At 41.5% G+C, this 121896-nt stretch overlaps 1 protein-coding gene across 1 annotated transcript; it reads right to left on the bottom strand.

Moving 5' to 3' along the window:
* Positions 1-1519: 1519 nt before the first annotated feature.
* LOC117806424 (glutamate receptor ionotropic, NMDA 3B-like) lies at positions 1520-118191 on the bottom strand. Its single transcript, XM_034675365.1, has 12 exons — positions 117583-118191; positions 62856-63556; positions 53363-53859; positions 48929-49200; positions 47963-48199; positions 40676-40822; positions 40216-40361; positions 32400-32515; positions 11735-11886; positions 10378-10542; positions 6934-7001; positions 1520-5951 (listed from the first exon to the last, which is right to left on the bottom strand). The coding sequence occupies exons 1-12, from the start codon at positions 118120-118122 to the stop codon at positions 4979-4981; spliced, it is 4014 nt and encodes a 1337-aa protein (XP_034531256.1). The 5' UTR covers positions 118123-118191; the 3' UTR covers positions 1520-4978.
* Positions 118192-121896: the final 3705 nt, after the last annotated feature.

Genomic DNA, 121896 nt, shown 5'->3' with positions numbered 1-121896 from the left:
AAAATCTTAAGATCCAAGCTTGAAAATCAGTGTTTAGTATCTGTCAAATTTCAAAATTTGTGTAGACATTTAGATGAATTTTAAATTCTAACCCACCAACTAGTCTACAGGTAAGACAACACCCAGAAAACACTCAAAATTCAGCACAAATTATTTACGGCTAAACACAGGATTAAAGAGTCTGCAGGGTCAACCATGTCAATTTGGTTTGCTAGGTGTGGCTAACTTTAGCAGAGCTAGCATCACCAGCCTTTATTCCTCCATGCAGGTTAACGTCCACATGCCTGTGCTGGTTGCACATTATTTTGGTTGAGTGGTTATATGCCAGTTTAACCAGACAAAGCTTACATACAACTTTATGTCCATGTTCAAGATAGAAATAATGCCACACCGTGCTGTGCTAAGCTTGTTTACATCCAGGTAATAGAGCATTGTAGCATTATGGCAGTGGACATTAGCTGGACTTACAGCCTAGGCTAGTGGCAAGTGGCTGTGCTACAGCTTAGGCAGAACATGACCGGCATTTCAGTCTACAACAATATAAAGATATTGCTAATTTGTTTACTGACTAGCAACTTAAATGCTGACAAACAAATGGTGATGACAATTATCCATTTAGTCAACTAAGCAGACATCCTGACTTTAAGCTTCAAACTTCTCCATTAGTCTAAATTAAATTGATGTTCAACAGCGCAATGTGTCTCTAAACCGTTCTATAAGTTGTTAAATAATCGTAGTGTGCAATTGTGATACTAAACCTCATAATATTATATTTCTTTGAGTATTTAGTGCAATACTCAGCAATATTTTAACTGTTCAATGCCACGCTTTTTGCACATATTCTGTCTTAAATTTGCTGTGCTTTAAGAACAAATTGCTATATTTCTATTTTCACATTTATTTCTCACTGCCATACTGTGTATAAGAACAACCTAAACAATAACACGATATAAAACGAAAATTGTAATGACTATGCCACAAAGGATATTATACCTTACCAAATTCCCCAGAGGATGTGTTTGTAAAGTAAACAAATATATACATTTGAAAACTGCGTATGAATTTTCTAGCTGCAAGTCAGGGCTAGCAAGTAAACTGGGGTTTATTACCGCGTGGTTTACACATACAAGGAATATGTCATTATTTAACTCTATTGTTTTCTATTCATCCTATACACCATTTTTGTTCAACTATTTAAGTATTTTATTAATTCTATCATGCACTATCATGTTTCTTTAAGACTCAGTTCACACTTCATGGGACTTGGTCCTCTTACGACTTTAAACCAACATGGGTTCATCCAGTGTAAAAACTAGAAATGATATAGATACTTATTTTTTAGCACATTGTTACCCTTAAATGATCTCAGAAGTTTAAGCGATGGACAGTGTTGTCATTGCTTTCCTTATAAACAGTTACTTCACACTCAAAACATGAGATAATGCAGGTAGATAAGTATATAAATGTTTATTTCAAAACATGAGAATGGTCATTATGATAAAATTCAATAATATGCTGATACAATTTTTTATAAGGGATAGATTTAAAAGTATTTGTTTATATATTCAGTACCACAAGCTCTTTCTCTTAAGAATAAAATAAAATATATTTTTTTTCCTTAGACACCATGGCATGTGAACACGACCACTCCACACCACAGCGACGTTTGAAACGTTTAAATGTACACCAGTACCACCATTAAAGTTCTGTTTCTGTGATAGCAGTGACAGTGTCTTTTTCAGTGTTTGTTTGAATAAAATCTCAATCCAGAAACTTTCCTCCATCCATAGCCGTGGGAAGTGGGGCTGCAGCGCCCTCTGCTGGATCACTGGATTACTGACGGTAAGTCCAACACAGTCAGCCTCTGCACACACTCTTTTCTTCTTATTAATCAAGGTTATTGACATCAGTTATCAAACCAACTTCACCTTGATGGAAGAGAAAGCAAATATATAGTATGCTTTTTGTGAGGAAACAGTGGAAAAGTCTGTTTCAATAATTAATAATGATAAAAATATGAACCACACGAGGTCTTGCTCACTCAAGCTCCCTCAGGTCTGCAGAGAGCTAGTGAATTGTAAACATCCTTACACTGTGAATCCATGCAAAAACTAACAGAGCGCGATATTTGCAAATCATGTTAAGCTCCCTCAGTGGTGACTATTGTGAACAATTTCATTTTACTTTATGACAAAACTCCAAGCAGACTCGTAACTTGTTTGGGTATTTGAGACTTTTAGATTGCAACTTTGCTCAGTAGTTGTTCATATCTCCTTACAAACATGATGCCAAGACTGATTAAGACTGATTAACTACTACTAACAGCCTCAGGAAGATTAAAAACAACATCTTCTTTGAAAGTCAACATTGACAGTAATGCAGTTCAGATCGATGTTGCAGCAAATTAAGCACACATAAAAAGTCAATACTGAAAAAAACAGGATAGATCTGCAACAAAAAAACACCCCACCAAAGAAAGTGCTAGAATTTGACTTAAAGGGGTACTGCTCTGATTCAGTATTGCATAAAATTGTCGGACATACAGACACAAATGAAGGCAGATAAAGGAGGTTGAAACTAAAGAGCAAGTATAACCAGGGTTCAGACTTGAAAATCCTGCATCCCAAATTTCAAAATCTTTCCCAATTTTTCCCCAATCCTCTTTTTATATTGAAGCTTTTCACCTGAATGTTGGGGAAAAGATGCCCAACCACCGCTGGACTGCACTGATTATGTTCTTAGAAAGTTTTCTCCTCCCAAGAAACGTACATAGAGAGATTTTTTTAGAGCCACTAATGACATCATCAACATTAACAGCACGCGTGATACTTCCTATGACTAGCTTACTTCTAGAGTAACTCTAGAGTCACACACAAACAATGACTACCATCAGATCACAGTGAAAAATGGCCAACTCAAAGCTACTGTCTGGGAATGGCTCAGTTTGCAAGACATCATTATTAAGTTTGTATGTTTCAAGGCTGTGTTTTCAAAATAAAAGACCCATAAAGGTGTGGTTGACATAGCCATATTACCTGTACTTCCCACAGGTAGCGTGTGAGCTGTGTGATGGCTGGGAAGCGGCTTGATTTTAATTTCTAGCATGCATGATAACAGATTAGAGCATTCAGACTGCTGACATGAGCGTGTCATGTCTGCTGAAAATCTAGAGAATAGAAGCCACGCCTATTTTTTCAGCGAGCTTAGCGTGAATCTTGGCCTCAATTGAAAAGTAATAAGTTGAGGGCTGTTTATAAAATACATGATAACACATCTGGAATGCTTTTCAAACTAAAAGCCAGATTTGTTTTTGTTCTTGTTTAAGCTTTATCCCGGTTAGCCATAATAAAAGTTGAAACTCCGTGCACGAACAGCCTACCTACGTTTAAACTATTTCACCGGGACTTACAAAAACTTAAATAATAAGTATGTGAATAATTTTGGGTACATCACATGCTAAAATAACTGCAAATATGAAAATAGTCTGTGGAGCACTGGACCTCACACTAGACCGGAAGTTGTGACCTGCCCTTGTTTTCACGCAATGCTGTCCAGGACAGGTTTTCTGTGTACGAAATCGCTTGCTTTGCTCTGTGTTCGAGTCTTTGATGGAATTTCTTTGCAAAAAAGTTGCCATTAATCACACTGCAATAGTTAAGCTATGTTAATAATTAAGTCACATCAGGTTATTGGAAAAATTTATTATTGTGTGATCTCCCTCTTCTTCTTGCACCTCTCTATCTCTCTGCCCCTCTCTCCACTCACACAGCTGTTTTGGCATCTGTGTCTAAATGAAGCGCCCCCCGGTTTCAAACTAAACTAAATGATAGTTTACTGATAAGAACAACCCTCCAAACATGTTTAACAACTGAAAGCTTCCCCAATATGAAAACAAGAAACATTATAATTCATTTAGGCTTTAACTAATTTTACTACAAAAAAAATCTTTCAGTTTAATCTCTCTTTCCCCGTGTCTCCCTCTTTTTTAAGTTACAGACCTCTTTTAATGTCAATAAGCCTGGTCTGAGAGCTTAACCTCTAAAACCACTCATGTATACGTGTGGTGAACCGCATGTTAAGTGGAAGGTGAGCAGCAACCGCAGGAGTGAGCAGTGATAGCAGCAACCCACACAGCCAACATGCAGTCTGTGTGAATACATGACAGCACGAGTCGGAGCCGTCACACAGCCAATACGCTTGTTGTGTGAAGCGGACGTTAGCGTTGTTGTAACAGCAGGGAGGATAAAAAAAAAGACATAATGTATGGATGCAAAAAGGCTTAAAAACATCTGTGGGGTCTTTAGGTACATTACTTTTGGGCTCTACCACTTTAAATCTAGACTTCTTTCATCATCATTCACATTTTTGGGGAATTATTACTTATAATACTTTAAAAAATAACCTTTTTTGCATCTTCATCTCCTTCTACTTGCAATCTGTTTCCACAAATGCGGCGTATGCATACTCAGACTCTTTGTTCTCTTTTTTTTTTGGCTAACTTCGACTTTTCTGTGCTCTTTGTGCTTGCAGGCTTCTTCAGAACATCTATGGAGCCGCACTTTGAATCAGCTTTTGTTTATCGAACAGTTGTGGTTGAGGGTTTGTCTTAGGCACCAGTTGTCTCCACAGTGAGCACTGAGATTTGAGCTTTGTTTGCCTCGTTATTGGACACTTCACCAAGATTTTACTGAAACTGTGTTAGCTTTTATTCCAAAGATTAGATTGCTTTTTCATGATTTCATGGATGGTAGACTTTCTACTTGTTCTTAGATTGCAGTTTAAGGTTTTTAATTGTATTACTGAGCGAGTGTGGAAGGTGAAATTATTAGGTTGCAGTAAGTCATGGTGTGAGTTAACATATACTGTGATTTTTCAGCAAGCTGCGCGTTAGACACGACCCGTTCCGACAAAGCCATCTTCCCACGGCTATGCAAGCACCTTCTATAAATCCAGCACATCAAGGTCCTCTTAAAGACATTCAAGTCCCGCTGCTTACACCTGATTGGTTGGCTTTTGTCCTCTCCAAAGTGTCCAGCGTGCTCGACAAGTTAACCTTCTGTCTGTCAAGGCTAGAAGTGTTCCGTGATGGGACGGCTACGATTCCAGCTCCACCTGGTTGGTTGACTCGACTTCGCTCCAAACTGGTGGACGTGCGTGAATGGACAGTCCTTTCTCCTGTCAGAGTGTTAACAGAGCGTAATTGGTTAGCTCTGCCTCTGTCCAAACTGTTGACTGTGTTTAGTTGGCTGCTCCTGCCTTGCTCCAGAGTCCCTGGACCGCCTGATTGGTTCACCCTGCCTGTCTGTTGATTGTTCAGGGTTTGCAGTTGGCTGGTCCGGTCTCTCTCAGGGAGTTTGGACTGAGCTGAGCTGCTTCTGTCCGTGTTTATAGTTTGTATCCTCTGTGTGTCCCTCTCCCTCTCCAGACTGGTGTCCCTGCGTACGAGTCCTCTCCTCTCCCTCTCCAGGCTGCTTTGGATCTCAGCTCTCCTAGCCAGAGCCTCCCTAAGCTGGGTCCGGTAAATCTCAATCTTCCCCTGGAGGTCCTGGAGCTCTCCCTCCCACATGCTGGTCTGAGCTGCCCTGCCGAGCGGAGAGAGCACCAACCCTGTGGAAGCCAGTGTAGAAACAGGTCCCCCGTTAACATGGAGGCTAATCTGCGGAGGGGAAGTGAAACTCCCCAGGCCCCCAAGCCCCAAACCTCCAAGGCCGAGCCCAGGTCGGCCCACCATGCCGGGCCTGCCGCGCACCGAGGCAGTGTGTGTGCGCAGGCGGTAGCTGTGCAGGGTCTCCAGGTCAAAGTGCACACGTTTCTCCTTGGGCTCATGCGATGGGGAGGAGTTGTTGGTGTCTCCAGCTGTGGTGGAAGCATTGGGAGAGTTGGGAGGAGACGGGGGCGGGTGGTGCTGTTTCCTGTGTAGGGTGCAGTTCTCTGAGATACAAGAGGAGGGGCTGGTGAAAGAGAGAAGATCACAGAAAAAAGGTTTAGATCCAGTGAGAAAAACTGAACAACAAGATACATGAATATAATTTATCATGAGCAAACAACAAACACAAAGTAGAAACTGTACAAGAAGTGTCACTTGCTTTCTCTCTCCACAGTCTAAACTGTAAATATGAAGCAGTCTGCAGCTGCTGGGAACAAATTAAACAAATTAGATTTAAGATAAATGAGTACGCTGCTAGTTTCAATTGCAAGTGGAAACAACATGCACACTATATTTCATTGCTTAGAACTAAACTAGGTCACTCTATAATGATATATGGTAACAACTTTGAAACATTTTATACACCAGAAATGGGGAAAAAAATGACAGTCAGATTTCTGTGATGTTAGAGTGAGATGATGTGAGATTGCAGCAGAATATATGCAGGAAAAATTCACCATGAGTGAACGAAGGAGAGAGCGAAGATGTTTAAATCATGTGAACGGTGCAAAGTGGGGAGAGTGTCACAGGATGAATAAAAACATCCAAGGTTGAAGTAGAAGAAGGCGAGACAAGGATGTCTGCACATTTGCCCAAACGCACCTCGCACTGAATTAAATGCAAAATCTCTCATCATAAGTTACTTCACTGTTGTTTCATCCGCCATCATTTTCTAAACATCAAACTGAGACTTCTACGACATGCTTACGATGTCATGTCCTTCCTTATGTGACTATCTCTCCTCCGCCACCACCTCCCTCATCCGACATGGAAAACGCTCATGTGTGGGACATGTGTGATCATGCAACATGGAAAATTCGGGGAACAGAACAAGAAGGTGATGTATGATTCTATAATAAAACCCTTCCAACAACTTCTTCCTTAACATAAATAATGTAACAGATATAAAGTGAACATTTCTAACAAAGGATTTATACAATCAAAGCGGATTGAGGGCGGCAATTGGGAGTGCAGACGCAGTAGTAGTAAGTTTGTGGGTTCATTACTTTTCATCAAGGCCGCTCAGCTCCTTCCCCACGTCCTCATATGTGGTGTGAAGGGCTCGGTGAATTTTCTGGAGAAGAAGAGGAGGATAGAAAAAACATAGAGAGAGAGAGATGCTGATTAGCAACATGGATTTTATAATCAATCACAGCTATGTAGTAAATCAGCAAGAGATGATGAAGTTTAACTCACGAGAATCGCTTTTCAGAACTAATGAGATTCTTTACAAATCCTGCTCAGAATAATGAAATCAAAGGATTGTAATTCTGAGAGAGACGGATCTCTGCTGAAAATTTGAAAGAGGTTAAGGCAGCCGTTGCTTCAGACTTTTTTAAGATGTAGGTACTTTGGCTAGACTTCAAAGAAATACCTTGAGTTATAAATATATAACGATGCTTTAATCTTTCCCGATATTTAAACACGCCTTTAGAAGTCAGAGGAAAAGGAAGACTTTTATCAAGTTAAGTTTTATCTTATCTTTTAACTGTTATCAGATGTCGTCTCCTGAGATAAGCTGGTTCTGTGATAGACGCTGGAGGCTGCATGATGTCGCAAATGACAAATAGTCTTCCTGTTTGACAACAGCTAGAGTTTGATCAGTACCGAAATATGACCTTTAAATCCTCAATTAGAGTTGTCTTTGGTGTATGTTGTCTAAAGCTAAATTATTCTACAGTGTGTTTGAACAAAAAAGGCTGATTGATTCACTCTCTTTGTAGTGTTTCTAAAAATGACCTGTTGCAAATGCAGGTTAATTGATGCATAGTTCGAAATTAATTGATACAAAATAGAAAGTGGTGAAAGACAGGGAATTATGTCCAAGATGTGCATTTAATGAAAATGATTTTAAAAAACGTAGGAAGGGGCGCTGGTGGCCTAGCGGTCTGGGCACCCAACGTACAGAGGCTATAGTCCTCATCGCAGAGGTCGCCGGTTCGATGTGACCATTTGCTGCATGTCTTCCCCCACTCTCTGCTCCCCTGTCTCTCTACAGTGGTCCTGTCAATAAAGGCAAAATGCCCCTAAATATAACTTAAAAAAAAAACAAAAACGTAGGAGTAGTGTATTATAGTGGCAATGTGCAACCACAATCCCAAAGAAGAGTGCTGTGTAAAATGTTAACAGCAGAATTTGGTGGTTTGCAAATTATTTAGACCCTATTTTCAACTATTTCTATTTTTTTCAGATTAACAAGCCAGGTGTTATCTCCTCATCTTTTGATTTGTCAGACCACAGGACAACGTACCTCAATCCATCTTAAATGAACTTAGGCCCTTCTGGATCATGTTTAGATATGGTGTTCTCTCTGCAGGGTACAGTTTAAATCTGCATTTGTGAATGCAGCGACAGGATGTGTGTGCTGACAATGGTTTATTGGTGTTGCTGGGCTCATGCAGTGATTTCCACTATAGAGTCATATCTGTTTTGTTTATAAGTTATATTTTGGGCTTTTACACCTTTTATTTGAGAGAGGAGAGGACAGTGGATAGGGCAGGACACTGGGGGTGCGCAACTTAACCATTAGGTCAAGCACGCACCCCAGAGTCATGTCTGTTTTTAATGAAGAGCAGCTTGAGGGCCTCAAGATCACGGCCACCCAGTCTTAGATTTCAAACTTGTTTCTTTTGTACAGAGATGTCTCCATATTCTCTGAATCTTTTAATGATATTGTGTTCTTTAGATCAGGGGTTCTCAAACTTTTTGGAGCCAGGGACTCCTTACAGGTGAGAAAATTGCCCAAGGACCCCCTCATAACTGTAACACAGATTAAGCACATGCTTACTACCATTTTCACTCTTAGTTGCCCTTGGAACTATTTGTATTGTAAAACGTATCAATGTAAATCCTTCAGACCTGTACCATAGTGATAAACAGATAACACTTCAATTTGAATCAAGTAAATACCACTTGTATACTTTAAAACAGAGGGTCATTTCATTCCTTGTGGACTCAACATGACAGCATTTATACTTTTCAAGTAATTGATCTAAAACGCTTTCAGAAAATTAACAGTAGCAAGACTCACATATCCCTTCAAGCCACCAAATGGTATCATAACAATGGTGTATGCTGTTTTGTAATGACACAGCACAATTTTATAATTTATTAGAAATGTATTCAAATTATTTCACGGACCCCCACGCTATGGTTCGTGGACCCCCAGGGGTCCCAGGACCCCACTTTGAGAACCACTGCTTTAGATGACTCCCCAGATTCTTTGAAATTTATTCAGAGGAAAGGTTTTCTAATATTGTTGAACTGTTTGCTCACGCAGTCTCTCACAGAGTGGTGAACCTGCTCCCATCTTTACTTCTGAGAGACTCAGTCTGTCTGGGATGTTTATTTTATACCCAGTCATGTTACTCACCTGTTGCAAATTAACTTATTTAGTTGGTAGATGTTCCACCAGGTTGTTGTTTTAGCATTTTTTTTCTCTGTCCAAACTTTTTTCAAAAGGTATTGTTTTTTTCATAACTCTTAACAATTAAAATGACACATTTAAAATCTCAATTGAGTTGATTTATAGAGTAGAGATTATAAAGTAAAAAATATTAATGAATAACATATTCAGCTCCACTGGCTCCCTGTTCAGTTCCGCATTCAGTTCAAAGTCCTTCTGTTGACATTCAAGACCATCCACAACCTCGCCCCCCCATATCTGTCCGACCTCCTCCATGTTCCCACTCCCTCCCGCTCCCTCAGATCCTCTTCCTCCATACACCTGTCTGTCCCCTCCGCCCGTTTCACCACTATGGGGAGCCGAGCATTCAGCCGCTCTGCTCCCCGTCTCTGGAACTCATTGCCACCTCAACTCAGAAACATTGATTCTTTCCCCCATTTCAAATCACAACTCAAAACATATCTGTTCCAAACTGCTTACTCCGTCTGACTCCAATTGCTCTGTCATTTTGTTATTGTTTCTATTTTTTTCTTACCCCTTGTTAGTTTATATTGTTTTCATTTTTGACTCTGATTTTGTTTCCTTTAATGTGAATTCGTGTATGTATATATTTATATCTGTGCGGTGTCCTTGAGTGCCGAGAAAGGCGCCTTTAAATAAAATGTATTATTATTATTATTATTATATTGATATGATTTAGTTTCAAAGGAATTGTTTCTCATTCTTGGCTGCTATTATGAATGTCCAACAGTAGAGGGCGTATGCTACCTGCAAATAAGAGTTAACTACAGGGGGTAAGAACATCTCACCAGTTAGAGTATGATGGTGTGTGTGTGTGTGTGTGTGTGTGTGTGTGTGTGTGTGTGTGTGTGTGTGTGTGAGAGAGAGAGAGACTGTGACTGTTTTCATATGCTTGTGCACGTTCACACATGAATAAAGTGAAGGTTACACTTGTTCTTCTTTTCTCCCTCTGTTCTTTCTTGCCTTTGTGTCTACATGTTTCCAATCATCTCCATGAATACAGTTTTCATATGTTTTTACTCACCTGGCTTGTGTGCAGCCAGTACTGCAGTGTGTTGGTGCGCCGGAGGCGAGGGATGACCAGGTGATAGAAGGTGTGTTCCCCTGCCAAGGTCAGCAAGGCTCCACCCACCCCCATACAAAGCAGCACGAACAGGCCGGAGAAATGCTGGATCCCCATCTGTAGAGTCTGAGGAAGTGACAGGAAGGATAAAGAGAGGGAGAGGAAGAGAGAGGGTGGTAGTGGTGACACAGATTAGTAAAAACTTAAGCTTACAGACAGGAAAATACAGAGATAGAAGATTTGTATTTACATAATTACTATTCAGGCCACTTTGTACGAATATGCAATTGATATTCAGCTTCTGTATGTCTACTTTAGCTGTGTAAGCTCATAAGAATAGAGTAAAGAAGAGAGGGCAAGAGCGTAAAAGACATGCTTGGAAAGAAAAGTAGAGGCAAAGCAGGAGAGATAGCAAGCATTAAGAGCATGAGGGGAAAGAAAACGGATAGTGAAACAGCAGTTAGCAATGCTTAATTGAGGAGCAGTTTGTTCCCATTTAGTTCGCCCACATTCTGCCGGACACATTGTCTATCTCTTATGAGGCTTTCAAGAGCCTGGAGGAAGTGGAAACAGACAGTGGGGAGCTTTTTCCATTGCTCTCTAATCATGTTCCCTTCACCTCGCTCATTTCTGCGCTGCCTCTGATGGCAATTAGCCCCACGCTGACTCGGCAAATTCATCAGCGACAATACTGACCTCCTTTTGCTCCCAATCCAGAGGGCGAGATCTCACCAACGCCCACATTGTTCCAGAGTAGCCCACGCTCTATACTGAAGGCATGAATGGTAATAACTTCCTAATGCAGGGTGAAGTTAAGGTTTTCGTTTCATTTGGAGAAACCTATGACTGAGTAATTGTGTTTGTGTTATTATATGATACAACTTTGAAGTGGGATTTAAAAGGCATCGCCAAAGGGAGTTGAATAGCTGCTCTGCTCTCAAGCAACAGATATAGACTACAGACACTGTGCTCTGTCTAGAGATTCCCACTTCTTTATAAAAGGGGGGCAAGAACTGAGAGTACTTTACTTTAGCGCGTACACAAGACAAAAATAAGTATCTACACTCAGACAGAACGTGCTTGTAACTCCAGTTAAGCTCAGTAAATAGACCCAAGTTTATATGATTGTATGTCTCTGTCCGTGTCGGTGTATGTTCATCTGTGTGCGACTGTCAGGTGTGTGTGTTTAGCTGGCAGGAAAACCTGTCGGCTCCCCGAAGGGAGTCTCATTTATAGGAGTACAGCTACAGAAGGCTTTGCTTTACACACCAAACACGTACACACTACACGCACTCACACTCTCCCAACGATGACTTACCTCAGTGACGGCAAAGACTCGTTTCCCGCAAGGCACCACCTTATACCATTTGTCATGGAGCATGTCCATGAAGCCATCAGACTTGTAGCGACTCACGAACTCTGACACATTACGGGTTAGAGGAGAGCCCTGGGGCAGGCCTATGCCATAGCCTGAAAGAAAGGAAACACAGACATGTACAGTTAATAGAAATGCTATGCAGGTAACAGAACATGCGACAGGAAGTCTTTTCTTTATTTATCAATTTCATCATCTACTTGCTGTACTGTTTTATGTTCTTCTTCTTTTAAGCTATATCCAATCTTTTAGTTTTTTATTCTTATTTTTGCCTGTTATTTAAAAAAAATAAGGATTTAGGTTCCTTTTGGATTTTTTTAACATAATAATGTGAATGTTTAAATGTCATGATTCAATGGGTGGGCCTATGAGAATTGCTACCCGTGTAGTGGATCTGAATAAATGCATGAATGAATGCCTGAGGATGTATCTAGAGACTAGGGTCTAACTTAGTGTTTTCATGTAGGAAACCACAGCCAACGGGCTGCAGTTAGCCAAAGGCCAGATGCCCTGCAGATAAAGTTGATTTATGGGTTTACATCCAGTTTTTTTTCCAGGTACAGTGCATTAAAAGACATAATATATAGGCTTTCTCTTGTAGTAAGCCTATTTGTGTTGGTAAGTGAAGCATAAAACCACAAATGCTATTGGGCTGCCTTTGTGGTGCAGCATAATACAGTAGATCAATATCTGTTATTGAGTAATAATAAAACAGTTGGTTTTGACCAAGTTGTTTGATTGGATAAGAGGCATTGCATTTGTGCACTGAATACTTAACATTACTCTACAGAGTCCATGTCTAGGCTGATCGAGATGGCACCTCAGGGTCACACAGGATGCTGAAGCTGCTGTTTACAGACTGTAGATTCAACGGTAGCATAATAATAGGAAACCTAGAGGTACATGTATATTGTTCAAAGATTTCTGTCTCTTCTTTATTGTAAAATACACACAATGCAGACAGGTTCAACATAATGGCATAGAAGGCCATCAACAACTTAGCTCCTCAGTACCTCATTGACCTCCTCCATTCTAAAATTCCCACCCATAGTCTCAGGTCCTCATCTCTCATCTAACTCACCCTCCCACCCGCTTGACCACCATGGGGTTGAGAGCCTACAGCCGCTCGGCCTCCGCCTGAGGAACTCTCCCCCCCTGGACGTACAGAATTCCATCTCTCCCACCACCTTCAAATCCCACCTAAAAACTCACCTTTTACGCCAAGCTTACACACTGTAATCCGTCTCCCTGGGACTGAAATGCCCCCCCCCCCCCTTTTCATCCTTCTAGTATTGTATCTTTATTCTGATGTATGTATTTTTTTATTGTTGAGTGTTGCTTTTAATATTGCTATGTTGTAAATTGACCTTGGGTGTCCAGAAAGGCACCTATAAATAAAATGAATTATTATTATTATTATTATTATTATTATTATTAGAAGGGGAACTAAATTCTAACTAAACTAAATTAATACATAATGACTTTGTAGTTAAATGTTTAAGATAGGCTACATTATATTCAAAAACATCCACAGTGCCTTTAGCCATTTTATGTTTATGAATTAGATTTTTCTTTTTTATTACGTTCAGTGTTTTATTCCAGGTTACTTGAACGCACCAGTGTGGGCGGGGTTAACTTTTGAGAGGAGCGTCAGGTAACAATTTGTTTGCACGCTGTCCTCGAGTCTTCAGAAGTCATGTCTCGAAAATGTTCTAAATGTTAAATGTTTGGCAGGTTACAATTAAGCTGAAGCTCATGCAGCAACTGAGCTGTTACATTGAAACACAAAGTACAACTTAAAACTGGGAATTATCATAAAACTGTCTGTTATCCATCAAGGATAGGCCACTTCTACTTAATTGCCATCACCTGCGAGATATTTCTGTCTCTCAGTGTCGAGAATACCAGATTAGGGACCAGTAGGGATTTGCATTCTTTTAACAATTTGACTCTACTTTCTCCAGAATGATGCCACTGAAACACAAACAGAATCTGGAAATGCCACCCGTTTGTGCACCCTGGCTGGCATCTCTCGTTTGCCTTCAAGCATGCCGTGCAGTCCAGAGGTTATGGAGGATTAAACCACTTTTCTGCGTCTTCCATGACCAGCTCTACTCTGAACAACCTGACTTTATTGTCACCACAAAGAGGGCTGACAGATTGATTGGATTAGGATGAAATTATCCCCATCTTCAACTCCAAGCCACGCCGCCTGGCCCCTGTGATGGAAGCTGGCAGCATCCAAAGGTAAGATTAAACGATTTGGTTTTGCCCGCCGTGGCCACTGAATGACACTGAATACCTACGTCATTAATCATGATGCTTTCACTGACAATGCACGGGAGTCGTTAGATAGTTTCACTCTGTGTTTCTCGGCTGTGTTTGCATTTAGAGAGGTGAATGGTTTGTTTTTCTGTTTTTCATCAGGATGTGAGAGCTTGTGAACTGTCTGGCTTTGTTTTTTTTTAAGGTCTGGACTGTTTTCCTTTGGCTTTGTTTATGTTGTTGGCATATGTAAGCTGTAGTTTTTTCCTTGATTCATTAGTTGGACTACAACAGTAAGCCACAGATAAACATTTAGGCTAGGTTAATATACAGGAATTCAATACACCAGCACCACCAAAGACAACAACTATACAATAACCAAGCGGCAACCTCCGGTCTAAAAATATGAGACCAATGCCCAATATCCTATATCAGGATTACAGTGACAGACTGCACATTAGACCTTATTATGTCTGGCCATTGTTTGTGATCTGGTTGTTATATTGCTAAAAAAAAAAATACAATTTTAACTTTCTTTTTAAAAAACCTTTGGTAGTAGACATGGGTTTGCAAGATGATAACATGAGTATGTGAAGTGTTCACATTTAGAGATTCTTTGTCAATGTCAGTTTTACACTATTTCCCCCTGGTGATATCTTGTTTTAGGCTGCTGCCACATGTTACCTTAAAGGTGACATATCACGCTTTTTTCATCAATATATATTGGTCGAAGAGGTCCCCAAAACATGTCTTTAAAGTTTGTAAGAGCCAGATTCATGTTTTGGGTCAAGCTGTGAAACACATTGTTTATTGTGCCACAAGGTGTCATCGTTTTGCTCATTAAGGGCACAGGTATAAAAGTACGTCACCGCCTGGGTATCAGATGTGTGTCTTGACCCGGAAGGGCAGTTGGTTTTTGACCGTTGTCACGTTGTCGTTGTTGCGTTGTCACGTTGTTACGTCGGCATGGAGAACCGCGTCTAAAATGTTTGTACGTGCAATGAATGAAAACTTGTGGACGCTGTCTAACACTTTGTACGGTGATTCAATAAATGGATTGTTTTGTGCTGCAAACCAGAGTTTCGCTTAAGACCTGTTATTTCAACAACTACAGTAAACGGTATTGTATGGACAAACAAATGACAGTACAACGCGTCAGCCAAGTCATTCCCGGGAGATATCAAAACACACCGGCAGCTTTAGTACAGGACTAAGCTTCTATAAAGTTTATGCTCAAAAAAACACTTTGAAATCAGATTTTGGCATGCCTGAAAAGCCCTCTTCTTCAGCCCTGCTCAGAACACTCTGTTTTCTCTCTGACCACGCCCCCTCAGGAAGTGGATGTGCCCTCGGCTCTCCAGCATGTTGATCTAATGTTTACATGTTGGCTGAATATACACGGCTGCTCACAGACCGCGCTACTTCAACCCTCTGAATCTGATCCTGAATCTGATCCTGACGGAGAGGCGCCTGCAGCAGGACCTTTCTGAACGATTGGTCACAGATTTAGTGTTTCTTGTTGTTTATTTATCAGTATGTAGACGTGTGTCTTGGTACACAGATACTTACATGTAGCTATGTGGCTATGCTAACTAGCGCTAGCACTTATCCCTGATAAATAAAAATCATCCCCTAGATCTTCAAATCTGCAGACGTGGGGAGTAAAACCGACCTTTGCCAGAAAGGCAGCAGGACCTTTCTGAAGGATTGGTCACAGATTTAGTGTTTCTTGTCGTTTTATTTATCAGTATGTTGACGTGTGTCTTGGTACACAGCTACAGCTACGACATGTAGCTATGTGGCTATGCTAACTAGTGCTAGCACTTTTCCATGACAAATAAAAATCATCCACTAGATCTTCAAATCTGCAGACGTGGGGAGTAAAACCGACCTTTGTGTTTATTAAGACAGCCTACAACTAGCATGCCTCCCTCCTAAGCTCCTTGTTAGCACACGTGTGTGCAGGTAATGAAAAACGGACGAGGGGTTGAGTTGTATTTTATACAGTCTATGGGCTGAACAAGCTCCGAGCTCTGACTCTGTTACAGACCGGATATTGTTGTGACGTAACAAAAACACGGAAACGAGCCGTTTCAGACACATTGAATGGATTTTTTTTCATTTCGGGGGTTAGTAGACATGCCAGGGAAACCTATTTCAGGTAGAGAACCATTAAAAAGTCGATTTTGCATGATATGTCAACTTTAAATAATGATGATTAAGTTACAGGAAAGGTGTAAAAGTTTTGGTTTTGTTTAGTTGTGGATGGAAAATATGGATTGTTGAATTTTCTTGGCAGGGGATGCTTCCAGGAGAAATGTCAGTCAAGGCTTCAGAAGCATCATGTACCAAACTGCTGACAGTCAAACCACTCATCTTTATGTCAAAGTTTTGTTGAATATTTCCCATTATGTTGCATCATAGATCTGTCACATGAGAACATGTTTTGACCAATGTTTGGTGCTCTGATCTGGAGTTGGAGCGTGATCAAATTCGACTCAACACCATTGACTTCCTTTAATGAAAAAGTGGTCATATTTTTTCACCCTGTGCTACTTACATGCAGTTATGTTCCCTTGGGCGATGTTCTCACATGGCTGTTGCTGCCCTCTGCTGATTTATTGATGCAATATATCTGACTTCTGATGGAATGAAAACACTGCATTGGAGGAGTTGGTGCAGCCACCACCATGTTGTACAAGAAATGACTCCAAATTGGAGCAAAGAAATGTCAGTCGTGTATTTTTTATGTAACCTTTATAAAGAACAACCATTTGTCGGAAATGGATTCCTAAAATTACTCTTTCACCCGTACAACAGTCTCCAAATTTGTCTTTCGTTCTCCTGTGTGCTTGATTACTTTTGGTTAGACTTTGTTACATTTCCATCATAGTTCTCAGACAGGAACCCCTCAAGCTTGCCCGAGGAAAATTTTGAGGTACATGCCACTTTATATCAGCCTTTAATGTGTTTTAGTCTATTTTTTACCAGCAGTTTTATGACATCCTTTGAAGGAAAACACATTAAAATCTAAATGTGTCAAGGGAGGGTACCATCCTTCTCCAGCTTTGGGATCATTTTTGTCGCCACACTTCCAGATTCCATAAAAATCACCCACACAGCATGAAAAATAAATGGTCCTCCTTCCTCTCACCTACTCTGACCTCATCACCGCAGCCGCCTGGCAGTAGAAAAACACTTATGGTAGCCTATGATGCAGATCATCCACTCCACCCAAGCTCACCTCACACCCTTACCCTCCAGTTAAAGATAGAAGACCTGCTTCAGTATAAAGGCTAAATAAAGGCCAGATTCACTCCATTTGCACTTGAAACTTGATTATATGCTGACATTTTGAGCTCTTACTTTATGTGTTCCCTGACACCATGTGTCATAGAAATACAGCCATATAGGATTTTTAAGATGGATGTTGTTCGAGGGAAAACACACACTGATGACTGATGAGTCGGCGGATACAGTGAGTTTTTGAGCTCGAATGAAAATAAACCTTTCTTATATTCATATTGTGCACTGACTTTTGGCCAATATAACCATGCAGAGATCCTTGGATGACTGCTTTAGTGACAGATAATGCTATTGGAGAAAATGTAATTTGATTTCACACTGTCAACCAATTCAGGTTCTGTCAGCTTGGGTCCGTGTTTCTTGGTAGATGGAGCTTTTGAGAGCGTTATAGACAATGAAGTTAGCCAAACTGGACAGTAACATGTGTCTGGGGTTTCCACAATGCTCTGCGTTTATTACTAACTACACATCAACCTTTAATGGCCCAGTTGAACGAACACCATCTTATCATACATGAACAAACAGTAGTCACACAAACCTTGAGTGCTCAAAATGACTTCAAGGACAAAAAAACAGCGCGATCTAGTGATGTTGCTCCTCCAGTAACTTAGCAACACAGTATGTCTTAAAGGTACAGTCCACTATGACAACTGTTATAAAGTTCAGACGTATGTCTGCTTGGCTTTAATGCTGTGCCTAAGTTGCTGTGGACAGTGTTGAGAGTATAGGGGATGGGACAAAATGTCAATGGGACAATATGTTGTCCTTCTTACTCATGTTCTACTAATATCCTAAAACTGGCACCAAATATCAATACTTCAATGTAAAGGTAGTCATTTCTCAAATAGTTGCAGGATCACTTAATCGTGACTGTGAGCAAAGTGTCAGGTATCATCTTGACACCCTGTGATAAGTTGAAAGTGTTATTGTCTATAAGTCAGAGAGCCCTCTGTGTGAAAAACAGTGTGACAAAAGTAAATCAACAATATGTTCTGAGAATTAAATTCATAGCAGGGCACAATTACTGACATATCTTCAGAGTGATGCAGATAAATAACTGTAAAAGACCTCTTATCAGCCTGATGATATTGCTTCATCTCATTGATACTTGTTGGGCTCCAATCATGAATGCACTCTGTAAAAATGAAATACAGTCAAATCTAGTTTAAAATACGCACTTTTAAGATTAAGGATTTTATTTTGGGGGGCTTTTATTACTCCTTTATTCAGTGACAGGACAGTGGATAGAGTGACGGTGAGAAAGTGAGGAATCACATGTGGTCAAGGGCCACAAGCCAGAATCAAACCCAAGCCATCTGCTTCGAGGACTATTACCTCTGTACATGTGGTACGCAATAAAACCACTGATCTAACTGTTGTCCCAAAGATGCACTTTTCATACTTTTTGAAAGGTCAGCTGTTTCCTGAACACCGGTGCGACTAATATAGCAATGAAAAATGAAGAGAGAGGTATTTTAGTGGGTTATAGTTGTGGTTTGGATGGCGCTCAAAGAAACAAGCAACTGCTTAGCTGCTAAAGCAAGCGGGATGCAAAGCAATGTGGACCAGTCTTGCAATTCCTCTTTCTTTGATTTTTTTTTCAAGTCATGTTTTTGGGCATTTTTGCCTTTTATTGAATAGGAAAGCTGAAGAGAGGCAGGAAATGTGGGGAGAAGAGAGTGGGGGAAGACATGCAGCAAATGGTAGAGGCTGGGAGTGGAGCCTGCAACCGCTGTGACAAGAACTATAGCCTCTGTATATGGGGCGCGCGCTTAGACCACTAAGCCAATGGCGCCCCATCGGTGACACTTTTAAATAGCTTCTCTCTCCTAGTTGGTCAAAATCATGTAGTGCTGGTTTGACTGGAAACAACTCCTTAATTTAAGACAACAAGAGACCAGCAGAGGTGGGTGGCGTGAGTCTGCGAATTAGTCAAAGGTATCTACCACACAATGATCAGATTTTCTCTTAGTTTAGCTCCACTGCCGTACCAATAGTTAGCAGGAATGCAGACAACAGATGGTACTAGAGAACTACACAGTTATACAGAGGCTGCACGATACAGATTATGCTGAAACCAATGAGAGTTGTCATGCTGGATGACAGTTCAACTTTTTCCCTCCATAAGATCACAAAAAACAGACTGTCTCATATTCCGGATATCACAGTAAGGGTTTTGTTTTCATTTTTATTGCTAACAGATGTTGTTTTGAGGTATTGTTTACAAGACATATATATTATAGTGAAATATAATACCTTCTGCAGCCATTGAGTCCTTTGAGCGATGGTTTTCAAGCAAAACACATGATGTGCCAATAAAATTAAACACGCAGTTCAAACATGCTGCTGTCATAGATAAGAATTTATTAGTCCTAAAGATGTCATAAATGTACAGCCTCTAATGCTGATCATTGTTAGTCACTCCCATTTTGCTGCCTGGCACATTGGGCAAATTCCAGAAATCACTGTAATTAAATATTAAACTGCACTTGATTTGTTGAAGGTATTTAATCATCACTTGATTGCTTTTGCCTGGGACTTTCTTATTTCCCTCTTGTTAAAGGTAAAAACAGCAGCAGTGTGTGTGTGTGGAGTAATGAGACCAGACACAGCAATAAAACACCCACTAGTTACAGCAATAAAATTATAGAACTCTAATATTTTTAATTAAGTAACTGATTTAAGTGCCTTTTTTCCCCACCACTGTTCATTACTTTAATTCCAAAAGCGGGCACATTTGTGTATCATTACACAACTTCAAAGCTGGAGAGGGATCTGCCTCTGCCCTCCCCTCACTTTGAACCTGCATCTGTTTTGCATTACAGCTCACACTTCTGCAGGTACAAAATGAGAGAAATCTGTCCCTCTGCTTCGAATCAAACGCACCCTCTCAGAGATTTATCGCTGTACACGGTCTCTTGGGGTTGTTTGTTTCATTTCATCTGTACCGTAGTGAAAGACACAGTCATGCCAACTGTTTGTGTGTGTGTGTGTGTGTGTGTGGATCCTGGCAGCTGTTCGTGATCGTGCATGTGTGTGTGTGTGCGTTGGCTGTCAAGGAGTGTGGGGGTTGCAGGTAGAAAGAAAGAGTAGCTAAGGTTCACGTTACTGTCACACTCTGCTTCCTACATGACAAAGAGTGTCTAAGCTTCCCTCCCTTTGTTCTTACCCTCTCCTTTACCCTCCCTTCCCTCCTTTATTTCCCCATCGTGTTCTTCTTCTCATCCCTCCTTGTTCCCTGTCCGAGGTCATTTCTCTCCCACCATTGCTGCTAGTTTCTCCCTCTGTTAGTCCGCTCCTTATCTCCGTCAATTTTGTTCAATTTCTGCCTCACTCCATTCTTCTCTTTATCTACCCGCTCTTCTCCCGAGTCAGTCCATCACTTTGTCTCTGTGCGTCTCTCTCCTCCTTTTTATTTTCCAGCAGACAGACAGCATTTTTTTCCCTGTCATCAGCCTATCTACGTCCACATTTCTTTAAAGCTCTCAGTCAAATACTGAAACGCAAGTGGGCAGCCATTTGTCATTTGTTTTTCGTCTTTTCCCGAAGGCTTTCACATATTCCATCACAAGCTTCAAGTCCCAGAGCTGCCACTCAAACCCCTCTCACACCTACTCAATCACAGACACTCCAGCACATCAAGTTTTAGTTGAGAACACTTTCTATAGGTATGTAAAGATGTTACTGCCTTATTTTGGAAACACAGATTGAGGCGGTAACTGTTTTGCATTCTTATGATCTTTCCTAACTTGAAATTCAACACAGAGTCACTTTTTTGACATCTTTGCATTGGAGCACTGCTTCCTTTTGTGTGCACTAGAAGATATTTCCAAATCATGCACCAGCAAATTGTATTTTTCCGTTGTAATGATGTTCTCTTTCTTCTTCCAATCCTTTGGTTTTCAATTAGTTGTTGCTCGAAATATCATACACATAATTTTCTGTGTGTTTATTTGGGTCGTAGGAAATAGCAGAAAAAGTTCAGTCTCGATGACGTATCAGGTTCACTTCAAACAATAAATTGGATGATTCTAAATGCATGAATTTTCCTCTGATGTGCTTGCTCTGTTTAATTACAGCATGACAAGTGTAAGACACTAAGCTGCGTGCTAATTGGTTGGTTTGACTCCTGCTTTGAAGTTATTGGTTGTTATCATTATCAAAAGCTGTTAGATTACACAGCAGACATTGAATAGAAATTGAAATACAAACCCAACTCCAAACTAGTTGGGAGGTTTTATAAAATGTTGATTAAAACTGATTTTGGTGGTTTGCAAATCATTTAAACCAGGGGTTTCCAAAGTGGGGGTCGGGACCCCCTGGGGTGTCATGAGACACTACTGGGGGGTTGCGAGATGTCTTGTGGACCTTTTTTTATTTTTTTTTATTTAAGTTATCTAAAATGATATATTTTACCAATTACTGAGAAAATATCATCAAAAATAATTGTTAAATTCTAAATGAAACCTTGCAAATACCGTTTTTTCTTTCCATAGTTTGGTCTGGTTTGCCAGATGACTCCTAAGGTTAGGATCAGAGTTAGGATTAATTGCAGTAAATTTACAAGAGCATCAGTAGCAGTAGGTTAATTCTGCTACATAGACCAGCTAAATGAAGTATGAAGAAACATTTAATCACTTCGAGGGCCAGTGGGAGTCACAAGCCTTTGGCACCTATATTTTAAGGGGGTCGCCGAGTGAAACATTTGGCAACCCCTGATTTAAATCATGTATTTAATTGGAAATAGTGCAAAGACAATATATCGAATGTTAAAACTCAATAAAAAGGTCATTGTTTTAAGAAAAATGTATGCTCACTTTGTATTTGATGCTAGCAATACGTTTCAACAACACAATGGAAAATGTGTGTAATGCTAGAAATACACCACGAGGAACACCTCCTAACTAATTAAGGTAATTTGCAACAGGCTAGTAACATCACTTGGTATAAAAAGAGCAACCACGAGAGGGTGAGTCTCTTAGAAGTAAAGATGGGAAGAGGTTCACCACCCTGTAAGAGGCTGTATAAGCACATTCAACAATGTCAGAATAATGTTCCTCAAGGCTGATTTATACTTCTGCGTCGCCCCTACACAGCAGGGGCTGACGCGGACATGAGCCCCACATACTTGTGCGTCGATGTGTCCGTGTCGCGCAGCAATTCTCCTCCGAAACGCCTGAGGGCAGTGTGGTCTCTCTGATAGCCGGTCGCCTGCTTCTGGTCCTGCTACGATCTCTGTTTACTTTTCCACATCGATTCAGAGCGTGTTATGTTAATCTACAGCTGATACATGTTGTTGTTTATCATACAGACATGATTACATGAAGAATAGAGAGGAGGAGATGAAATACACGGCCGATGTGTGGCCGATGTCCGGGATCCCGGAAGTGCTGTGAATGCGGGAAAGACAAAGCCGTCGAGCGGACCAATCACAGAGCTTGCGGTCCGCGTCGGTTCTACGCGTAGTTACATTTTGGAGGAGGTGCACGTCAGCTACGTGCGTAGGCCTCTGCGTAGGTACGGGAGCTACGCGGACCTACGGCGTAGGCTATGTCGTCGATTCGACGCAGAAGTATAAATCAGCCTTTAGCGTAAAATTGCTAAGAATTTGAGGATTTCATCATCTACAGCAGGGGTGTCCAAAGTACGGCCCGGGGGCCAATTGCGGCACAAGGTCCATTTATTTATGGCCCCAAGCTTCCATATTAAAATGTGTTAATTATAGCATGAATCACATTCTGAATCATCTGTACATTTGTAGTTTCTTTCAAGTGCACACACAAAACTAAAGTTAATCCAGAAACATCTCAAAAAGCTTCATATGGACAACTTGTATAAAGGGAAAGCTCTGAGAATTCTGCAAGTCGGCAATAAAGAAGAAATACAAGAACTCTTAAAGTTGACAGGTTTTCAAATTAATGTTTTTATCATGATGTGAAAATGTGACTGATGAACACTAAAAGTTCAGAAGACACAAAAGAGGACACAAGACAAGATCAAAATTATGAAATTGTGCAGAAAATTTGGTGCATAAAACTAAACTTAACAGAATTCAGGAAAATAATTATTTTGTTCTTAAAATCATTTCTGCTGGTCAGAAAAGTCTTAAAAACAACATGAAAAAGAAGTGTGATGAAATCCAGATCGTGATCCTGCCATAGAAAAATAATGATACAAAATTTTCTCACACTGCCTGACCATTTTCCTCCAGAAGATAAAGTTTGCTAATGTATACGTTAGGGGTGACCCCAAATAGTCGAATATTGGACGATTCGTTGTAACGAGCCTTAGTCGACTGTCAATCTCATAGTCGAATATTTGCATATGAAATGTGGATCATTCCATTCAAACCATGGGGGTGATCAATGTCTAATTTTACATTATTTTCCTGTTTCCCGTAAAAATAGTGTCTCATTTATCCTATTTTGATATAAATATAAACTTATTTAATGTAATTCTGAGAACAGCTCTTGAAGTGTTAAATCTCCTTAAAGTGGTAATTAAATCTCCCCTGGTAATTAAAGGTGGACTCTCCCATTTAGCGGGGACCTGTGGAGCAGACGTACCTCAGCTGGCCTTTAAATCTTTTTACGTTCATAGTTTCTCAAAATGTCAGAAAATAAAACTTCAGTTGATTCTAAAAATAGTGATGAAGATGAGGAGCAGCTTCATGAAGAGGGCTGTCAGATCAAGGATTACCGGACCACACAAAAACTGTACGGGGCCAAAAGAACAAGGAGGGATACCCAAAGCTGTCTGAAGCCTCAAAAACAATCCACAGCATCCCATCCACCTCTACACCATCAGAGAGGATATTCTCAAAGACAGGATTTACAGTCAACAAAGACAGGAGCGCACTTCTACACATGATGGTTTTCCTCGTGTACAATTTGAAAAGACTCAAGCGGAAGAAGACGTGATGAAAGACTGTTTTAAAAGGTTCTGTTAAGAGATTCAAAAACCCTTTAGCTGGTTCAGGTTTGATTTTGAACATTATACAAATGTTTAGTCTTAAGTTGGACAAACTACCCTCTGCAGCGCTGCTCTCCGCTGTGTGAACACTGTTTAAATATCTCCTGATTCCTTATTCTATAGTGGAGCGTTGTTCCATGTTTAACGGATGGTGGCTTTATTTGAGTTTTCTCTCCTTCATCACCTCGTTGTTTTTGCAATATAGATTTAAAAAATCTAATTTTTCTACTTATAATATTCTGTTGTCCCTTTTACTTTAAGCTACGAGTCTCTTAATTGTAAAGGGTTATGTGTAATATTGTCATGCGGTCACCATCATGCAGACTTTGGGTCAATAAGGAAAAACAACAAACATTCCACTATTCGTCGACTATGGGCAAAATCTGATGAATCAGATTCCACTAAGCAAATCCTTAGTCGGGCTCACCCCTAGTATACGTGGCTTGTGGAGAACTGAGGACTACCTAGTTACTGATTTATTGAGAAAAAAATTCAAATAATTGTTATCAAATGGAGATTTCATATATAACTTTTATGATTCCTAAGTCTCGGTAGGAGTCACTGGCCCTGAGGCATTCTGACAACATCAAAAGTGGCCCTCTTTGAAAAAAGTTTGGACACCACTGATCTACAGCAAGGGTTCCCAAACTTTTTGGCCCACGATCCCCAAAACCCTAACTCTGACCCTATCCTTTGGAGTCATCTAAAGAAAGGCAGAAAACTAATGAAAAATAAAGGAATTTGCAAGGTTTTATTTCTAAATGAATTACTTTAAAAAATACATATTTACAGTAATGGCAAGATAATACATAATATTAGAAAAAAGATTCAGAGAATCTGGAGAAACTTTGTGGATAATGGACAAGGCTCAAAACTAAAACAAAGAGACTGTGATCTTCTGGCCCTCAGGAGGCCCGTCATTAAAAACAGACATGACTCTGTAGTTGAACTCACTGCATGGGCTCAAAATCACGCCCCAAAACCATTTTCTGTGCACACATTTTGAAAACAGGTAACCATATATAAACTGTCCTATGGTCTTAAGAATCAAAATTTGACATTCTCTCTGAAAATCATGGACACCCCGTCCTCCCCTCTGAAGAGGAGAGGGAACACCTGGCTTGAAATCAATGCACAGTTCAAAAGCCAACATCTGTGATGGCATGATACCATAACCTTTCAGCATATTGTACATCAAGTGCTATGGGACCAAACTACATTTCTGCACATCCATTTGGCTCAGCTCTTAGCCCATGACAGCAGTCATTGGCTGAAATCTAGCCCATGATGGTTGACCTTGGACAACTTGAGTCTGTTTCAAAAAGAAGAGAAGAAGAAGGCATCCCTATAGGATGTTGTTCAAAATGCTGATGCACACAGTAAAAAACAAGTCAATATCCAGAGATCGCAAGACGATGATACCATGATTGCATCAGCCTTGAGATTGAATCCTGAGGTTGCCGTTGCTTTAAAAGCTCAGGTAATGTCTTCTTATTTTCTTTTTGTCTGACCAACGGGCACTTTACTTTTATTTGGATGGAGAAATTAAAAAATTCCCGACATTCAGAAACCCAGAACTCAGAAAAGATTGTGCATAAAATATGACGTCAGTGATTTATTGCTTTTCACAATGCTTGTTTGTTGCAATTTTTCTTAACATTCAGCTTACAATAACATGACTCACTCTGACCACTGCATTCTGTTTGGCATATTTTTAAATAAAAGCTTATCTAGCTTTGGAATGAAACTCTTTTTTTTTTTCATTTCCACACATACACACTCAGACAAAGGCGTCTGGACATCACAGTCTCACCCCAACAACCAAATCTTGTGCCAGCCTCATTTGATCTTCAGATGCGCTGTGTCCTGCTTGACTGAGCTTGTGTAGACCACTTATGCACACAGAGACACACACATATACACGCATACAAACAAGCAGCGAGTGGCTGAACGTTCAGTGGCAATATTATTAATGGGGTGTGTCTAGGCTGTCGTAAACATCTCCCAGCAGCACTCGGAGGAAACGGGGCGCGCAGCGACACCCCCGTGTCTCTCTCCACTTAAGTAGCCTGAAGATTTCAGCAGAGCACCTTGCCTGCAGCGACTCCACAGTCCCAATTCCTCCATCTCTCTGTATCTCCTGACCACAAACCACTCTATAAATCCTGCTGGCATCCTCATATGGACCAAATAACACTTCCTCTCTTCCTTTCCTCTTCTCTCTATCTGTCCTTTCTCCTCCTCCTCCTCCCTCACTCCATCTGCTTGGGGTGAAGGTTTGTCTTGATTAGGGGACTCTGTTGGCTGGCTCTTTTATCACTCGCTGTGCAGAAAGGCGCAAACTGGCAGTGGGCAAATGAAAGCCCTCTATCTCCTTCTTGTGCTCAACTCCCACCTCGCTGGCCCCCTCCTTGCTGGCCCTCCCCTTCTTTACCTTTGTTGTTCTTTCCCGTTCTTACTTTTTCATCTTACATGCACTTTCCCTTTTTTTTTCCTCCACCCAATCTCATCCCCGCTGTCTGTGTTTTTACTCTCCTACATTTCCTGTCTGTGCAATTTCCTGATTCCTCATCCTCTATCATTCAGACTTATTGAGTTATTCACTCCAATCCCATCCCTCCTCACACAGACTGTGGGGGTGAATCGCTACCAAAGAGAGCTGGATTCCTCCCCTGCCTCTTCATGTAGACAATGAATCAAGTAGTCATCAAACTGACCCACTCTACATACCAATGAGACCTTCTTTCTCATCCTCAAAATCCTGCGTAATGCCACAGCGATGCCTCCTGGCTCTTTTTTTCTCATGCAGCAAAGAAAGCAGCAGATAACCTCCAGTGAGCAAGAGTTGCACAGTGAGTAGGGAATGTGGGAGTAGGGTCTTTCCGAGGCTATGCTTTGACTGACAGAGAAATAGTATCAAAGTTAGTGTTTGTTCCCGTGAGGCCTTACTAGTATCTGTTTACTGTCTCCGCATCTTTGTTTCCCTGTCCCAGTGATGGGAGGAGAGAAGAAAGGCTCAACTGAAAACAAATACACAAGCACACACATTAACCATATTAACATGGCACCAATTTTCCATGGACATCACGCCTGAGGTTGGTATCTGTAGTATTGTCATAATATGGCAATTTCACTGCTTATAAGTTATTAGCAGCTGAAAAGACAAAAGCTAGTGAAGAATGAAGGGCTCTCTGGACACATTTCAGGGTAAAAAGATACATTTAGCATCCATTTGTTATTGTTGAACAACAGCTAATGCTAGCAACAACCACATTATGTTAGCAAAAACATTTAACTCTAGCTAATATTGAGTTACCTAGGAGTTTAAGTCTGCTAATATTACATTAGCGAGGAATTTATGACTTTTTGTGTAGTATAAGACTACCAAATAGCAACATTAGTCGACATCCACTTCCTAGCTATGTGTTGCGTTAGCTTGTAAGTCACAAACTACTAAGATTAAAATAGCTGTAATTTTGAGGGTCTTTCAGATCAAAACAACACAAAGCCTACAGGGCTCTCAAGTCTGTGTGAGACACGCATTTCAACCCGTTCACATGCTCACACGCCACACTTTGTATTTCTCATGCAGAATAATTACTGGGACAACGCCAACCAAGTTGCGCCGCTTTTCTTTAAACTGTGGAGCAGGTAGCAATCAAGTGGGTTTCCCTCAGAGTTCAGAATGAGCTTGCCACGCACCAGCTAATCAAAAATGAATAAAATATAGCTACCCAACAGCCAATCAAAAAATAGCTAGGGATGCACTGATCCTACTTTTTAGGTCTTGTTACCGATATCGATACCTGGGCTTTGGTATCTGCAGATACTGATCCTGGTATTGATGTAACAATCTCTATTCCTTAATGTGAGGATAGAATCATGTTTTGGCAACTTCAGGCTTTTCTGACTTGATGGTAAACTGTACCTGGGCTCCATGTGCTGAACCAGAGGCAGGAATCCCTTCATTTCAAGGATCAGGAACAATTAAATAAAATAACTTGTCTGTTTTTTCACACTTTGAATCCATTTATAGAAGGTTTCTTGCTTCCTTGCAGTTGGCTACAGCTCACATAACCTTCTTCCTTTGGGCTCCCATTATATTTTTAAGCACAACTGCCATCCGTTGAAACATTACCGCTGCACTTGTTGTTAACAAAAGAAGCGTGACATGCACCTAGACTGTAGAGCTCTGTAGTTATCCTCCATCATGCTCCACCAGGCAAAAATGCACAGACCAGCCGACGCTTATGACGTAGGAGACACACAAAGCATCTCATAACTGAGATGAATAGATCTGCCATATGGATCGGCACTATATATTGTCCCTTTGTCACTGATATCTGATCTAGCTTTTTGAGTCCGATCTAGCCGATATCCGATACCAGGATCGGATCGGTGCATCCCTAAAAATAGCATCACTGTATCCGGGTAGAACAACGCAACAACGTTACGTTTCAAAGAAAGGGATGCACATGCGCAATGTAGACTGACCGCAGATTAGAAGACGCGGCCTGTCTGCCGGAAAATTTGATGGTTTTCTGACCATCAGGGTAAAACAACATATATTGTAACTGACCAATATTCTCACATTAAACCATATTACATTAGCTAAAGGATTGAATCCCTGCAAAACCTGCATTTGCTTGGTGCAAATTTAGCTTGCGTTAAATAAGCTAAGGAATACATTTTTTTTGTTTTGTTTTATTTTTTGGGAATGGTGTAACAATACCAAACACCAATAAAGGTATTTTTCTTCTTCCTAGCTAATGGTAATAGCTATTTTAGGTCAGGATAACATTAACTGATGTCACACTGTGGCTAGTGAGTTACCATATATGTCGATAACTCAGTAGCTCCCTCATATCTGTCATACTTAGCTCCGAGCAGTCTCTCCTGGTTGAGTGATTATATTTCTTTGTTTACATTATTCATCATTTTTATTATATTGTTTTTTTTGTCTGCCATCAGCATTATTCATTTGATCTTGCTCAGTGTTTCATTTGCCTGTTTGTGAAGCACTTTGGTCAGCTAACTTTGTTTTAAATGTACTAAAGCAATAAATGTGACTTGACTTGACTTGCATTTTTAACTTGAAACACAGCCAGATTTCCCTCCTGATTTTCACTGTCCATTGTCTGTTCAGTGTCTTATGAATTAAGAAGCAGTGAAATGTAATGGACTGTCGGATGCCCTAAATTTATTCGACTTACAACCTGGAACACAGCAGAGTGACATTATAACAGCATTTGAGCTTCCCATCCTGAGCAGGAAGCCTGACGACAATAGCCTGGGTTTGATTATGGTCCATAAGCATGTAATATGCATGCACAGAGATGTGTGAAACAGACAGAACTGAGCACGCACAGTAATTCCATACTTGTAAAATCACGGATATGACACAACCGAGTTTCTTCTAGAGGTTAAATGCTTGATACATCCAATAAATGTGGTATGCCAGGGAGAATTTACTTCAAAGTCACCTTCAGAAGGCGTGTACGAGTACATGACATGCGACTAGAATACAGTGAAACCTGCAGTTACGGCGTCTGGAGCCTGATTTTAACTCAGTAAGAGTCAGCACCGGGCTTTTAGGTGCTAAGAAATAATTTATTTTGACAGGTCGTCAGCAGCCTTTATTTCTAAAAATGACATGATTTACTCTTGTTCTGCAAAAAGTCCCTCTTCTCATATATTTATTTATGTGAGTTTGAAGCATAGACATATCACTTAAGGAACTATTTTTACTACTACTATTGCTGCTCGAACTAGTCATAATAATGCATAAGGCTTTTTCCCCCATTGTTCTTATCGTCATTGTCAGACGTAAGAAGAGAGGAGGCAAGGATGATAAAAATCCTTCCTGTGTTAGTCTGAAGGGAAAGCAGTTTCCTTCCAGAGCAGCATCAGAACACACACAGGAGCCCGACCACCAGTGCTTTCACACATGTGAAAAATAAGCCCTCTTATTATCGCAGCATCTTTCCAGAACTTGAAATATAATAACCCCCTGTGTGGACCATTAGCTGTTCTTTTAGCTGTGAGTGGATCCATCCACATGCTTCATGACTGCTGCAGTCAGTTTGACCTGTAAGCATTGAGTCCAAATTGTTCTGACTTGGCATTGTTGTTAATAATAGATGGTTGAGAACTTTTTACCCTGCAGCGTTGTAAGTTCACCAAGTGAATCACTGTGTTATTCTGTCAGTCATGGAGCGGACTACAGTATCTGATCTAGTTGCTGAGTATGCTTCTTTCTTATGAATGTGTGCTGCCGTACTTGCTCAAAGGTAGATAGAGGATGTCATGTGTGCACAGGTAGAGAACAAAAGAGTGTTTGAGTCCACGCACAAGGCTGAGTGGATGTGTGCAAGTCAGGCTTTTGTCTGTGTGAGTACCTTGTCCCATTATTTATTGTCAGGGACAACACACATTAATCAACATCACTGTAAATGTGCCACATTTAGCCAAAAGGCTAACAGCTGTTGTTTTTTTGGTGTGCTATGGGGATAAATCTGTTTATACACTCACATTGTGTGGACTCACCTGACATCTGGGGACAAAAATGAAGTCCCCACAAGGTCTTTATATTTTAAGATATTTAGAGTTGGTTGTTGGGTTAAGAATGCAACTTTTATAAAGTTAATTACATATTCCACTCAAGACTGTCTTTTACTGTTTACTTGCTGCCATATCTAATGCTGTCCTTTCTATTTATATCTGAATCTGTTTTATGTTTTAATACTATTGCAGAAATACTACTACACCACAAATTTCCAACAAGGGGACTTGAGAGTTTATGTCGTCCTTTTACTCTGAAAACCTCTTTTATTGCCCTTTTAATTTTTATTTTTTTATTAACTTCTCCATTTTAATTTTTATTTATTTATTTGTATCTATTTGCCCTGAAAAACCTCTCAACAATGATTTACTGGTCTATTGTCACACCACTCCATACTGTTTAATTGATGTGTATTTCTTTTAACCTCTTGCGTTGCATTTTGTTTTGCATTGTTAAAATGTTCTCCTCCCTGTCAGTCAAATTGTTTACTCTGCTATTTGAACTACACTTTCTATGTCAAAGCACTTTGTAAACATTTGTTTTTAAAGGTGCTATATAAATAAAGTTATTATTATTATTATTATTATTATTATTATTATTATTATTATTATCATTATCCCTTCGTATGGCATTAATTAAGGTATCATGTTGTTGAGCATGTGCAGAACTCAACTCTGGGATAAATTTCCACGAAGGGGATGATTAACAATCTATGAATTGTATTGCAGCATATCATACCGTATCCACATGTTCTTGTTTTGCAATAACAACAAAAAAATGAACTTTACCTAAAAGGAATTATTGTTAAGCAACACTTTGATCAAGGACAAATTTCTCCAAGGCTAAAATTAAGTGTATCGGACTGAATCATATCACAATGTATCCTATGGTGTAACATACCGTTTCATATCGTATCGTATAATACTATATTGTGTTGAATTCAATCATATTGTAGCATATGGTGCCATATCATATAGCATCGTATAATCTCATATCATATCATATAGCATACTGAACTGACAATACCATATAGTATTGTAGCATATTGTATTGTTTTGGTCTGTGTAGCATTGTGTTGTATTGAATTGTACGATTTTGTATCTACATGATAATGCTTCTCTGTATTTAATACAATTAAATGTAATATAAAGTTATCAGTTAACTACTTGGCATTAATAACCATATTCTGATTCTGATTGGAGTTTACGTAGAGGGTTATGTAGCAGTTGGTGATTTTGGTTAAAGTTAAGTTGTTAACACATATTTGATTCATATGGGACATTCAAAAGACTAAGAGTGTAACAAGGTGCCTTACAGAGGTGAAAGAAGAGGAACACAACAGACAGAATCAGCAGTACATAGAAAATCCAAGACCTACAAAATATGAAGCTAGAAGAAAAATGAGGCACAGCAGATGAATACCTCTGGGGAATGGCTGTAAGTCAATACAGGGTCTTCACATGTGATACAACAAGTGTGTCTTATGTGTGTGTGTGTGTGCACCTTCAATGGCGAATGGCTTCCCCACAGTGAGCAGCTTGCAGTCTGCATCGATAGAGACCTCAAAGTCCAACAGGGCTTTGTCCATGATGAAGGCATCCAGGGTAGGAGGATCTGTCCTTCACCACCGACACACACACACAAACACACAAACCACCAGAGAGAGAGAAAGAGAGGAAGAGAGAGAGAGAAACATTAATTGAAGACAGCAAACCTCAAACTTTGGAAACCCTGTAAATCAGATTAACTTCCCAAACTTACTCACACTCCTCTGACCTGTGCAGGAACCCTGTATTTAGGGCTGTCGTCCCACTTTGTCATTTATACAGAGGATGAGATTAACTGCATTCTAATACACCGTGTAAACACATACATCATTACCTAAACTAACAGCCTCTGTGGGGGACTGATAAGGCTTTAAACACACTACTGAAGACTCTCCTACTCCGGCAATATCGATCCAATTGACCCTAATTGACCCCTAATTATGGAGCGTTCCTCTGTCGCCGGCCTTGGCTGGCAGGAGATAAGTCACAGGATAGGATGCAAAACAGGCTGCATTTTAATCATAAACTTACACACTAAAAATGAAAAGTAAATACACATTTTCCCAAACACACACCCAGACAGCTAAATGAATGCACCACCTCTTCATTTCCCAAACATATTTGCACCCACATCCACACACACACGCACCAATTAAATGGCAGACGAAGCTTAAATTGTGTCGTATTGGAAAAAGCATGCATGCACACACGCACAGCCTGATGGAAAAAGTGGAGCAGGCTGATCAAATTACCTGCAACTTGTTATTATTCAGGATGTTTACTGCAAAACAAACAAAAGAGGTTGACTTTACAAAGTCTTTGCTGTGCTGGCAAAGCAGAAAAGTGTGTTTTTCCTCTGCCTAGACCTGTCAAACACAAGACAGGGGGAGAAGAGAGAGGATAGAGACTTCTTTCGGGAGTTAAGAGGGGCGGAAGTTATCCAACGCCTGGTCTTGGGAATGAAGTAATGTGTGTGTGTGCATGTGGCATTAGAGTGTTAAAATGTGGCTCTAAGTTGTAAGCCTGTGTGTATATACATCCTTTCAGGCTATACGTTAGTCTTCATGTGTAGCCCTCAGCACTCTGTCTCTCCAGGAGCAGATATTTTTCTCTCCTCTTAAGATTTGAGTGCAGTATTGGGGTCAGTAGTTCTGCCAACACAGTATTTTACAGCCTCACTCTGCTCTCTGCACTGCTGTGACTTCCACTTCTGCCTCACACAAACAAACGCTGCCTTCATCCATCCCCGCGCTCATCCTCTTTCTCTGAACAAGCGCTTTGTATCTTCGCACTTGTATCACAAAGTCAGCACATGCATTATCTCAGCATCTCTGCTGGAGTTCTGTGGGGGAGCTTTGTGAGTGAGAAGCATATGTGGTTAGAGCTGTGAGTGTTTGCTGTGTGCTTGTTACAGTATGTCTGTGTTTGTGCTTGGATAAATCAGGGTGAATATGTTTTTCAGGAAACCAGCTCTGATTTGCAGTGATGGAGTGTAAGTTAGTGAGTGAATAGTGTTTGTTGTGGGCCTTTCAAATGCAGCAATACTGATGCTTAATTATGCAAACAGTTAATAACAGATAAATACTGTCATTAAAATAATAATTCAGTTTAATATTTTTCTTTTAAGTGCTTGTTTTGTTTGTATTTTAACAACATATCAAGATTTCATGGTAATTTAAATGTATTTTTAAAGAGAAATATAATTTTTAGATCTTTCCAATTGACCGTTTTGGTTCCGACCAATTATTATTGGAATAAAAACTACCCTAAATACAGTTAATGCATATTGTATCATCTAAAAGCTTAACTGCACTGCACTGCAGTTATGCAACCAACATGCCATTTTAGAATGCAGAAGGAGAAACTTTGTGTTACACTTTTTTAACCGGAACATGGCGCTATACTATCTAAAGCTTTGTTATGGACATGTGACATCATGACTGCCACCGTTACCCACTGCATGCAACCTAACGCAATTGGGAAATCTCTTCCATTTATTGTGCATTTCAAGTGGCAAAGCATGCTGGGATACCAAAAGTGAATAAAAATTTGTCACTCTTTTTGGAAATCATGGACGCTGTGTCATTGCCCTAAAGAGGAGAGGGAGCACCTTGCTTGTTATCAGTGTACAGCTCAGTGCAGGGTTCCCACTCTTTTCCAGAGATCATTTTCCAGGACATTTCCAGGACATTTCCAGTGATGATCAAGCTGGTATGACAGTCTAAATCTAGTTCCTAATTTAGTTCCTAAATAGTGTAATATGTTCCTCTCAGTGGAAGTCTGCATTGAAAGACATGTAGTCTATGGCTATCAGAATAATCATCTCTCACATACTTAAGAAGCACTTGCAGCACTTCACTTTTAGTGCAACCAAGTAACAATGCTGGGCAACTCTCATCTCAGCTTTCTCTTTTCTCAAAAAATATAAAATGAGCTAAGAAAAAAACAAAAGAGCCAGCAAAGGAATCAGGAAGCTGTCTTATTGAAATAATTAAATAATAATAATGATCAGAGGATCAGTGCATTAATGACCTAAATAGAACTGAATGACAAAATGGCCACAAATGTTTCTCAACTCAACTCAACTCAAAATATACCTGCTTAATCATGATATTCATCCTGCTAAGTGGTCGATATAAAACAAAGCAAATGTCACGTTTTTTTATTTGAGTTACCGTAAACTCTGAAAAAATCGCACCGCTGTAAAGACACACTCTGTATTTGAAGATCTCTCAGAGATTTAAAAAAAATGTAAACTGTCTTCCTGCATGGCGATGTCTATTATGATCAGCGATGTCTACAACGTGGAGTTTCTGTGCAGTTGTGTCGTTCTTTTTGTTCCGTTTGTTTTCACTATCGGGAGTTTGCACTCCTACTAGCTAGAGCAGGGGTTCTCAAACTTTTTGGAGCCAGGGACCCCTTACAGGTGAGAAAACTGTCCAAGGCCCCCTCATAATTGTAACACAGATTAAGCACATTAGTGATGTGTCATGATCAAAAGCTACGGCTCTGAGAGACAATGCTTTATAGTGAATCAGAAGAGCCGGCTCGCATCGAGAGAGAGCCGGCTCCCAGTTTTTTCCTGTTGCGGCTTAGCTTTCACAGTGCTCAGCCCCAGCTCTGCTCACAGCAGAACTTTGTTTTGATTGGTCAGCATGGCGGCCATGCGGCCAATCACGTGTGAGGATATAGGATACAGGTGAAGGAGGGGAGGCTGTGTTTCCTGGCTACATCTGTTCCTTCAGAGAAAGTCTTCTTGAAAACCGCGGCAAATACTCACTGAGAGGAGAAATCGGATCAGCCCATCCAAGCTGAGGCATCTGATTTTTCTCAATGCCAACCTGAGGACATTAATAATGTTTGCTCGAGTTTGGTTCTGGTTCTGTTTGCTTGAGTTTGGTTCTGGTTCTGTTTGCTTGAGTTTGGTTCTGGTTCTGTTTGAGCCAGTTTGGTTCTGGTTCTGTTTGCTTGAGTTGGTTCTGGTTCTGTTTGCTTGAGTTGGTTCTGGTTCTGTTTGCTTGAGTTTGGTTCTGGTTCTGTTTGCTTGAGTTTGGTTCTGGTTCTGTTTGCTTGAGTTCAGTTATGGTTCGGTTCGGTTCTGGTACGGTTCTAGTACGCTCCTGGTTCGGTTCCATTCAGGTTCGGTTCTGGTTCGGTTTTGGTAACGTTCTGGAACGGTTCTGGTTCAGTTCGGGTTCGGTTCTGGCTTGGTTCTGGTACGGCCCTGGTTCTGTTCTGTTCGGTTCTGGTTCGGTTCTGGTTCGGTTCTGGTTCGGTTCAGTTCGGTTCTGGTTCAGTTCTTGTATGGTTCTGGTTTGGTTCTGGTTCAGGTCTGGTTCGGTTCTGGTTGGGTTTGCTTGAGTTTGGTTCTGGTTCTGTTTGCTTAAGTTAAGTTCTGGTTCTAACCCTAACCCTAACCCTAATCGCAACCCTAACCCTAACCCTAACCCTAGGATCAGGGTGAGAATGGTTTTGTAACAGAATAAATGCACAAAATTGGGCAATTATAAGGCTTCTCATAAAAACACTGTACGTAAAAGGGTTTTCAACACAAACCATTAGTTTTTGCAAGATTAAGGTAAAATATACAGCTACAAAAGATCCTAAATTAAGAGCCGTTCGGGAGTCGAAAGAGCCGACTCTTCTTTGGGAGCCGAGTTAAAAGAGCCGGCTCTCTGAAAAGAGCCAAACTTCCCATCACTAAAGCACATGCTTACTACCATTTGCACTCTTAGTTTCCCTTGGAACTATTTGTATTGTAAAACGTATCAATGTAAATACTTCAGACCTGTACCATAGTGATAAACAGATAACACTTTGAATCAAGTAAATACCACTAGTATACTTTAAAACAGAGGGTCATTGCATTCCTTGTGGACTCAACATGACAACATTTATACTTTTCAAGTAATTGATCTTAAACGCTTTCAGAAAATTAACAGTAACAAGACTCACATATCCCTTCGAGCCACCAAATGGTATTATAACAATGGTGTATATGCTGTTTTGTAATGACACAGAACAATTTTATAATTTATAACTTAAATGAGACTCTTTGAATCAAAAGAGCACTCAACAAGGTTAATGTACCATAAAACATAAACAATATACCCCCGTTTTCTGTGAATGCATGATTATGAAGTGAAGAAGAAAAGATGTGAAAAAGGTTGTGCAGTGTCGCTGTCTTTTCCAGCACAGCATGCACTCAACTTTCAATGAATGGGGATGTGTTTTGTTAATCGGGTCAGGTCGCACGCAGCCATATTTGAATCATTTTCCAGGACTATACGTGATTTTCCAGGACATTTTACTTTTTCTCCCATTTTCCAGGTGTTTTCCAGTACTGGAAAACTGGTCAACTGCTTTCCAGGTTTTCCCGGTTTTACAGGACGTGTGGGAACCCTGTCTGTAGCAAAGCATGCTGGGATACCAGAAGTGAATACAAATTTGACATTCTTTTTGGAAATCATGGACGCCGTGTCATCGCCCTAAAGAGGAGAGGGAGCACCTTGCTTGTTATCCATGATGGTATGGGGATGCTAAGCGCCCATAGCATGAGTAGCTTACACATCTGTGAATGCACCATTAATGCTGAATTATATATACAGGTTTTAGAGAAGCATATGCTGCTGTCCAGACAATTACTTTTTCAGGGAAGACCTTTCATATTTCGGAAAGACAATACTAAAGCACATTCTGCGTGTATTACAACATCATGGCTCTGTAGTAGAAGAGTCCAGTTGCTGACTGGCCTTCCTTCAGTTCTTACTTGTCACCCATTGAAAATATTTGGTGCAACATGAAATGCAAAATATGACAAAGGAAACCTGAACTGTTGATTAACTGAAATTCTGTATCAGGCAAGAACGAGACATTTCACTTTTTTGTAATTTGGGTTATGCTTTTGTAACAGAGCATTTACTTACGTTAGCAGTGCTGCTTTTTTTAAAATAAACAGCTCCACCACAGGTTAATTTGAGTATTCTGTTACTATGCAGGACCTCATATAACCCCTGTACGTGTTTAATTGAGGTCATTTAAGCTAAAAAATTATAATATGAGTAAATGAAAATCAACCAATTTATACCAAAATGACCTGGCACTTAACTCTCCTCTACCCGTCCCATTTGATGTGCTGCATAAACCTTGTTTCTGCCATTCTACAACCAGGGGCAGTAATTTCAGGTCAAACCCCCCTTTGTTGCTGTAACAACCACAGCTCTTCAGGGAAGGCTCTCCACAATATTTGGGAGTGTGTATGTGCCATATTTGTGACCACTCAGCCAAACGAGCATGTGTGAGGTCAGCCGTTCAGTGTTGGACAAGAGGCCCTGGCTCGTAATCAGGGTTCTAATTCCTCCCACAGGTGTTCAGGTGTTGAGCTCTTGGCTCTGTGCAGGGCAATCAAGTTCCTCCACACCAAGATATTGCTAACATGTCTGTGTAGAGCTTGATTGTGCACGGGGGCTCAGACATGCTGGAACAAAATAGGGTCTTCCAAACTGTTGTTCATTTTGAAATACCTTTGCCTCCTGTTGTATTGGAGCAGTTACAATTGAAGTCTCCCTGCTTTTTAAGATTGATTCTAGTCATGAAATTGTTGCTAATGGAGATTTGTGGCTAACCCTAACCCGAATAAAATAGAAATATGCAACAACAAAAAAAACGTGCTAAAATACGAAGCCAAAAACTTTAGTGGTGGTAGCTAGTTAGTATATTTTTGGTCCATTATGCAAAGACTGGAAAAAGCTAGTAGTACCGCTCTCATATAGCAGTAAAAGCGTAAAAGTGGTACCCTAGGGGCGCTGTTGGCCTAGCGGTCTAAGCGCATGCGACAGAGGTCGCAGGTTCGATTCCAGCCTCCACCATTAATGCATGTCCTCCCCCACTCTCTACTCCCCACATTCACAGTCTCTCTTCAGCTGTCCCGTCCATTAAAGGCAAAAATGCACAAAATATAACTTAATAAAAAAAAGAGAAAAAAAGTGGTACCTTAATACCCAACATTGGAAAGCAGTATGTAGTTATCAATACCTCGCCTTATGATAGCAGATAATAGCAGATTAAACCTTTTTTTTCTTCTTCTCTGTGTTCAGGAACCTTAACCTTTTTTTTTATCATCCTGAACTTTTCTATTTTCTTTCTGTATTTATCTTTTCAATTATTTTCAAACCATTCCTCTCTTAAATTTTGCTCCTTTGTTGTATCCTGTTTTCATTTGAATGCGTCATGTATCATAATTTAAACTGCCTTTGTTGATAAAAATGTGTTATATAAATAAACTTGCCTTTCATCTGAACACAATCCCCATTCGACTCCTGATTCATACTCTCATCCTCACTCCTCCCTTCATCAGCTCGTCCCTGACCCTCATTCATCTCCGCGTTCAACACTTTTAATGAACGGAATTACTTTCCCCAAATCGGGGGAGGACTTTATTAATGAAATTTATGTATTCTTAGTCCTTTTTTACCTCACGTCAACTTTTTTATGCAGGAAGTGTAATACATTTGTATGGGAAGAAAGTGATGAGCATTTGATGATATTTTCGGCAGATGCAAAGCAAACAGACTGCTCACTAAAATAAGAAAACAGCCAACAATGGGCAGACGCCAGATCTCTGAAGGAGGAATAAATCAAAGGGGAAAATCCCAAAACAGAGCTTACATTGAGCTATCGTGTTGTTTCTGGAAAGAAAAGTCAGTCAGTACAAACATTAATAACAGTGTTCCCAAGCTGGGTATCAAAACATCCAAGACTTAAATGAATGGTTCTGTTGGGCGATGCATTTTGGAGCTGGTACGCTGACAGCTGATTAATGACACACTGTATGGGCTTGTGGACATTCTGATTTAGATATCTGACCTGAATTGGATTTAAAGGACTCTAAGGAAATGCACACATCCATTGTGTTTCCCTTTCTTCTCTTTCTGTGGATGCCCTCTAGATCGTCTCAAGGTGATTCCACAAACTCTTTGCTGTACGTCTTAAAATTCACAATGAATATTCAGGATATTACGCAATAAGCACACAGGAATTCTATTTTGCGGGTTGATTTTCATAAGTATATTTTATCTCTGATGTCTGTAAATCGGTCATGTTTGCTCTTGTTGTCAGCAGACAGAATTGTTATGCACAGAGCACAGAGTACAGACAAGCACAAGATAACCGATGCAAACGTGACTCGGTTGTTTAGATCTGGTTTGCATCTGTGTCGAAATGAGCTCTATATACGAGTGCATATTTGTTACATGTATATGTTTGTGTCTTACTTTAACATGTGCACGCCTTCTGGGGTCGTGGGCTGGTTGAAGCGTCTCATGTAGTCGTGCATTTCAGGGAAGCTCTTCTTCATGTAATCCTCGGCGCTGCTCTCCCGCACCGTCCCAAAACGGAAGCCCAGGGAGGGATGGTGCAGCTGGGGGAGTGACACAGGAAGACACGGTTGGGGAAAGGGATTGAGAAAATCGCAGATGTGATATAAAGAAAGAGCGTAAGAGAGATGAAAAGAAATGGGATGGATATCATGATGGGGCTCATGAACTCCCTGCAGGGTTTGGGGATAGGGGAAAGCGATAATCCTTCACAAATAATTCCGCTCTTTGCTCATTAGCCCGTCCTTGTGTCAGATTAGTTTGTGTGTACATGTAGCAATGGGTGTGTATGTGTGTGTAGGGGGTTACTGCTGACATGTATGCAGTTTCAACTTTGTGTCCTTGTGCGCAGTCTAACCTTGTCGTCGTGAATCCCTGAGACCTGCTCGAAGGTCTTTTCCCCCACCATGACTGCAGCTAGGTTAGCGGTGTAGCTGGAGAGCACCAGTAAGCAGAAGATGGCCCAAAGGTTCATCAGGAAGCGGCCAGTCCAGCATTTTGGAGTCTGCAGGATGGGGAGAGATTTTTTATTTTGCCTCTGTCTACTTTTTAGCACATAAAGATATCTCAAAAGATCAAAGAGAAAGAGGGGGAGAGAGAGGGAGAGAAAAGCAGATCCTAAGGATGAGAAAATCTAAAAATATCTAAGCTCAGAAGTGAAAAATGTCATGGTGTCAAGACAAAAAGGAAACAAGCTGACAACATGGAGGAAAGTAAGATGACAAACATTGTATACAAGAAAAGTAAAGGGACAAATGTGTCAGGAAAGTTGCCTTCAGGTGTTGACGCTAATGACGAAAAAAAACCCTCTTCCTTTTCTCTTAAATTCCAAATTTAACCCCTGAGTTAAGGTTATCAGCTTTATCAAAACACAGCAGGGGATGCAGAGGAGAAAATCCAACAAAGTGTGACTGTTTTATGAGACATATCAGAAAAATCCTTCCGTGAAATTATCTGCCTAAGGGACAGAATCCACCTGAACACTGTGATCATTTATTTATCCTGCCAATTAAAATCCACTTAACAGAAGAAAAGAGGTGAAATTCTAGTGTTCGTGAGACTTGAGATTAATGAGACATTAATTATACAAACAAGGTTGTAACCCTTTATTACAAAGGTGTTGGTATTCTCAGCATAATGAGTAGGGAGGAGAAGAGGATGGCACACACACTGTATAAGCACAAATTCTTCACTAATATTGTTTCGGGCACCTTGGAGCTTAGTTGAATGCATAATGATAAAGGTGCCCTCACAGCTCCCATGAAGGTATTTTTCTACACAAGGTTTTTCATTTCACAAAATGCTACAACACTTTTGCTAACACATGAAATGTAATTGAAGCCCTGTTCCTCTCTGTTGTTCTTGTCAAGCCTCCCTCTCTACATGCAGTTGACAATGACAAGAGGGGCATGCTAACAGTTTGAATCTATGAATAATGTTTAAAAGAATAGGTCCTTGAGTTTTGTTTTTTTTCAAATAGTAGCAAAAGAATAACACAAAACTCATTTTAAGCCTGTGACCACTTTGCTAGCTGACATGACAACTTCTACTGGTGTATTGATTAGCAGCCGCAAGCTAGCTCTTAAGCTATCAGTACCAAGCATAGACTGTAAATAAAAATGGACAGAGTTGCTCCGCCTCTTCCCGTTGTACAGTTCTGAAGCCAAAAAATCCCTCTCCTGGGCGCAGCCATTGTGCAGCCAGAGCCTGTGAAGCCTTTGGAATAAGCTCCGCCCTACAGCGTAACGTCACAAGACACTGTGTGTCCTTTGAAGTTTCGTTCTATGGCGGCTGTGAATCAAAGGAAACCCGGAAGTAAAACCCCGTTTTTAAACTCTAATAACTAACGAAAAATAAACTTTTCAGGAAAAAGAGGCCTTGGACACAAAACAGTCAAATACTAACTACATATCACCACAGCATACGGATGTGAGAAACATTCGTACGACGTGTATTTATTTTTTAGAGTTTGACTGCTCCCCCATTCAAATGAATGGGGGAGACAGATTTTTTGACCTATACTGCAGCCAGCCACCAGGGGGCAGTCACACTGCTGAAAGCCTCACCACCAGGGCCGTATCCGGCACGCTTGGTACCAAGCCGTAGTAGGCTACTTAGACCGCTCAGGCCAAACTGAAATGAGAAGGTCTTGTCTATGGAAACTAAAGCTACACAGGAGCTAGCTAACATAAGTAATGTTACGTTAGCTGTTATTTCGAGGATAATCTTAAGTTTCAAGCCCCCTTTCATTTTTAAGACTTGAATCGTGAAACATTTACATTTAAAAGTTTAATACTCGGCAACTTGAGAAGCCATCATCATGTGTAAGCGCAAAGAATCCTGGGACATTTTGGGACACACAGTAACCATTGGATAAATTTCCATGGGAAGTTAAGCTGGGGAGTTTTGGAAATATTCCAAATTTGAAACTTTCCATGGGAATTATTGGAATTTATGTAAATTAACTGGGAATTGAGGGTAATTTAATGGAAAGGTATCATATTCAAGCATAAATATTTGTTTTGTTATCAGCAGACATCCATCCAAAATAGAAATCATGTGTGCATGTGATGGAGGAATGCACAGTGCATGTAGGGGGCGTGGTCTCAATAGCCCTGCAGTAAGCAGTGTGCTATGTGCATGTGATTGAGGAATAGCTTAGACATTCAACTGTACTTGCATGAAACCTGGTTGTTTTAGTCAGGATTATGCTAAAATCTATTTTCCCCACATATATTTAAGTTCCCTATTAAGAGCCAACCTTCAATTTAGTAAATTCCTGGTTTATTCCCATAAATTCCTGTCTGTTCCCATAAATTCATGGTAATTCCCATGGAAAGTTTCCAACTTTGCAACCCTATCACTAGCTATCCAGTTGAATTAAAATCAATCATTTAAATTCAGCAGTGCCACTTGAGAGTCGGCCATCTTGTTTTTATTTGAGCGCAATGATTCCAGGGAAACGTTTGGCCACGAAGAACGCATGGGGTGTGTGTTTCATATTTCAAGGCCTCTTTCTCATTGGACCATTTCTTCCTCCAGCTATTCATTTGAGATGACTAAAAACTCACATTTAAAAGTGCATTACTCGGCCACATGAGAGTCCACCATCTCATTTGAATTGCCGCATTGACCATCTGCCACCTCATTTGAATCTCATCATATGTTACGCCACAAAGGATGCGCCCAATGCACCCTTTGTGAGCATGGGGAAAGTACAATGCATTTGTCAGCTGCATTTGAAGAAGCTGTCAAAATGGAACTGCCTTTGACACGCTGCTGTGACACATCTGGTCTTGAAATACGCCCTTCAAAGGATGCAGCTTCTGAAATGGAACACAGCTAATTTCTCACATTGGATAACATTTTAATGTTTCCAACTATTATTTTAAATACAACAATCATGTAGAAAAGGGCATTAAATATATACCTCATGGCTTCTTAATATGATATAGTGTTCAGATAAAATACTATGGCTTTATGCCTCAGGGCAAAAAAACAACATTGCTCTTGAATAGCAGTTAAAGGTGACATATCATGCAAAATGGACTTTTTAATGGTTCTCTACCTGAAATATGTTTCCCTGGCATGTCTACAAACCCCCCGAGAATGAAAAAAATCCATTCTGCCCCTGTTCTGATTTCTACACCTTTCTGTAAATGTGTGTGAAACGAGCCGTTTCAGACTTCCGTGTTTTTGTTACGCAACAACAATATCCGGTCTGTCACGGAGTCAGAGCTCGGAGCTTGTTCAGCCCATAGACTGTATAAAATAATACTGAATCCCCCCTCCGTTTTTCATTCCCTGCACAAATGTGTGCTAACAAGGAGCTTAGGAGGGAGGCATGCTAGTTGTAGGCTGTCTTAATAAACACAAAGGTCGTTTTTATTCCCCCGTCTGCAGATTTGAAGATCTAGAGAATGATTTTTATTTATCATGGATAAGTGCTAGCGCTAGTTAGCATAGCTACATGTCGTAGCTGTGTACCAAGACACACGTCTACATACTGACAAATAAAACAACAAGAAACACTAAATCTATGATCAATCCTTCAGAAAAGTCCTGCTGCCTTTCTGGCAGAGGTCGGTTTTACTCCCCACGTCTGCAGATTTGAAGATCTAGCGGATGATTTTTATTTGTCATGGATAAGTGCTAGCGCTAATTAGCCTAGCCACATAGCTACATTACCATAGCTGTAGCTGTAGCTGTTGCTGTGTACCAAGACACACGTCGACATACTGACAAATAAAACAACAAGAAACACAGAATCTGTGACCAATCCTTCAGAAAAGGTCCCGCTGCCTTTCTGGCAGAGGTCGGTTTTACTCCCCACGTCTGCAGATTTGAAGATCTAGGGGATGATTTTTATTTATCATGGATAAGTGCTAGCGCTAGTTAGCATAGCCACATAGCTACATGTTCGTAGCTGTGTACCAAGACACACGTCTACATACTGATAAATAAAACAACAAGAAACACTAAATCTGTGACCAATCCTTCAGAAAGGTCCTGCTGCAGGCGCCTCTCCGTCAGGATCAGATTCTGGATCAGATTCAGAGGGTTGAAGTAACGTGATCTCTGAGCAGCCGTGTTTATTCAGCCAACATGTAAACATTAGATCAACATGCTGGACAGCCGAGGCCACACCCACTTCCTGAGGGGGCGTGGTTAGAGAGAAAACAGACTGTTCTGAGGAGGACTGAAGAAGAGGGCTTTTCAGGCATGCCAAAATCTGATTTCAAAGTGTTTTTTTGAGCATAAACTTTAAAGACATGTTTTGGGGACCTCTTAGACCAATATATATTGATGAAAAAAGCGTGATATGTCACCTTTAAGGGCTAGCTTAATTTGAAGTAGGCTCTGTTAGAAGAAGTGTAAGATGTTATGTAATTTTAACAACATCACCATCTGGCATCTTAGCTGACATACTTGTTCACATTTTAACCCTTTTTTATACTTTCAAATGACTGAGCACAAACAAATGTTTTGCAAATGTAGTGCCGTTGTTGTTGCATTAGCCCGGGTAGCAAAAGTGTTTAACCAAATCCAGTGCAGAGCACGACACAGCTGCTACATTATCCTCCACTAGAATCCAGGAAAAGCTTCCAGAAAGTGGGGAAACACTACACTGTGAATGTGTAAATGGTGTAAAGAGAGAAAATCTAGTACTTTTTTTGGACAAATATAACTACGTAGTACAGTAATTGTGTGCAAATATGTGTAAAGTAATACATGATTACTGTAGGTCGGGTTTGGCTGAATATTTTTTGCCAGCCCATTTCTAAAAGTGTGTTTCCACTGGACTTATTTGTTTTAGAAGACTTTCTAAATGATTAAATCGAATCACTACAATAAAGGTGACTCCATGGTAATATTCCGTATTAGCAGTCTAGCAATTCATTTAGTCTCCGACTGTCTTCTCTGCGGCCTAAATAAACATGACTCTTTGGCTCAAACCCAGCACGTAGAGGTTGTGAGTGTTGCTCAAGGGAATTTGAACAGGTCACAAGTCTGCTAATGGACACAACCTTTTAATTGACACATTGCCAGTTGTATGGATCAAACCTGTGACCTTTCAATTATGAGAAGGTCTCTCTAATCACTTGGCCTACGTTCCACCAAAGTCATTTGCACCTCTTCCAAAGGACAAAGTCTGAACATGTGTTTTAAAGAAGTATCATGATTGGGAGCATGCTCACTAAGCAAGGGAGGATGGATGGAAACAAGTAAAACAAATGTTGTTTGAGATATTATCAGTATGTGCCATATTAAAAATTTGAAGAGCAAGCATAAGATATAATAATGATGGATTTTGACACGGTGTGTTGCAGTTCAAAAAACAAAGAATGCTGAAAACAGATGCTTTTGATCTTTGCTAAGGCTGGGTATGTGCTTTTATGTGACAGTGGGTGTGACACAATCAGTCAAATCTGACAGTTAGTACATTCATGTATTTAGGCTTTGAAATTATATTAGAAAAACAGGTATTCTCAATCTTTTAAAGGTCTCATATAATGTAAAGCACTTTTTTCCTTGCTTATACTTTTATATAATTTGTCAAACTCCAGCTGAGCAACCCTGAGAGTGTGGAAATGAAGAAGCCTCTTCATTGTTTACCTAGCCCACCTACTGGGAACAGCTTCTGCAAGGTGATTTGAATTGGCTCCTGTGCTGATGTAATGACAGGAGTGATTTGCATACCTGGAAAATAACTCTGACTCCCACACCTAGAGTGATTCAGCTTCCTCAAACAGTATTGTTATTTTTCATCAGTGTTGCAGAGTTAAGATGTCAAAGGTTAAAGCCAGACATGCCCACTAAATGTTTATATTCTGTCCCAGCACTGAGGGACCAAAGAAAACAATGCTTGTCTTTTATTTTAACAACTTGCAAACTACAGTTGGTGCTTATTTGTTCGTTTCTGTCAACCACTTAACCTCTTCTACTTCAACTATGACCACATGAGCTGACCACATAAAGTTACGCACAAAAAGCAAGAGGAAGTAGGAAGAACACTAGTATAACTTAAGCTGCAACATTTCCTCCTATAGTTAAGGGTCAGATTCAGGATCATATATGAAATGTACAGGCGTTGGTCTTCTGGAGCGCTTGCCATGTTTGTGTTGGTGTTTTTCTGCCTCTGCATCTCTCTACTCAGATCTGCACTCTACCCCTTTTGACAACATTCAGGCAGCCAATCAGCGCATTGCCTCATAATCACAGCGTCCCACCCCTCAGATTACTGAATGGATAATGAGGTTTGAAATTGAGAGGCTGCAGATTCTCCAGAGGCTGAATTTGAGATTTTGCTAGCAAATTTAAAACCTTGATTAAAAACCAACTTGTGGCAAATGCTAAAAATAACATTATATGAGACCTTTTAGGGATTTATTTGAACCTAGCAACATATTTTCAATGGACACACTTTCTGCAGTCATTGGATTTGACTTCAATTCATTCCCGGGTATCTTTTGCCTTGCATATGTCTCTCCAGCGCCAGTCTATTTTTTTGCCTGGCCCTCCATCTTGCCCACCCACTTGCCCTCTCCCCTTTACATCATCCTTGTCTGCCCATCTCCATGTCACACTCATTGTGTTGCTCTTCTCGTCTCTGCTTGCCCACTTACCCTTTCAACCCTGCCTCGCCATCTTTCTGTCAACCTCCTTATTACCTTCTCTTTGAGCCCATTTCCTGATCTGCCCTCTGACCTCTCCACCCCCTGCTGGCTCTCTTCCACCTGCCTTCTTGTTTTCAACTTTGGTTGTGCCTTCTTCGGGGAGTTAACCTCTACTCGCTTCATTTTTTTCCACCTTCATTCATCCCCATCATCCTCACCATAACTCCTTCAATCTCTGTCGGCCCACTTACCCTTTCCCCTCTCCCTCCCTGTATGTGCATTATCCTCCTTGCAGCCCCCTACTTCATCACTGCCTACCTTTTTAACCTCTCCCCTATCCATCTTTCCCCCTCCCTTTCCATCTTTATCCTCTTTCTCCATGCCCTCTTCCCTTCTAACTTCCTCTTCCGACTCTCTGTTTGTGTACCCTATCCCATAATGCAAATCTCCCTCCTTCCTCCCTCTGCATTTTTCTATTCCCCACCTAGCATGATGCCTATTTATCACACAGATGAGAGGTAGTTTACCTTGGTAGCGACAGTGCGTCCAAACAGTATGGCATAGCAGAGATTGAGGGCGGAGGAGTAGGAGAACACACGCAGTCTGTTCCTGCCGTGGGGTGTCATACCAAAGGGACTGTTCCACTCGTACAAGGTGAGGAAGAGCGCGGTGAGATGGAGCGTGACGAAAATACCCACCCACATGGACCAGTGGAGGGGCCACATGAAGGCTCCAATAGGGGCTGCGGAGTCTCTGCTACGAACCTAGTGGTCAAAAACATTTGTAAGAAACTGGCCTGATACAGTTGATGTCTCTTGATATTTTGTGCAAATTTGTGATTTAAATTCACCCTCAAGTTTTCAGTATCTTGTCTGTAAACTTTGCTCAAACACTCCTGGGCATAACAAGCTTCTCAGAAATTGCGTACATTGTTGTTATTATGTACTATTCATCATTTTGGAAGGGCAAGATCTCTTTTTAAATAATGGAGTACTCATTTTCAAATGGAGCCATATTGTCAGATCATATTATGCACTGCAGTTTGTCAGCCACAGAGGGAGATGTTCAGAAATCAAAGAGTAACTGCAGCATGTTTGAGGACTCTGCTAAGATGGCTTTTCCAAATGCTTGTTCAACTCCTAATAAACTCTTAAACTGCCATTAAATCTGAACTTTCATAATTAACGTGCACTGAAAATGCAGCAAACTAATTATTCACAGCTAATGATCTCCCATTCCTCACAAGGAGAGCGGGTGAGCGGGGCGTCAGGGTGAAATTAAGTATTTGTAGGCCATATCATCATACTGAAATAGAGTCAGCCACAGAGAGAGAGAGAGAGAAAGAGAGAGAGACTGACAAATCAAAGAAAAACTGAGGATTGCTATGTTGTCACAATGTTGTATATTTTCGGGACATGCCCCACGTCTTCTACATTCATTAAAATACAAACTCCCAGCTCTGACAAACTAATGATGACTTGGAGCAATCGTACCAGAATGCCCAGGCTGGTGGAGTAGAAGGGCGAGGTAAAATCGATGACTCTACTCCTGGCAGAGTTGATGGAGAAAGAGCTGACGGCCATGTCAGCGGTGCCACTCAGCAGGTCCCCGACCAGCCCCGTCCAGCGCCCTGCCCCAGCCAGTGCTCCGTACTTTCCATCCCCCACAATGTAAAGGTCAAAGGTAAATCCCATGTCCTCTGCCAGCTTCTCCAGCAGGTCGACGCAGTAGCCGTAGCAGCACTTTCTCAGATCCTCCGGTAGTTCTGACAAGAGAGAAGAGACAATGAAATGATACTATATATCAGGGGTGTCCAAAGTACGGCCCGGGGGCCAATCGCGGCCCAAGGTCCATTTATTTATGGCCCCAAGCTTCCATCTTAAATTGTGTTATTTATAGCACAGAAATTAATCACTTTCTGAATCATCTGTACATTTGCAGTTTCTTTCAAGCACACAAATAAAACTAAAGTAAATCCAGAAACTTCTCAAAAAGCTTAATCTGGACTACTTGTATAAAGCAAAAGCTCTGGGAATTCTGCAAGAATATAATTAGGAGGAAACACAAGAACTCTTAAAGCTGACAGGTTTTCAAATTAATGTTTTTATCATGATGTGAAAATGTTCTTGATGAACACTAAGAGTTCAGAAGACACAAAAGAGGACACAAGACAAAATCAAAATTAAGAAATTGTACAGAAAAGGAAAAATTTTATGAATAAAAAATGTTCAGAACTCAGGAAAATGATTATTTAGTTCTGAAAATGTTGTCTGCTGGTCAGAAAAGTCTTAAAAACAACATGCAAAGAAGTGTGATGAAATCCAGATTGTGATCCTGACAGAAAAATAATGATACAATATTTTTCCCACATTGCCCGACCCTAATGAAAAATATTTTCCTCCAGAAGAAGATAAAGTTTACGTGGCTTGAAGGGAACTGAGTACTTCCTAGTTACTGTTTTATTGAGAAAATGTTTAAAATAATTGATATTAAATAGAGTTCATCTATAACTTTTATGATTCCTAAGTCTCAGTAGGAGCCACTGGCCCTGAGGTATTCTGACAACATCAAATGTGGCCCTCTTTGAAAAAAGTTTGGACACCACTGCTATATATAACAACTGTTCTGTTATTCATATACATAAACTGGAAGTGCTTGGGTTACACTTCTGGGAATTTGCCCAAAAATGTTGATGATGGATCATGAAAATTCTTATGGGACACTTGTGCTTGAGTGCTGTAAAAAACTAAAAAGTAGGAAAATAGGGTTGCACAATTAATCAAATTTGAATTTGAATTGATTAACCAAATGTGATTGATAGCAGTTATTAACTAGGAGTGAAAGAAAACATGCGCAGCAAAGCAGATAGAGCGCAGGAGGATCAAGTGTGTGTTAGTGAAGCAGAGGGACGGAGTGAGCAGAGAGCAAAGTTGCAATATTAACGAGCATTAACGAGCAGTAATGCGCTAACGATAGCATGGCTAACAGTGAGTAACTCATAGGTCCTTGTTATTTTGAGATATAGATACAAAGTTATAAGTCCAAGTCCTCCTGTTTTAAAGGTTAGTGCCGAAAGACTGTTAGAAAAGTTACACCTGTAACTATATGCTATAATATCACACTGTTAAAATACTCAACTGCAAGTCAAAGTCTTTTGTTCAACAGTTTCTTCATCAAAATGAGGTCAAAGATCATAAAAGGGAATCTAAAATGATGCTATTTGGTGCTATAGTCTAAAAAATGTTGGGGTCAATGTTGGCAAAAAATGCCAGGGCAGATGTTTTGTCTTATCCAGCTCTGTTAATGGGTGAGATGCAGGATATATACAGTTAAGCCTGAAATTATTCATACGCCCTGACAAATTTTGACTTGAAGTTACCTTTATACAACCAGCAAGGTTTTTCTTGATTAGAAATGACACAGGCGTCTCCCAGAAGGTAATACGACGATGTACAAGAGGCATCATTGTGGAAAAAAAATATTTCTCAGCCTTTATTTATATTTGAACAAAAAGTGGCATGTCCAAAATTATTCATACCATTCTCAATGATCAATAGAAAAGTCTTTATTGCCTATTTACAGCAATCAAACACTTCCTATAATTGCTGACCAGCATTTTGCATTTCTCCACTGGTATTTTTGCCCATTCATCTTTAGCGATGAGCTCCAACTCTTTCAGGTTGGAGGGTCTCCTTGCCATCACCCTGATCTTTAGCTCCCTCCACAGATTCTCAATTGGATTCAAGTCAGGACTTTGGCTGGGCCACTGCAAAACGTTCATGTTTTTGTCCGCTAACCATTTCTTCACTTCTTTTGCTGTGTGTTTTGGGTCGTTGTCGTGCTGAAATGTCCTCTGGTGCCCAAGGCCAAGTTTCTCTTCAGACTGCTTGATGTTGTTGTTGACAGTCTTTATGTATTGTGCTTTTTTCATGGTGCCGTTTACTGTGATTAGGTTCCCTGGTCCATTGGATGATAAACACCCCCAAAGCATTAGGTTCCCACCACCATGTTTGACAGTGGGGATGGTGTTCTTAGGGTTGAAGGCTTCTCCTTTTTTACGCCATATGAAGAATACATCATTGTGGCAAAACAATTCAATTTTTGTTTCATCCGACCATAAAACAGAAGACCAGAAGTATTTTCTTTGTCCAGATGAGCATTTGCAAAGGCCAAGTGGGCTTTGATGTGCCTTATCTGGAGAAGTGGCATCCTCCTTGGTCTGTGTCCATGGAACCCAGCAGTGCGCAGTGTCTGTTGGACCGTTTGCCTTGAGACGTTGCCAGCAGCAGAGCCCAGATTGACCAGGATGGCCTTGGTGGTGATCTTGGATTCTTTTTCACCTCTCTCCCTATCCTCCTGGCCAGCACAGGTCTCACATTTGGCTTCCGACCACGTCCTCTGAGATTTTCCACAGTGCGGAACGTCTTGTATTTTTTAATAATACTTTGCACTGTAGCCACTGGAACTTGAAAACATTTAGATATGGCCTTAAAGTCCTTTCCTAACTTGTGAGCATCCACAATGCGCAACCGCAGGTCCTCAGAGAGCTCCTTAGTCTTATCAATGACTATCCACAAACCAACTGTAGAGAGCTGCTGTTTTTCACCTGTTGAGTTCATTAAAACAGCTGTTCCCAATGAATCAGGGTAAATAGGATACTTTAGAACAGCTTGGACTATTTAGAATGGTGTAGAACTTTGGATTTTCCCACAGACTGTGACAGTTTGCAAAGGGTATGAATAATTTTGGACCTGCCACTTTTTGTTGAAATGTGAATAAAAACTGAGAAATATTTTTTTCCACAATGATGCCTCTTGTACATCGTCTTATTACCTTCTGGGAGACGCCTGTGTAATTTCCAATCAAGAAAAACCTTGCTGGTTGAATAAAAGTAACTTTAATTCAAAATTTGTCAGGGGTATGAATAATTACGGGCTTAATTGTACATATTTAAAACAAATAATAAAAAGGGAAAATGTGTCCCTAACATGAAAAATAATCAGGATTAATAATCATGATCTCAGTATTAATCAAATTATCATTTTGGTCATAACCATGCAGCCCCGCTTGAAAAATATTACGTAATGTTAAACCTTGGCCAGAAAAATGCATCAAACCTTGATGGACTTAAGGGGAGAGAAAGGAGTTGGCAAGATGGACACACTGCTATATAAATTCTTAAACTTTCTGCCATTTTGATCTCCCTGGCAAACCTTGTTTTGCAAACTCAGTCAATACATATTAAGGAGTATGCCAATCGCTCTTCAAGCTTGGCACAGGTCTTTGCTCGTTTTGCCAAGGAGAATATGGAATTTTGTGATCAAATATTTCATAATTATTGTATATTGAAGGGGGTCCCACTGCCATGTATTTTACAACTATGCATATACTTTTCAAGCACTAGAAACTGAATAATATCTCCCCTCAATACAAATGTCATCTTCCATTAGTGTCTTACGTTTGTTATCTGCAAGTTTGAGACAAAGAAAGTTTGGATGCCTTGTGTTTCACTCTTGTACTGGGGCTTTGTGTTGAGTTCCTTAGTAAGGTACTGTGTTTGATATTTCTTTTTCTGGGATTTCATATTGATTTGACGCCTTCAATGCTCTTCATTCATGTGGCTGTAGAGTTAAACCCCTAGACAATGCACTGGATATGCTTTTGAACTGGACAGACCTGCCTTGATCCTTCATTGATTTTGCTTCTAAAATCCTCTCCAATCTTTAGGAGAAGCTGTAGAAATATGGCCAGTGACAGATCAATGAGATCTAAGACTCAACATACAAGGCTGTTTAAATTTTCATAAAGACCAACTCAGGCCTGTCCCCCCAGAACTTAGAAATTTCTTTTGTAGTGTTCTCGGGAATGTGCTTTTAAAGAAAACGGCACTACAACATTCATAAGACTTATTCCAAAACAAAACTCACCACTTCCCTCCCATTCTGTAACTGAAGCGTTTGGGTTGTGCAGCTGGTTGAAGACACCCTGGATTAACTCAGACCTGTTGGTTCTTGGGTCCAAGCATAGCTGACCTGCTGGACACAATCCATCCTCGTCCACCTCTCTCGTAAAGACAAACGGGTGTTCCACCAGCGTCACCACTCTAAGGCGATGTCCCTCGACAGAAAATCCTGGCCTCCAGCGTCCTCCATTGGTATTGTCCCCCTGGCCGTCCCCTCCCCTCACCCCAGCTCCAAGACCTTGTCCCTGGCTGTTCCTGAAGCCCCCAACCAGCCCCAGGATCCCCCCTTCCAACTCCAGCCTGCCTCGTGTCCACTGGCCTACGGTGACCCAAGCTGGCTGACCTAGAGCGCCTCTTTTCAGGCTCCAGATGTGGAAGAGCTGGGAGGAGAACACCCGGGAGAGGTCAGCTTCCACCTGGATCAGGCCTGTGGCCCCGGTGAAGGAAGTGTTGGAGAGAAACCTCAAGGGAAGAGAAAGACATGCAGAAAATAAGCAAGGGGGAACTTGGTTGAAAAGCAAAATTCAATGCATTATTACAGTTTGAAAATCTTGCCTGCAGTCACAAACAACAATAAACTTTCCCTGAAAAGAAACCCAGGGAAAAAGAGGGGGACTGTTTCAAATGATGGTGCAAACATGTATGGTCTGGTTGTGGAGCTTTTGCAAGTCTAGACTCAGATGGGTTCCCAGAAAGTCATAATTAAAAGTTAATGCGGTGCAGTGAGAGTCCCTTCCTGTCCGCCGGTCCATACAGACAGTCATTACTATTCGCCTCACTCGTGGTGTCCCCACATTGGTCTTTACGGCGGAATGCATTAGGAAGAGCAATCCCAGTTCACAAATAAATCTGCCCTGGCCTCTTGAACCGTGAAGGGATTGTTAGCTCATGTCTTAGCATCTGATCATGCCAGACATCGCCAGGTGCGATCTCGATGTGAAGCCATACAAGAGCTGTTTGATCATGTCTTGATTAGTTGGGGATTGTCAAGAGGTCATTGTAAATCGTATGGGGTGGTTGTTTAAATGTTAAAGTATGCAGGGATCACTGCATTCAGTATGGGTGCTGAACCGTGCAGGGACTGTTGATTGTGTCTGGGTCAAGGCTAGAAATGGCAAGTTTTCCTTTCAGTTAATGGAAAAGGTTCTTAAAGCCGTAGCTTTTTTTTCTTTATCCCAGAGCAGGAAAATAGCTTTTCAGTCCTGCTCTTTGTTTCATACTTTCTTTCTATGTTATTCATTTCTCTTCAAGCTAAATACTAAATTGACAAGCACAGAATGGAAACTGCTGCCGGAGCCTTTTCTCTATAAAATATGGGATATGCAAAGTAAAATGAAAGCTAAATTGATCATGCGGTTCATTAACCTTACCTCTGAGGCTTTCCTGGACTAAAGCCTACCCGCACAACAGAAATAATGGCACAACACGACAAAGTATGTCATGTTTTGTGTATTCTCTGTGCGCTTTTGTTCATAATCCTCCTTCTGATTTCCTTGAACAGCACAATATCAATTCACAAACCAATTCCTTGCACCGTAATTGTCAAAAGCCTGATTGAAAAAAGCCTCTGATTTGAAAGTCATACCCATCCAATTTTGCGTTAACTTATGATTCCTCATCAGCAGCCCCTTCTGCCTCTGCGACCATAAAGCGGAAGTGCTAGCCTTGCCTTGAGCTGAAATCACTCATGGTAATGGCTCGGCTGAATCATCATATCCCATAGACAGCAGATTCATCAAGCCAACCCACTCTAGACTCATATACTATACCGTAGTGGCTGCGGCTGGCCACAAAAAATTACACTTAGGCTTCACTTCACGTCTCTTATCTGAATAGAAATTATGAAGCCCGTTTTTCTGCACTTTGTGTCACTTTTGGATTCATGCCTAGGGATAAGAACTTCAGATAGGAGAGGGAGATCATACCCGGATAAGAGCGTGGCTGTAAAAAGAATGCCTCACTTAACGCCAGCATCACCTTTTTGTTATGTGTTGTGTGTTTTGTTTGGCTTCACCGGGCCAAAGGCTGCTTCTAAAGAATGACTCTGGATGTCAAAGCGAGTTGATAAGTCAGCTAGGGGTGTCAGAGAGCGATGGCTTCCCCTCACCAACACCTGGCCCTGCTTTACTCACTCACAGAGTAAATGTCAGCAGAGTGGCCCTTAAATGATGACTCTATAAGAGAGTGCTGGGCATGTGTCTCACTCCATTATCGCTCCATCTCCTTTAGTTTGGGGGAAAGTTTACTCCCTCTCAGTTCGTATCTTTGGGTTGATACGAGGTCTGCTTGTTTCAGTGGTTTTAATCTCTTCAGGGGAGATAAAATCAGCGTGGCAGCTATGCCGAGTGAGATGGCACTGACTGACAGATCTCACTCTGATAACAGCAACCCTCTATCAATTTCCCTCCCTTCTCTTCTTCTTCTCCTGCCTCACATCCTTTCCCACACAAGTTCCTTCTTCCTCTGTCTTTAGCCATTTCCTACTTCCCCTGTCTTTTATCTATCTGTTTGTCTTTGACCACTTTCTCCTTTCCCTCTAATGTATTGAGAGGAATAAGCACCATGGGATTTTTTTTTTATTCTGGACATTCGGTAGAACCACATCAAAAGTGGCCACCCTGGCTTCCTCATACCTTCCTCACTTTCTTATATCTCAAGACATCCCCTCTCCTCCCCTGCCTCTCTCACTCTGTCCCTTGGGCATTGAGCTGTTAATTGCCTTTTCCATGTGGAAGTCTCTCACTTCCTGGAGCTTTGTAGGGGCTCTCTGGAGCATTGGCATGTCTGGCTGTTGCAAGGGACGGATAAGAATCAGGGAGCGCACTGGAGGGCATGGTGTCTAACTGGACCGGTTTGAATGGTGCGATAGAAAAAAAACCTTTATCAGTCTCTCACAGGCCAAGAACAAAGGTCACTAGCACTGTATTAGGAAGGACTCTATCATAAACTGTTATTTCTGATAGTATAGACTTTGTCCTAATTGAACCTCCACAAAGAGATTGTGACTTTCTCTGGTGTCCTGATGAAGTTTGAGGAAGTTCAAGTGAATTACTAATTTTCTTTGTTGCAGAAACTAAAACAAGGCTAAAATCTATAGCTACAGTAACCACTCTGAAAGGTTCTATTGAGGCAAAGTTAAGTAATGCTAACATTGATGATGTAACAACTTTACATTACGTATATTAACTATGGTATATCTCTTAGTTCAGCCTGTTAGCATGTCATTTATGCCTTACCAAAGAGTACCATATTTAATGCGGTAACAGCTTAATAACAGCTGTTAACATTCTATTTTCGCCTAACCACAAAGAACCATATTTACTGTAGTAATCATCTTCGTTAAGCCTATTTACATGCCATTTATGCCGAACCATAAAGCACCTTGGTATACCCTGTTAGCATGCTTTTTAGGCCTTACTGAAAGTACCATATTTACTGTATATCATTGGAACTAGGGCAGAATAATACATCGTTTGACCACCTTAACTGTAATGTGCGAAAGGGAAGTAGTCACATAGCAGGACCATAAACTGTATAAAACATGGACGTAGTCTCTGTGACATCACCCTGTTTTTTCTGAAGCAGAGTTTCTATGCCTATCGATTAGGGCTGAACAATTTTGGAAAATAGTCTAATTGCGATTATTTTCCTTAATATTGCTATTGCGATTTAGTATACGATTATTTTTTCAAGGTCCTCTTCATGTATTTTTCAACAAACACAAGTAATAAATCAATCTGTATTATAATAAACAATATCAGATTTATTATACACAAACTGCTCTTTCTCATAGGCTAGACTTCTGTTAAGATAAAGGCAAATGAAGCATGAATTAATATGAAAGACGGTTTATTTATCTACTTCAATTACAGTTGTAAACTTACTGAATCCTTTGACTTGCAGTCTTGTAAGCGATCACCACAACTAATTAACAAAATTATGCCAAACAAGTGTTTTCAGTTTATAGCATGTTTGGATGTGAACCAGCCGACTGAAGGTGTTGCTCACAGCGGAGACGCTCAGCTGGGGGCTGCAGCTGAGTGACAGGTCTCTTTTTTCTCCGCTGCCGGACTGATTCTGACCCGGTTGCGCTCCTGACTGACACCTGACCACGTAAACATGCTTATTTTTCTAAATAAGAACCAGTAGACAGAAAACTGGACACTGTGAGTCTTAAATATGATTCTGTTCAGTTGTCCTGTTGCAGTAAATCCACTTGTTGTCTGGGTCTTCACTGATTCTGCATCTGCGGAGATTATTTATAAGCCTGCTCCACATGTTGATATTCAGCGTGTTGATTACTTTGTACGTCCCAATATGATCGGTTCTTCTGCTGAGGCCATTTTTAACAAAACAACAAATCAAAACTTAGCGTGGCTTAAGTTGTTTTCTTCATCCCCCGCTCACACGTGTCTCGTTCTTCTGAGTTTTTTTGCCGTTGGCAAATCAGCTGAAAGGCGCATTACAGCCACCTACTGCATGCATGTCACGTAAGGCTGCGTCTGTGTACATGAATTTATTATTATTTTTTTTAATCGCAGCCTTTGCGATTTGATAATTGCATTCTATTACATTGCGATGTCGGTTTGAATTCGATTAATCGTTCAGCCCTACTATCGATGATGATCCCCATATTAGAAATCCTGACTCAGCTGAGCTTTTGATCAACACCAAGACAAGAGACAAAGAGGTGGTGTTGAGGCCGCCTTCAGTCTCCTTGCTAGCAGCTATATAGTTCCTGCCTGTCATTAGAGTCAGCTGTGCCCCTAATTTATTAACACGTAACCTTAATATCTTCAAAACGTATGAGTTATTAAAAAGATGTACCACCTGCACAGTGTGTGTGGATAGAGAAATTAGCTATTCAGGCCAAAGGCGTTTTATGCAACAGGCTTTAAACATGTTTATTTTTGCTGTATAGATCAGCTTTTTTGAATGGGTGTGTATGCGGCTTCCTTTGCTTCTAGAGCCAGCCTCAAGTGGACACTCAATGAACTGCAGTTTCTAGAACTGCTGCTTCACCTTTATATCTCAAGATCAGAGGTTGATACATGTGCGTGACGTGCAATGTTAGCTATATGAGCTGAAGTACGTCATGCTGTCACCACTTCCTGGTCTTTCAGGATTAATCTATGACAAACGTCCACCTGATATCACTTTAATAAAGTCAGTGACACTGCTATTGGAACAAAATCAATTAAGCAACACAGACTTTGAGAAAGAGTGCTCCTGCTCATTTTGGAGCTAGTTAGCATTTGGCATGAATAAGGACCACTAACAGTACCACAGTGAAGTGTAGTGGGTTTCAGTCTTAGCTTAAGGAGGCATCTGTTTTCTTCCTGTCTAACTTTTGGATCAAATCAAACCACAAGTTTCATATCCAAAAGTCCATCTCACTCAGACACTTGAGGATATTTTGTCTGTTTAAGATGCCAATGGTTTGGCAAAGTGTCTGTGTTTGAGAAATAGGTGCCACAGACAGTAATATGGGGCAGATTTCTATTTGGATGTGATTTCGACTCTTGTTGGAAAGATAAGGGATCCCCTGAGGTGTTTATATCCATCAACTTTGGGTGAAGTTCTGATAGCATTTTTAGGCTGATACCCTTGTGATCTACAAAATATACATTATATTGTGAGAAAAACAGATTATTAACGGATACTTTTCATAGCTTTGACTTACAGAACAATCACTATTTGCACCACAATGTTGTTAATCTTACAGGGTTATGTACAGCTCATTGATTTTCTGGGAGGTTAATTAGTTTCCTGATCTGATTGGTAGATTGAATGGCATACTAGCCAATACCTGATACTACATTTTAGGCAGTATAGTAAGTCAAATATCAATACTGGTATCAGAGTCACTCTATTTTGTTCGATAAGTACCAACTTTTATTACCATCTGTCCAAAATCTGTTGACCTTGAGGTGGTACTACATGAAATGTCAGGCAATTACCAAATTGCAGGCTTTATTCTCTACACAACACACAAATTAAAATTAACGTCCAGTAGTTGATGAATTATTTCAGTGTGGACCAAAGTGCTGGACCCACTGACAGTCCGACATTGCTACCCATAAAACCAAGCTTCTAGCATAGATGAAAATGTACAATTTAATCACATTAAACCTAATAAAGTTGTTTCAACTTTGATAATAAATGTCCAATAATATTGCTTTGTAACCGAACTCCCACTCCATTTGAATCTGCCTCTGGCTCTCCATACAAAATTGTTTTGGCATCCCAAGGCTCTACTTAGCTTTCGAAGGAGAGAACACTGTGAGAATCCAACTTGTGATTATGTGGGTGGTGTTGATGATCGCTCTCGGCTGGCAGGCACCTGTGTGTGTTCAATATTTGCTTTGGGCCACACTCAAACCACAAATCCTTCCCTCACTAGTACAACATGGCCATAAAAGTTGGAAGCATGCTGTTGTATCCACTGCAGCATTTAAAAATATTCATGTCTGGCAGAGCACAGGTATTTAACTGTCTAGTGAGTTTATGGCATTCATGGTGTTTATGGTGCTTTGGTGCATCACTCAGAGTCAGCCACATGTGCTGTTAAAAGGGTTGTAATCTGAGTCTGAGCATTCTTTTTTTTGCTGTGTACAAACACGAGGATCTCTTTTCTGCCTAAGTGAAAGCATTTGTAGTTTGATATATATTTCAATGCAGTTTTTCGCGTGCACATTTGTGTTATCACAGGCCGCACCTTGACAGAGGCAGTGAAAGCTGTCAGAGGCCCTCTTAAAAGCGGCAGGGATTGAAGCAGCAGTAGCAACAAGAACCAGGCAAAACTCCCTGGTTTCAGTCTGTGAATCTGTATGCCATAAAGACCTCCTCCCACTCCCCTGTATGACAGCGCTACTCAGAAGGCTACACCCCCACGGTGCAGAGGACAGACAAGGGCAACAAACCAGAGCGTACAGTACAACAAGTGCAGCTAGCAGCTTTAGAAAATATGCCAAAGTGTCAATCAGAAAGCTAACAAGCTGACATAAATTTAGAGGTGTGAACAGAGAATTTAATTGCTTTTTGTCAGAGTCTGCCATATATCATTTGGTGATTCAAATGTGTGCACTTTTGGGAACTTTACTAAGAACTTCTAAGTCACTTGGAGGCTGCAGAGTTGATGGAGTCCATTCAAGATCAGATCCATTCCTGACCAGACTACTACTAATCCTTTGTTGCCCTAAGGCAATGTATTACATATTAGCTGCTGACATTTTCGACCAGCAGGAAAGTGCTGCTCAGGGACTGGCCTTAATCTTGACCTTGCCACTAATTTAATATCACCCTGTGTTAGGTTATCTTTAAGGGGTTAGCTGACTTAAATTACATTAACACATTTAAAAGCTGTTGTATTGATAAGGACATCTTAATTAATCAAGATATCCCAATGCCTTTTTGTTTTTCCTACCCCTGATGATCACAATACCCAGTGCAATTAAAGAGAATTCCACTTACATAATACTATGATTATTTAACAGCTGTACCTTCATGAATATAATACTATGTCTATCTTAGTCTTATTGCCTTGATCTGTGCACTGAAACACAGTATGAGCACTAAAGTTTGGTTTATGTTTCTACTGTTGAGCAGCAGTTAATCAAACAGAAATTATTGCAAAGAAGAACAGAGAGGAGACGTCAGAGGAGATGTGCGGCTCATGTATAGCGATTCTGGAAATACGATGCTCCCCAGTGGACCAATCACAGGGCTGATGGTCTGCGTCATTTTAGAGCATAGTTAAATTTTTCAGCAGGTGTACGCCAGGCTACGTGCATAGGCTTCTGTGTAGTCACAATACTATTTGGCGTAGGCTACAATGTAGAGTTGACGCAGGTTAAAACCGGCTTAAGAGACAGGCTAAGCTAACAATAAGGGTAAACTCAGCTTACAGCCTCTCATGACATTCTTTAAAGAACCTCACACTTAACAAGAAACACTTAACGTTGTTTTTTTCCTTTTTTTTAAATTCTGGAAACATACAATGACAAATTTTTAACTGGAAAACCCTTAATGCTAAAATTTTGCTAGCTTGACCATTATAACACTTTCTGCTAGCTGAGTACATGCTTACATTCTTACATATACATTCAGTATATGTAGTAGAGAACTTTTGAAGGAATGCATCCGAAAACCATTGTGCGTGCTAAGACACAAAATAGGCTAACCTATGCATCAGCTCGGCTTTGAGCCCCTCTTTAGCTCCTTTGTTTTGAGTTATCCTTATACTTAACAATAACCTGCTTTATTTAGTGTTAGTGGAACTTCACTGGCTTCCCGTCACCGCAAGAATCAACTACAAAATCGCACTCATCACCCATCAGTGCATCTATGGAAACGCCCCACTCTACCTAAAAGAACTCCTCACCCAGCAAACCCCAACCCGGAACTCACGCACTCCACATCAGAACCTCCTCCACCCTCCCAGAACCAAGCTCCGGACCATGGGAGATCGGGCCTTTTGTGCTGCTGCACCACGTCTGTGGAATTCCCTGCCCAGCCACCCCAGAACCCCACAGACTGTGGATGCTTTTAAAAAACATTTAAAGACCTTCCTCTTTAAAGAGGCTTTTAACTGATTTTAAGTACTGCTTTTAAAAGTTTGTTTTTTCTGTGTGCCTGTAGCACTTTGAGATTTCTGGAAATGAAAAGTGCGTTATAAATAAAATGTATTATTATTATTATTATTATTAATTTTGATTACTTTAACACTGAATAAAAAAAACTGGAAGCAGACAGACCTCGTCTTCTAATCTGCGGTCAGTCTGAATTGCGCATGTGCATCCTTTTCTTTGGAACGTAACGTTGTTTGGTTGTTTTACCCAGATACAGTGATGCTATTGCTATTTTGATTGGCTGTTGGGTAGCTATATCCCTTTCTTTCTTTTTATTAGCTGGTGCATGGAAAACTAATTCTGAAGGAAAAGCGGCGCAACTTGGTGGCCCTTGCCCTAGTAATTATTGTGCATGAGAAATACAAAGTGTGGCGTGTGAACAGGTTGAAACGTGTGTGACTCAAGCCAAATTTGTGAGACTTGAGATCCCTGTTATAATATTCAGCCTTTAAATGTGTGACTGGAAAACACTGACTGCTAACACTTTGCTAGCTGGAACAATCATTACTACTCTGCTAGCAGCATACAGCTCTTCTCTAGCAAATTAAACAGTAGCTGTAAGGGACAGACTTTGTGTGATTGCTTTTTAAAGTCTTGTTTTGGTGTATAAGAAACAAGTCAGCTTTTGTCAGGGCTTATAATACACAGAAGTTAATACCTGTTACTCTTATGAGCCAAAATGGATAGTTGGCTAATGACTACAAAATTAATCAAAATTACTCAGCTCTACTCTGAATACTGCAAAAGTAAATGAGAACACTTGTATTTTTTTTCATTGAGTGAAGTGGTCCTGTTTAATGAGTGAGTGTGTTCAGAGTGTGCATCTACCTGGCCAGGTATTGTCCTGAAGAGGGAAGCTCGTGTCGGTTTGGTTTGTCGAAACAGTTCACCATGTTCTGTATCAGCGCAAGGTCTGGCCTCACCATGGTCGCTGCAGTGACCGCACGACCAATCAACTGCAAAGCATCCCTTATGTAGAAGCTGATTGGCTTGCGCCCGACCTCCCCATAGGCCAACAGTCCAAGGGGACCTCCTAGAGTGTGAAGAGAATCCGGAGACAAGGGATATCCCATGATCCACTGCAGTGCCGGAAGCAATGGGGCGAGGCGCTGAGCGGCCCGCAGGACAGAGGAGAGACACTCGGGGTCAGATCCCATGAGGAGAACAGATGAGATAGGAGAAGGGGAGCGCAGAAAACGGGTGGAGAGGATCTTCAAAGCCTCCTCTTCCCTCTGATCCTCTCTCCTCTCCTCGCTGGCATCCCCTCTTTTCTCGCCGCCCCCAGAGATGCGGGTCAAGTTGATGATATCCCATAAATGCCACGAAGTACCGCTGTGCATCTGCAGGTGGGACAGCAATCCATCACCTCCTTCCTCCCACCCGGGGCAAATCACAGCTGCTCCACCCCAGCTGTCCTCCCCCCGGCTTCCTCTGTCCCTGTCCCCGTCTTTCCCCTGCAGGACCGCCAGCAGCATGCTGCCCAGGGTAGATGGAGGCACACGGGCTGACATCTGCAGGTGAAATCGGTTCTATGAGAGAGGACAGATAATAGGAGGAGGAGGAGGAGGAGGAGGAGGAGGAGGTAGAGGTGAAGACAAAAAAAGAAGTGAGAAAATGTGAGAGAAAACAACAGCACAATGATTGAGGAGAGTCCACAGAGGAGAGAGCAGAAAGGGAGGAGGGAAAACAGAAAACAAGATCAAAACAGAGATTAATAGATATAGCCAACACCTCGGGGCTGAATAACATACAATCACATTAAACGCAGCTTTTATGAGTGCCGGGTGTTACAAAACAATCCCTGTTGCTGCAGTAATTCAGCTCAACGATGATCAGAAGCAATCCGTCACATTTGTTCATTATCTCTCACCCTGAATAAGAAGAGTGGTGCTGATACAAACAAGGAGTCAATGATTCGCATCTAATCTGCAACATCACAGTTGGCTTGGCAAGACAACACTAGGATCCACAGTTCATCCAGAAGCCCAGCATTTCCCAAACCCCGCTGCAAACACTGGCTTGTTTCATACTGTTCCAAAGTGGATAACACTGTTGTCCTTGAATGCAGCTCACAGATGGACCTTCCCCCTCCTTCCTTTGGGGCTTCTTTCCATTTTTCATCCTATCAGTGCTCCAGGCAAGGTTGAGGGGGGGTGCTTTTATATAGTGAGCACAAAGTTAAGCTTAACGTGACTTAAGTTAAGATCCACCGCAACTTATTGAACTGAGATGAAAAGTATGCACAACTCAATAAGCTCGTGAATACCCTCTGGCACATCTCTTTGCATTTTCATAATGTGCAAACACACCTATAGTATCGTAGTAAATCTATACTCTTAACTCCATAGAGGCACGTTCACATGTCTCTGAAGGTATCAAAACTAAACTTCAACACACACATTCATTCAAATGGAAATATCCCACCCGGGAGTACAAAGTAAACAGTGCGGCCCTCTGCTGAAAGTCCTCGAGTCCCATGAGAGAGTAAGAAAAATAATATTTGAGTGAAGTCTGCAAAGACATGGATGAATTAATGCAGCAAGCGTAGTCTCCCGGAAGGAGCTAGGAGTGTGCGTGTGTTTTTTTGTGGGGGGGGAGTGAAAATAGGAATCTGTGTTTGAACTCAATAGGGGGGCCAGAAAGATGGCGGAGGTGGAGGTGAAGACAGCAGGTGGCATAAAAGAATAGAGATATGAAGGCGTTGCCTGCCACAGGTGTGGGTTTTATTTAGGATATTACCGCTGGGTTTGAAAGTAACATCATGCTTGTTTTGTCAAAAGACTCTGAGTGTTTAAAATGTGATGAAAAGGATCAAAACAGAGCCTGAAGGCAGCTGCAGGACTTAGTGAGAAAATCTTTAACTGCTCTCATTTTACTCGAAAAGATCCATCTTTGACATACATCATTTAAATATTAATGTTAATGTATGGCTAAATGTTAATGTATGCTTATCTCAAGTTCCTGAATAAATTGTACATAAAAAGGCTAAAAGCTACAAAAATGAGACATCTAAAATGCTGTAAATGACAGTCAGTGAGTACAGCTTGCTAGAAAACCAAAGACGGACTGTTACTAAATATATCATTGTCGTATTAACCGTAATCAAAATCATCTGGGATACATCTCACAGCTGTGTCAGCTGTTTCAGAGCAGTCTTATTTTATTATTTCCCCTCGCCCTGACAATTATGTCTGACTTCTAATTTCCTTGACTTTGAGGGAGATTCTTTTACAATTCCATTTACATTTGAGGCATTTAGCCAGCGCTCTTATCCATAGCGACTCACTGTGAGCACAACAGTAGAATTACTTCAAGAGCGAGGACGTGAGAATAATAATAAGAGCTCCCCTGTGCCATTATAGGAGTGGTATTTGTAGTCGCTGCCGTTAGCAGAGAAAGCGAATTAGAGTGAATGGAGGAGGCAGATGTAGGAGTCGTGATGTGATTCGGGAGAGATAAGGAGATCTGAGCCTTTTTCCTTAAGACATGAGTTCCAGCCCATAAGACGGGGAAGCACTCTGCTGTTTTCGCTGTTTTGAAGAGGGACTTACTCAAAAACCCTGTGGGCAATCGAATGTGACAAGCACCAAAGTGGACCCAATGAAACTTAAAAAAGCACATCTCTGGAGTTATTGCCTATTACCACCGCAGAGGCTTCTTGCCTGTATTTCCGTGTTTTGGCACAATTAATTCCAGTGAAATATTAGGGCAATAACTCCCCAGAGAGCATTTTCTCTTGTGCTTGAAGGTACAAACAGGATTCCTTGAACTTTAAACAAAGTTTCCTGAAAGTAGCGTGCATTAATAAAACACAAAACAACACTGTGAGGTAGAAAAGGTCACTAAAGAGTAGCAAACTCAATCTTACAGCTCTGTGTTGAAGATACAAGTCTGATGGAGAATGCAGACACTTCATTCATTTAAATTGGCTGATTTGACACAATGCAGCAGGATATGACAAACAGCACAGTGTTATCTGTTCAAAACTTAACCATAGTGCAGCCTTTTCTGGAAAATAGAAAAACTTTGTAGATTAATTCTGTACAGGAAACTGAATCATTCTGGCATTTAATTTTCTAGATGGGTAAAACTCAGTCGCACAAACACTCACTCACTTATTAAAACAGGACTTCCTGGTCCTGTCTCATTTCACTCACCACTACCTTTAGGAAGAGGTCTTTAAAGTGACTGACCTGTGCCTAAATGAACCCTGGGAAATCAGTCCATAACTTGATAATTTTATTCCTGACCAAGTTTTGCACAAGATATTACAGACCCAGCCTGCTTTTTGTCAGAAAGGAAAGAATCCTGCGATACAGTTTGGTGTTGGGCTGACGTAGGCTGGAAAATTCAGAGATTAAAGCTCCACTGAGGAACTTTCAGTTTGTTTTGATTTTGGCGCCCCCTGTGGACAAACTGGTATTGGTTAACTCCTTGCAGATCTTGCCCAGTATGTAACAAAATCTCATTTTGCTTTCTTTAAAAAAGTCAAACTTATCACTCACTGTGAATCTTTGTTGTAGAAATAGAAAAAGGCAGCTTCTGCAGCGTGCTATAAATCCCTTACATCAACCCTGCGGCAGAAGTTTCAGGTGTGAAAAATAAAAACATGTATACAGTCATTCCTTTTCCTGATGGTCTTGTTTGCTTTTGCAGCTCATAAAGTGGCATCAGTTTTAATTATGTTTCTAAATCAGCTAAAATCTCCTTACAGGTGCTCTAAATGATAGTCTGCCAGGGCCATGGCCAGAGGGGTAGCCAGGATTTTATAACTCATTACTTTTGAAGATATTAAACTTACAAGTTTTGCCCAAATAAGGGCATGGCTAACATAATTGACAGGTGGCCATCATGTAGCTGTTAGTGAAAAAGACTAAAGACCACACTCGCTCTGATGAAGTTTTGTTGAGTTCAGCGTTTCCAATATGGCACCCGCCAATGATTGGCTTCAAAACAGCCCTTCAGAAACAGATGGGTGACGTCACGGATACTAAGTCCATTTATTATACATTCTGTAGTCTAGCCTTGACATTGCAGTATGTAAGAGCCAATCATTGAAATCTGATAAGCCAACCCATGTACCACCCCAAAATTCAAAGCTATGATTGGCTATTTTCCTTGACTGAGGCAGAACATAATGCTTAAACCAGCTATTTGGACTGTGTTGCAACAGGTTGCTAGTAGCTTTCTTTATATCAAATGCAGCAGATGGACAGGCATCACTTTTTCAATAGCTCATAATTTAGGAACGATACCCCGGGAATTTTTGTGGTTTTGAAAATGGTAACCGGCCCATGCCTAATGCCCCCACTGTGTATGTGTTTATGTCCTCATCCAGGCGTTGGGCTACCCTGGTCAAAAAAGTCTGGGCACACCCCTGCTTCCACTTCTGAAAACATTTCTAATGTTGGATCTTTCAAACTGTTGATCCGCTCCTCACTGTACATGATGTTCAGCAATGTTTCAAGTGTTTATTTTCTCTTTGTATGTTCAGTTTGGTGGTGATGTGAGCTGCTGTAATAAACTTAGTTGAACTTTACCACTACACCAAGTTTAATACACCAAAGAGTTAGCTCTCTTGCTTTATGTCCACAACTTTCATGAAAGAGCATCTGCTGGGTTTGACCATCTAATATTTATAAGCGTCTTACAAACAAAACTTAAACTGCCAGTAAAGATAAAATTGAGGTGCTTATAGCTACACCAACAGGTTCAATGAAAGGACAATAGAAGAGCCAAAAAAAGTTTGCTATGGTTTCTTGTGATTACATTTTTCCAAGTCATGCTTTAAAGTAGCTGTTTTCAGCCTGTTACTCCTTAAGCTGGCCTCTCATGCTTATTACCAGCCAGCCTTTATTCCCTCTTCTTAAGACACCACGGTGGCCTTAAACACACCCACACATACACTCTATGTGCATGTGTGTGAAAGGAAAAGCTTCTTTTTGGTCTCTAATGGAGCCGTTTGTCACTCATTTCAAAACAGGCCAAACACTCTTCAATCCAACAATGACAAAATCCCACATGTCGCATTTTAAGCATTATCAAGAACAATGAAAATCCCTGTCAGTCATCACTCCAGCTTAATCCAGCCTGTCTCAACACGAGCTGGCAGCACCACTGTTTATCCCCGCGACACACAAGAAATAATGTATATGTGTTTATGTCCTCATCCGAGCGAGGAAGCTTACGACGGATATTTCAGTCCAGTGTCGCTGCCTGCATGTATTTGTGTTTGTTTCTGACATCCTGTGCTGCCGTCTTGGGATGGGGCCAACTTTGTAGTTTTGGTTATCGGACATTTGAATTTAAAATGTCATTTTTTTAACAGACCTCAGGGGAGTGGAGTGGAGTTTTGATCTCTAGAGGAATGCAGTAGGTAATTTTTTATGATGTTGTGGTCTAGACAAGATAAAAGGTGGCTGTTCTGTCTGCTGCTGCTGGAAAGTTAGCAGACTACTGGCAGTTTCAGAGACACAGAGCCTGTGCATGTGTGTGTTTGTGTGTGTGTTTGTGTGTGTGTGTGTGTGTGTGTGTGTGTGTGTGTGTGTGTGTGTGTGTGTGTGTGTGTGTGTGTGTGTGTGTGTGTGTGTGTGTGTGTGTGTGTGTGTGTGTGTGTGTGTGTGTGTGCTTCCAGGGAGCGGCTACAGGCTTGATCCTGTCAGCCATGCTGCTGTCTAAGTCCAGCTCTGCTGCCCCGGTCAATCCTGACCCAGGTGTGTCTTTTTTTTCCACAGTACACAGGTCTTTTTCAGGCTTGGTTAGGAATGTAATGAATGTTTTCTGTGAGCTGCTACACATTTTCAACCTGTAAGGACCTCCAGTGTGTGTGCACGTGTGTGTGTGTGTGTATTTTTATACGTGCGCTCTTATCTCCCCTTTCTATTCTCAGGTAAAAGCTTCATCTGCAAGCACAAGGATATAAAGACTCTGAACTAAGGATGCAAGACAAGCACGTCTAAAAGGAATGTCAGCATTATTCAGATATGAAATACAAAATCCATCCCCCTGTGCACACATCTGCAAATTAGGAGCCTTGAACTGAACCTCTTCTGAGCAAATCCGGTGCTCTGTTTGATACGCTGGCCCTAAGAGTTTTGTGTCCTCAAATACTCTGCATGTGCGCAAATACACACAATGACACCCTCAGACACAGACAGCAAACAAGCACACATGCAGCCTTCACAAACAAACAGGCACGCACACGCACACGCACACACATGGGCGCCCGAGCAAGAACACACAGATCCAGTACAAACACGGCGCGGTGTGAATACTCGAGCGTAAACCCAGAGGGATCTTTGGGCAATGTGGAGTAAGCAAACCGACAGGAGTGCGTTGAATCAGAACAGGAGGGAGCAGCTCCCTGTTACTAAGCTCATTCCTTATTTAGGCCTCCATAAGAAAAGCGTCGACACTTGGAAGGTGCGCAACAGAGTGCAAGACGCCAAAACCGAAAAAAAAAAAACAGGATCTCTGCGTTAAAAACAGGAGCACAGACGAAACAGCAGCACCTGCACTTTCAGAGCTTATTAAAAGCAGGTTAGAGAAAAAGCAAGCATCTGGACCTGTGTGTGTTGGAGATTCTGAGGGAGGCTAAAGAGGCCTGAGATGTAAGCTGAATCTCTGCAGAAGTCGGGGTATCTCCTCACATCCTTCCTCTACAGCTCCAGGCTACAGATCTCTTTAACTCACTGCAGCTTGACTTACCGCGCAAGCTGGCTGCAGCCTCAGCCGAGCTCCACTCCGCACTCATGAATCGTTTGCATGGAGCAGAGCGCAGCTGCTGCTGCTGCTGCTGCTGCTGCTGCACCACCCAACTCTGCCTGAGCCTTTGAATGGCTGCTTAGCTTCCCCATTCAGCCCAGAGACAAAGCTCATGGGCAGGGCAGGATTCCAAACAACAACACTTCACTGAACACATTCATATTTTTCACCGGTGCTGTCACCAGGTGGGCTGGCTGTGTGTCGTGAGGACAGAGGGAGAGATAGGGAGAGAAACTGTGAATATATGTTTGAGATGAAAGATGTGAGAGAAAGTGATAGGTGGTTTAATATCCGCATTTGTGAAAGGAGGTAAAAGGTGATGGTTTGCATGAGAATATGTGTGTGTAGCAATAAGGAGCGAGGAAGACAAGGAAAGATTTCCTCAGCAGGGTGCAGGTCTTCTATTTCACACACCTGAGATGAAAACTGAGCGTATTGTAAGCTGAATGTCAGAGTAAAATGTCACAGCACATGTAGGCGCACACGTAAAATAACATGAATCCAACACAAGCAATTTGATTTAACTTGCAGTGTTCAGCAGGTTTCCTGTCTCATATGTCAAAACAGGAGCCTCACACGCTTGTGTTCGCTTTACACGAACAATAAAGAAACTGTTGAATGTGCGTCATTTTTATGACTTTTTACTCACAGTCTAAATAAACAGACTTGATTGAATAAGGCCGGCAGAATTGTTTGCATAGCTAATGAAGCGCGGCTCTTTAGTCCAGCAGACGTTTGCTAACCGAGCTGTTTGTCGTGCCGTTGTGTAATTGTATGCAAATAGCATTGTTTAATTTTCTACTAATTTCCTCACGTCTCCTGGCAGTAAATGTTATATGGGTGACTTTAATCTTACTCTGCCACGCTGCCGGCTACTGCGGGCTAAGCTGTGTGTGGGAAAGAGCCTGGCGCTGTTGGACTCTAGTGCACGTGAGAATTCACGCACACACAGGCATGCCAAACTGGAATAGACACACACAAACAGGGACGACAAATCACATTTACGTGCTTACAAACGCATGAAAGTGTGCCACACACACTTTTGCACGTGCACGCATAAAACACAACTGTGAAGCAATCAGCCACTTAACACAGCAAATGACTGTGGTTATCTAAGCATAGCAGCCTGTTGGCTCACAGAAGCACGGTGATAAGCACTAAGATACACACTATTAGGCTCCACCACAGGACTGGCCACAGATTGAAATGGGGCTAAATCTTGTTTCACAGTGAACAGCTGATGGAGATGGAGACGTGTCTTTATGACTGTCATCACCGTATTACGTATGCAAATACCCAAAGTCCAACCAATTCCACCCACTGCCTCCTATATGTTGACACAGAGGGAAAAATGTGCATGAGATTGCTGCCCATCAGGGGAGCAATGAAACAGCAGGGGGGAAGTGTAAAGCATACTTAGAATTAAGTTTGATTACAGAGAAATGTCTGCTCATAGCTGTGACAATTCAGTGACTGCAGCTGGAGGTGTGAAAATGCGAGTCCATTAAACATAAGGATCTTGTTAGTTTCCTCTGTGGCGTGGCGGGTTGAGAGAGAGGAAGGCGGTAATACAGTAACGTCGTAAAAACACAATTGTAGTCCTGAGCGATTGTAGGCGAAGCCATTAAAGTCCTGACGGGCCATGTCTCCTCTTTCCCTCCGGCTCCGAGTTTATGGCGATCATTCTGGGGGAGAATATGGGATCATTTTGTACATCGGCATCAAACCAACTGTGGAAAGGTGTGTTTGTGCTGTTGCGTGAGTTAAAGAATGGATAGAAAGGTGGAAAAACATTGTCTCGCCAGTATAAGCACATTGTGTTGAGAGAGATTCAGGTGTGAGTAGTTTATTGATTGAAAGTCTGAAATGGACTCAATTTGAACGTAAAAGCCCTCCCAAGTACCTTATGCAGTCTGTTACAGGCCAGAGCTGACTGAGCCTGATGTCATGTGTAGATAATATTGGATTTTATTCATTCTAAGTTGAATAATGTAAATAAACTGAAAAGAATGAACACACACTCCTCTTTGATGTGCAAATCAGTTAGATGGGGGATGTCTTGCTGCTCTGAATCTGCTTTGTCATTGTCAGCAACGTTAGCTAGCAAACTTTATTTTAATGTCCTTTCAACTTCTCTCCTTTAAACTCAGGCGCTTCAGTCACTAGACCACAGGCTGTATGAAAAGATGGACAGCGTGAAGGCTACCCATAGAGTGAAGCCAACATTTTTAGAGCTGCAGTACAGATAACTCAGCCTGCCTCCTCCATGTTAAAGGTGACATATCATGCAAAATCGACTTTTTAATGGTTCTGAAATGTGTGTCCCTGGCATGTCTACAAACCCCCCGAGAATGAAAAAAATCCATTCTGCCCCTGTTTTGATTTCTCCACCTTTCTGTAAATGTGTGTGAAACGAGCCGCTTCAGACTTCCGTGTTTTTGTTACGTAACAACAATATCCGGTCTGTGACGGAGTCAGAGCTCGGAGCTTGTTCAGCCCATAGACTGTATAAAATACAACTCAACCCCTCGTCCGTTTTTCATTACCTGCACACATGTGTGCTAACAAGGAGCTTAGGAGGGAGGCATGCTAGTTGTAGGCTGTCTTAATAAACACAAAGGTCGGTTTTACTCCCCATGTCTGCAGATTTGAAGATCTAGTGGATGATTTTTATTTGTCATGGAAAAGTGCTAGCGCTAGTTAGCATAGCTACATAGCTACATGTCGTAGCTGTAGCTGTGTACCAAGACAAACGTCGACATACTGACAAATAAAACAACATGAAACACTAAATCTGTGACCAATCCTTCATAAAAGGTCCTGCTGCCTTTCTGGCAGAGGTCGGTTTTACTCCCCACGTCTGCAGATTTGAAGATCTAGTGGATGATTTTTATTTATCATGGATAAGTGCTAGCGCTAGTTAGCATAGCTACATAGCTACATGTCGTAGCTGTAGCTGTGTACCAAGACAAACGTCGACATACTGACAAATAAAACAACATGAAACACTAAATCTGTGACCAATCCTTCATAAAAGGTCCTGCTGCCTTTCTGGCAGAGGTCGGTTTTACTCCCCACGTCTGCAGATTTGAAGATCTAGTGGATGATTTTTATTTATCATGGATAAGTGCTAGCGCTACTTAGCATAGCCACATAGCTACATGTTTGTAGCTGTGTACCAAGACACACGTCTACATACTGACAAATAAAACAATAAGAAACACTAAATCTGTGACCAATCCTTCAGAAAGGTCCTGCTACAGGCGCCTCTCCGTCAGGATCAGATTCTGGATCAGATTCAGAGGGTTGAAGTAACGTGATCTCTGAGCAGCCGTGTATATTCAGCCAACATGTAAACATTAGATCAACGTCCCGGAGAGCTGAGGGCACATCCACTTCCCGAGGGGGCGTGGTCAGAGAGAAAACAGAGTGTTCTGAGGAGGACTGAATAAGAGGGCTTTTTAGGCAGACCAAAATCTGATTTCGAAGTGTTTTTTTGAACATAAACTTTAAAGACATGTTTTGGGGACCTCTTAGACCAATATACATTGATGAAAAAAGCGTGATATGTCACCTTTAACAGATGAGATTCTGGTCAAACTTTAAAACCAAAACACGCCCGCTTAGCCCTGTAGTTATGTTCATATGCTGAGGTAAAACCCTGAAAACAACCCAGACTGCAAGCCCTTGCATGTTTTCTGTCTTCTTCTGTCCCACTGAGTTGCTATGCCAGTGTGTAATGTTCATTCTGTAAAGTTGTCACATCCATTTGGGTTGAATGAGTCTTGATGATGACGCTGGTGCAGATTTGTGCAAAATAAAAATATTGGATTATTCCGCTTCAAAGCACTGAAGTCCAGTTACATGCCTGTTTTAAAATGTAAGGATTTTAAGGGAAAGGTTGTTTTTAATAATTGTAGTGAGTCAGAGTTAAACTTTGAATAAACACTCAGTGAACAGATAGATGGAAGCTCTGCTCAAGCAAAGTAAGAAAGTATTTGAATGGAGTTGTTTTTCCCCAAGTGTACTACTGTCTGCGAGAGCATTTGTGTGCTATTTATGTGTGTATGTGTGTGTGTGTGTGTCCGTGTGAATGCCAATGATTCAAAAAGCGTTTAATGGAATATTGTTCTCAGCATGGCTTCAAATTAATTTAAATGATCAAGACACAGAACACATCAACGTTTTTCCCCTGGAGCTTTTCAAGCTAGTGAAGAACTGAAAGAACCCGATGACTGCTCCACACACACACAACCTCCCCTCACACACACACACACACGCTTACTCATTCACACACATATATTAATCGCACTTTCCCAGACAGCCTGATCATATACTCAAACCAGCCGAGTGCTTTGGGCTTTGTATGCATGAAGAAGTTTCTGCTACACGATTTCAAGTCACACAGCTCAATCAAGCGACATCCAGAGGGAGTTAAAACATGCAAGTGCAAATCAGTGTATGCTAATGCTTCCATGCTAGGCTGTAATGTTTGGTAAATAGAGTAATCTAGTGCAGAGTGTTCACTTTCACTATCAGTTGACTTGTGATTTAATGAGCCTCCTCGGGCCCTGCGAATGTCCTGATGTCATCACTAATAATCAGGTAGAGGAAACAGCAGGGGGACTGAATGTGCTGTTCTGGCCTGGTTACGCAGGTCTCCAGTCAGCCAATGTTAGTGCTGAGTGTACTGCTAGCATGGGTGAAGGCTGTCATCTCAGCACGCTGCGTCTGCGCCTCTTTTGTCAGGAGCTCCTTTGATCCCCTGCGTTTGCAGAGATACAAGCCCACAGCCGAAATATGCTGAATGAATTCATGTATCATCCTCCCGCCCTACAAACAGCCTCTGGCCCCCGCTTGCTATTTATGATCATAATAGCTGCCGTTATTTATTAAAGAGAGCCATTGTTGTCCTCGCTCTATAGACAATGTTGTTTTCTCTGCTGGGAGAATAATATTTGTACTTTTGGTGCCATATGAGACGGCGTACTGGATGTGATGGTGATTGATTCCTGTGTTGAACACTGCAGAGAGGTAACAGTGGAAGGCTAATCTGAGTTATGATTGCCACAGTAATCGCATTTTCTCCTCTGACTCATCCATCCGCTCTACAGTAGGGCGTACAGGCCGTATTCTGATTACGCCGCACATCTGTCAATAACCAAAACTGCGCTTTGGAGCGGCGACATGTTCCCCGTTTCCTTCTCCATCACCTTCCGCTGGTTTTCCATCACCATGATTTCCTATATCATAACTCTCGCCTTCCTTTCCTGCAGCACAGCTTTATCTTCCCGAGTCTGCTGGAGGTGGCGTCATGCATTTGCAGTAATCACCCCATCATGTTGGGGGTAAAATGAGCTGTTTCGGGTGTTCTGGTCCCCGTGCGGAGGCTGTCAGGGCAGAAAATAGCCTCTTGGTGGGTTGTAATGCAACCAGCGGGCAGCTGGACCAAGGCGGCTGCAGCATTATTTCGTTACCAGGAGAGTGATACCAACAGTTCCCCAAGTGCAGATGCAGAGTGGCGTGATGTCATTAACAGTCAGCCCACGGGGAGCAGAGCGCAGGAACTTCAGGGGGTACACATTTATTCACAATACCCTTGCGGTGAAAGCACGCCATGCCAGTAATGAGGTGTCTAGAGCTTTGGGTGCAGGGTGCGTGTCTGAATGCGTGTGATATTCGGTCTTAGGGTGTTTGTTTTGGTGCGTGTGCTTAGAAATGTGTGACCAAACAACTCCCTAATGGAAAAGATCCCTTCGCTCCGGTCGTGTTGAATACTGAAACTCCGAGTAGACTTCCCAGGAGTGAAATAATACACCCAGGGAGATGGAAGTCATTTAGGAGGAGTGTGTTTGTGCGAGAGCGTGCGTCAAGCCAAGAAGGCGTGTGTGTGTGTTAGAGTTGGCGGGTATGTGTGGGTTCCAGGATGGATGGGCTCGCGGTGAGTAAATGACCTGCCTTGATTCAGCCTATCAGCTGAGCTCTCCACCTAGACTCCCTGATATCCCCTTTCATCCATCTCTATAAGCGAGAGATGACGGAGAGATGGAGAGGCAGAGGGGGAGAGTCACGAGAGATGAATATGCGCCGTATAGAGTGAACGATTTCAAGTGCAAGAGGCGAGCATAAAGGGGCTAATTAGAGATGAGGGAGAAATTTGGGAGAAAGAGCGGTGGAGACAGAAAGAGTGAACAAAAAGACGATTAGACTGGATTCTGAATGTTGGGTAATGTGTATGACAAACTGCACCCCGCTTACGCCAGAAGTGGCTCTCTAATGTGACTAAGTTCCAGTCGATTGAGGGGGCCATTCGGGGTGAGTTGATTCGGGGGGCACAGATGAGCGTTTTGCTCGGCCTCAGCCCACTTCTGGAGCTGTGTGATGGAATATGTGAAGCTGAACCTGCAGAAATGAGCAGAAATTGTCAAAATAAATACTTTAGAGTGTAGACCATTTAGGAACAGATGATGCTTACTTTGAAAATGATTTCAGGCGTGAACATGAGGCACATTTCAGAGTGGGATGATTATCAAAATGAGTCATTGGCATGCTTTTTTCACAGTAATTCATCTCGTTTTTACGTTATATTTCTTTTAGCATTAGCATGCTGTTGTGGTCCCCCTGTACCCCCACCTAGCCTGAGGGTGATGGTTTTGAGATTTCTCATCTGTTCTCAGCCTCATCTTCCATTTGACTATGTGAAAGTTTGAAGGAAATTGGCTCTGAGTGAGTAATTTTAAAGAACATGAGCTCTGTATTTGAAAACCAGGGACAAGGACATGCATACAGATGCAGAATGGAACAGATGCAAGCAGTATGGCGGTAGTGAAACCCCCCCTAAATCCCATCCTGACACATTCTCCCCGTAGCCACTTTCCCCAGATCTTCGCAATTATCTTCCTTTGAGAAAACAATTTTGCCTTCAAGACGATGAAAAAGTCCAGGTTTCCCTTTAAGAGAAAGATCTACTTTACTGAGTTTCTCCTTCAGACACATGGGCAACAGAAGGCATCCACCCACATAAATCCAGTGCAGCTGGGTCTGTCATTAGCTCAGCCTGCCAATAAACTGTGAATAAACTCTGCTAATGTTGTTCTAATGAATAACTTTCAAGAGAGGATTACTTGCGGAGGCTGCAGCAGCACAAACTCAAGATAGATGTAGACATTTCCAGCGACAGCTACTTTTGTAATATCTATATTTAAACCTTTATTCAACCTGGGATGATTTGCTGAACATGCTGAGCTCGCATGTTCTTTCCGCAGCAGTGTACTTGTTGACATATTAGCTGCAAAGAGCAGGAACATCCCTCCAACCTTGGCAGGACTTAGTGCCTTGCTCAAGGACAGCAGAGTGGACATTTGTAACAGTGTAGACGGTGCGTTCATGTACACCTGCAGGTTGTCAGATTCAAACCAGTGACCTTGTCAGCCAGCTGTTTGTCCTGTAAGCTGCTACACACTGATTATGCGTCCTGCACACTATGTTTTTCATCAGAGCCAAAACCACAAAACATAAACAAAAGCACCGCAGCTGTCAAATGCAGATTTCAAACTGCAGTAAAATGTCTCTCAGGAGGGAAATATTTTGTCCTGCTTCCTGTGCTCGGATAAACAGTCATTTTTGTTGTTGTGCAGGTTGCCTGATTACTCATTCAAACAGAGGGAGGAGTACAGTTCACTCACGGCTTATGTTGATCAGGGTCAAACCTCAGTGGGATAAGATTCACCTGCGTGCAGAATGCTATTATAAAGCTTGTGATTTCTTTTTTTAAGAAACAAGCATCATACATTCTGTTGCTGTTATAAGAAAGTTGACCTAATGCCCCAGTGGTTACAGATACCATCCATGACCAAAAAAGAATAAAAGGCCCTTTTTAAGCTTTCAGAACATTACTTCTATGTGCCTTCTTCAAAATGGAGGCAAAGCAGTGAACCACGAACCAGTGTTATAGTTGAGTCACCAGAAGTCAAGATTGTATCTTGAATCCCCAATCAAGTCCAAGCGGAGTCCAAGTCACCAGGGAAAAATCTTGGTGGACTCCCATTACCTGTCATATTCCAAATGTCTGAGTCTGAGTCCAAGTCCAGTCCCCTGTAATTGAGTCAAAGTCAGAGTTATGTCCCCATTATTTGAGTCCAGGTCCAGGCCGGGTTCCCAATTCCTGTGTCCAGGTCATAGCTGCATCCCCATCATTGAGACAACTCCCTGTTATTTCAGTCTGAGTCAAGCCCCCTATATCTGAGTCCAAGTCTGGGTCGAGTCCCCAATTCCTGTGTCCTAGTCTGGCTCGCATCCCCATTACTTGATTTGGAGTCGACGCCACTCAACTAGTTTGATTCTGATTAAAGTCTGCATTATCTGAGTCTAAGTCTGTCTCATGTCCCCATATAATGAGTCTGAGTGGAGTCCTTGTTACCTGAATCTGAGTCCAAGTTGAGTCCATGTTACCCGAGTCTGAGCCAGAATCGAGTCCTCATTACACAATTTTGAGACCAACTCCCTTTTACTTAAAGTTGAGTTCCTGTAATCCAAGTCCAAGTCTGATTTTAGTCCCCTTTATCTTTGACTGAATCCTAGTCAAGCTCCCTCAATCTGAGATGGAGTCCACACTCTCGGTCCGTGTGGGGTCCATATTAGTTGAGTCCGAGTTGAGTCCCCATTATCTGAGATCAGGTCTGAGTCACATCCCCGTTATCTGAGTCCTATTTGAAATCTCCATTATCTAAGTCTAGGTCAAGTCCTGATTACCTGGTTCTTACTCTGAGTTGAGTCCTCATCACCTGACAATTTTTAAGGGCTGCTGTTTTACTCCAAACTGTTCACTGTATGAACCTCGGCTGACTGTGTGGGTATGTGTAGAGAACACATTTTATTTATTATCATCAGATTACGACTGATCCAGTCAGCGTGTCTGGAGTTTTAAATTAACAGCCAAGTTTGTACATTAATATGCACCATGCCTCTCATAAAGGGGAGATGCACTCATCATCTTTGCTCTGGTGGGATCACTGCAGGCATCTAATAAACTAAAAAGTACTTGCCCACTGTTAACCTGAATATTAACGAACCAAACACCCTGGACTCTTACTGTTAGCTCACAGCTTGCTCTCAGTAACCGACCAAGTCACTTTACCAGCGCACTTACTCTTCTGAATGCATCCTTGACAGAAGTTTGAGCTTGTCCCATATTCTCCTGGATAATTCTTTTGCATACGAGTTCGAGTCCAAGTCTGAATCGTCTTGGACTTGAGTCAGAGTCCTGGCCTTGAAAACTACAATACAGCCACTGACAGCAAATCTACAGTATAAGACAGGATCTGTTGACATCCTAAAAGCCCAAATCCTACATTTTAACTGTTTTTTCCGACAGGATAATACACTGATTCTCTCACTTACTCACTCTCTTAAGGAAACCATTAAATAAACAAGTTTTTTTTTTTGCAGGAATAAAGTGGTGTACTTAACAACCTCAAGGGAATTGTACAGATTGAGAAAAATCACAAGTCATATTAAAAGAACGTTGCTCTTAACATAGCCCCTGAGCCCTTTTTTCTCTTGTAAATATGCCATTAGTCATTTTGATGACTCATCCTCCACGCAGAGGTCTAATTGTTAGCTGCAACCTTTCCCTTCAGATGTAACCTTTAAGCAGACTTAAAGCGGAGCGTGTATGGGGTAATTCACAAGGTAAAAACAAACCAGGGTATCATTGCTATTCATAACATCTAAATCAATCTCACATTCACAGAAATTTGCCTGTGGGAGTGTTGGAATATTTCAGTACTGACTCTTCACATTTGACATGTTGAAACATCCAACCCAGTTCATCGGCACTGTAATGTAAACACATGGACGGAGCCAATTAACCCAATAGGAGCCCTCTGGGCATGTTTTGATCCAACGCTACACAACATTTGGCAGAGAGAGACCGCTCTCCCAAGAAAAATGACAGCACCAGTTTTGACAGCCAATGTGCCCAAAACTAAATATGTTTATTTTCAAGTGACAAGAGCTCTGGTGGCCGCAGAGGCCGGAGGTCGGGATGGTTGGATGCATCAACAAAACATCAGACTCTGACACAGGGTCACCAAAGCTGAAACCACTTTATTCTTCTCATTTCCCACAAGTAATGTCGGTTTCTTTTAGCCATGAATGCCTTTGGCTGCCAACTCACACATTGTTCCTAAACCCTGATTTATTTTAAAGGCTCTGCTGCAGTATAGACGTGAAAAGCAAAGGTTCTGTTTTTGCATTATAACATAGGGGTGTTACAAAATATAGATACGACGATATATTGTCATCCTGGCTTGTCTAATACAGAATAATTATCAATATGCCTGTGCTAAATATCAATATTCTGATTGGAAAAAATACAGTGCTTTAAAAAGATTTCCCTGAGAATCTGACTCACTGTGTCAATACTTACTGATTTCCAGTGATGGCACTAATAACTTGAAGGTGGTAACATGGACGGCAGTAAATTATCAATACATTTTTCAGATAACATATCATATAAAATCATACCATATTCTATTGTATTGTTTCGTATCGCATCATGTCTAATCCCATTGTTCCATATCGTATGGTGACTCATTGTAGCATATTTTATTATATCCTATCGATTGTATCACATCATATAGTATTGTTTCCAATTGCATCATCTTGTATCGTACTGTATCATAACGCATTGTACAGTACCATATCGTATCATAACATAAGTCACCAGGCGTATCTCAATCCTATTGTTGAGCTCTAAGAAACAGGTTTCAAGAATTCCCTTCCTTGTAAAACATCAACATAGCCGTTTTTTCAAACCTGCAGTTTTCATATTCATCTTAAGCATCCTTTCTTACTTCCTCCATTGGCATAAAGTGCTTCAATGCATTGCTTTCAGCTGTCAATAAGTAGAATATTGTGAACCCTCAGGCAAAACAGCATATCATAAGAAAACGTTGACCTATAAAACAGCTGCTCTGTGGTGCTAATTAGTGTCAAAGACTAAAGAGAATGACAAACTAGCAATTATAACCCACACCACAAAGTTTTTCTACACCAAGCCAATCCTTAGTGGTAAAGTTTCCTCACTGTGTTGGGAGGCACTGACAAATGGCCTACTGTGGCAGAATACACAAACAAGCTTCATTATATTTTATATTTTGGGCTAAGTCCAAGCAACCAACTAGTATGCATGATACTGCCCTGTACCCTGGTTACTGTCTGACAGATCTTTTTGGTCAATTTCTCATCATGTATGCACAAACTTAACTTCAGACATTTGTAATGGTTGTCGTAAAAAGCTTCAACACCTAAATTCTTTATGCACTTGTTGAACTGAACCTACTTTCTAAACTTTCATCCTGAGTATTTAAAGCTGTTGTTGGTAGTCGTGATATAAACATCAGCTCTGAGAGAGATTTTAAATGTCAACACTACCCCTCCCCTCTCTGCTGTCGTAACCTCGCCCACAAAAGATTGTTATGCGCATTCTATGAGGAAGTAGTGGCTTCCCAGCCAATCAGGGCAACGTAGTGGGGCCGCCACTCGACCAATCAGGACAGAGGGTTGGGGAGTAGCTCAGATTGGTCCATGATAACGGGAACGAGGGGAATAATAACATCACTTGATACAAAGGCATTGGAAAACACAGAGGTTTTGCCGATGTGTATTATGACCTTTTCTCCAAACCAAGCAGAAAGAAAGTAACGATTTTTACACCAGTCCTACCAACAGCAGCTTGAAGTACTCTGGTTGTGTTGGAGATGCTGAATCCAGCCTTGATTATAGACAGAACTTCTGATTTATTCAAATAATTAGTAATATTTAGATATGTATGTGGACATTGGCCTCAATCTCCCCCTATTGTAAAGTGAAGCCAAAATACTGCCAGACATTTTGCGCTGATGACATACTTTGGTGCCAAAGCATGCATATCAGTGATCTGGCTAGTGGAGTCGCTGAATTGACAACACACCACTTCTTCTTACTAAAACACACATTTTTACTAACCAATGAAATGACAAAGCTCTCTCAGGTCGGTATAGCCCACAGTAGAATGGATTGACGAGTTGGTTTGAAACTTACAGTATAAAGTTTAATAACTTGTTACATTTTATCTTATCATTCCACCTCTACTTTGCTAATTCAGAAAAGAACACCGAAGCTGCATTTGTTGACAAAGCTGCTAATAATGATGTCACATTCTCCCTTTTTTTAAGCATCAAATAACTAATAAGAAGTAAACATCTCAGAAAAGTTAACTCTTGATCATAAATTGGCATGATATGAACTGACTGCCATGTATTTTAATTTTCTAGTTTGACCCATGTCCCATCTGTTACAACGAGTAGGCAGGCTTTATGACCTATACTGCAGCCAGTCACAAGGGGAAGCTCTAAGAGCTTTGGCTTCACTTTCAAGGAGCAGCTGTGCTGTCCATCTTCTTATACAGTCTATGTCTAAGACTTTGAAGCCAAGGCTGGGCTGGATCCAGATTGTTCAAACAGACTGCGCCAATAAGACACTAGGACCACAGATGTACATGTAGAAATGTAATCACTATACTATTCTTGGGCATTTGGCCTTTTCTTTTTCCTCTGCAGAAAAATGAAGCCATTAATCTGGCTCTCTGTTACCTCCGTTTCTGTATTAATTGCTGCATCAAATAAATGGGGCAAATCTCTGCGCTGGGTCCTAATCACTTATCTGCCATTAGTGCTTCTAGCCAGGGGGTGTAATTGGAACAGCTCATAGTTGTGGAAAATAACTTGGTGTTATCTGCGACAAAGGCGCGAGGGTGGCCCATTTAGAGGGAAGCTACTATTGTCAGTTCAGAACAAAATAGAGATTAGACAGTGCCTTTAAGAAAACACGGGTCATTGTAGTTCATGTGAGCGCATAGAAAGTAATATGTGGAAATCTGTCTGTTGCTCTGTATTAAGGGTGCACGCTAAAGGCAGCAGACATATCCAGTAACAAAGTCAGCCAGTGATAAGAGCCAGACTCGTCTCAGAGCCAGAGACCTCGTCCCTCTCTCGACAAAACCAAGCGATAACTACAGCTGTGCTCCTCAGTGCTGAAGAGCAGAAAGAGAAAAAGGGGAAAAAAAGAGAGACAGCAATAATCTCTCTGTAACTGCCAGCTCACAGTTGAACACTCTGCAAAGTCACCTCCAATTTAGATTCATAAAGAAGATTGCATGCGTCAGATCTTCCTAAGTACTGGGACTTTTAGGAGCCAAGCTTAATTTCCTTAGTTGGCAAACACCTCCACGACGTGTGATCTTTCAATTAGAGCGAGCAGCTGCGAGTCAGTATGATTTATGTGTGTATGTGTGTGCGCTATGCCCAGGTCAGCATTGTAACAGTGGTCTGCAGTACAATAACATTTGACCCTCTTTGCTCTAAATGAATGGAGAGTGATATTCAGTGATCTGTGACTGTCCTCCCTCCCTCTGCAGCTCCATGTTTCAGTCTCAATTAATACGACGAGCTGTATTGCAAGTCTTGATTGATGTTGATTGAAACATGTAAAGGGCATTAGAGAGCAATGAGATCTGGCTTAAAGGCCCCCACACACACACTAACACACTCACACATGCTCAACAGCTCACACGACTATGTGTATATATCCTTTCACTGTGTGCAGGCCGGGGTGTGCATCCCTTTCCACTCGGTATGCCTGAGGAGCAACACATCATTTACAAAATATCACAGATAATCGTGTCGAGATTAACGATCTCATTTTGATTAATGCATAATGTTTAATTAACTCAACTTTAGGTCTACGGCTTCGTCAGAGGTTCTCCTGCATAGCAAACAGGCTTCTTAGTCAGTGTCAGGTACTCTGTGAGCGGGAGTGTGAGGAAGTGCAACAGATAAATTTAATCTTAATCTCCGGGATGATATTTGTAGGCTGCCACCAGACACTATGAATAATAAATACTCCCCATACAAAATGAAGGATAACAATAATAAATAGCATGGAGCAGAATGTGTTTGTTTGTATGTTTAATGGGTTTGAGAGTTTTCTTGATGGTACCAGATGTGCAGGATTTTCCTTCAAGCCTCTGGATATTTTGCTCGTAATATAAAAAATGTAAATATGATGTCAAAGCTGCAAGTTTGATGATGTATCCACAAAAATGGCTGTGAAAATATCATCATAATTAAAAACAACCCATCAAAAACAGCTTATTCTGCTGTTTCTCAAAACATTTAAATATGATGTATCCCGTTTTGACATTGACATCTCCCTGGTTCTGCATACAACATAGGTGCAGGGGCAAACCAGGGGGTGGCCTAGGGTGCCCTTGGCCCATATTGAAATCTGACTGATGTCCCCAGGGTTCACCCTAAAATCCTAGATTCTGATTGGCTATTTGCCCAGTCTGGTGGGACTCCTAAAACACACACTTAGTCTCAGTGACATCATCCATTGGTCTCTATGGAGGTTCCTAACTTTCAGTCAACCTAGAAACAGGCAAAGAAATATAACAGGAGTGTATCATTTTTTTATGAAAGTTGTCGTCAAAGTAGATATTAGTCAAGATATGAAAGGTATATGAATTGCTATATACTATGTTTACTGACATATGCTTCATGCTACCCCTATGCCAGGTCATAGCCCCAGTTGGATTGGATCCCCCAGCAAAGGCTTATGTGACAATGGGAAGGGTTACATCAAAACAGGAAGCAGAGGGACAGCCATCTATACAATGGTAACTAGTTACTGAATACGTGCAATGTTAGTTGTAATGCCCCTTTTAGTTACCAAAGCTCAAAATGCAATGCTAGACAATTAGCTCTGTTGCATTAGTTAGTACTTGCTCATATAATCATTGATAGACTGTATAAAAGATGGCTGTAGTCTCAGTGACGTCACTCATTGGTTTGAGCCCAACAATGGTGGTCGCCTTATTGGGAATGCTGACTCAACCCATCTTTCATCTACCTACAAACAGACAAAGAAGTGGCGTTAAGGTGGGCCACAAGCCTCCTGGCAAACAGCTACATTGCGCCATCCTGCCTGTCAAATCAGCACTGCCAATGATTATGCAAATCTATGAAGAACTTCAGCGGAAATACCTTCAAAATGGATGAATTACAAAAAAATTCACCCCGCAGAGTGTGTATACATTTTAAGAGGGAGCTATTCAGACCCAAACTGTTATTTGAACCAGGCTATAAACATGTTTCATTTTGCTGTCAAAGTGGCTTTTTAGCATGGCAGTTAATGGGGTCTCGTTGGCGTGGCTAGCCTAAAACTGTGATCAACACTTCCAACTACTGCCATCAACATTTGGCCGAATTCAAGGTGCAAAAAAATCGAACAGCTGCCGTGTTCTTATTTTCGCGGTTGGTCAACAAAATTGAATGTGTAAATTTTGTAGCCAATACCACAGCATAGCAACACCATATCAAAATCAAATATCAGGAAAGTTGACAAAAAGTTCTGCTACTCTAAGCTACATAAACATTAAACCACACAGTGAGAGAGCTTTTGTAAATTCAAATTCCCAGCAGACTTAAAAAACACACTAATTCTCTCCTACTCACAAATGTGTGCCGCAAAAAAACTGACATTCTGTGTCCACTATGATGCATTTACAATAGAACTGGGAGCACTTCTGAGTGAGCCTCCACATGCCAAAGCAGAGGAGATTATGCCAACGCTGTGTATAGTATGCATGAGCATGTTTGAGCGCACATTATGTTGGCGATTATACGCTCCTCTTTCTATCAGAGACATTTCTTTGAAGCTTAGGTTGGTGTACATGACAAAGTAAGCGTGAAATTGACACCCAATCCTGCTGGCCTAACCACAACCACATCCAAATGAACCACTTAAACAGAATGTAAGCCTTTCTAGTAATAAATCATCAATAAAAATGCTTGTCTTTAAATATGTGTTACATTCAGTGGCCAGGATATGAAACCCTACAGTGTCTAGGATGCTTTTTCACCTCCTGTCTCAGACCCTCCACCTCCCCTCTCTCTCCTGCCTCTTTCTCCAGGCGGGCGTACCCTGCACCGGTCTGATAACGTGATTTCACGCAAAAGTGAAATCCTCCACATGTCTGATATATGCATCCCTCTCTCTCTCAATCCCAATCAACCCCCAACGTTCAACTTTCCTATTCCTTTGCCCTCCCCCAACAGCCCAACCTGACATTTGCAGAGCGGCTGCTCACAGAGTGAAGTCGCTTTGTGCCATTGGCAGGTCAGAGTGTGCGTGAGAGGAAGGAAGTGGGAAAGAAATCAACATCTTTGGCAGGCATGTCCCTGTATTTAAGAAAGACTGAGTGTGTGAAGTATATAGGTGGATAGGGAAGGGAGTGTCATTGGCAGGTCTGCATGTGTCTCTGAGGTAAATGGGAGCTCCGAAGGGTAGTGTAGCATTTGGGAGTACATTTAATATCAGATTAAGCATCTGACAGATGAGGGGGAAAGTAAGGAAGTGTGTGTATGTGTGTCAAACGGCACCCTAAAGAGAGATAGAGAGAGAATGAGTTTTTGAAAGATAGCCAAGAGATAAAATGACATTTACGGATCAGATCTTCACACGTCTTCCATTCCTGAACATCAGGCAGCTTGTCCTTTCCCTGGGACCGATCTGTCACCTCAGCTGGGCCCCTGAGCTCAGAAAAAAAACACATGCAGATGGAAATAATGTGCTCCAAAGAGAGAAAAGGGGCTTCTACAGAGTGACATCTTTCCTGACTTGCAGAAAAGTAGTCATTTTGTCCCCGTGAAGAGCCATTTCTAAAGTTTTTCAGCTGTAATTTTTCACTTCACATTCAGATTTCAGTCCTCCTCCATCCTCCACTACTTTGCTTAAAAAGCACCTTATACTGTACTCTCCTCACATTTCCCAGCAGCAACCATCCAATCCAACCGTGCCTCTTTCAACCTCAAGGCTACTACACCCTCTCCTTTACGGAAGCATGAGCAAATCGTTTCATATAGGAGTTTTATGGGACTGGGACCGCTATATGATCCTTTCAGAGAGTGTGAAATGCTTTGAATGAAAAATGAAGACTCTGGACCACACACCACAGGTTCATTTTCTCTTTGGGCACAAAACATGGAGTTACGACACAGCTACAGGGAGCATAATCCACTACTCTCTGTTTGAGACGTGGGGTGACCAAACTGCTTGTTACACATACACACTCTGTGCATGATATGGAGAATCAGCCAAGGAAGAGAAAAGCATGACGGACAAACGTCCTTATACAGGACCTTCAAAACAGAAAGGGTCTTCAAGCTGATGGGCAATAAGGCTATATAATAAATCACGATGTCGTTGTTATTGCATTGTAGGCATTCAAAGTAAACACAATGCAAATGACAGATTTAATCACAAGAAAGAGGAAAAAATTGTATCCAAACAATCATTCATCACTCCACATTTGACCAATTAAATAGAGTACACCACAAGTTCTCACAAGCATGTCTTTCAGGTCTCTAGAACCTTGTCACATTTGCCCACTCACGTTTCTTTGGTCTGCGCCTCTAAGATTTAAAATCTGAAGTTCCATGTGCCTTTCTAGCGTCATTTAGGAACTACAGAGCTCCTGTGAATTATGCAATAATAAATAAGCAACATCTTGTTAAATAAAATATAACTCGCTGTTAAACATTTAGTTACTTTTTCCATGCAACAATGAGTAACACATGGTTAGCATCCCAAGACAACTGCAATGTTGTTGTTTTGAGGCAGAAAAAAAGACATGGTTAGCTTTGGGAGAAAAGTGGCTTGTGTTTAAAATAGTAACTTATCTATGCTAACTTTGTGCCTGAAGTATGCAATGCTACTAATGAACCTTATATCAAACCAACAACTGTGACCAGGACCATTGCCTCTGTATATGGGCCCCACACTAACCATAAGGCACAGCTGATGCCCCAACTAGTGAACCTTATTTGCCTTATTTACATGTGGGTGTCACATAGCCAGCAAATGTTACTTCACCCCAAAAATGTGTCCGTGAAGTCAGCATTGACTTGAACTGAACCCCAGTCTCCCAGATTTAAGTCCCATACCTTTTGCAGTCTATATCCTATGTGATCTGCCCTCAACATCACAATAGCAGTGGGATTGAGGCTAAGGAAATGCATGTTTAGTTGACTTAGCATTATAACATCATCCCCCTAAGTAGGCAGCACCAGAATTACCAGTTGTTTAAACAAATTATTGACATAATGGTTATTGTAGGCCCCAGTTGCCGGTCATATGTTGTGTCTAAGCTGTAACGCAGCCACCGTCCAATAGATGGGGTTGTAGCTCTAGTTAATGGTTACTGCCATACAATGGCACCCCCAAAAAATTTGGGCCCCAGTGAAAAATGTATTGCATTGGGCCCCAAGACACCACTACCCTCACTTTCAAATATCTTTTAGGACCCCTGTCAGTCACTGGCCCTTAGAAATGACCTAACTTGTTGCAGCCATAACACTATAATGCTCTACTACTCAGATGTAAACAAGCGCAGATGACGGAAAGCATCATGTAGCATCTTTGGCAGTATTTTTTACCTAGAAAACATACATGATGGTGCTAAACCTGCTAGTGTTAGCCACACTTAGCAAACAAATTTGAAATGCTTAGCCACAGATTGTGTGATCATCCGTTTAGCAGTGCTAAATAAATTGTTTTTAAAAAGTATTTTCTGAATGTTTTCTCACGTAAAGACTGGTCAATTAGTCGGAATTAAAATTTTGGTTTCAATGACTGGAAAATTAGTCACTTCAGAACATCCCTGCCAGAAGTCAGCATTTAGAAGTGATGCCAAATTGGTACTTACAGCAAAGTTTGATGCCTTGGGCTTCCATCCAAGCTGAAATATTTCATCACCTCATGATTTGAGTTTCTTTTGGTTTGTTCACTATTTTGTTCACTTGTTTGTTGTGAGTTTAACAACACACAAGAACTGAAGACAGATCCTCTGTGCTTATTAACAACAGAAATTAGCCCACAGCTGACACCAGTGATTTTGTATGAACAGCAGTGCTTTGAGCTAAATGAAATCATCATTACGCTGTCATACTCACAGTAATAAATGCTAATATGGTTAAAGGTAAATTTTGTATCATGTTCTTCATCTCAGTTCAGTCTGTTGGCATGCTAACATTTGCTAGTTAGCACTGAATACAAAGTACAGGTGAGGCTGATAAAATTGTCTTAAGCTTTGTAGGTGTTTGGCTCCAAACCAAACTTCAAGGCACATTAAACATTTGAATTAATTATTCTCCTCGACAGAGATTTAGAGAACATCCCAAGGAGGCGGAAATGTTTGGACCAAATTTCTTGGCACGGGCTGAATGGTTATAAAGACGTTTTACCAAGAACACAAGTGTCAACTTTAAACTCCGCTTTGATTTGCCAAGGTTTTGAGCCCTGCTCAGAGTATAAATATGACAGAGAGAGGGAGAGACAAAGACGTGTTTTTCCTGCCAAAACCCAACTTCAGATAACAATATCATTCATCAGTCCTGAAATCATGATAGAGAATTTCTGCCTAAGTGAACGTCTGGCAGTGGGCTTTTACAAGCCAGTGAGAAGGTGGCAGGACTAAAAATAGCCCTGCAGCAGGGCCTCATAAATGGGCTGGAGAAACAGTAAAGGGGAACGAAAAGAAAAACACACACACAGCCAAGTGGTGATTTCATTTCCCTACCTGTCATAGCGCGGCTAAATAACTCCGGTCAGGGTATTACAAGCGCTGGGCCTCGATGGCTGCGAACAGCAATCCCGTACAGGTGGGAAATGAGGAGGATGAAAAGGAGAGGGAGGGCACGCGATAAGAGGGTGAGAGAGGCAGGAAAACAAAACTGGAGAGGAGGGGAGACAAAGAGGGAGAGGTGGAGAGGGGAGAAGGAGGTGTGAGGAAATCGAGGGGAACGGGAGAGAGATGGAGATACAAGAAAGGGGAGAGGAGATTCTTTAATGAGAAAAAGAAGGATAGAAATGGGACAAGGAATAAGAACAGCGGAAGAAACAGGATGCAGGAGTCACACAACACACACACACTCACGGAAACACACACATTTGGTGCATCCCGGTGAGATAGTCTCTGACAGATGGAATTACACACTCCTATAACTCTGTAACTGTCTTTCTGGAACACACACAAAGGTGACAGTTGACTTTCTGAAGTGAGCGCTCTCTGGGCAAGGTTACATTCTCGGGAAGTTTACACCCTCTCTCTCTCTCTCTTTCTATCTCTCACACTCTTAAACACACACAGAAATAGAGAACAGGAGTTATAGAAAGAGAGAGAAAATAGAAATACTTATAGTGATTCCAATCTGTGCCATATTGCACAGTGTGTGACAAACTGCAGTGGTGTCCTGCCAAGGGAGAGGCACAGAGAGAGGGGGTGGAGGTGGAGGGAAAAAAGTGGAGGGAGATACAAGAGAGGGAGACAGAAAGAGACTGCACAAAGAGAGACAGTGACCAGGAGGAGGAAAAAAGGAAAATGTCAGTTTTTGTATTTGTGCCAAGGGTGAGCAGGGACAGGACACTGTTTCATAATAAATGACAGCATTAGAGTGACCGCCATTAAAATCTGTGCACACAATGACCAGCGTAGGTATTCCACTTAAAGGAGCCCCAGTCTTCCAGCCGGGAGAAGAGTGCATGATCTGAGTATAGTTAGGCTTCAAGGACACTTGATTGAAGTCGTAAAAATGAAAGATGACTCGTTGGAACGGAGTCACTGCGGATTCTCTCCCTCAACTTCTCATCTCGCCCTCCTCCCTCCTCCTCCTCCGCCTGACTCCGTCCTCCATCTTTACCCCCCTCTCTCCTCCCTCTCCTCTCTCTCCTCTGCGGACGCTTTATCCTGCCAAAACAGTGCCTCTCGCCCCGAACCCTCAGAGGTAGAGGCAGGGATAATTGAAAAAGTTCTCACACAGGGAGTTAAGTAAAGCAGATAAGGCGGGAGAAGTTGGAGCGAGTGGAAATTTGTTTGCTGCACAACAAATACACAGGACGAATGTGTTTGACCGGAGGTAGAGAGGAGGAATCTGTCCTGAGAGGGAGGAAAAGCAATAAACCGAGTGTGTGTGTGGTAAACAGGGAAGGGGAGGGATGAAAGCTTTATCTTATCTACTTTAGCCATCGCTACTGTCCACTGGCTCGGAGTATAATACCCACTTATGCAAATACGTCCACATCTCTGCTCCCCTGATACTGAAGAAGCTCTAACAATACAGTAACAGAGTGTGTTTCTGTGCAGGCGTGTGTATTATTGCATGTTTGCGTGCTCGGCTCATCAGCCTTCTGGGTCTGTATAGTGTATAGTTGTGGTGTTGTGTTTGTGTGTGTGTGTGTGAGTGTGAGTGTGAGTGTGAGTGTGTGCAGGAAAATGCCAAGACATCCCCACCCTTCTCTCTCGTTCCATCCCTCCAGCCATCCATCCATCCACGCCTTGCTCCCCTTCATCCCTCATTCCCTCTCCCTGCCTCTCCGCTGACAACCCCCTCCAAGTCCTTCTTCTTCCCTTCCATCTTTCCTCCCTTCATCCCTCCTGCCTCCCTCTCCCCCTCTCCTCTCCCACCCCCCCCACCCCCCCCTTCCCCTCCTTCTGTCACTGCCTTTTGTCTCCTCACGGCCACCTCAAATGGCTCCAGATCAATCAGAGGCACTCAGCAGAGTTTGTTAGCGAGCCACCGTTGTCTGAGAGTGAAGCCATGCACCCAGGGGTCTCCCGCCCCTCGTAATTAAATAGCTGGAGGACTGAATGCTTTCCTCCTGAGGACCTCCTGCGCTCTCCACCGACAAACTACCTCCGGGCCATTTGTGCGGCCGCTAAAACTAATCACTTAGGCTTGTGCAATCTCAGGAACGCAGTTGAGAGAAAACCAGCAATAATATTGGGTTTTGGAAAATATCCACTGTTAATAAGTGCACTTGGAAAAGCAGCAGATGCTGATTTGAAAGCTGAGTTAACCGGGAGATTGGAAGCAGGTATGCAGATGAAAATAAACAGTCAATGAGATGGACAGCTCAGAGTCCAGGATCTGTCAATCACAAAGTGATTTACATGAAGCAGGAGAATAAGTTGTGTGTGCAGCGATCAATATCTCATCCTATAAGTGCCAGGAAAGATATACAACTGACCAGCAAGCCTCTTCTGTTTGACCCACATATACAGTACACACACAAGTACATGCATGCTGTTTGTTAACACACAACTGGCTCCAGTCCAACAACATTTATAAAACCTGATACCAGAGATGAAATTGGATCATTTATTATGAATTTTATTGAATTACTCATAAAATGTGGGCTTAGCCTTTAAAATTTGAATTATACTTAGTGTTGGAATGATGAGAAATAACTGAAAGGGATCCACTCGTAATGTATTTATGAATAAATGATAAATTACTTAGTGCCAAGTTTTACTCATGGGACAGAGAAGTTTTATTAAGGGCCTGTGTCCACTGACAGCATTTTTTGTGCTAGCAGTGCCCACAACCTTAATTTCAGAACGCTTCTTACAGGCACTTACTGTTGCTTGGCTATAAAAATTCTTCCACCACACTCCTGTTTCCCTCAGTAGTGACCATTAGATCTGTATTAAAATGCTCTGTGTGCTTTATGTCTGCTTCTATTTGATGAAATTTGACAAAGAAAAAACAAAAACAATTGAACTGTATCATACAGTTAGCAACAGCTCTACACCTGGAAATTGTAGTGTGGTTAGTGACTTCTCCATAGACCTCTGCAATTATGTTGACAAGGTGAATAAGAGAAGCCCCGCCCCCTCTTGATTTTGATTGGTCAGTAATGAAGACGTGACATTGACAAGTGCAGCAGTGTTCAAACACTGGAACTGTTGTCAACTCAGCGCTGTGAGCACTGCAACAAAAAAAACAGTCACCACTGAGGGAGTTGAACGGTATTGCTTTTGAAGTGGTTAGCACAAAGTAGTGCAGTAAGTGGACACATGCCGTTTAGTCTGCAATTTTCCAGGCTCTACAAAGCCTTCAAGTCCATTTTAGCTTATTGTTTTGGTTTCACCAAAGAAGTGAAAAAAAAACTGATGTTTTTTGTAAGAAAAGTCAACAGCTAGACTGTAATATTGTGGAACATCTAAAACCTAGGATTTGGTGGGGACAATAACAGGCCTGGCAGAAAAGTGAATTGTGGACCATCATTTGTCAGGTAGCCAATAACACAACTTCCTGTGAACACTCACTTCACTCTGCTGACTGTGTCAAAAGGCAACTGTTAGCTAAAGTGTTTACCACAATAACTGTGTTGTTGGGGAGTCAGCATTGTTTTCAGCTTGTTTGGCTGCCCAATGTGGCAAATAAAATATGTTATGTGAGTTATTTCTTTTTCTGAAAAATTCACACATAAAGAAAGATAAAAGCATGTGTGCTGGTTGTTATCTCCTGTAAATGACTGGGAAAACCAGAGCCAAATATCAAAGTTAATAAAAAAGTTCTGAACTTAAATTCAAAAAGTAAGTTTTGTGGATTGCATGTTTAGCTTAGTCATTAAGGCTTGTGCCCACTGTACTGTGGCTACAATTCACCTGTACTCAGTCACTGGTTCCACTCTGGGCCTCTACCCTTTGCTGCACGTCATACTTACAGACTGTTCATAACATATGGACATAGTCTCAGTAGCAACATTCATTGGTTTCCAAAGTGGTGTTGTGAAGCTCAGTGATGGTGGTCTGGTCGCCATATTGGAAATGCTGATTCAACCTAGCTTTTGGTTGACCTGGCATGAGGCAAAGAGGCAGAGTTAAGGCTGTAAACATATTTATGTCTGCTATAAAAGTGGGCACATTAAGAGGGTTGTTAATGGGGCCTCCTTGGCTTTTGGAATCATCCTCAAGTGGACTTCAGCATCCGCTTCATTTTTTAACACCAAAGGTTGCTGCTTGGTCATCTCCCACTCTCTACTTCCCAGATTTCCTGTCTTTCTTCAGATAATATATCTAGTAAAGGCAGAAGTGCTCCCCAAAATGATTAAAAAACTAAGTTTTGTCTGGTTTGTAGCTTGATTAATCAAAATGTTTCACAAACCTTGGACCATTCCAACCCAACCATTTGCAGATTAAATAAAAGACTGGGCTGGCAAACCCGGAGCTACTACCAAGCTACCGAATCAAGCTTTTGAACACACACTGATCACGCTGAACAATTTTCACTTCCAGCACTATGACAAAAGACACACATGCACACAAACAGTAACACTGGCAGAGCAGCAGCACTGCAGGGAGAGTGCTGGCAGCCGACCCGGTGCCCAGCGTCGCTCCCGCCGTGATGGACTGATTGAGACTGACACATGAATGGACAGACCGAGCACTTCCTGCTCTATCAGGCATCCTTAAACCTCAGCGGACAAGGCTGCCAATGAGTGCTGCCACTGTAATACAGTGCCATTTTGAAAATTAGCACTGTTAGACAAAGTCTGGGAGTGACTGCTGCGGGAATGTCCAAAACAATGATTGCTCTGCTGAGTCATAAGCTCCTTGGAGTTTCTGCCAACAAACAAACAAACAAAATCACACCATAACTGGATAACCGTGTACACCAGTGACCAGATGAGAGGACTTCCCGAAGCTCCCAGCTGATTTACATGTAAAACCCAACAATTTATTTAGTTGGAGCACAATTTCAAAGCATTTAATTAGAACTTTCACACTCCATCTCTTATGAAAAATGTAACAACCAGAGGGAGAAATGTGGGTTGAGCATTAAACATTTAAACTAGGTAGGTCCAGAGTAATACATCATTATGCTGTTTTGGATATAGAGAGCCCCTGGGACTCACGGGTAGTGACCTAATTGGGTCCCCGGGATATTCAATGGGTCCCTGATACAATGTTTGTTTCTTGAGAAAATTAAATATTAAACTCATGCTTGATAATGTATGTTATGGTATGGTTATCACCAACAGACAGTCACAAATGTTCAAAATGTTACTTAAAATAAAATAAGAAAATCCCAAATCTAAAAGTTCCCTTACAAAACTAAAATTAAATGGTGTTTCAACAGCTGCAGAACTAGCATTCAAATTACTTTATATATAACAGTCCCTCTAGGATTTTGCAGGGTTTTTTTGTGTGATTGTTGCAGCCCAAAAAGCCTGATTTTGTAACAGCTTTTTGAAATAATTGCGGTGAAAGTTGTGATTTTTTTGTTGCTTTTTTTCCCCAATAACATCTCAGGGGCAAGTAAATACACTAAATTACAGTTGTTTTTAGAAAGCATTCTTGATGTAGCCACTGTGACTGTATTTTGATTCTCTTGATTCACAGAAAAATGCTATGAAAGGACTGTATTGCACATTTACGACGGTCCTTGAATGTACCTGCAGTGACAGGCGCACTCTGTCAGTCAGTTCACGGCACTCTGAAATGTATCTGCATCTTTCAACAAGGGGTTGATCCAAACTTACTAAATGTGTCTGATGTTTCACCAAACTGGATTAAATCAAGCTGTAGACGTGAAGCTTTTTATGGTAATGGCGGCAACAACGTCAAACTTCAAATATTAAACAGACGTCCCCCGGTTGTGTCTTTGTCACTAACGCACACCGGGGTTAAAAATCATCAATGAAGATGAGACAGATGCATGGAGGTGGGGAGAGCTGGTTCATAAAGCATACCTGCAGCAGGTAGAGACCAAGCTAACACTGTGCCCTCAAATAATAACTCTGGTATCTATAAATAACAACGTTGTCATCATCACTTGTCCTGCCTGCTGTCCCCTCTCTTCACCCGTTCTCTGTGCGTGTTTTGTTGTTGAAAAGTGCTGATCAAGTGAGGACTTACATTTATGTTCCAAGGAAGTGAATTTGATGACAAAACCGATGAAATACAGGGGCTGAGATTGAGGTAATTGGTCAAATTTGCAGGAAAGTTGCAGTGATTGTATAAAATTGCAAGGGCGTGCAAAAATCACGCTGATTGGTTGAATTTGCGTTGATAGTTGTGATCACGAAATCACAGCTTCCTGGAGGGACTGATATAAAATACAAGTGAGGGTAACACGTGAACAAAATGATCAATCTTTTTCTTCAGTGGCATCTGTAAAATGTTCCCCTCACTGCTTACTCAGGAAAAAATGGGCTATTGCTTGTAGTTGGATAGGTCAGTGCAGGATGATTTTTTAAGATATGTGAACACCACTTACATTTTACCTTCAGGTCAAGCTCCGGAAAGACTGAAGACACACCACAGAGACAGCCAACATCAACTCAAATATGAAATTTTCTATAGCTTTAATTTTCGGGTCTACTCTATCCAAATGTTCTTTGGCAAACTTCCTCTGTGAGCTCTAATGTGTAAGTATCATTTCTCAGTCAGTCAGCCTGATGTCTTTTTACTATTTCACTTCTTTAAAAGTAAGAAGATTAAGATTAAGAAGTAAATTAAGAGGACTACATCAAACGGACGCCTCAAACATGTGTTTAGAATGTGAACTATAATGTTCAAGCTTGCATCATAGCTGTCGCATTCACAGGAGTACACTAGCTTGAGTAGCCGAAATTTTTGAGACAGGGGTTTTACACTCATATTAAAATATACCACCCAGTGCTGGACACACACACACACACTGGAACCCTCAGTTAGACATGAGTTGTTTCTCTGTTGGCTGGACCAAACGTAACTAGCGTTAAACAAAGCTTATGAGCACTAAAGTTGGGTACAGTGTTGTGTTGCCAGACACTCACTTCCGTTATTCACTGCACACCTGCCTGTTGTGTGTTAGGGAGAGGGAGAGAATAAGCGAGCTGGTGCACAAGTGACCCACACTGATGTGGCTTCTCCAACCGTCTGTGCTGTGCACAACCGTGCAATCATCTGCAGGGTAACAAACGGGGACATTTGGGAAATTATTGTGAATTTGTACAGGATTTTCCAGCTTTATGAGTTGCGTCCCTGGGATGCAAGGATAGTGGGTTTAGCATCCTTTTAGATTTTAATGTGCCACAGACGCAGGACGCATACCTTGCAACATCAGTAATTATGAAACAGTGTGGTTGTGCCAAAGTTACATAATGAGTTCTGGATTTAAGTATTTTGGAAACACCAAGCTTGTGACTTTCTTGTACTATCAAGAGCAGATGGTATGCAAGCATTAGTGCCAGGTGGCCATTTTGGACCTACATGGACATCTGACATCAAAGAAGGTGTATAAAGTCATTGGTTGAAGGCCAAAAGAGTTGTATGCTTTCTTCACAAAGCAGAATTGGAAAGCAGGGATAGTATTTTTAGATATTTTTGGAGCTGTTCTTTATGGGTGTAGAAACAGGATTCTCTCACCAGTTATATTGGTGAGAGTAGCAGCGCAGCAGTTGCTTACTGAGCCTCTAACTTCCGTTACATAAGGCTGAAAAGTATAGATTTTCATTCACTCTTCAATAGCGTCCCATCCAAAATTGAGATATAGGCCAATTTAATACTTGACAAATCTCTCTTAGACGTCCTGAAAAGTGAACGGCCTGGGGAAGATATCTCAATCCGACCATTTTACCCGGCTGCCCTGCCTGAAAAGGAGCGCTCGACCAAACCATTCCACCTGAATGCCTCAAAGCCCGCTCACCCTGACAGTGTGTCACAACGGGAAAGCAAATAAACAGCTGAACTCTGGCAGAAACTCAACCTGACGTGTCCAGATGTTAGTCCACTCTACTGCTCATAAAAAAAGGAAAACACAGCAGTTTTTCCCTTCAAAAATTCTATCCTTGTCCCTTTCCTTTTCTTTAATTAAAGTATCTTCAACACTGTGTTTTCCTTGCCTGAGGTGGAGCAGAATTATTGATTCTGCTCAGTTTTTACAGTTTCCTGGCTCTTTACAGCAGCAGAAACACAACATTCGTGTTTCTCATACTTTATTTCTCCAACAGCCTGAGAAACAAACTTAAAACCTGAGGAGTGCGCTCTGCTTTTCTCTCAGCCTTTAAGAAAAAAGTGATTTGTTTCATGCTGTTTGTCATTTTATCTGAGTAGGCGTCTCAGCTTTCAAATATTCACGATCTTGGTTGTAGAATAAATCTTTAAAAGTTTCAATTTAACTCTGTTCTTGAGTTCTCCTTTAATAAAAAAGAAAGCCCGAGTGAACGGGGGATAGATGCAAGATATATGAATGCGACTGACCTGAATTAGAGTGAAATATTGCTCCGCTCTCTTGCGTGACTTGGCATGAGATAAGTGCGACAGGGAAGATGCTTTAGAGCTATCTGAGGGACGGTCTGTCCTCTGTTTGAAGGGCAATAAGAAAGGAAAATTGATCACATCCGTTCTTTTTTTTTTGTCTTGATCACACTTTCTTACCTTCTATTCCACTTCTCTTCTTTCCTCTTTGTGTCTTTCACTCTTAAGCTCTCATTTGTCGTCTCCTCGCCTCATTCACCCATCCGTTACGTTCAATCCTCTCCATTTCAAATCTCTTTCTCCCTGCCACCCTCTGTCTCACAGTTGTACCGTGTCTCCTCCTCACAGCCTATAAATAGTGTTTATGTGTGAGATGTTGTGCATATGAATATCAGATGGTGGTGATGTTTCTCTGCACCAGCAGACAGCCTGTGTTATCATGAAGGATTTATCTGTCGTTCCGCTCTGCTCCGCTTTATGGAGGCAGCTCCAACACAGAGGTCAATACAGAGAGAGAGAGAGAGAGAGCGAGAGAACAGAAATCAAGACTTCCCAACAAATGACAACTGCTTGTGTATGATGGATGCTTCCGGATACAATCTGACTGAGCATGTGTATCCAAGCATGTGTGCGGTAGAGCAGTGATTGTCATGTCAGTGTGTGAATGTGTATTTCTCTCTGTTTTGCATAAAGGTAAAAAAGTATGTGTATGATCAAATCTACAGCGTTATGCTTGTGAAGTATATGGCAGTTAGAGGAGATTACAGGTGTGTGACGGGCAGTTTGTGTATCTGCGATATGCTATAAGAATTTATGTTTGAGGGAAGGTGCGTGAAGTGTTTCAGTAAAGGGAAGGAAGCAGATGGGGATGTATCCACGATACTGGCACCATGTTATATTTAACTTTAACAGCGAATAATAAGACATCTGACTGTCAGAAATTGTAAGAGATTGAAAGTCATGCTGAAATAAGAACATTCCTTACCATAAATATTCATACAAATGATGATACTTTGTACAAATACACTGAATTTGGGATGGAAGACACAACAGCTCCCAAAAAGTGAAGCCTAAAATTTTGGAGCTCTTTTTGTCTCTCCTCTCTCTTCCTCTCTCTCGCTCAGCTCTTTCTTTGTCAGATACTAAAAGCACCAAACAAATGTCAGTATTTGACAACCTGTAAATGAGGAGAGTGAGCGGTGTAGTGGTTGTGATGGAAGGCAGAAGGAAGAAGTACAACTTCACCGGCGAACAAGCCAAATCTGGCACATTCCTGTTTAAAGTTCTTAAGAGAGTAAGCACTGTGAAACTATCAGAAAATTACGTCTTAATTATCAATTTAACTACTTTGTTTTCTGGCACTCTCTCTCAACCTTGTCTCTGTGACAGTCAACCAACTCTACTTGCTCTCTCACTTTAATTTACTCACAGCAGCTAGTGGTTGAAAACATGAGTGTGGATCTGTGTTGTTTTCATAAGCTATGGTGCTTTACTGAAAAGTATCAAAAATGTGCAGTCTTAGTCAGAAAGCCTGCCTCCCCCATGTTCACAGATGAGACATGGGTCAAACTTTAATATCAAAATACACATCAAGGAAAGGTTTTCTAAAAACTTGGTGTGATTTATGCCCAAACACTCATCTTTCTCAGAGGTTCAGTTTTTATTAGTTTTTTGACATAAAAAAATGGAATGAAACGCCAATGTATGACAGCTCTGTTGACAAATGTTGCCTCTGTGCGCACAAGATTAGCAAAGTAGAGGAGGAACAGCAAGAGAAGATGTAATTGACCCTGATATATTACTGTGAGTGTGCAAACAAGACGCTATTCTGTTGTAGAATGTGCCAACCTGAGGAATCTTTGCCATTTTTAAGGTTAAATATGTGTTTACTGCACAGATTCTGGCTCCAAATCACAAAATGCGCAGAATGGCAGTGCCCCTCAAGGTGGGGGGGTGTATTTTGGTTTCACTTTTGCACAACAGAATGAGACAGAGGCATGCCATCCTTTTTTTTTGTAGCGAGTGGTTTTAACTTATATAACCATACACCTAAATCAGTCCAAAAAAATCAAAATCCAAGTTGAAGTTATTTTGCTGATAGGAAGAGACAATAATGACTCAAGGTAAAGATGAAGTCATCGCACTATGTCAGGTAGGAGGCAGTTAAGGTACTTAAAGGTACTTAAACCCTTGAGGCCAGATTGGTGCAAGTGCTGTCATCTTCATTCTGCTTCTCAGAGTCATAACTCTGAGTTTATCATTATCTCTGATGTCCATCGGGCACACACAGCCATAAATCCACTTAGAAGTCATATCAAAAAGCAAGCAGACGCTCTTTATCTCTCCAGGACTGGCCTGAGAATTCAGAAGCACATCAAGGTTTTTTTTTGTATCAGTTAAGATCCACATTATCTCCCTACTTTGCAAACATTAGCTACTCAAATCAGACTTGTAATGGTAGCAATTATCCAAATGTGAACAAGTAAAGGCAAAAAAAAGGGGCTCATGTTGTCAACCATACCCGATTGTTTTTTGTAATTGTTCAATCATACTTCCTGTTTACTTGTCTCACAGTGTTGGAAGTGTGAATCCAACAGTGAGAGCTTGATTATCCCCCATAATCAATGTAAGAAAAAATATGACAAAAGAGTGGAAAAATTCCATTCAAACAGTTTTTGTGTTCTACTTCTTTTTCATAACAGACACGGTGGTGGTGATGGAGGATCGGTTGTCTCTGTTATGTTTGGAGGAGGATAAAGGGACAGACTAAATTGCTTATGGTTGATAACTAACCATATGTTCCTTCACAATATATGCTGTGCACATTATGGCAGTCATCAGTCAGTTGCTCATTTACAGCCTGTCTCCTTATAAAGCTTAACAACAGCTATTTAAAAGCTCACCTTGAAGCTGAAAGCTAAGATTATTACCACAGAAATATCAAAAATGGCTTCATGCTCCTTTTATAAAATGGAAATCTACAATTGCTGAAGTAGGTCTTTAGTCATAGTTAATGCTTCCTTACACAGAAAGTGAGGGGTTTAACTTCAAACAAAGTGTTCATATTTAATATTTGAAGTCTATGATCCACAGACATCCGACACCTGGTGTCTTTCTTAGTACAGCTCTGCTGAATTGGACTGAGTCCAGAGGACTGACTTTAGCAGAATATTCTACTTTCTGGCTTTAACAAACTCCTTGGTGTCCTGGTTCGCATGTTTAGGATCATTGCTCCGGGAAATTGTCCTAAAAAGCTGCTATTCCAACAGGATGGTGTTTATTTAATTTCAGATCCACTGAGCTAGAGAGGAGCCACATGGGCGATATAGCTGCATCTGTACACATGTAACTGATGTAAGCGATGTAACGGAGCGTGTTTGTGTGTGTACGTGAGGGCCACTGGTGCACTGCTGTGAGTCTCCTCACAGACTGCTTTTCCTCTGTGGGCAGGTGGTGTTGAAACCCATCCAGATGGGCTCTAAATCAATCCTGTTTTCTTGCCAACTCCCAACATAAATATCCCAGAAGTAACACAGAAGTTACCTTGGGGTCTACCATCTTTCAATCCGCTGTCTACGCCCCTCCCGCCTCTCAAATAACTCCATCTCTGACAGCTTTTCTGCTCTGTCACACTCTCGCCGTCACCTCCTGGTCCCCTTCCTCCTTCTTTTATCCGCTCCCTTTATTTTGCTCTCCCCTCCGCAGTGTTTTTATCTTATATTTTTGCAGCTCTAAACTTTTCTGAATCTCACTCTCTGCCTGTGTAAGCCGCTCTGTATCATTCTGTATCTTTTCCTCTTGCTTACCTTTATCCTTTACTTTTTCGTCTTCCCCATTTCTGAACCTTTTCCCCACTTTCTCGTCTTCACCCCCATATTTTTTTGTGATAACCTGTCGCTTTGGCGCTCGCTCAGCCGTGTCCCACAGCCATCTGTTTAATCTCACATCAGCACATGTCTCTCTCACCTTCCCTCACCTGTCTTGCCTTCTGTCTGCAACACCCGTCTGCTTGTCTTTCACCTGTGACCTATGGGAGTTTCTATAGGCCCTTATGTGTGTGTTGTCTCCAAGCTTGCCCTTATCACTAAAGACCACATGGCCTAGATCTCTGGTTTTCTGGCTTATTTACCACCTACTGCAACACACAAACACACACTGTTGTGATTACTCCCATCAACAACTGCTGCAGAGTCAACAGCATCAAAGAAAAGTGGAACTAACTTTAGAGGATGTGGGAAGTTGCAAACTATATGTCAACACGTGTCTCTTCATCTTTGTGCATTTTGAATAACTTTGCATGAGAATAATCTGATGAGACAGTGTGTGTATTTGTGTGTGTGTGTTCAGTTATCCATGCGGGTGTGCACATGCCGGTGTGAGGGTGTTTTTCAATCACAGATAGCTTGAAGTTATCACTCACTAATCCTCTAATGAACCGGCACAGTTTAGATAAAACCGCCTCCATCAAACTCCTCCACGGAAGAGAAAGCATCGAGCCCAGGCCTCCTGTCATCCTTCCCTGCATCCCTCCAATACCCTTGTTCTCCTCCCATCCTCCACTATTCCGTCTTCCATCCTGCAACCCTCTGATCAATCCCTTCCTCTGTTGATCCCCTTTATTCTAACATCGGTAAAGTCCTTCCTGTCCATCCTCCCCTTCTTTCCTATTCCTGGATGTACCCCTTTCTTCTTGTGCCAATCTCCCTTCAACTTATTCCTTTTTTTCTGCAAGTGACTCTTTTCTTTACTCTCTCCCTTGATCCCTTCCCTCCCTCTTTCCCCACCCTGTCTTTTCTTTCTTATTTGATTAACTTTCCCCTGTAGTGTCCTATTGGATTCCTCTTGTCTTCCCTGGTTCTCCCTCTGACCCTACAACAGAATTACCTGCTGTCCCATTTCTCTTGTTTTCTTTTGGTGTCTGGATCTTGCCCTGAACTTATCCCGTATTCCTTTCAGGTCCTGGCTTCCTTCATTGCAAACCATCTGTACGAATTAGGGATGTTAAAACTCCATCACTCCTTCCATTTTTCTCTCCTGTAATATCTGAAATCTGGTTAACTCAAGTTTCTTTCTGTATTACTTTCTGTCTTACATGATTTCTCCTTTCTTTAGTCTTTAAAACTAAACATTATGTGAATGGCAGAATATGATATGACGTGACACGATACAAAACGACAGCATGACATGACGCAATACAGAATGAAACAACATGACAGGATATGAAACAACAAAAGCAAAGCAACACAACAGGATATGACACAAGGTACGAAACGAAATGACAGGATGTGACACGATACAAAACAAAACGACAGGATGTGACACGATACAAAACAAAACGACAGGATGTGACACGATACAAAACAAAACGACAGGATGTGACATGATACAAAATGAATGAAACGACATGACATGATACAAAATGAAATAAGACGAGATGACAATACAAAATGTCATGATACAACATGAGAGGATACAAAACATCATGACACTACATGACAATACAAAAAGAAACAACATAACAGGATATGAAACGATACAAAATGAAACAGCACAACATCATATGACATGATACAAAACGAATGAAACGACATGACTTGACACCAGTGTTGTAGTCGAGTCCCCAAATCCGAGTCCGAGTCGAGTCCTCAGTCCTCTGTGTTCGAGTCCAAGTTGAGTCCTCACCGATAATATTATATATTACAAGGACGGCAGCCGTTTGAATCCAAACTATTGACTGTTAGACTGGCTGTGTGGGACTTTTTGGATGTGTAGGAAACACATTTATTTCATTAACATTAGTGTTGGAGCTATTTCCATCATTTTATGCCATAAAAATATAAATTATTCTAATTAGGGATGACCACAATTAATCGATTATCGATTAATTAATTGTTAAGAAATTACTCGAAACACGCATTTTTGTTATCAATTTTCCGTCACGTGGAACAAAAATGCGGTCTCATATTACACTCAGCTATCAGGGAGGTGTTTTAAGTTTAAAGCATGTTTGGATGTGAATCAGCTGTTAAAGGTGTTGCGCACAGCGGAGACGCTCAGCTGGCGGCTGCGGCTGTGCGTCAGGTCTCCATGTGCACTTTTTAAAAGAGGATCAATACAAAACTGCTGCCAACAACAACACGGACACAAAGGTTGACAGCTTTAAACAGGATATTTCCCACCTTTGGATACAAAGGTAACAGACAGGTGGGAAATTCTGGTACGCTACGTTTACAGAGCAGCAACATCAGAGCCGTCTGAGCTTTTCTCCAGCGGGACTGATTATGACCCGGTTGCGCTCCTGGCTGACACCTGACCGAATACAAATGTTTATTTTTCTCAATAAGAACGAGTAGACAGAAAACTGGACACTGTGAGTCTGAAGTACTTTTCTGTTAGTATTATGAGCCTTCACTTTATAAGATTATGTCCACGGAGAATATTTTAATGAGCCTGATCGTTGATATTCTGCGTGTCAAACATATACCCGTATTCAATCCTGTCAGCTATTTGCATTTTGTTGCTGTAGAAAATATAATTTAGGGGTAAAACAACGTATTTGGCATTGTTTTTGACGTAAGAATAATAATGGTTTTTTTTTATCAATTAATCGATAATTGATCGTTAACATTTCCAAAAATCGATCACGGAAAATACTTAAAATGTACATCCCTAATTCTAATATATTCATAATCATTTTACTTTATGTCATTTATTTGTTGTTGTTTGTATTAAGGGCAATGTCATGTGCATTATCATTATTTTATTTTAGTAAGCATTTTGATAGTTTGATTGTTTTCACCTGGATGGGCAGATAAGATAGGAGGGGCGGACACAGGGAGAGGTGAATGTTATTTCTTTCTTTTTTTACCAGAAGACGTTAGAGCACGAGGACGCTACAGACTGTTTGGTGATAAAACTATCTTGTTTAATAAGACTTCAGAGAATCTGCAGTTTTTCCTGGACATTTGAAATGTGTCTGATCCTGTACGATAAGCTCTCCCCCTGCGCTGTGGCCGGTTTGATTTTCAGTTTCGATTTTAGTAAATTGACGAGGTCTAACTGCCACTGCAATGGGATTCTAATGAAATCCGGCCGGGGTGTCTGGAGATTCATTTCTGAATGAAGTCACAGCGTTGTTTGATGTGCGCAAATGCGCGCCGTGTTGATGAGGGGACGCGCTCAGAGATTCTGCTGCACTGGGATCACTGCCGGTGTCCAATAAACTAACAATAAATCAAACAACTTAATAACTTTGGTTTAGTTGTTTTAGTCGCTAATATCACCGTTATACTAACACAGTAAAGTGATGAACGGTCTCAAGAAACTTTAGCATCTCTCTCACTTTTCGGTTCATCCCGGACAGATGTCTGTTAAAGTTTGAGCTGGTCTCTTTCCTTGATGGGTCTCTTAAATCTCCAACATGTCGCTCTGCTCTCGCTGCATTTACTGTGAAATCTTTGAAAGAAAAATGAATGGCTGGTAGCGTCTTTTATTCCTGGCAGACGTCACGTGTACGCGCATGCAGGCGAACGCTCGTGCCACAGAACTATTCTTGGACATAAACCCATAGTAACAATAAATCCCTCATAACCTACATTTACCTGAAATAAACCACATAAAACTCTAATCCAACAAACTAAATAAACAATGTAAATTAATTAGTTTCATTGTTCATATGACCATGAATTATGAAACAGCGCGTCAGTGCCAACCTGCTGCACTGAGTGAGAGAAGGACCTCTGTAAATGTAATCATTTAACAGTGTTTCCAGACATGTAGAGCTATGGAGCTGTCCTTACATTTCAATATATGTTTTATTTGTCGTTATAACACAACGTTTAATATCCTGTGGATGATGCAGATAAGATGTTCCTTTTCTTTGTTTAAAAGTTTATTTCCATCTCTAAAGGCAGCTCAAGCAGCAGAGCCTTCCTGTCCCTCCTGTCACTGTGTGGTCCAAATTAAACTTTAGACTCCATCCTGATTAACTTGTGGGCAACTGATGCCGATCACCTCAGTGCTTGCACGCTGTGGATTCACTCTCGTATGTTATGCTCCTACTGACCGTTAATCCTCTTCCCACCACTACCAGGGTCACCTTTTTGCCCTCTTTCTGCGACAGGAGTTGAAGTCTATTGAAGAGTATATTTCTCTCATTCTTTCATAATCAACAGATATGTGTTCTCCTGCAGCTTTTGTTGAGCAAACTTGGCAGCCTGACAGAATTTCCGGTCCCACTGTTCTCTTTGTTCTGCTAGACTTTCTGTACTTTTTGCTAGACTCTGACTTTTTGACTGGGGTGGCACAACTGGGGCACTGACCGAGGTGTCCAGGGTATGTGTGGACACAGAGAGATTATTAGCATTTACCCTCTCTGCCTTCACTGTCTACTTTAACAAATATCATTAAAGTGTCGTACAGATATCATATTCTTGTGTATAATTTCTAAATAGTTATGTAGGGATTTCGCAGGATTTTTTTGTGATTGTTGCGGCCCAAAAAGCCTGAATTTGCGACAGCTTTTTGAAAAAATTGCGGTGAAAGTTGCAACTTTTTTTTTTTGCTTTTTTTCCCCAATAACATCTCAGGGGCAAGTAAATACGATAAATTACAGTTCACGGCACTCTGAAATTAATCTGCATCTTTGATGACAAGGAGTTGATCCAAACTTACTAAATGTGTCTGATGTATCGCCAAACTGGATTAAATCAAGCTGTAGATGCAGAGCTTTTTACGGTAACCACGGCAACAACGTCAAACATCAAATAGTAAACAGACGTCCCCCAGTTGTGTCTTTGTCACTAACGCACACCGGGAGTAAAAATCATCAATGAAGATGAGACAGATGCATGGAGGTGAGGAGAGCTGGTTCATAAAGCACACCTGCTGCAGGTAGAGACCAAGCGAACACTGAGCCCCTCAATCTATAAATAACAACGTTGTCATGGTCACTTGTCCTGCCTGCTGTCCCCTCTTTTGAAAAGTGCCGATCAAGTGAGGACTTATGTTTATGTTGCAAGGAAGTCAAATTGATGACAAAACCGATGACGTGCAGGGGCTGAGGTTAAGGTAATTGGTCAAATTTGCGGGAAAGTTGCGGTGATTGTATAAAATTGCAAGGCCGCGAAAAAATCGCGCTGATTGGTTGAATTTGCGTTGATAGTTGCGATCGCGAAATCGCAACTTCCTTGAGGGACTGATAAGTAAATGTGTATTAGCCAGTCTCATGAACTTAAAGGATGTTTATTTAAGGCCTAGTAATGAGACAAGAGGCAAAAAAAATATTTATTGGGAAAATATGGCTGAGCATGCGACGTTTTTTTTATTAGATTACTCCACACCAGAGTAATCAAGAGAGTACTTGATTTCTAAAATTATTATTTCTGCAGCCCTAATATGATATAACAAGTTGTAATATGTTACAACTTATTATATCATATTAGTGTAACTACAATATTAGATGAAAGGATGCATGCTATACCATGTGATAAAACCGATATCACCTGATACAATTTGAAGCGATTTGTTAAGATATGATACAATATGAGTATATGACACAATATGATGCAAAAAGATATGAAACAATACAATGTGATGATACTGAATTTACAGCCCTCAATAATAAAATTATCATGATACAGCGATCCTGTGCTAATTAATGAATTGCAAAACAATCATAAAAGGATAGATCACAATATCTGATTAACCAAAGAATGAAAAAGTCCCTTTAAAGTCCCAAATTGGATTAATGTCACTAGTACCACCCCATAGTTTTATAAAGCAGTAACATGCTGACTCAAATTGGAAGGGAAATCTGTTACAGTGTAGTATAATTTTTTTTATATTAAATCTATTAATTTGGCACCATCCATACATCAATCAATTTTCATCCTGTTATCCAAGATTAGGTCGCAGAGGGCAGCAGTCTAAGCAAATCAACATCCCTCTCCCCGGCAACGTTTTCCAGCTCATCCTGGGGAATCCTTAGGCGTTCCCAGACCAGATGGGATATATAATCCCTCCACCAAAGTCTGGGTCTACCCCAAGGCCTCCGTCCAGAACTCCTCCAAAGGGAGGCATCTAGGAGGCATCCTTATCAAATGCCTGAACCACCAGGGCTGACTCCTTTTGATGCGGGGGAGCAGTGGCTCTACTCCGAGCTCCCTCCTGACCTTATCTGTAAGGCTGAGTCCAGTCACACTTCAGAGGAAACTCATTTAGGCCGCTTGTATCCATGATCTAATTCTTTCGGTCAGAACCCACCCATAGCTCATGACCAATGGTGAGGATTGGAACGTAGATCGACTGGAATTTGGCACTAGTGATATGATAATTGTATTACACAAGTCAGAACAATGATATGTTGCCACAGGATGATATATTTTGTCCCATTTCTGGATACCTCTCCTTCTTCCTTGGCCCTCCTCCCCATCCAGTCAAAATCAGGCTTTTTTGCCAAGTACTTTTTTAAATACATAATGGCCTTATTATGTTGGTGCAGGAACATTGTGTGTAGAAAAATTGAAGAAAGATAAAAGAGCAAGTACTACCAGCCAAGATGTATCAACAGAAAGAGAAAGAAATCTACGCTGTTAAGTGCGAATAAAGAAGAAAGAAATGAAAATTGTAAATAATGGAGATATTTCAAAGGATGTGTGTTAATGTAAGCATGAGTCTGCAATTTACAACCTGTAATAAGGAGGCACTGTGGGCGTAAACCCTTGTGTCACTGGGGGTGGTGGGCGTTAAAATGATTTGAGCTGAAGTTGTTAAGAAATGCTTTTTTGGAGGTTTTGTAGAGTGAAGGTTCAGTCCTGATGTACCACAGCCTCCTGCTGAGGGAAGTTTCTGAAATACTTTATGTCCCTGCTGGAAGGGATCAGCCACTTTCTTCCCAGCACGCCTCAAGGTCCTGGAGGAGTCCAGTCCTGAAGGGATGGCAAATTGCAGCAAATCACCTTCTTGGCGGAGAATTTGATACACTTCCTTTCTGTGATCTGATTTCCCCATTTCATCCTTAATCCATCCTCGCCTTGACTAATTCCTGTGTTTTTGATGACCCCACTTCTACTGTTTCATTCCTTGACCCGTCATATTCCCAGATTGATTTCATGTCTCTTACTGAAACCACCATGACTTTCCTTTTGCATACTACTTGATCTCTCCGCCTGATTCCTTCTTTACTTCTTAAATCATTCTTTCCCTGCCAGATCAGATTATGTAGGTTTATTCTTCCATGGCTTATCCCTTCTTTTCTTCTTCCCCTTACTCCCTACACACTCATTTCCCACTTTTACTAACTTATTCCTTTCCTTCCTTAATCCCTAGCCTCCCTTGTTATAATATAGCCTTACCCTTCACTCACTTTCTTCCTTGATTCTTCCCATCCTTCTTCCTGAATGACAATTCCTTTTATCATGATTTCCTTCCTCCAGTGTGCCATACCACTGGGTTCCTCTGTTTACTATCTATCTAACCTTCCCTACTTTTTCTATCCTTTGCTTTCCTTCCCTCTATTTCTTCTTCCTCAATCATTCTGAAACCAATCCCTCCCTCCTCTCCCTTGATACCTCACTCCCAACGTCCAGATCCCCCTATTTTTCATGACCTTGCCTTCTCGTGTTCCCTCACACTCTATTCTTCTTTTTCTCCTTGACCCTCCTCCCAATTCCTTATTTTTTCCTTCTTCAAACCCTGCCATCTGGACTTGCATCCTTCATTCTCAAATCTTCCCTTCTTCTTGTTGTTTCCCTTCCTTGGTTTGTCTTTCCCCTTATTTGTCTTTTGCTACACTCTTCTCTTTCATCCCGTCCATCCAACACGTCTCTTTGCTTCTTTCTTCCAATGTTGCTTTCAACAGGACTCCCCTGTTTTTATCTAGATCCTTCCACCCCTGTATTTTAGTCCCCCAGGTCCCCCCTTTATATTTCTATCCTTCTTTCCTATTCTACAACCTATTTCCTCCAATCTTTCCTTAACACCTCATTCCCATCTTTAAGATTCCATTTTTTATTATCTCCTTCCCAAATTCCCATTTTCCTACTTGATGCATCTTGGTGTCTCCTCCCAACTGACATTATCTTTCCATGGTGATCCCTACAGACCCTCCTCAATCCCTCCATTAACTCTCTGTAATGACACCACATCCCCCTTTCTCCCTGACACATGCAGCCAGTCTTATGGATTCCGCCTCCATCCTTGACTCATCTGCTTCATTTACTTATTTTCTCTCGCTCCGGAGAGAAATCTAACTCTGGTTTGGAAACATTTGTTTCACCAGAGGGCTTAAACACAAACCAAACATTGGGAGTCTAACTCAAACGCCATACTGAGCAGCTCAAACAGCCCCACAGTCCTCTCTGGTTGATACGTCCTCCGCTCTGCTGTTTCTGCGCCGCTCAATTAATCTGGCTCAGTCAAGACCGTGCTGAACTGTCATCATAACGCTAATAAAGAAAAAGCTTTGAGCTGTTTGCATTAAGTGGCCTGCTTGTCTCAAACTGTCAGTTTGCCTGCGGCTCTGGCTCGGCACAAGTTTTTGTCCCCTCTCTTTGCACTCGTTTATTCCTCTGTGGGCCGGGCACAAATCCCCTCATCATCATCTGAAAGAAAAACACTAAAGGCAGCACGGCCTCGTAAAGCCTCATTACGCTTAATAACCTTTACAGACCACATGAACAGACTGCATGTATGTGAGAGCAGGTTTCATACCTACAGGTAGAGACTTGCATGTTCTACTCTGCATGTGTCCATGCATAAATGTGTGTGTGTGTCTATGAGTGTGTGTGTCCTCTGAGAGTAAGGCTAGCTCTGAGCCACAATGCGTCTTATTCAGCAGGGTCCCTGGATTAAAATGTAATTTCATTCAAAGTCGCAAATTGGGTTTTTTACTGTACTAATCTTCATTTTACTAAGCAGAATGAGGTATGCCATTATGAAAAAAAGGGGCGACTTAATGAAAGAACGCAGGATGGATAGATTGCAGAGGGGGAAAGTAGTTCCCCAGCAGGACAATAAAGGTTATTTTAAATCATAAACAGTTTAAGCTTTATGAATTAAACACCACATGGCTGTGTTTCAGTGTGTATTGTGGTGATTATAGTCCGAGGCGAGGGATAATAACATTAACAACATTTGCAGCTTATGCCGTCATTCAGGGGAAAACACAAAAACAATAGTGCGCTAACAAGTGCAAGAGGTTAGAGCAACAGGATCCAAGCAAATAAGGCTTTGTAGTCAGAATGTGCATACATAAGATCAAGGTCTCACTTAAAAAACAAGGCAGGTAGAGAGTGGGCTCTGTGAAATGAGAAGCAAAATGCTCCTCTCTTTGTTGGGTAATGTTCTAATACAACTTTTAATGTGGAAATAATCAAGCTAATTGAGCTACAAAGAGGAAAAAAAGGATAAGGGTGTGTGAAATAAGTCTTACATTGTGCCGTACAGCAGAATTTCAGGCTGTATCTCAATAATATTAGCTGCAGCTGGAGCTAAAGTGACAGTAACTGAGCTGCAGGAGTAGAGTTGCCTCTGTGAAGTGTGTCAAATAATGAATTCACACCCTTCCAACCCCTCTCACCTAATCACATCCAGGAATCAGCAAAACCATTTCCCTTCTGCTCGCCCTGCTAATACATTTCTGGAATAGAAATCATGATCCACAAAATAATTTCTCTGATGTTATCAGCGAATCTGGAATTGTTTGGTGTGACCGTGCTTTTGAAAAGGCTGGCTGCTCACTGCAAAGACGTTTCCTTTCAATTAAATCCATTGGCAGCAACGCAACTGAATTATTTTACTCTGTAATGACAAATGCTGCTATTACCAATAAACCCGGATACATTCCATTTCTCTATCCCAGTCTGTTCATTTTTTGGGTTAATTAAGGTCATTTTTGGGTTTCTTTACTAATACATCAAATCTGCTCAATTTCATTCCAAACCCTCATTCTGCAAGAAGCTACTGATGAACAAATCACCTCCCAAATGCTCATTACGGCCCTGATGGGAATTAGGAGGCCATTTCCTTTCCCTCCTCTGTCCCTTCTTCCTCCCCTCACATCCCCATCCTTCCTGCCATAGATGGACGCGGGAGATTTACAGTTAGGGGTCACACGGTGGTTCTAATTAGCTTAAGTAGGTTGGGAGGAATAAGCACTTCCTCGCTGAGACCCATCACAGAGTCCCACAGCTCGGTCTGACTAAGCAGAGAGAGCCGAGAGAGGCGGTCGCAGACGGATAACCGACCTCTGTCTCCGTCTGACTGTCCGTCCCTCTGCCTGTCTGTGTCCTTTTGTGTCTCCCGTCATTGCCAGCGCTGAGATTTTCCTACTATTGCAGCACAGGATCATTTGAACAATAGAGACTGAAGAGAACTTCTGTGATGTATTGATGTGGTTATCTGGGCTCCACTCAAATAAACATTACATCATAGCATGCAATGATTATGTGTTTTCAAATCCCAGACAGTCAAAGGTGATAATTTACTAAGGAGATTTACTCAAGTACTTAATAATAAGCACTCAGCTGTAGTTTTGAATGTACCATCTGGAAAACATGTTTGTACAGCTGAGGTCACGTTAAACCAATATTTTCTATCTTTGATGGAATATGTTTGAGAAATGTCATCATTTCAACAGATTAGAATACTTAGGGTGATCCACGATACCATTTTGTTGTTCTCTACAGGGATGTGCTTGCTGAGTTGACTAGTTCGCACCAGACTTGCAAGTCAGTTACATGAATTATTAATGTTTAATATTGTAGGTCTGAAAAGCCAGCCAAATATTGTGTTTAAGCTGTAGGACTGCCACCCACCACAAGCAGGGGCTGTAGCTCCGGTTAATAGGTAATGCCAAGAGGATATAATGCTTTACAACCCTGATGTAAACAGCCACAGTAATGCATCTTTTCCTGCCAATCTGTCATGTACCAAACTGTGCAAATGTTTGCTGTGTGCCATGCAGTGACAAATGTATTATTTACAAGTAGATTGTACTTTTTTTTTTTAGTTATATTTTTGGGGCTTTTTGCCTTTATTCGATAGGACAGCTGAAGAGAGACAGGAAATGTGGGGAGTGGAGAGCGGGGGAAGACATGCAGGAAATGGTTGCGGCCGGGAATCGAGCCGGCGACCCCTGCAACGAGGACTCTAGCCTCTGTATGTGGGCCGCTTAGACCGCTAGGCCACCAGCGCCCCTCATTGTACATTTTTGAGGGATTTTTGCACTAAGTGAAAGTGCGAGATGAGAACTAAGGACGTTATGTAGCAACTTGTTTTTTGGTCTTTTGAACAGAAATTTAAATTCTGGCTACTCAGTCGTCATGAGGTAAGAAAACACTCAGAAAATACTACACAATTCTTTGACCACGGCTAAACACGGGATCACAGGGTCTGCTAGAAAAGGATGTCAGATTGGCTTTCTGAGTTTGGCTAACATGGGGCTAGCACCTCCTCCTTACAGCTTAATATCCTCATGCCTGTGCTAGTTACACACTGCTTTGGTCGAGTGGTTATATTCCACGTTATTGAGTACAGCCTACATACAACTTGATCTCAGTGTTCTAGATCAAAATACTGCTTAACAACGCAGCACTGCGAGACGCAATCTGTCATCTGTGCTTGTTTGCATCCTGGTAGTAGAGCATTATAGCATTATGGCATTAATCTTTAACCAGAGCTACAGCCCAGTGAGTGTTAGGTGGCTGCGCTACAGCTTACACACATGTGACCGTCATTTTGGGCCTAGAGTAATACAAGTATTAATATTTTCGTAACCATCTAGTATTCTAGTGCTGACTAGCAAGGGTAAATACACTTAATTATTTAGTCAACTAACCATGCACATTGCTAACTGGAACCTCTCCATAAAAAGCAGACATCTGTTGGCTGCAGATTAACCTGAAGATAACTGCTTGCACCTGGTTTAGTCATACTTTCACAGCCGCATAGTCAAAGCTTTTTCTATTAATGTTTCAAATGATTTAAATAAACTAAAATAACTCCATCCCATACCAATATTTTGACACTGCTGAAATACCTTTTGTTCATAGGGGTGCAGTAGTACATTTTTTCCCCGTCATTCTGTTCTTCATTTAAGAGGAATGTGTTATCATTTGGAAAAGACAATGGTGGCATTGGCCTCGTGAGCTCAGGCACTGCCCATTGCCATTAGTTGGCCTGATTAATCAGCTGTCTACCTCTGGTTAAAATATTGTTATACCATGAAATCCAAACATGACCAACACTTGTAGACATCCTGCTTCTGATCTATTAGGTATCAAGTATTGAACCAGTATTGTTTTAGATTTTAGATCGTTTCATTGTGTAGTATCATGATACTAAACTTGGTATCCATATTGAAGTCAGAGGTTTGGTATCATGACAACACAAACTCCTGTCTCACTTCAAAATGGCTGACTTCTTTTGTGTCAGATGAAACACACACCCCAAAGAAACTGTTTTTGATTTGCAGCTGTGACAAGATGACAAAGTGTGGAAAAGTTCAAGGGGGTGAATACATACGCAAGTCACTTTGGAACGACTCCTCTATCACGGCCCTGCAGAGCCTCTCCATTATTTTTGTCTGCAAATCAAACCTGCAGTATAAAACCGTCTGACAGTAAAGAGAAGGTGCTGCACTGTAAATTATTATTAATTCCTCAGACTCATTTTTTTCTCTCCTGTTCTCTGACCTTGAGGAGGTCTTTTTACCCTATAATGGAGACACACTCTCAATAAGGAACCTGCTGTATGTGGTGTTTTAAAACCTGTGACAAATTGACCTGACAATCTGAAGGAAGCACAGCAAAATGTGTCCTCCTGCACCCACAAGTGTCTCTCTGCCTCTGTTTGTGTGTCTCCGATGTCCAGGGACGAAATCTGTTCACCAGAAAGAGGAAAACATGGGCTTGATTCCCAACACCCTGCAGGAAAAAAAAATCTCCAAACTCAAGAGAGAAGACTGGCCTTCCAAAAACAAACCCTCCTTTTTTTTGGATCAATCTGTGACGGATTCGGCAATTTTTTTTTGGCAGCGGCGTTTGTTTTGTCTCCGCGTTTCTCCAGCCGTCCTTCTTCTCCTCCTCCGAGGAGCACTCCTCCTCCCCCCCTGATGCTCGAATGTAAATAGCATTTTTAATTAGAATTATATCTTCTGTTTGTGTAATTTGCTATCAGCAGAGAAGCCGCTGCACGATTCCCGTGTTTGCACAGGGTAACAATTTGCCTCCCTGTTGACCCAGCCCACTCAGCGCTGCCCTCGCTGTGTGTGTTAGAGAACCTGTCCCACCTCCTGCCTGCCTCTTTTATTTCATTCTCACAATTGCTTCCTGTCAATGGAGGAGCACCCTGGAGTTTAAGAGAATGCATTACAGTCCTTCAATCCCCATGTGCTAAAAAATCCAACTGTTTTAGGGCTGCAGACAACAACTTTTATCGTTTTTAAAAAGCAATTTGGTGCTTTTATGATGAATTGATCAGGTGTTGCTTGTGCAAAATGTCAGAAAATTGTTAAGAGAAAGCATCACAGGGGAGAAAAAAACATTTGCAGCGATAAAAAGTAGAAAAACAGCAATATGGCTACACATTTGAGCAGATGGAATCAATCACAGTACCATACTGTTTATCCCATACTCATCACTCCTCCATGATCTCTCCCTGAACTCAGCACTTTGAAACCTTAAGCCGTGGATTTCTGCAGGTTAATTCAGCGCTCCTCTCCTTCATCTTTTATTTTGTCTCTTAGCTTTTACTCCTCATAGCAGCGCCTCTCTTTTTTCCCTTCTGCTTCGTACAAACAAGCAGATGTTGCAGCTGCCAGGCACCTCCAACAGAACACCTTCTGGGAGCCAAGAGCCCGACACTGAGAGGAGAAAAGATCTCATAAATTTAATATACAGCTGAATCATTTCTCGCATAAAGAGCTAAAGAAAACAGGCATCCATTTGAAGAAAATGCTGTTTGACATTATAGCTGTAAATGCTGAAAAGCTGATAGAAACACAGAGAGGAAGAGAGGCTCCACTGCCTGCTTGGCACACTTCTGAAAGGCCTCCCACAGCTCAAACCAAAAAAAAAAGAAAACCTCCTTCCAGGCTCACCCTTTCCTCTCCCCCCCCCCCTCATCTCTCCAGCTCTCCCTCTGCTTATCTCCTCGCATTGCCGACACATTCGTCAAGTGGTGTGACTTCTCATTCATGCGATCCTTATTGAAATCGAAGAAGCAATCCGTTGTTGACAAAGAGACGAGACAGGACAAAGATTTTAGTCTTAAACTATAGATCACTCTCTCTCTCTCTCTCTCTCTCTCCTTCCTGTCTCTGATATGCTGCCTCTTAGTTCAGCCTGTGTGTGTGTGTGTGTGTGTGTGTGTGTGTGTGTGTGTGTGTGTGTGTGTGTGTGTGTGTGTGTGTGTGTGTGTGTGTGTGTGTGTGTGTGTGTGTGTGTGTGTGTGTGTGTCTAAGATGAACCTGTGTGAAAGTTGAAAGTCCTCTTTATGTGCACTTTCTATGTGTGCAAGAGTGTGTAAGTGTGTGTGTAACAGAGATGCAGTTGGCTGCTCAGTTGGAAAGAAGGCGGATATGACTGGAGCTGGATTGACTGACTGGCAAGCAGCTCGACTGCTGCTGCTGGGAATACTAACATGACCCACACACACATAAACACACACACACACACGCACAGACACGTGCGCACACACACACACACACACACACACACACACACACACACACACACACACACACACACACAGATGTCTATTTCCTATACCTACACAATCATTGAGCTCATAAACATACACTTACACACACAAAAAGCACCACACCATCCATCCATCAGTGTCTCTACACTTTGAATGATTCACTCTGAGAGGTGCCAAAACACAGCCGTCTTCAATCATACATGCACTCATTCAGACACACACACTCTCACACACACTTCTTCTCCCCCGTACACACTGTTAACACACATTCACACACAACAGGAGAGCTTAAAGAGAGAAAAAAGAAGCATTTCACTTTAAACCTCTGCAGCTGGAGGGCTGGAGAGTTCAGTCCAATACGGAGGCAGAGCTAGCATTAAACATGCATGTGAAGGGGCCTGCAGGTTCACCACAGAAGCTCAAGCTGAGATCAATGTGAACAGCAGACCTCACTGAAAGAGGACAGTAGAGTGCAACTTAAGAATCACAGACACCAAACACTCTGCCTATGGTCCAGTTATCTTTTTTTTTTGCTCCACTCCTGCTCCAACTGTTCTTATTTGAGCGTTTCTTATGAATGACTTTAAGGATAGTTGCTCAAATTATGCAGAGTGACTGTACCTTTCCTGACACCATTCCTTTGCCTTCAGCTAGACTTAAATTTTGGGAGTTGAGACGAGTTTTGCAGCAGCTCAGACACCAAAATCCTCGCCACAGGCCAAAGGGTCAGCTTGCGGTTTGTGTGTGAGTGTCAACTCTCTGATAAAGGCCCAAATGGAAACAAATGTTGTACCACAGGCTGCTGCTTATTGGAGTGCAAAGAGTGGAAAGCACAAAAACAATCAAACACAGCCTCCAGTGTTTCATGTCTTTTGTTTCTTCTAAGAAGGCGCTGCTACAGGTGCAGAGAGAAAGCACAGAGACGCAGTAAAAAAAAAAAAGCACTAAATCCTCACATACCTTAGTCACTAGAGGTTCTGTGTCCTCCAGGATGGAGATGAAGGGGATTTCCAGAAAGGACGAGATGAACTCCACCTGGATCAGCTCCTCCCTGGAGCGCGGGAAGGCGAGCACAGCGGACACCCCTCTGACCACCAAGTCCTGGCAGGCGCTCCGGAATAACGACTCCGGGTCGCCTCCCGAGGGCGATCGAGCCACCATCTCCAGGCTCAGGTTGTAGGGCAGCAGAGGGGGTGTCTGGGATGAGGTGGTGGTAGAAGAGTCAGCCCCCCCGCTCTGATGCCGAAGGCTAGCCAGGGCGCGGTTGAGCGCGTTTTGTATCCGTGCCGGCTGGCGGGTCGGCAAGAGCGCGCCGAGACGCACGGTGTGTCCGATCCGGGCGAGGATGTGGCAGGGCTGCGGGTGAGGGAAGCAAGAGTCCGGGGAGGAGGAGAGGACGGTTACTAGAAGGAGCAGCAGGAACGGTCTGGCAGTGAGGAAGAGGAGATGAGGTCTCCCCGGGGCGAGGCAGTAGGTCCAGAGTCCGGGGAGAGACACCATGCTGCAGCTCCGACACACAACAGAGGAGGACTGGGCTCTGCTCGGCGGGAGATGGCATAGCTCCCTCTTTTCTCCCGGCTCCACCGCTTTTCCTCGGACTTGATGGTTCTTTTCTTTGCCCTCTTTTTTTTTCTCGCTGTCGACGGTGATTTGTCGGCGTTTTGACGTCTCGCCTTTCACCTCTTCAAAGTTTCTGTGTCAACAGCAAAAGACGCGCTGGTGGAAAGCAGAGGAGATATGAGCGCGCACAGCTTAGAGCGGTCGCCCCGCTTCTGTCAGTCTCTGCTGGAGGAAGGCACACCAGCTGTGAAGTGCGAGTGTGTGTGAGAGAGAGTGTGTGTGCGTGTCTCGGCGCCTGGGTGTGTGTGTGTGTGTGTGGGTCCATGCGCCTGCCGGCCAATAATCTAACCTCTCACGGAGCCTGCCTCTTGTTGAATTTTAATGAAAATTCGTCGGGTAACATTTCCTTCCGCTTCTTTGGGTCCCAGAGAGAATTTGCACTTAATGTTTTCATTCAGAATTTAAAGAAGATAAGAGATTGAAGATGTTTCCTTATGATTCTTTTAAAGATCTTACACCAAGAGAGACAATCCAATTAAGCAATGACTTTGTATTTGAGCTTCTGCCTTTTAGTGGAGGCTAAACACACTTGCCTCAACATTTTTCTTCAGAGCGTCGCCTTAAAGGCAGAAATTTGACTGAAAACACTCAAATTAAGATCATAAGAAGCATTAAAGTCTCAAAAAGATTGATTCCCATTCAAAGAGAGGGGGGAATTGGATGCCTCTCTGGGATTAAACCCTGTTATAAATGGTGGCCATTTGTTTTGTGAGGTAATGGGGTAACTTTCTAAGCACCTCTGCAGCTCTGCTCACCATGTCCCCGCCAGGTTGGCCAACACAAAGCTAATAGCTTGCTGAAATCTCAATTTTCCTCCAAGATTTATTCTCCACTTCCTCCCTGCCGTCCAAGTCGAACATTATCCGTTGTGTAACCACATCTTTTCAGCACCACGGACAGCGCCAGTGCCATAAAAGAGATCTACTGTGCATGCTAATTTGGCTTCATGCGAGGGACAGCACTCAGTCCTGCCTTCATTCAGTCTGCACTCAGTTTCTCTCCCTTCTCTGATCTAATTTGCTATCGATAGAGCAGAACATCCAGTAAATCATTCTTTCAGCCAAGGAAAATCTGCTTCTCTGGGTCCCCACACTCTCTTTGTCTGATAATTCCTTGTTTGTCAGACATTTGTGAAGCTTCAAACGTCTATCTTCTTTCTGTTTCCTGCCCCTGCGTTCCATTCTCTGCGGCTTTGGCATGGGGTGATGCTGGAGGGCCGTTTCAGCATGGGGTCTGACTTAAAAGGTTGCTTTGACATACCTGTAGATAGAGGTATCACCGCCACACACACCCAGACACACACAAAAACACCCCCCAGAATCAACAAGTCATTTCACAGCCTGCTGGGTGACCTGGTGTGATACCAGCGCAGTTTGCTGACAAATCTGATACCACGGGGCAAAGAAAGTGTTTTCTTACCGGCCTCCCTCTCCTCTTCTTTTCTCATGCTCCACTTGCTCCAATAGAGAAAAGATGAAAACCAACACTACGGGCTTTGTTCTGCTGCAGAAACCAGCAGCATTAAACTTGCATGGATTTTCACACACTCTCCCTCTGGTACCTGTTGAAACTGGGCAGCGCTGAGAACAGACTATAGGTTTCCAAATGTATCTCTCAGTGTTGAGGTTACAGAACAGGTTCAAGTTAAGTTTATCACAAGGTGCCTTGTTAATATTGTCTAATATATGAACCAGGCAGATTATTTTACAACAGTTTTCTAGACCAAAGTGTCAAACTTTGTATGCAAACATCAGAAAACATCCATGATTGAATACTTTTAAAATAACTTATATTCTTACCTCATTATAAAGTAGACACCTTATTTCACATTATGAATTAACTATATTTTTCAGGATTTACAGACAAAGTGTTGTAGTTACCTAGTTTTATGTTTCAGTTTTCATTTCATATTCTGATTTTGTAGTTGTGATCACATGCCCCTTGTGTCATGTCTTATTATATGTCTTGCCCTTGTGTGTTTCCCTCCTATTAGATCACCCATTGTAGTTTTACCTTTAGCCCATCACCCTATGGCTGAATTTGTGTCTTACCTTCCTTGTGACTTCTAGAGTCATTTGGACTTGATTTTGGTCCTTCTAAATACTTGTGTCTGGGCTTGTGTTTTACCCACCTTATGAATTCTATCTCATGACTGGATTGGTGTCCTACATTTATTGTGGTATTTCAACTGAATTTCTGTCTTACCTAACTTGTATTTTTTGACTGGATTTGCATCTATACCTTTATTGTGACTTCTCCAGTGTTTTTGGCTAGATTTGTGTCCTACCTTCTTATGATATTTGTAAGTGTTTTGACTGGATTTGGGTCTTACCTTCTTTGTGATTATCAAATGTTTTTTAATGGATTTATGTCTTACCTTCATTGTGACTTCATCAGTGTTATTGACTGGATTTGTGTCCTACTTGCCATGTCAGATCTTGAATTCTTTGACTGGATTTGTGTCCTACCTGTCATATGAGATATTGAGTCCTTTGACTGGATTTTTGTTCTACTTTTTTTGACATCTTGTGTTCTTTGACTGGATTAGGGTCTTACCTTCCTTGTGACTCCTCAGGTGTTTTTGACTGGATTTGTCTTACTTGCCATGTGAGATCTTGAATTCTATGGCTGGATTTGTGTCCTACTTTTCCTTTTGATATCTCCAGGGTTTTTGATTCACTTTGCATATTACCATGCATGTGACTGCAGTTTTTTTCTTGCCATTTGTTTATTTAATACACTTTTTCTAAGTCTGGGTTTGTGTCTTACCTCTTTGTGTTTTTCTTAACATGATCATTATTTGATGTCACATCTATTTGAAATGATGAAAATGAAAACATATTTCTTGTTTCTACTATTTGGTATGTGTATCAATAACATTGTGAAAGAAGTGATTACACTCTTCTGTACTTCTGTTATTCTGAATGTATAACTTTTAAGAAACAGGAAAAATGAATTTATTTACAGCCTTCCATCTATGTTAAATACGATCTATTTGAATTTTAGTTAACATCTTATGGGAAATTAGTTTAAATTCCAATTTGAAATATCTATCTATCCTCATATTTGGTTGAACTGCACATGGTCAAACTCAGTTATTTATTATGTAGCTAAATCCACTATCCACTCATTGGAAAAGTGCAAAGGTAACTATTCTCACAAGTCCTATTAAAACATGATAGCACAGTAATGCAACAAGACATGGGATAGGAGATGGGTGAGGAAACCCATTAGCATGTGACTGATCCTCTGCCCCGCTTATACCTGGAGGCTAATGCGTTACCTTCATGCTGAGCTTCTATTTATAATGTTGCGTGTGTCTTGTTTTTGTTTTTGGAATAATCCAAAAAGATTACAGGGAAACCTAATCTAAAATTCCCTGGTTGTTTTTACAGTAAGGATTATAGTAATTGTACATATTCAGGCACATATTGTAAAAACAGTTAAGTAATCCGGTTAGGAGATTAATGGAGGGAAACAATTCATTTGGTTGGAGAGAAAATAAGAAAGTAGGATTTTTCTGGTAGAATACAAAATGTAAAAACGCCCCCCCCCCCCCCCCCCCCCCCAGAGGTTTTTGGGGAGTTCCCTGTAGCCATTTTAAGCTTCAGACCTGCCAAACAACTCATAAACAAACAAATGCCAAACAACGCA

The sequence above is a fragment of the Notolabrus celidotus genome, chromosome 22 (assembly GCF_009762535.1).
Source record: "Notolabrus celidotus isolate fNotCel1 chromosome 22, fNotCel1.pri, whole genome shotgun sequence".
NCBI lineage: Eukaryota > Metazoa > Chordata > Actinopteri > Labriformes > Labridae > Notolabrus > Notolabrus celidotus.
This window is presented reverse-complemented; position numbering and strand designations above follow the sequence as displayed.

Bases quoted from the DNA above. Each gene is read 5' to 3' on its own strand.
- LOC117806424 (XM_034675365.1), bottom strand. From the start codon at position 118,122: ATGGTGTCTCTCCCCGGACTCTGGACCTACTGCCTCGCCCCGGGGAGA. The intron at 48,200-48,928 runs GTACGATTGCTC...TTTGACCACTAG, and splicing joins CCACCAGCCTGGGCATTCTG to GTTCGTAGCAGAGACTCCGC. The intron at 32,516-40,215 runs GTAAGACACAAA...TCGGTGGTGAAG, and splicing joins GAAGGCGTGCACATGTTAAA to GACAGATCCTCCTACCCTGG.